The 144,179-nt window shown below is 35.5% G+C and overlaps 1 pseudogene; it reads left to right on the top strand.

Moving 5' to 3' along the window:
• The first annotated feature begins 35,215 nt into the window (after positions 1 to 35,215).
• On the top strand, positions 35,216 to 103,400 carry LOC111178991 (ATP-dependent RNA helicase DDX39A pseudogene; annotated as a pseudogene).
• The last annotated feature ends 40,779 nt before the right edge of the window (positions 103,401 to 144,179 follow it).

The following is a 144,179-nucleotide window of genomic DNA, read 5'->3' as shown; positions in this document are numbered from 1 at the left end:
AGAAAACACTTGGGCTCCCTCTTTGTCGTCCGGCTGGTGGCTCTGAGCATTGCCAATGGCCCCGACTCACTCTGACTTTGTGTCCTCATTTAGAGGCCTCGTCTTCTGCACATGGCTTCCTTCCTCATGGTCTGGAAACAACCTGGAGTTGTGTTCTGTTTGGCTGTTGTCTGGCCAGGGCCTTTTGAACAGTACTGTCCCAATGAAGTACTAGATATTATTTATGTAAGAATGAGTTTTTTTTTTTTTAACAATAATATCCTTTTAGAAATTTCTAACTACTTTGTAACTGCATGGCTTAACCTGGTGATAAAAGCAGTTATCAACAGTCTACCTTTTCCAAATCTTAAAAAAAAAACAAATAAAAAATTTAAAACTCTCCCTAACAACTTGCAATGAATTTGTGAGCACCAAATTTCAGGAGTTAAATATGTTTTCTGTTTAAAGTTATCTAGAGGGGTTTGGTTTTCTCTATTGAACTCCAAGGGAGACGACCTGAAACCAGGAAAGCACTTTTAAATTCAATTATTTTTTTCTTAAAAATTAAGGACTTTCTTCTTCTCCTTTCCACACTTGGTCTATTTAGTACCACTATCTGACCACTATCCATTAAAGTTTTGTTTCAAAACACTGTTAAAGTGGTTCTCTACGGAATGGACACTTTAAAAATTGTATATCTCTGCTCCTACACTCCTTAACTTAATGTGCTCACTTTATCTGGAACAACTGTTTTTCTCTAATAAACAAGTATATTTTGATCCTAAAGAGATGTTTCTCTGGCAAATGAAAGTTGTCATGGATTGACTAAAGGTAAATCAGAAATCCAGAGGGGCTCTTACTATAGATATTGCCCTCTGTGATAAGAAGGCTTTATTTTGTCAGTGAATCATAAACACAGTTTTCTCTGACATTTTATTTCCCAAAGTTTTAATAATATCCCAATCAGGAAATTTAAAAAATTAACATATTTATGTGTATACAAGCATTTCACTTTTGTTTGGTTGTGCCAGGTATAGGAAGGACAGAAGGAAGGAAGGAAGGAAGGAAGGAAGGGAAAAATATGGAGTAGAAATATAGAAAGAGTATTTGCAATTACAGAAGTAGAAATATTGCCCTTGGCATAAGAATAAAATAATAAGTATGAAGAGAATATATATAAATACATAACCCACCCTCAAGATGCATCTCTCCGTTCCTACTGGTATTCTTACCACCATGGTGTAGCCCTCTCCCAAATTACACCAGGATAGGTCCATGTGACCAGCAGACTAATAGAATTAGTAGGTCAATTTGAGGTCAGGTTATAAGGACTGTAGGTAATTCTCTTGTGGGCTCCTTGTTTGCTTGCGCTCTCATTCTCTTTCTTCCTTTCCTCACCCACTCTGGGGAGGCCAGCATCCCCGTCATGTGAGCAGCGCTATGGAGAGGCCCACACAGCAAGGAATCAAAGCCCCTTGCACTCAGCTTCTGAATGAGTGTGATGTAGATTGTCTGGAACCTTCATGAGACTGTGGCCACACAGACAAGTTGAGTGCAACTCATGAGAGACACTGAGTCGGAAGCACCCATTAAGGCATGTTGGGAGTCCTGACCTTCAGAGAGTGTGTGAAATAACACACATTTGTCGCTAAGTTTTCAGGTGTTTTGTTACACAACAGATATCTAATACAACATATAAATATGAAAATAGGTGTATGTTTATGTATATGCATGTGTGTATATATACAAATATATATATGCATATATATTTACCTTTAACTTTGATAAATGTTGCTGATTAAAGTTAAATACAACTATTTAAAATCAACATTGATTTCAGCTCAGCATTGCAACAGATGGCCAAATGCCTTAAAGTAACTTAAAATATAAATACCTACTGCCATCTATTGGAGATTTTAATAACTTCCATGCTTATTTAGTGATGTTTATTTTTTTTTAGGGTGAGCTGTGTTTGAAATATACACAAATATATTCAAGCTCTTGAATATCAGCAGTTTTATCCAGAAAAATATTTTATTATTCATATTATCTAGTTAGATAAAAGCTTATCTTAAGGAAAATATACATTCATTATAATGTCAAAACTTCTTAAAAAGTATCTTCACTATGCATATTTATATTTTAAGTTCAAAGTCTCCTTAGATAAAGTATTTAATTTGATTTTTATTTAATTTTATAACTCTTTTATAAATCATTAATAAAAACAAATTTATTTTCAACATAACTTTAGTGTAAAGTGCATTGCATTTTCCCCTAAATCTTATTGAAGTTTGATAAGCTGACAATGACTATGAGTAATGAAGAGATTGTTCATTAACTAAATTGCATTATTCTAAACAACTGTTAATTAACGGCTTTTTTTTCTATTGGGTAAATTAAAATATAATTTATGGCCTGTGGTATTTTTAAATTACTAATAAGAACCCTTAAACATGAAAATGTAGAGTTCACATTAACAACTGGAAAATTATTAGCTCTTTCACAAAACTTTCTGAAGATAAGGAATGGAGAAGCATCAGGACTCCCAGTACATTCCCTGCCTCAACTGTCTTAAGTAATAGAAAGCAATGGTCAATCTTCACTCAACATCTCATGCAGAACTCTTCTCTTTTAGAACAACTGCTCTGGTGACACCTAATATATGTTTAGATTTCATAGTATCAAATTACTCTCAGTTGCTGGGGTTTTTTCCCATACATTATCTTCTATATTTCTTTTACTCTGTACATTGCTTATCACATTTTGAGTAGTTGCTAAGTGTTTAATAATGATGATAATGAGTATCTCAGAAAGAGCAAAGCAAGATATAATTGTATAACAGCAAGATGATACATGGATAGATAGATAGATAGATAGATAGATATTCCACTTGCAAAGATTAGAATAAAGACTCTAAAATCTATACTAAGTCCAACTCAGGTAGCTCAAATTTATTCTTTTGTTAGGCTGGCTTCTCCTGCCTATAAATCTTTCTGTCCCAGTGGGCTAGTCATTATAGATAATTGGTTAGTGTGTTATTTTCATGCTGAGTGGAATAGCTATGTTACTAAAAGCATTTTTTATAGGCCATATATTGACACTTGGATAATTTAAGAAAAATATGAATCTCATAAAACACCTGGTATTCATTATCTATGTATATCATCCTGTTCAATATTTTGATGACTTACCCCCTTCTGTGTAGATGACAGAAAAAAATCTCTTTCATAAGAGAGAATTTATATCTGTATGAGCTGCACATACAGTGCAATGCAGCACATTTATTTTCCAACTGTTCCCTTTTAGTGCAGAAGATGAGGTAGAGCTACTGAAGTATGTAAGAAAGTGTTGATTGTGAAGAAATTTATGAGAATCCAATCGACATTATCTCATTTTTGACTTACTTTTTGCCAGCTAATGGGAATTGTGGCTGAATCTGTCAGAAAGAAATTAACAAAGACTAGAGGATAATTCATAATGTACAATTAATAAGCAATTTTCTTTGATGGCTCGTTTATAAATGTTGGCTACTATAGGAAATTATCCACAAAGGACAGTGCATTCTCCTGTTTATAATTAATTTTCACTTTGTTAACAAAGATTTTCTTGCAACTATACTGACCTTACAAACTTGTGTTTGAAAAACAGGAAGAAATATTTTAACAACGGTTTATTTTGCACTTCTCAGGTGCCAAATGGCACAAATATAGTCATTTTTGACATGATACTGGTTTTCTAAAATTTCTTATGTTAAAATGAAATGTGAAGGTAATTAACTATGATACATATTTTATTACAAATTATACAAAGGAATGCAAAATTTTATAAAGAGAAATCAATAGAAATTATGTCTATATATTGTATCAGTCATCATATTTAGTGACTCAAATTAGCCAACTACTTTGGTACCAGTAGTACATATTGGTAAATGTTTACATCTAGTCTTTTAGTTTATTCTAATTGTTAATTGTTACTGTGTACTGTCAACTAATGTGTATTTAGAATAAAAATAGTAGAAATTGATGTTGATTATGGAAACAACAGTTCTAATTTAATCTGTATTAATTACTAATAGGTCAGACTGTGCCAGAGACAAACGTCTACACAGTGAATGCCTTAGTAGATTGAACACAGCGACCAATAATTGCTTAATATATTTCTCCAGAAAATGGAAGCTGGTCTAAGCTTAGTCTATGGAAATAGACTAAACTACAAAGATGGAGTTAAGAGAATCTTTGGTAGCATGGAAGACTTCCTGTGATCAGAAAATGAGAGTAAAAGCAAAACAAAACTAAATGAGATGGAGGAAAAAAGAGGACAACTACAAAGTCATCACATTTAGAAAGTGGAAATGGAAGAGAGATGTTTCCAAAATATATTGATATATATCTCACTTTGTGAATCCTATGGGGTAAAAGAATTGTTAGGTGAGTGAAAGGACTAGAGAATGCCCGTGGAACCAGTTGATGGACTGAGTTCTTTGGAGGTGGACTGGTTTCTTGGCACTCACTTGTTCATTCAATTCTTCATTCATTCATTCAATGAGTATGAATTTAGCACTTTCCATATTCTAGACACAGTTCTAGGTACTGAGTATTCCACAATGAACAAAACAGGTATCTGCCCCCTCTTGAGTTTGAGTTTGGTCCGGTATTGCTATATGCTGGAAGAGTTTCACTTGTCAGGTGTGATTCATTGTTTACTTCACAAAGGTAATGAGGGAGAATTCCCCCCGTGGGAGTGGGCTTAGATGCAGTATCATTACAACAATCCACTCCTGACTGATACTTGAAGATTGGCCTCCAAACGCGGTTCATTAAATTAGTTACAATCTTCCTTTCCACTTTGAGATACCTGATAGCACAACACCTTAGAAGTCTGCTTGTCAATTTAGTTTGGGGACATCTTCTCGTATTATGTCGTCTTCAGGCAGAGTGCTCCCCAGATCAATAAGTCTGACATTTTCCCTTAATGAATGTCTCTGTGTTACTGTGGTTCATCCTCATTTTTCTCCTGGTAATGGCCTTGATCTCAGAACAGATGAACAATGATACCCAGTAGAGGATCAGAAGAATGGCGGTCTTCAATGATCTCATAAAGCTGCCGTGATAGTCCACGTTACATAGCAACCCCACCCTCAAAGTGGAAGAATCTTCACCTTGAGGAAATGGGGAGAGAGATCTAGTGTAAAATTTTGGAATTACCTGGGGGTATAGATTCCCCAGTTACAGGATCACTCTCCTATGTTTCTAATTCCCTTGACCTAATGACATGGTACATACTACTGCAAGTCTAAAGATATAATTTCCAGAATCATCTGGGTAAAATGACTCTTGCCTCTATTTCCTAGTCCTAAATTTAGTAATACTGATAATATTAGACTTGACTACAAAACAGTGATTGTTAAGAAATATACCCAACATTTTGCTTTCTGCCCACCTCCACCACAGCCATTTTGTGTTCTGGGAAATGGCTTACTGCAAAGAACCAACCGTCTTTCCCCATATGATATAGGTAAGACTCACTCTCCACTCTCTCTCAGGACTTTCATAAGACCAACTTTGATACCCTTGTTTGTCTATGATAAGTCCAAACACAGACCTTTTTCCCTTCTGCCTGAACTTGCTGTCAAGGTCAGACACAGATTGTCAAACTCCCTGTACTTTGATGAATGATTAACTGAGATTAGAACTTTTTCCCTTGAAACTAATTGGACACAGAGATGAACATTTCCTGTAAAGCTAACTGGCCAGGACTTCCTCTTTTTGAAAAGCAATTCCAACTCTAAACCACAACACCTGTAATGTCTCTACTCTCCCCATGAAGCCTAAGCTGAAGTCACCTGCTGAGACACCATGATCACAGATCTGGGGCACCCTCTCTTTGCAATAGCCTGAGTGAGATCAATGCCTTTACCTGTTTGATTTTTGTCTCTGACATGTATTTGGACCAAGCGCTATCAGCCTGTATAAGCTGTGGATGTTACTTAAGATAATTGTTAGTGCTAAATGTACTGTACGCCAATAATCTTATTTCTCTATGGACAACTCCAAGAATGATAAGGTATACCTGATCCAGTAAGGTGATCTCTAGCTTGCATCTAGGTAGTGCTGTATGCTTATGGCTAGACCTGAGGACTGCAGAAGGACAAATATACTTCCTTTATTTAAACATTATCACCCACAACTGTGTTCCTTTTAGAATATAGCTAATCTCCCTATTGGTTATCTTAATGGTGCTGATTTTCTTCTACAGCCCTCGTATAAACGTTTCTTTAAAAAAAAAAAAAACACTCTTGTTTATGCCTTAATTTCAGTTCAAATCACAGGTACCATTGATGTTTGTCAATGTAGTAGTTGAACCCCATCCTTGGGGAGTATTTAGTGGAAAAACTGACAATAGAGAACTGTCTCCTCATTTCTGCAAATTGCATGAGCAATTTGTTTATTTGGCCTTCAGCCACCTAAGGCTAAACGCAGAAATAATTCAAGTAACAGGGATAAAAAATTGTGTAATTTTTCCTAATAGCACTGAGGTTGTTGACCTGGAACCAGAATTTCTCTGCCTTCTGCTGTATTATCATCAAGGCAAGAAAAAGTAAGCAACACACTCTAACATAGTTACACTCAGTTGTCATCAAGTTTCCAGAAAGCACCCTCCTCCTCTGTGTTAATGTGTCCTAGGTTGTAAGAGACAATAGGAAAGATTTGAGGTGCTCCATTCCTACGAAGGACTAACAGTTCCTCATCCCACGTACTGCCTCCACAACTAAGTCTACATTATCATTAAGGGTCTGCTTCTTATAACCACAATTCCTAAAGAGGTGGCTTTGAAAGTGCAATGATAAAATATAAGTATATTCTATACAGGAATAGGGCCTGGCACATAGTACCTTCCCAACAAATGTTTAGTTCTATACATACTACTATACACACACACACACACACACACACACACACACACACACACGTCTCTCTGGTCCCTGACTTTACTTTTATTTATTTTTTTACCTTTTTTAAAAAAATTTTATCTTATTTAATTATTTTTGCCTGACTTTACTTTTAAAATCAAAATAATGTCTTTGCTGTCATTAGCTTTATTTTATCTATGCTTTTAAACATTCCATGTAGCATCTGTCTGTTTTCCTCCACTTTAACATTCTCAAAAAAGGTCATTTGATATTAATAAATTATATCATAGGGCAAAGGGAAAGACATTTACTTTGAGTTATTAGCTCATATTTATCCAAGTCACAGTCAGATGCAGTCCTTTCTACAAGTCATTGACATTTCTAGATAAATGAGATAACACATTTCCATGAATACAGGAAAAGTCAATTCACCAGAGGCTAGAGTGAGGGATTATGGGGAAATTCATTTCCCTTGCCTGTTGTCCTTCATTAACAAAAATGAGGAACTGAGATCATTACAGAGCTGGTTGAGAATTAAAAAGGAATATAACAGTTACCATTAAAGCAACTCTTGAGGAATAATAATAGGATAAATAATGTAATACTCTATAGGCCTATTTCTTCTAATTCCCATTAAAGCACAAATCTTAGCACTGAGAATTCTAGCAAGATATTTGGCAGGACAACTACTGATTGATATTCTAGTTAACATGTCTTTTGAATTCAGACATATTTGCCTTATATTTTAAAGAACATGCTGAGAAAACATGGTACTATATACACTGTTTCTCAGGGAGACACTCAAGAGAAAGGGCTTACCAGAACACTTTACAATACTACCAGTCAGTCTTATCTTATCTTGTAATGTCAACACATAGGGAGAAAGGACTCGTGAATAAAATATGCTTTGTTTCTTCAAACCACAAGAGAATAACCTGCCTTGTGTCACTTGGTTGAGACCTCCTCCAGTAAATTGCAAATCCCTCATTGTTTGTAATAATCTTCCTAAATCTACAAAATCCTAAATCTACAAAAAAGGATAAAAGAATTTTAAAATTCAGTATCGTTTTAAACCATAAAGCCTAGTGAATTCCTCCTAGTACCTCAGATCACAATAATAAGATTTGAGTGACAGGTTTTAGAAAACTCTATAAATTAAATTAATGGACATATTCTAGCATACTTTTAATTCATGATGATTAATGACAAGACTTTATAAGATTAGCATTAATCAGTAAATAATAGTCATATTCTGCACATCTTGTGTGTTTTCTGGCATTCATGTTTAAGTATGACATAACATGAGGTTTTGCTATTCAAATTCCCTAGCATTAATAAATGTATCTACAGATTTTGGAAATAAAGGTAATCCTTGCAAAAGAAACAAATAAGAAGCATCACATAACAGATTTAATTAGGTATTTTGGTAAGTTACTCTAAGAATGCCTGTAAATGTGTTATTGAGTAGTTTAACAAAGGCTTTAATTAGACCAGATGAAGAAAGTATAAAATATTAATTGAAGTCAGAATAGAGTTGTTTTGAATAAGATTTATTTAACGAAAAGATGTTGCAAAAAAGAGTATGCTGTCTTCATATAAAAAAAGAAGAACTTGTAAGTACATACACTTAAAATTTTTCCATCATGTCCAGGAAACAGAAAGGGAAATAGGTAGTTCAGGAACCAGTAGCTGAGTACTTGAAATGCCCTCAGAAGACTCTGAAAACCTGGGCAGAATTCATATCTCTTCAACTACCACTTCCGTTTTGCTGACTCCTGTCCTCTGAAGTCAACTTTTTACCCAAACTTGGAATTTCTAAATAATAGGATGATAGAATCCTATTACTTGGATTAGGACCAAATTAGGATGGTCTCTAATTTGATTTCTTCAAAGAACATTTGCTGAACATCTAACCTTCTCTACGTCAGACAGTGATAAAACAAAAATTAATCAGAATCAGAATTAATCTTTGTAATTTTAGGGTTTTTAAAAATTAAAATATATAGAATTAGAATTGGAGTATATATGTGTACAAGCATATATGCGCGCACACACGTGTGCTCTTCTTATATGCATGTGTGTATGGTGCGTGTGTGCGTATATATGTGTACAAGCATATATGCGCACACACAGTGTGCTCTTCTTATATGTGTGTGTGTGGATATGGCGTGTGTGCGCATATATGTGTGCAAGCATATATGCACGCACACACGTGTGCTCTTATATGTATGTGTATATGGCGCGTGTGTGCGTATATATGTGTACAAGCATATATGCGCACACACACATGTGCTCTTCTTATATGTGTGTGCGTATATGGCGTGTGCGTGCGTATATACGTGTACAAGCATATATGCGCACACACACGTGCGCTCTTCTTATATGTATGTGTGGATATGGCGCGTGTGTGCGTGTTAGTCTTAAGCAGCTGATGATGTAACAGGAGTTTCCCAAAGAAGAGTATTTGCCCAGAGGTTTTCTGCCTTCCACAGGGGCAGATTAACCAGCATGCTAACTTTTTTTTTTCTTAATTCTTTGAAAGTGTTTTGAAATTCCAACGATAGGAACACATAATGTAATTTAAAAAATCGGAGCTGAATTTTTGAATAACAGATGGAGATAATGAGAATAGAGAAGTTCCTCTCGGTATAAACATATCAAATATTGGTTGTTACATGATCCCTTAACCGTCAGGGTTTTATACACTGATTCCTGGGACAGAAAGTGTGTCTTCTCAGGCTGGCAGTGCACAAGCTAAGGAAGTGTCTACTCTCTTACTCATTAAATATGGAAAGTATCAGCAGTGCGGTTGAGCTCAATTAATCATTACAAAGACAAACATGATATAAATCATTTGAAGCAGCTGCTAAGGCAAACTTCAAAAGTATAATGCCAATTTAAAAGTGTTTTCCGGGTTCCCCTGGTGGCGCAGTGGTTGAGAGTCCGCCTGCCGATACAGGAGACAAGGGTTCGTGCCCCGGTCCGGGAAGATCCCACATGCCGCGGAGTGGCTGGGCCCGTGAGCCATGGCCGCTGAGCCTGCGCGTCCGGAGCCTGTGCTCCGCAACGGGAGAGGCCACAACAATGAGAGGCCCACGTCCCGCAAAAAAAAAAAAAAGAAAAAAAAAACTTCTTGGTTTTAGGGGATGATTACTCTAAGGTTGAAAATGAATCCCATAATAAGGTATGTTGCCACCCATTCTTCCATGGGAAAAATGATACTGTCAAATGTTGAGGAAACCGCTACCAAGAGAAGTATGCTGACCAGGCACATTCTCTCCATGAACAAGCTTCTGCATTTAGGTAGGAATTTTTGGAAGCATGGAGGTCAGAGATCGATGGTCTTTCAAAAGCTTAAGTAAGGTGACATTAGCTGTCAAAACACAGTTGCTCTGATAAAATTGTTGATTGGTTGGCACTTGGAGGCGTTATGGGAGTGAGACCATTTCTAATTATTCAACTGAAGTAAGAAGCTGTCACTGTTTGGTTTGCTTGTAAAAAAAACAACTGTCATTAACCAATTGATTGGATTAAAATCTAATTTGGGTGACTACTTGATAAATAGTTCTAGAATAATTAGACTTTTCTTTCGACTGTGGTAATATTTTATTCTCAGTTTTCACACATCCAAAGCTGCAGGGGAGACCGTCAAGGATTTTCCATGTCCTCACTACTATTGTTGAAATGAGGCTTCAACAATTGCCCATAAATATTTTTCAGTGTGAGCATCAATCAGCATGATGTCATTCCAGTTTTTTCTTTGAATCACTTTTTTAATTTAATTTTTATTTTATGTTAGGATATGGTTGGTTTGCAATGTTGCGTTAGTTTCAGGTGAACAGCAAAGTGATTCAGTTAGACGTATACATATATCCATTCTTTTTCAGATGCTTCTCCCACGTAGGTTACTTTTTGAATCACCTGTTAAGAAAATACTTATCCAGAAACATTTAAAATTCTGGACAACAAACTTCAAAGACCCCTAAGGCAAACAAGCAGAACTAGAATTATAAGAAATGAATAAAAAATTCTGGAACAATGACCCAAGACTTTCCTTGCTTGATAGAGAAAGCAAGACCCAAATACATCTTGTCTAACATAGCTGGGTTTTCATTTCTCTAAGCTTACATATAGATTATTTCACATTACTGGTCCACAGGAATTATTAGCAGTAGTACGGACTCTCCTTTGGACACAGAACAAAAATCCAAGACAAATCTATTGTTCACAACTACTTATATGAAAAATTTAAATGGTTTGTGCTGCCCTAGAACTTGGGCTGTGCTGTTTGCTATGTCAACCAAAGTGATGGACAAGTTCTAGATGACCACTTTGAATTCTTCAACCCTCATTAATGGAATTAATATCATTAGATGTTTGTTCCACTAATGGTTACTCGTATCTCTAGAGAGAGTGATATTCATTCAGATCCTTGTAATGAGACATCATTTTCTTAGGGTACTGGAAAGTCATTTACTTGAAATAGTCTACTTTCCAGGCCAAACAATCAGCCATGGTTCTGGGTTTGTTACTGAAAAGTCTATTTTCTGTATAGGAAAGAGAACACAGAAGGTGGAGAGGGGTTATGATCTTCTTTAGTGTAACTATAATTATTTTATTCCTGGGTGTTGGCATGACAATCATTATTGTACCTTTCTTCATTTATGTATCATCTACCAAAAATATTGTTATTGCTAATGTTAGTGTAACTTTCTGCCAATTTATACAAACCCGTATGGTTTTAAAAAAGCCTCCATTGCTAGGGGAATTTACCTACTATAACAGAAACAACATGAACAACTGTTAAAGGCACTAATTAATATTTGTTGTCAGATTCATTATTTAAAGTTGGTGGGTTTTACAGTATTGAATAAGATCTTGCAAACTCCATTCTCTAAAGGAAAAATGGGAGTTATAAGTCTGGATTCAATCAGGTTGTAGAACCACTCAGTAGTTTAAACAGGGAAAGTTTAAAGTAAATAATTAGTAATATGCAGAATAGGAGAGTAACTGTAAAGATAGATACTATAAAGTACCCTAGGGCTCAAGCAGAGTACTCAAGGAAGGGCAAATGTAGATGAGTAGATCTTCACCAGACTGGGGTTCAGACCTTGCCGAAGAAAGTGTAGTTGCAGTCCAGGAGATAGATGGCTGTTAAGCTTTCTAGGTTTCTGGGGCAGAGGTGATCCACAGTAACCATGCTGGAAGGAGCCAACGCTCTGGGGAGTAGATGAGCCAAGACTGGTCGGCAGGCACACAGAGTGTCACAGCACTACAGTAAGAAGCCTGGAGTGCAGGGTGTCTGTGTTGGAAGTGGTCGTTGTAATTGACAAGTAATTGTAACTAGCAGTGTAATTGGAAAGATGGTCGTTGCAGCTAGGCAGAGTTGTAATGTCACTGTCACCAAGCGCCAGAACACACACCACCACTGGATGTCCCACAGATGTTCTGTTGATGGACTGTGCAGCAGGACCAAGAAAAACCAAAACAGGAATTGAAACCAGAGACGCTTTCACCTGTAATGTCCCTTCAGCATCCTCTACTGGGCAAAGCATAGCATCAGGCTCACTGTGTGGAGGAAATGCCTAGTGTCAAGTCCATTTTCACAGAGCAGATAATGAAGGGAGAATTGGAGTTGAGAGAAAATCAACTGATAGCTAACAGAGAGGAACATATAAAATCTATTCATGTAAATTACAGTTAAGGACGTTTTAAGTTAATATAAAGAAAATTATTTTAGAAACTATCCTTATAATGGAATAGTTGCAATGATTAGTTGACAAATCGAAAAGGTTAAAGAATTTGCCATAAAAGAAAAAGAAACAAGTTACAAAAATTTAAAAATAGGAAACCAAATTATGCATGATTTTTATGGTTATAGAAATGGAAACTGCAGGCAAATTATTACAATTAAAGAGGGAGTACAGCAAGTTTCCTAAATTTAAGGTCAATATACAAAACTCTATTGACTTTCAAAATGCCAGCAAAAAGAGCACCTGGAATTTTTACAAAATAGAATTTTAAAAAGCAACCAAAAATGTTACATCTAAACATCTCTGTGACACAGCTGCAAAATATTTTATATAACAAAATCATACAATGTAAAGAATGTTATAAAAGAAATGTAATTAAATGGAAACATATCATAGTTATATACAAAGACTCAGTATCACTGAAATACCAATACTCTTTTCAAAATATTTCATAATTTAAATTCATTTTCAGTAAACATTACCAAGAGTTTTTCAGAGACCCAGGTTATAAAATATGTATGGAAAAAACTAATTGCTTAGAATAGCCAAGGGAATTATAAAGAAGAACAAGGTAGGAAATCGCTGAATCAAATATCAAAACATAAAAATTATAACTTAAACACTGTGGGGAATTCAATCAGAGTTATTTGTACAAGGATAAAAAAAAAATAGATCAGTGAAACACAGCAAATAGCCCAGATCATAACCCACACGCATATTTGCAACTTGGTATATGGCATGTGTAGCATTACTTGTCAATTGGAAAAGTGAATGTTATTTCTGCTTTAATGGATGATACATGTGGGACAAAAAAAGCTGAAATTGAATGATGAACATTGCTTTATTGTCTCCTACTGTGTTATGCTGCTAATGAAAAATCTGATACTTCTTCAATGAGGGTTGCATTCTTCTGTCAGTAAGATTTATTTTTACTTTCTTCCTTTATATGCTTTCTAAGGCTTATATTGGCGAAATGAAAATTCACAAGCTTATCTGTAGTTGTGATTATTATTCTAGTTTTTCACTAGTTGAGACTTTCATTGACAATTTGTATTTTCCTTGGCTCTGAGAATTTGACAGAATTGTAACTTTGATTATTTTTCCCACTCAATTTTCTCTGTTGCTCTTTTTAGGGACTTTTAGTAGAAAATCGTTAAACTTTCCTGATTAGTCTTCCAATTTTTGATACGTTCTCTTTATTGTTCTTCTTTTTATGTTTTGTAGACCCCCCTGTAATGTCATACACAACCTTTCCACTGAAGTTCTCATCATCTATGCTTTTTAAAATTGTCTCATTTTCTTCCTTGCTCTCTAGCTGCTGTATTCTTGATCATTTTGGGCTGAGTTATCATTCAAATCTTTCTGATTCAAATCTTTCTGATAAAAATTCCCCTTCTACTGTCTTTATTCATTAAGCAGATATTTATTTAGTGACCACAATTATCCAGACATTCTTCTAGGACCTCAGGATATGTTAATACAATTTGACATGGTCCCTCTCCTCATGAATGTTAATCTAAATTCCTGAATGATATTTGCTACTTCCAGTTTCAATTTCTCAACTTGTTCATCTTTGACCTCTTCTTCTATTCTGTTTGCTTTATTCAGTTTTCAACTTGTTACCAAACCAAACTTGAGTCCATTTGCCAGGTACACAGCAAAGCCAATCTACTGACACCAGCTTGTGGTCCAGGGAAGTACAGTGTTCATGGCAAGTCCAAGCAAGGAGAACAGGCAGCTCATGCTCAAGAGACCTGAACTCCCTGATGGTTTTCAGGGAAGGGATTTTAAAGACAGTGTGAGGGAGAGGGTCACAGGATGTGGATCAACTAGTGCTCAGTTCTCTGACTGGTTGATATTGAGGGTGATGTTTCAGGAATCTCAATCATCAACCTTCTGATTCCAACCAATCTGTGGTCTGCATGCTGGTGGGCAGCATGCAGTTAGTTTCTTCCACTTGGTGGGCATTGTGGTATCTACAAAACAACTTAAGGGTGTGGCTCAGGATATTATCTACAGCCCTTAAAGAGGGACTAAAAGTCCTTGACTTTGTTTTATGGCTCAACTATTATTATTTTGTCTTGCTTGACTGTTTTTGTTTCTGCATTTTTTCACTTCTCCGATTAAATTTGCTCTTTGGAACTTGGAGAAGCCCAAGAGGTTAAAGCTTTTCTACAAATAAGGTGTGGAGGACACAGGAGGGGTTTCTCTCCCTGGGAAGGTCCTGGAGGGTCCTGCTCAGTTTCAAACTAAATATTGGATTTTTGTCATATTTGAGATGAAATAAATTAATTACCTAATTTTCTAGGTGTTAAGTGGATCCATTCCCCATGTATGCCTCACTCCTAAGAGGTAATACACAATAAGTCTCCATGTATGTGAGCAGTGCACATCACCCGGTGGGCTTAAATTTAGGGTGTATAGACAGGAAACCAGAAGGTAGGCTATGTACAATCCATAATGTCAAGTATAGAGGCTTTATTCTGGGTCACCAAAACCTGAATTAAATCTATAATTTCCCTCCCAACAAGCAGCTCCATATTTTAGATAGGACATGCAGAAACAGTGCTTGATTATCTGCTGCGTGGCATTTTTAGAGTAGAGGAAGAGCAAGTAGCAGGCTAATTTTTCTATAAATGACTTCTTAACTAATCATCCTCTTTCTGCTGTACTATCCACTCCTATCTGTGCTCCAAGCCCTATGATTGGAGTGTCTCCTCAGTCCTCAAGGAAAGCTGCCCTCACAGCTCTGCTCGTCCAGCCTTCTTCCCAGTGAGAGGCCTACTGCACCCACAGCACTGTTTTTCTCTTCCCCTAAAATCCCAGTCATGTCTACTACCAAACTTCATTCATAATGCTCTTACATTGATGAGTACTTGTTCTTCTCACTACTAAAAGTTCATGACCTTGGCTATTTTTAATAGCAGTTTGATAAGATTTTGAAAGAGGAAAATGTATGCTTAATAGTTCATACTGAGCTATTTTAAATGTTCTCAATTTTTGTTATATACACTTGGCTTAATATCATGAATGGTCAGAGTAAAATATTTAAAACCAAATGTTTCTAAAATTAATTTGAACAATGTGACTAAAAAGGGGTTAATTTCCAAAATATACAAACAGCTCATATAAATCAATATCAAAAAAACAAACAACCTAATTTAAAAAAATTGGACAGAAGATCTAAAGAAACATATCTCCAAAGAAGACATACAAGATGGCCAACAGGCACATGAAAAGATGCTCAACCTTGCTAATTATTAGAGGAATGCTAATTAAAACCATAATGAGGTATAAACTCATAGCAGTCAGAATGACTAGCATCAAAAATCTACAAATAGACTACCTTTCTCATATGTGGTAACCACCAGTTTGTTCCTTGTATCAGTGAGTATGTTTTGTTTTATTTATTCATTTTTTTTGGTTTTTGGATTCTGCATGTAAGTGAAAATGTGCAGTATTTATCTTTCTCTGTCTGACTTATTTTACTAACAGTAATATCTTCAAAAATCATCCATGTTGTCCCAAATAGCAAGATAGCAAGATTTCCTTCTTTTTTATGACTGAGTAATATTCTAGGGTGTGTATGTGTGTGTGTGTGTGTGTGTGTGTGTGTGCATCTCTTCTTTTTTATCCATTCATATGTTGATGGGCACTTAGGTTGCTTTCATTTCTTGATTACTGAGAATAATACTGCTATGAATATTGAGGGGCATATATCTTTTCAAATTAGTGTTTTCCTTTTCTTCAGATAAATACCCAGGTGTGCAATTGAGGGATAGTATGGTAGTTCTATTTTTAATCATTTGATGAGACTCCATACTGATTTGCATAGAGGCTGAACCAATTTACATTCCCACAAACAGTGTAAAAGTGTTCCCTTTTCTCATGTATATCGTGTACAAATATGTTCTCCTATTTAGTAGGTTGCCTTTCCTTTTCTTTTTTTTTTTGATTGAGGTACAGTTTTACAACATAATGATTCACAATTTTTAAAGGTTATACTCCATTTACAGTTATTATAAAAGATTTGGCTATATTCCCTATGTTGTATAATGTATTCTTGTAGCTTATTTATTTTATAGATATTTTATTATTTTTCACTCAGTTGTAACTGGGATCATTTTCTTGATTTCTCTTTGTGATAGTTCATTTAGTAATGAAATGCAATAGATGTCTGTATATTAATTTTGTATCCTGAAACATTATTGAATTCATTTCTTTAGTTTTAATAATTTTTTGTGGCATCTTTAAAATTTTCTATATATAGTATTATGTTATCTGTAAATAGTGACAGTTTTACATCTTCCCTTCCAATTTGGATGCCTTTTATTTCTTTTTCCTGTCTGATTGCTGTGGCTAGAATTTCCAATATGATGTTATATAGACATGGGAAGAGTGGGTATCCTTATCTTCTTCCTGATCTTGGGGGGAAATCTGTCAGCTTTTCACTGCTAAGTACAATGTTAGCTGTGAATTTGTCATAAACGGTCTTTATTATGCTGAGGTGTGTTCCCTCCATAGTCACTTTGTTGAAAAATTTTATTATGAATATATGTTGAATTCTCTCAAATGTTTCTTCTGCATCTATTAAGATGATCATATGATTTTTATTCTTCATTTTGTTAATGTGGAGTATCCCACTGATTGATTTTCTGTTGTTGATCTTTGCATTCCTGGAATAAATTCTACTTTACTAGGGAATATAATCCATTTAATGCACTGTTGAATTCAGTTTGCTAATATTTTGTTGAGAATTTTTGCATTTATATTCAACAGGAATATTAATCAGTAATTTGCTTTTTTGTAGTATCTTTGGTTTCATTAAGTGTTTTTTTGTTTGTTTGTTTTTCCTGGGGTTTTATCTTGTTTTTTTGTTTGGAACACATTCCTTGTCTTCTCATTATGTTTGAATATTTCTGTTTGTCTCTATGAAATTAGGCAAAACAATTACCTATCCTGACCTTAAAGGTATAGCCTTGTGTAGGAACTGTCTGCCTGTGCCCAGTGGATTTGGTGGGAGAGTTGCATCTGAAGCAAGTGCAGGCTGGGGCCTTTTTTGGGGGGAAGTGCTGAAGGCCATTGCCTTAGCAGGGGTGGGGGTGGGGGTGAGAACTGGAGCCCAGCACAACCCCAAGCTTCTCCCACAGTGTGTGGGGACCACTACCTTGCCAGGGGTAGACTGGAGCCAGGAGTTGGCTAGAGAGGGAGCATGATTTTAGCTGCAGCTTCTCCCAGGGTGTGCTGGCAGCCACCACATTGCAGAGGGCAGGAGCCACAGCCTAGTACAACCTGGAGAGTGCACTGAGGTGTTCTTGGCAAGCTGGCGAGACCATCAGACCCTATTCAGTCTGCTGCTTTCACACTGGGGTTGGGAGTGAGCAAGTCTGCACATGCACCCTTTAAGAGAAGAGCCTTGATTTCCCACAGCCCTTCTGTAAGCTCCACTGGTTTGCAAACCAGGGAGTTCATCTTCCTGGTGCCAGACTCCAGGGCTGGATACCCAGTGTGGGGCTTGAATCTTCACTCCTTAGGGAGAATCTCTGAGCTTGTAATACACCTCCCCTCCTCTGAGTTGCCCCCCAGGGAATGGAGGCAGTGGGGGTTCTGACTAGATCACTTCTCTTTCCCTCCTACTAGTGTCAGTACATTTTTTTCTTTATATCCTTGGTTGTAGAAGAACCGTTCTGCTAGTCTTCAGGCCATTCCCAAAGAGAACTGGTGTATGTGTAGTTTTGGTGTGTTCCTGAAGGGAGAAGAGCTCAAGTTCTCCCACTTTCACCATCCTGATCCTGACTTGGCACAACAGATTTTTACATTGGGATCTGTGAACTGAAGTGCTGACCCTGAGGTTTGTGCTGTATGCAACTTTTCACAGTGAACAGACCATGGCAGCTAAAATTTGAACAGCATTATTGGGGAGCTGGTATTATTTCACTAAAACATGGTAACTAAAATCTGTGCATATCAGAATGGTGCAATATGACAACTGCTAGTATATTATAATTTTTAACCTTAAAGAATATTTCTAAAATTGCTTTTAAGTTAAAAATGGAGAAACATAGAGTAAAAAATGACTGGTACACAGAAAAAAGGGAATATTATATGTAATTACTTGTGGAGGAAACCCAACTTGTTTTTATGGTGTATACCTGAGTAAGACACTGTGTCTATGAAAGTTTTGTTTTGGAATGGTGTGACTTTTTTGCTGATGGAGAAAATATGACATAGATAGCTGAGTTTTCTTATGAAATACAGAGTAATGAGATAATTTTAAAATTCTGTATGCAGAATTGTCTTCATAATTGGCAAGATGCAGTACAAAATGAAGGTATGAGACCTTGTATTCAAAACTTATTAAGAATTTCAAGACAGAAACAGCATATGCTCCTTCTGAGCATATGACCTGTGACACTGTACAGAGGACATGCCCAGGAAGCCCACCTTGCATGCAACAATTTAAGCTGGCGTATTGTTAGGTAGTATGTTGGTATATTTTTAGCTAGCTGAGCAATTCATTTTAAACTGGTTGCCTTGGTATGATTATTTATACTACAACTTTTCACTCTCAAAATTTTCCTATATAGGCTCTGAATTCCATAGTCACTCTGGTTATAAGTAAATATGTTAAAGCTGACATACTCTTGACAAAATGAATAGTTTATAATTTTTGAATAATGGATACTGATAGTGATGGTTCATTGGTATTATGCTTTCTTATAAAGATTAATAAGACCTTTCTGGTCTCAATAAATCTGATATATAGGAAAGACAACTGGAAAGGAGGAAATGGGGTAAAGGAGAAAGGGGACATTTCTTGGGTTACAGCCAGAGCTCACTCTGGAGGATGGGAAAATGAGTGTCAATGATCCCATTGTAAAGAATATAATGCCCTCTTCAATTTCCAGCTCCCAATTTCTTTCTCATAAGCCAAGACAGATTAAAACTGTTGATAAATGATGAATAATAAATAAGTAGCTTTCTATCTATATCATATATCTATATAAGTATTATATATAGAGAGAGATAAAATATATTATGTATGTATATATGTAAATATAGATATATAAAAGACATATCTATACATTATATGTAATTTATATATAGATATAGATTTGGATAGGTTATATATTATATATCATATATCATATATTATATATAGATAGAGCTATGTTATTTGTGTATATGTGCATTATATATAATATGTGTTTACATATTTGTGTGCATGTGTATATTTTAGCACAATAAATTATCTGTCTCATTTTATTTGTTCTAAAAGTATTTCTTAGGATTGCGACATAATATTTAATTTTTAAAAAGTTCTGCTTTGCTAAATTCCCCTAGATTAACCTAAAAAAAAAAAATAGGAACATGAACCTGTTTCTATTATTTCTTTCTACAACCACACAGTGGCAGTAAAGGATAAGAGTAAATGCATAGAGCCACTGAAGTATATAAAGGAAAAATTGAAACCTCTAAGCACTATAAATAACGTTATATAACAACAACTTATATAACAAATATAAATAACAAGTTCACAATTAAGAGCAGTCTTATGGTATAAAAGTAATTTATATTATATGGTTTTACAAAATACTAACTATTGAAATTCAAAGTGTTTTTTTTTTGATGAAGCATAGTTGAGTCACAATATATATTAGTTGCAGGTATACAGCATAGAGATTCTGTTATTTTATTATTATTTTCTGATTGTATTCCATTATAGGTTATTATAAGTTATTGAATATAATTCCCTGTTCTATACTGTAAATCCTTGTATCTATTTTATGTATAGTAGTTTGCATCTGTTAATTCCATACTCCTAATTTGTCCCTCCTCTTCCCTTCTCTTTTGTAATCCTAAGTTTGTTTTCTATGCTTGTGAGTCTGTGTCTGTCTTGTATATACATTCATTTGCATTATTTTTTAGATTCCACGTATAAGAGATATCACAGAGTATTTGTCTTTGTCTGACTTCACTAATTTTTCTCTAGGTCCACCTGTGTTGCTGCAAAGGTCAACATTTCATTCATTTTAAATGGCTGAGTAATATTCCATTGCACACACATATATCACATCTTCTTTTTTTTTTTTTTGCGGTACGCGGGCCTCTCACTGTTGTGGCCTCTCCCATTGCGGAGCCTGTGCATGGCAGGCTCAGCAGCCATGGCTCACGGGCCTAGCCACTTTGCAGCATGTGGGATCTTCCTGGACTGGGGCACGAACCCGTGTCCCCTGCATCGGCGGGCGGACTCTCAACCACTGCGCCACCAGGGAAGCCCCCTATATCACATCTTCTTAAGCCAATCATCTGTTGATGGGCACGTGGGTTGCTTCCATGTCTTGGCTCTTGTAAAATTTCTTGGTATCTTTAATTCTAATGGGTCAATAGCATAGCTATTAGTGGTTTCCATGTTGGCCCTACAACTCACTTTATCCATACATTTGGACTTGTACTATAAAAGCGGTTCCCAGATTCTTAGCCATCCATTCCATCCATTATTTTCAACTCTTCTCTACATACAAATGTATTTTCCTCCACTTATTATTATTGTAGTCATGAACATAAAGACTCTCTCTATATATAGAGAGATCTCTATACATGTGTACATATATAATATATGTTATATATATTATATAAATTTCCTCATTTGTGATGCCTTTAAATATAACTTTTAAAATGCATTTTATTTCTTTCCATATGGTGTATTCTTTAGATGCCAAACTTCCACCCAGAATTCAGGAACTTCTGGCTCCTGCCAGATGTTGAAATTACAGCTGCCCTACCCTATAAAGTTGGTGATAGGGTAATAGCGCTGATGCCTGACCACTGAAAAATTCAAATCTTAAAATGTCCACCCTTCAACAATCACTATTCTACAAGGTTTGAGGGAATATCTCACTGTGGTTTTGACTTGCATCTCCCGGATGATTAGTGACATTGAGCATCTTTCCATAAGTCTATTGGCCATCTGTATGTCTTCCTTGGTAAAATGTCTATTCAATTCCTCTGCTACGTTTTTAAATTTTATTTTTTTAAACATCTTTATTGGAGTATAATTGCTTTACAATGGTGTGTTAGATTCTGCTGTATAATAAAGAGAATCAGCTATACATATACATATATCCCCATATATCCTCCCTTTTGCGTCTTCCTCCAACCCTCCCTATCCCACTCCTCTAGGTGGACACAAAGCACCGAACTGATCTCCCTGTGCTATGCGGCTGCCTCCCACTAGCTATCTATTTTACATTTGGTAGTGTATATATGTCCATGCTAATCAAACCCATATTTACATGTTCAGCTAATTTATGATAGAGGAGCCAAGAATTTACAGTGTGGAAAAGACAGTCTCATCAATGACTGGTGCTGGGGAAACTGAAAGGCTAAATGCAAAAGAGTGTAATGGACCACTTTCTTACACCGTATACAAAATAAACTCAAAGAGATTAAAGGCTTAAATATAAGACCTGAAACCATAAAATTCCTAGAAGAAAACATAGGCAGTACACTCTTTTATATTGATCTTACCTAATTTTTTTTTTTTTTGGATCTGTCTCCTCAAGCAAGAGAAACGAAAGCAAAAATAAACAAATGGAATCACATCAAACTAAAAAGCTTTTGAACAGTGAAGAAAACCATTGACAAAACAAAAAGACAAGCTACCAAATGGGAGAAAATATTTGCAAATCATATTACTGGTAAGGAGTTAATATCCAGAATATAAAAATAACTCACAAAACTCAATATCAAAAAAAATATTCTGATTTAAGATGGAAAGACAACACTCAGAATGGGAGAAAATATTTGCAAACGAAGCAACTGGATTAATCTCTAAAATATACAAGCATCTCATGCAGTTCAATATCCAGAAAACAAACAACCCAATCCAAATATAGGCAGAAGACCTAAACACATTTCTCCAAAGAACATATACAGACTGCCAACAAACACATGAAAGGATGCTCAACATCACTAATCATTAGAGAAATGCAAATCAAAACCACAATGAGGTATCACCTCACACTGGTCAGAATGGCCATCATCAAAAAATCTACAAACAATAAATGCTGGAGAGAGGATGTGGAGAAAAGGGAACTCCCTTGCACTGTTGGTGGGAATGTAAATTGATACAGCCACTATGGAGAACACTATGGAGGATCCTTGAAAAACTAAAAATAGAACTCCCATATGACCCAGCAATCCCACTACTGGGCATATACCCTGAGAAAACCATAATTCAAAAAGAGTCATGTACCACAATGTTCACTGCAGCACTATTTACAATAGACAGGACATGGAAGCAACCTAAGTGTCCATCGACAGATGAATGGATAAAGAAGATGTGGCACATATATACAGTGGAACATTACTCAGTCATAAAAAGAAAAGAAATTGACTTATTTGTAGTGAAATAAGTCAGAAAGAGAAGAACAAATACCGTATGCTAACACATATATATGGAATCTGAAAAAAAAAAGGTTCTGAAGAACCTAGGGGCAGGACAGGAATAAAGATTCAGATGTAGAGAATGGACTTGAGGACATGCGGAGGGGGAAGGGTAAGCTGGGACGAAGTGAGAGAGTGGCATGGACATATACGCACTACCAAATGTAAAACAGATAGCTAGTGGGAGGCAGCAGCATAGCACAGGGAGATCAGTTCGGTGCTTTGTGACCACCTAGAGGAGTGGGATAGGGAGGGTTGGAGGAAGACGCAAAAGGGAAGATATATGGGGATATATGTATATGTATAGCTGATTCACTTTATTATACAGCAGAATCTAACACACCATTGTAAAGCAATTATACTCCAATAAAGATGTTTAAAAAAATAAAATTTAAAAACGTAGCAGAGGGATTGAATAGACATTTTACCAAGGAAGACATACAGATGGCCAATAGACTTATGGAAAGATGCTCAATATCACTAATCATCCGGGAAATGCAAGTCAAAACCATAGAGAGATATTCCCTCAAACCTTGTAGAATAGTGATTGTCAAAAAGATAAGAAATAACGAGTATTGCCGAGGATGTGGGAAAAACAGAACACTTGTGCACTGTCAGTGTAAATGTAAATTTGTGCAGCCACTAAGGAAACCATATGAAGATTCCTCAGAAAATTAAAAATAAGGCGTGGGATGAATTGCGAGATTTGGATTGACATATATACACTAATATGTATAAAATAGATAACTATTAAGAACCTGCTCTATAGCACAGGGACCTCTACCTCACTTCACTGTACAGTAGAAACTAACACAACATTGTAAAACAACTCTAGCCCAATAAAAAAAATTAAAATAGAAATACCATACGATTCAGCAATTCCACTCTTGGATATTTATCTAAAGAACACAAAAACACTAATTTGAAAGGATTTATGCACCTCTATGTTCATTGCAGCATTATTTACAATAGCCAAGATATGAAAGCAACCTAAATGTCCATTGATAGAGGAATAGATAAAGAAAATAAAAAGATAATATGGAAATGTTAGAGGAAAAATAGAGGATAATAGTTAATTTATATGTAGGTATAAATGCAAACAGCCATGAAGTCCTAGTCAATAATTATAATTTTATTTTTCATAATCCGTTATATGCTCTCTTTTTCTTCAGTCTGATCTCCTGCTGGCTGTGGTTCTATAACTGGGGTGGGGGGACCTAAACTTTAAATCTTGAATGTATTAGTGACTTTGCCTACATATTATAACTTTCATTAAATTTACCACTAGCAATGGAAGTACTAGGAGGCAATCCAGATGATTCCCTGGACTTCAGACATATTTTATTCCATTTGTTTTATTACGTAATAGCAGTACTAATTTCTCCTGATAATCAAGACCGGTTATCTCAGCCAATACTGTAATCCCTTCTGAGCCTGTGGGCAGCAGTCTCTATGCCCATCTCGATGCCCACTTTGAGACACTGCTATTGTATTCTCTTGTATGTATGTTTTTCTTTGGACCCTAAACAAGCAATGTCCACAGTAGTAGGATTAATGAGCAATTACTTTGTAGGTGGATCATCAAGGGTAATAGTGAGAAAAGGCATTTCTAATCCTAATCCTTGATTTCCAGACCACTGAGGCTGGGCTATTAATGAATGTTACATGCCAACGGATGTACAACCTGGTCAGCTAGAACACTTTACTATGTTTGAAGCTGGGCACCGTGCAAAGAAATGAACAGTAATTTATCTCCCCTCCAGGTGTGTACACGATAAATGTTGATCACAATTTTCCAGACCCTGATGTAGGATAATCATAAACATGCATTGTCAGAAATTGTTTAATGATTACTGAAACATGTTTAACTCTATGTTATGATCCCAGACTGCTCTATATATCCTGAGAGAACCTGTCTTAGACGTCTGGAAAGGAAACATTTCTTCTCAGTGTGGGAAACTACCTAAAACTTAATTATTACTAATTCTACATACCCTTCAGAATAAAAACAATTATTAACTAATTCTGTAACGCATGCATTTAATTATTTAATTTTATTGCAATGCATGTATTCAATTTTTTTAAATGTTAAGGCACAATGAAATTGGAACTCCAGAAATGTTTAAGGTTCAATTTAAGACATATAAAGGTGAAAAAATAGAAGAGAAGAAGGGAAAAATAAGTAATATTTTACTATATTTCTAAACTGTACTTCAAAATCTATGGTAAATGTCTTCTATGAACTAGCACCCTATTGCTACATTGTGACCTATTTCAGCCTCAGAGATATTAAGTAATTAGGTGAGATCAACAGCATATAATTAGAAGTGACAGGGTAATCAAATTAACACTGGATTATTTTCTGTTTTCTGGATGATGGGAGGTTTTCCATGTATGTATGTTTTTCAATAGCAAAATATTAAAACTATTTTCAATGTGTCATGAAAAAAATTAAAAACATACTATATTTCACCAATTATGATGGAATCGTAGAGATGCAACTAGAATAAACTCAGTCTCATTCCGTAGCACTCAGTTGTACAGACTGCATCTCTGGGCATAGGATTAGCTGGGCCAGAGTCAGCTGAAATCTCCAGGGATTTTTCACTGGGTTAAGTGTTGCTCTCACAAAAGTGCCTTCACTAAATTGCCAAGACCACTTTCACTGCACTTACTTGTTCTTTACAACCTTCCTTTAGGTAGTGACCTAAATTTACCTGGTTGGGCTTTTGAAAACCATGTGATGTGCTTGCAAAATCAGCATAAACGTCTCTAAGATCTAGGGTTTTCAACAAGGTGTAGGAATATAAGATAAAGATGATGGTGATGATGATGACAACTCATGATCAAGTCACCACTTTCAGTTTAATGCAACACCCATCAAAGAAAAGTTAGTGCCTTACCCAAATTTATTAATTTACTCATTAAGTAAAAAAAAAAATACTTATTATGGGCCAATAACTGGGACAAATATTAAAATAAATTAACGGAACAAAATTATTTTACTTTTTTTTTTCCTACTTTGTGTTTCTCAGTGAATCTTTTAAAGGATACTGTCTATTTATGTTTTAACTCAGTCTTCATTTGTTTATGAAAAGTAATGCTTTAAGAGCCATTCTTGAAAGTTCTGGCAATAATCAAGTAGTTTAGTTCACAAAACTACTTGTGTGTTATGTAAAATACCATTAATTACTGAATCATATTTTATAAATAGCATATTATTTAATTACTTCCTAAAGAGATAAGAACTGCATTGCAGGTGATTAAACTATGCTTCTTTTTATTTGAGGGATGTATAAACACATTGCATGCAATAATATATACCCCATGTTGGAAAATTAATTTTTGTACAAAAACATAGGTACCAAAAAGATAAGAGATAAAGAAAATGATAGAAATAATGATATATGTTCATATGGACATGGTCCAGAAGAAACTGTTTTATACAACTTTTTTTTTTTTTTTTTTTTTTTTGCGGTACGCGGGCCTCTCACTGTCGTGGCCTCTCCCGTTGCGGAGCACAGGCTCCAGACGCGCAGGCTCAGCGGCCATGGCTCACGGGCCCAGCCGCTCCGTGACATGTGGGATCTTCCCGGACCGGGACACGAACCCGCGTCCCCTGCATCGGCAGGCGGACTCTCAACCACTGCGCCACCAGGGAAGCCCTATACAACTATTGAATAGATAAAAACAGGATTAGGATTAGAAATGCCTTTTCTCACTATTACCCTTGATGATCCACCTACAAACTATTGAATAGACTGTAATCCAAATACACATTGCCCAGTTATATAATTATTATAGCACAAGAATTATTTGCATATCAATTCTTGGGGAATTATAATATTTTCTCATAAGAACAATACCATAAATAATCATCAGTTTCACTGGATAGTCCGTGAAATCTTTTGAAGTATCAAGCTAACAAAGTAAAGTTTATACAGTACATTGCCAGGAGAACGGTTTGAAAAAATGCCATTGCTTACAGTACTGAAGTTTGATGAGCAGTGTTATAAACATTTCTAGGAGCATGAAATTAAATTTACATAGACACACTTAACCTCAGGGGTATGATTTAGAATCCGAACATAAGCTAAAGTCGTTGTTTCAGGAAGTAAGCAACATAATAGTCAAAAGTCTAAATGAGAATCTAGCAGATATCTCAGCACTTGGGCAGGGCTGGCTATGAATTAGCTAGGCTAGTTCATAATTAGCTAGTTCTGAGGTCTTAGCTACAAGGAAAAAAAAAAAAAAAAAAAACTCCAAATCTAACCCAAAAGGACAATGCCAAACCAGTAAGTGCCAACCAAAACACTGACTTGTAAGTTAAGATTCTTTCTAAGCTTAACACACCTCCTTAGGCTGATGTCCTCTGAATTAAAATTAAAATAGTGCATAAATCTAATACACCATCTTGGTCACATCCAGTTTTTGATGATTAAGAATAAAGCTGCTATAAATATCCATGTGCAGTTGGGAGTGGGTAAGTTTTCAAATTAGTTGGGAAAATACCTAGAAGCACATATGTTGGATCATAGGGTACAACTATCTTTAACATTATAAAAATTGCCAAATTGTTTTCTGCAGTGGCTGACTCTGCATTTCCACCAGCAAATTAATGAGTTTCTGTTATTTTGAGTTTTTACCAACATTGCAAACAGGCCAGTTTTATGATTTGGGTATTGTTAGTTTTGTATTTAGTCATTCCAATAGGTATGTAGTGCTATCTCATTACTGTTTTAATTTTCAACTCCCTGATAAACAATGTTGAGCATATTTATAAGTGCTTATTTGTCATCTGTATATATTCTTTGGTGAAGTCTATCAAGGCTTCTTGCGCATTTTTCTTTAAATTGCATTGTTTGTTTTCTTATTGTTAAGTTTTGAGCTCTTTATATATTTTGGAAGCAAGAGCTTTATCAGATATGTGTTTGGTAAATATGTTTTCCCAAACTGTGGTTTGTCTTCATTATCTTAATAGTTTATTTCACAGAGCAGGGTTTTTTTGTTGTTTTTTGGGTATTTTTTAGTAGTTCCAATTTATCAATTTTTTTCTTTAATGAATCTTGTTTTTGGTGTGGATCTAAAAAATCCATTGCCAAACCTAAGGTTATATAGATTTTCTTCTATTTTTTTTTTCTAGCAGTTTTATCATTTTGCATTTATATTTAATTTGATAATCCATTTTGAGTTAAATTTTGTGAAAGGTGTAAGATTTTTTTGTTTGTTTTGCATATGTGTCCGATTGCTCCAGAATTATTTGTTGAAAATTCCATTCTTCCTCCATTGATTTCTTTACTCCTTCATCAAAGATCATTTGACTATAAGACTGTGGGGGATTTTTTATGGCCTATCTATCTGTTCCATTGATCTGTCTGTTCTTTCACCAACACCACATTGTCTTGATTACTGTAGCTTTACAGTAAGTCTTGATATCAGGTATTATAAGTCCTCCAACTTTGTTCTTCACAATTGTGTTGTTTCTTCTAAGTCTTTTGTCTTTCCATGTAAACTTTAGAAACAGTTTGCCAGTATCTACAAAGTAGGTTCCTTGGATTTTGATTGGGATTGTGTTTAATTTAGAGATAAATTGGGACAAACTGACATCTTAATATTGAATCTTCCAATTTATGACCATGGAATATCACTCTTCTTTTTTAGATATTCTTTACTTATTTTATTACCTTTTTATTGTCTTCTACTTACATTTCCTATGTATTTTTTTAGATTTATGACTAAGTGTTTCATATTTTTGTGCTGTTATTAGTTGCATATATTGTAAGACTTCAAATTCCATTATTTATTACTAGTAAATAGGAAAGTAATTAACTTCTGCATATTAATCTTATATCTTGTAACTTTGACATACTCACTTATTAGTTCACAATATAGATGTTGAAGGTAGAGATTACATGATTTGCCACTGGGTTTGTTGTTATAAGAGAAAGAAGTGTCACAGCTTTTGATCTGGGTAAATGCACTCATAGAGAGCCAGAGGGGAGGCTTAGGGAGTTTGATTTGGGAAATTCAATATTGAATTACCCATCACTCATCAAGTGGAGATGCCAGGTAGCCAGCTGAATACACGAATCTGGAGTTCATGGAAGAAATCTGGCTTGGGAACACACATTTGGTATTAATGATCATGTGTATATCTTCTTAGACTATGGGATTGAATGAAAAAACTTAGGTAATAAATGTAGTTATAAAAAAGAATATGTTCATGGACTGAGGCCTGAAACATGTCAAAATTCAAAGGTCTGAAAGATGAGAAGAATTCAGCAGGGAGGTGAAAATGAGTTTCCAAATACGTAAAGGCAGAACCAAAAGAGAGTATGACCCTTAGAGATAAGTGAAGACATTATTTCAATAAAAAGGGTAACCAACTACATCTAGTGCAGCCGATAACTCATTCATACAGGCTCTGAGAAATGACCACTGAATTGGCAACATGGATGTCATCAGTTGTCCTAAGAGCTATTTCACTGGAGCAATAGGGAAATAAATTGCCTGTTTGAAGAGGCCCAAGAAAAAACAAAAATATACAAAATAAGTACAGTTTGCATTAACAACTCTTCAAGAAAGTTTTGCTATAAAGGGAAGTAGACAGGTGGGGTAGATTGATTATTTCTAAAGAAGGAAGATAATTTAGTTTGTATATGTTGATGGAAATCATCTAGTAATTCAATCATGCAAGAGAAAGAGGGGACATTTATAGAGGAACATCTTTGAAAATTAAGACATGGTTGGATCAAGTGCATGATTATAGGTGATTGGCAACAAGGGTAGCACCAACACAAATTCACATAACAGCAGTGAAGGCAGAGCAGACAGTTAGAGGGGCAGTGCAGTAAGCTGACGTTGGTTATGGTCTATGTGAATACATTAAACAAAGGATCTTGTACACATATTCGTAATGTCATTTCCCAAAGACACCTAAAAGGAAATCTAAATTATATTTTATGCTGACAATTGAATTATACAATAATACCTCTGCTTGCATGTGTGAGTTTAAAACCACAATGTGTTACTTAACACTTAGAAATAAGCCATCAATAAAGATATTCACTATTAATTAGGTCATAGTTCAATATGTAAGAAATCTATACAAGTTTATGAAAAAATTAGCTCTAAAGGAATATATACATATATATTTATATACACACATGCAGAGAAAAGAAACCGACCTTGGTTAGTAAAATTATGAAAAAATATCCGCCCTCACAATAGTCAAAGAAACGCAAGTAAAGAAAATGCAAAAAGTGAATCAACAAACAAAATTTAACTCACAATTTCAGGCATTATTAAGATGTGCATTCAAAAACCACTGGACTTTTTTAAGAATTTAATTTAGAAATAAATATGAAAAGTGTTACGTACAATTTTAATTAAAGTAATAGAATACAAACATAGCACAAGGCATTATGACAAGTTTGTTAACAGCTGAGGTGGAATCTCATCCGATTATAAACAAAGATTGTTTAAAGATGAGGGATGAGTGACTATTTTTGTTCCATTTTTTGAATTTTTCAGATTTTATAAAATTAGCATTTTTTAATGATCAGAAAGTAATTAATAAAAGATTCAAAATTTAGTCGTTACATTGATAATACAATATTATGAATTGCAATCTGAACCTCTAATGATAGGGGAATAGTGCCTTATGGTCTGAACAGTTCATGTTTGGTGATACGTCATAAGAATTATTTAAAAATAGGGAAAGAGTCAAAGTATAATTCTAGGAAGTAAAGAGATCGTCTCTGGTATATTACTATGCTCACATTCATGTCAGTTAGTACTGAAGAGAGAGAGACAGAGACAGAGAGAGCAGAAGAGTGTCTTAGTGAAGACAGGAGCCTTGTTTATCTGGTGTATTGTACAGGCTCAATGCCTGGGCCTAGGTTAGTGTCTGGCACAAAGTAGACACCAATATCTATTTGTGAAAAGAATGTATGCATGCAGAGATTAATATATTTAGACTCAAGGAAATATACTAAAATACTACACACATTAATGTTGACTTTGAGTAGTGGAATAATAGGTGGTAGATGAATTTTGGGAAAAATGTTTTACATTTTTATATATATTACCTAACATTTCTATAATAATTATGCAGTATATATTTCATTTCTTATCCTGATCTAAACTACCACAAAGAAAACATCAAATACATGTCAATGTGATTTTAGGCAGATAAAGAAAAGATAAATTGAAGATAACATTTTTATTCTCATCAAAAAATATTTTACTTTTTTGGAAATCATAGTGAAACAGCTGTTCTGATTAAAATTAAATAAAAAATATCCTTAGTTCAGTAGCAACTTCTTATACAATATCACTGTGAAAATCACTGCTGATGGTTAATTATTGTCAGAGTTGAAATTAGTATTCCAGCTACCGACTCTTTAAAGAGACCTTAGTGCCAGAGAAAAGAAGCAGCAGATGTTCAGATGGCTGCAATTTGGTCCTCAGCAAAGGTTATAATCAGGTTCATAATATAAGCCTCGATGAAGAAGCAGTGTCCTCTAGAAGAAAAGTACATTGGGAAAAAACTCATAAAAATGAGCTCAAAATTAGTCTTCATCACTTAGTAATTATGAGTTTGATTCACCCTTAACTGTTGTAAGCCCCAATTGCTTCAACTATATAATAGAGATCATAATAACTGGCTTACTTACTCATTTCAAGTATAGTTTAGAATATTTGCCAGATTTCGAAGAACTTCTCTTGTGTCTCTTTTTTTTTGTCTGGGAATCAGTCACTTACTTTCCCTCCCCCACCCATCAAATCACATACCATCAAAATCACTGCATTTCAATGAAAAAAATAAGATCAACTATGGTGAAACAAGTAGCCTGTATCACAGACATAACTATTAGAAAAATGTTTTGAGATGTGTGTTTATAGATTGCTTTACTTAAAATACAGTTTTTTAAAAGTATACTATAGCACCAAATAAAATATGGCCTTTTTCATATTTTTTACTTAATTTTACTTTAAAGCTGGTGTGGCTAAAAATAGTGTAAGATTATAGATCTTGACATTTCCACATGGCCAGAAAAAGAGCCTCCTGTAGGCTGTAGATTCTGCTGTTTCTGAGTCAACCACCCCTTCATCCAACAGTCTCTCTGGATATTAAGCAATGTGCCCACATTTCTTAAAGAAACTTCTAAAATAGTTTTACAGGCCTCTTCTCCCGTAAGTACTCCTTCCTGCTGATGCTCCATCACACCATCATCCCAGGAGCATCTGAATTTTCTTGAGACTATATGCATCCCTCTTCACTTCCCCTTCTCTTGGTCCTTTAGACCACTATCTTTGTAATCAGTAAACCCCTTATATCCTCAGCTTTTTCTACTTACCTTCCACCTCAGGTTCCCTAAGTGACGATGGTTTTGCTAGTTTTGAAGTGACAAGGGTTATACTTACATATTTTCTGATGTTCCTGGCAAGAGAGAGAATAAACAATCGAGAGGATAGCACACTGGTGCCCTCGGTGAGTGGTCTGGCTTCAGTTAGAGTGAGGAGGCGGAGAGAATCCAGCCCCTTGCACCATGTGACTTACAGCAAGGAGTCTACAACAGGAAGAGGGCCATCACCCTACCATGCTGTCATCCTGACCTTGAACTTCCAGGCACTAGGACTATGAGAAATACATTCATATTGTTTATAAGCCACCGGGTATGCGATGTTTTGTTATAGTAGTTGCCAAGAACTGAGACATGGGGTGAAATGGTCATTTTAGGGAATAGGAAAATGAATTTACAAGGAAAGTAAAGTAGATTAGTCTCTCTTTGTTGAACATCCACTTTTAATTTTTGCTCATAAGTTTCAAGTGAGTATAGTGAGTGTTGTGGTATGCTTCTGTCAGTGCTCAGCTGCTTTAACTGAATTATAATGCAGACAGTTGGGCTCGGCAAAGTTTAGTTTTGCCAGATGTGAGCGACAGAGGAAGAAGGGAACAAGGGAAGTAAGGATACTTGTGATGGAACTGTTATAGTGCTGGTCCACGGAATCTTGTTTGGCTGAAAGATATGAAGTCATATAGGAGATAAAAGATTACTAAAATAGTGAAAACATGGTATGTTCACTGAATTGGGTGTCTTAATGAGGTCAAAGACTTTTGGAGTGGGATCACAAGTGTAAGTAGAACAGCAAGTGACGGTGAATTGTGATAGTTGGGATCAAGGTATAAGGTCATGTCAGGGTCTAGGATACGAACATGTAAGTGCACAGCTGTAGCAGCTTCTCTGTTGTGGTAGTAGGGAATGGAGATGGCAGAGGGGCAGTGCTGGATCATCACAGCAATGATTTCAAGATAGGCCTTATAGCTGTTACTCCTTCCCTCTAAAATTAACTCTAATTGATCACTGCAAGGAGAATGAGGTGTTCAACAAACAAACCAGAGCATATGACCACACCCTCAGCTTACAACTAGTCCCTGTCTCTCCTTGTTCTCAGATAAAGAGCACAATTCTAAATATTTCTGTATTGACCACTCTTCACCTACCTTGCCAGCCTCATCTTCACCAAGTGCCCCTTCCTGGCTTTGCTCTGGACTCGAGCTGTGCTGTGCTCTTAGGATTCTCACTCTAAGAATCAGCTCCCTCGCTTCCTTGAGAGGTCAGCTCAGTTAGCCTTTCCTTGGAAAAACCTTCCCTGACCTTCTGAACTATCATAATACCACTCTCCCTGCCCCGAGAGTTCAGGAAAGCAAATTAAATAATGAACATCGTGTTCCACATTTCAAAAAACTTAAAATGTCACAATGTCCTATTTTAGTGAGGGTATGGGAAAATATGTGTGCTTACACATTGCTGATGAAAATATATATAAGCCCCAGTTCTGGTTTGACATACCATTAAGTGCAGAAAGCACATAAGATACAGGAGCACCATGAAGCAAATTCTGTAATAGTGTTAATATCAATACTAATGAAAGTGTAATTCTGGTATATGTTACTGGAAAACAAAAAGATAGACAGGTAGATAAAAACCACTGTTTCAATGGCGTGTTTTAGTGGTAGCATAATGCATACTCAGGAACTATGCACTTTAAGTATCATGCTATATTAAGGCAATTCACATCATCGTTAGACTGATTTAAAAATTCCCCAAAATGCTTAGAGTAAATATTTTTGTGGATGAGTTTTGGGTAGAGAAACTTCAGATTAGTTTCTGGAAAATGAATTATTTGCGTTGAGTAGAATTAGACCACAGACACTCACTAAAAGCCTAGACCTATTTTCTGGAAATTTCCGTCGACTGAAACTAATTCAGCCACTTACTCCAATGCTATGTTTAGTTGTTCTCTGTCACCATTCAGTTGTTTTCCTCTGGCATATCATGTGTGCTCACCCTCTCAGAGCTGGGCTGTTCCGGGAAATTGCCTGTCAGACTTCTGAACATCTACTGTTCTGGGGGCAATGTGGCTTTTTCCTGTATTAGTGAAGTCGGCAAAGAGATTTTTGCCTTAAAGAGAAAAAATATTTTAACTAAAATATCAAAGTGGTTTTTTTTTCTAGAATAAATAAGCATCATATTAAGGCTTGAAACATAGAAAATTAGAAAACTAGAATGAATACACATTTTGCATCTTAATATTCACCCAGAAAAATAATTGATAAAAGTATAATACTTTTTAAATGGGAAAAACACTAAAATCAGGAAAAACAAAAAACAAACAAAAAAATCAGACCTGACTTTTTTCATTCTAGTCTGGAACCTGAGAACAAGTTTTTTTTTGTTTTGTTTTGTTTTGTTTTCTAGGCTTGGGTGTGGAGACTAAAGAGGAAGAATCATAATGTATTACAGAAAAAGCTTGGGCTTTGTCTTTTATCACCTTGGGGTCAGATACCTATGAACTGTATGTTCCCAGGTAGATCACTACCTGCCTCTAATTCTTTGTTTCCCCTGCATGGAAAGTGGAGATAATGCAAACACTTGTTCTCTATGTTTGCGGGGTAAAATGGGTACAGTGTGTCGACGTATGTGGGAATTCTTTCCAGACTGCCATGTGAGTGAACGTCAGGTTATCATTGTTCTGCCAGTGGGTGAGGTCCTCCACGTCTCCAGAAAAACTGATGCCACAAAGATGTACGAACACTATTCTTGTGGAAGAGGAAATGGAGAGAACACGGCACGCTTCACCAGAGGACATCTCATCAGAATTGTCTGATAGCAATTCTGATTGTAAGGGACTATTTCTCCCAGGCGCTATGAATGAGGAAGAAGAAGCTTGCGCCCGAGTCCCCACCTCTGAGAACTACTCCATCTGGTTAGGCCAACACAGAAGAAGGGAGAGATTAAAAGTGTTTGCAAAAGAGAGGTCAGGCAAAATCTATAATATTGATCTCTTGTGGGAAGTATCATGTTTTTAATTTGCATAAAGTGCAATGTTTTCATTACAACTCCTCCATTTTAGAATATGGATAAATAAGTGGTAAACAAGTGTGAAAATTCAATGATTCCAGAGAAAGTATTCAAAATACACAAATGACGAGAATTTATCCTGGAGCCCATCCAAGCAGAATCTACCAGTCATCATCTTTATTTTTAGGTATTAGCCATAAAATAGCCATGGCTATTTGCTTTATGCAGTAAAGGAATCTTACAAGTATTATCTACCCTTGAGGTTGAAACTTAGCAAGACACTGATTAAAGGCTTAGGGATAATTCAAGGGACAACATTCTTTGGATTGGTTCGGAAGCATTTAAATTTAACGCTCTGGGATGCCTGTCATTATTTATTAGAGATAGAGAAACAGAAAATACTAAGTAGAACAAAAATAATGAAGGACAACAGAGAAGGGAAATAATGAGCACTGTATACCTGTCTGTAAGAAAAGGCCAAATTCAAATCATCCTCTCGATTTCCGTAGCACTCTTTTCCTATCCTGTTACTCATAGGGATAAAATGAATACTGAGTTCCATTACAAGTGGGTTATAAATGAGCTCAATATAGATGTGGTAAAATGCATATTAACCCCAAAGCATATAATTGCCTTCCATATCATGCAGTGATAATAGCAATAGGAAGGGAAATTTTCAAAAATTCTTTCATTTTATGCTAACGCAATGCAAGTAACTATGACAACATTTCCTGACAGTCTTAATTTAAATAGTACATTCTGAAAAAATTCCAAATTGACTCCATAAAGGAAATGGATTCGTCGATGTCTACATAAATCTAATTTAAAGAAATGCTTCATACGATAATGGAAAGGTTTTATCCAAATTATAATAAAATACATTTTAGTTTTGTGTTCAACCTTGGCAATGAGTTATTTACTTTCAAATGTATTTATTCATCATGATTCTTAGGTAGCAATCAAAGGACGTCTATCATTTTTCTACTCACTAGAACGTATGCAATGATGGTATGCCTCTAGGACATAAAATTTTAGTATATTAAAAATAAAAGCAGTGGGCTTCCCTGGTTGCACAGTGGTTGAGAGTCCGAGTGCTGATGCAGGGGACACGGGTTCGTGTCCTGGTCCGGGAAGATCCCACATGCCACGGAGCGGCTGGGCACATGAGCCATGGCCGCTGAGCCTGCGCGTCTGGAGCCTGTGCTCCGCAACGGGATAGGCCACAACAGTGAGAGGCCCGAGTACCGAAAAAAAAAAAAAAAAAAAAAGCAGTGACCAAATTCACAATAGTTTTGAAATGAGAATTCTAAGTAACTCAAATAGCCAGTTACTGCTGACACTGCAGTGTCCTAATTCCCTATGTCCACAAAGAAAGGCACTATGGAGCTATGCATTTACACAGAAGATATTTTCACAAATTCATATATATATATATATATATATAAAATTTTTTAGACACAAAAGTAAATATTTAGAATGAGAGAAAAAATCACAAGAAATTAAATATTTTAAAAAACTGATAAATACCATAAACATCACAAAATCTAGAAACATTACATAATAGTTTAATTATTTGCCTGACACACTTCACATTATATTTTTCCATTTCATTTTTGAGCTATGTAAGAATATGTTTATAAAATGTAATTTATAACATTTTCTATAGAGAGAATAGATAATTCAGTATTTCTTTTAGCATGATTGATCCACATTTCTTTTCTAAGCAACTTTTAAAATATAGAAGACTTTTAGATTTACAGAAGTTGTGAAGGTAGTAAAGAGTTCCTGTATACCCCTCACTCATTTTCTGCTATTGTGTATTTGTTACAACAAATGAATCAATTTTGAAACATCTTTTTAAAAATTTTTATTGGAGTATAGTTGATTTACAATGTTGTGTTAGTTTCATGTGTACGGCAAGGTGAATCAGTTATACATATACATGTATCCACTCTTTTAAAAATTCTTTATCTGTGTATATGTTATATATTTTGGCTCCAAATTCACACAGGTTCTCTCATCCTATTGGGCTGGACTCAGGCATAAGCTCATTTTGACTATTTCAAATAAAGAGATTATATTTGAGTCAGACACTTTTGGTCTCCTTTCTTGTTCTTCTTTGTCCTTACAAGCCAGAGGCAAATTATTAGGCTGAATCTCATCACAATAAAATAGGAAGAGCACAAATGAGAGATAACTTTCCTAAGCGCATTTAATTTTAATACTTTCTTTCAGAATTACAACGGCTACTGCTGACACCACCCTATCATCGATGAGTCTGTCTAGTATGTCTTTGTATAATATGTCAGCGTTCTGTTTTTTGGAAGAGAGAAGTGGCGAGCAACGTCCTTGAATTTCTCTTGACAGTTATAATATTTCACTAAAAATATGGATGACTGCACCTTGTGGACTAATATTTAAAATAATGTTTTATTTTAAATCCTTATGTATATTACAGCATCTTTAATCAGAGACTAGGTGTATAAAAAGAGTAAATATGAGAAATGTGACAACAGATCATTCCAAAGAATAGTATGAGTGTTAATCAAATGAAGGAATGAAAGGATAGATTATCTTCTGCTGGGTCCAGCTAAGTTCTTCAGACTCTCTCAGGCCTATACTAGGTGGCTAATCAAGAGGGAAGGAAAAAGAAATTCTGAAATGTCTACCTCCTTATTTCATACATATTGGCCCACGCTTCCTGATGGCAACTAAAGAAACTTAAACCCTGTCATCAGACGCAACTATTTTCAGAGCTTAGTAAAAATGGTCTTGAATGGAACAACTACTCTATTTGAGGAAAGTTGATTCATTTCATTTCATTCACTTCATTTCAATGGTGTTTACTTCACTTGCTTTAATCAATCCCACGATTTAGGGACAGTTATCAAAAACACTGTCATTTCTTTCAAGGTTTCACAAAACTTAAAAACAACACAAACTTTCATAGCAATACTGTATAAATAAAACATAAACATTTTTAAATATGTGTATTTCACATAAAGTAGCTTATGCTACTCTCATAGTACTATGTTCAAGGGCCCATTAGGCAATTACGTTATAAGCGTGTATCAATAGAATCATTTTTATTGTTTTCTATAGTATGTGACACATTTTTTTATATTACAGTGAGATCTAAATGTGTTATGATTCTTTAAAACTGTTTTTTACAATATTCCACATTTTCAAGGAAACTCTCAAGAGAGTTCATAGAACTCTGATTCTTTGTGGAAGTTGATTGGTGCTTTAGCACCAAAAGCAAGATCATTTATCATATTCCATAAAATGTGCTGCCTCCATCATGTATTTAATTTGGTTTAAAAAAAATCCAACTGATCCATGCTACATATTCCTTTGTGTTAAATATAAATTCTTAGAACCTAAGTGTTTTAGCGGTACATCTATTATCATATTCAAGTGCAAGAAGTCCTGCAATTTTCTGAGAATAGCACAACCAAAATTTGACACATTGTGCAAATCTGTACTAGAAGTATAATTACAAGTATTCTATTTTTGTCAGTGCTTTGACACTGCTGGTGGTTATCTTGCCATGTACTGCATACTTAATAAAAGTCTTTCTTGTTTTGGTTTTTGGGTTGGGCTATTGTAACTACAAAATTTAAATAAGAGCATTAATAACGTTTCCAGTTAGCTGTCCACGTTATTCTAAGAAATAGACCATTTGATGATGATGACCCAACTGCCACTCAGTTTGTCTAATATGACTTCAACTCAAGTGTATGCAATCTGGATGAGTAACACTTGCCCAATATTCAAACTGAACAGTAAGAGAAACTATTAGAAAAAAGGTTAAATTTCAGTTTAGGTGGTCAATTATGGCGCTGGTAAAATAATCACCACTCCATAGTTTTTCCAAACGGTTACCATCTGCTCTAAAATTAAGAGCCTCTGGTAAAATATAGAGACTAGCTAAGAAAGTATCTGTAATAGCTGAGCATAGAGTCCTTATTCTTAAGTAAGTGCCAAATGCCACAGAGCAGAGGCTCCATCATAGACTTATTTCAAAAGGACAGGGAGGCAAATTTCAAACCTCTCTTGACATTCATAATCCCTTGACTCGAACCTGTGTTTGACAGCCCCAAAGTACAAATCTGTCTGTGGGTTTATCTGATCTACCCAGAGTCATTTTTAAATACAACACGGGGGAAGTGGTTTTTGAGACTTTACAATCAATGGCCTCTGGATATCAACCAGGGCCTACCATAACCCAACCAATCCACATAGTGACTTTGAGAAAAATAGTAAAAGTGTCCCATAAAAGTAAGCCAGTGGGCCCAGAGCAGGGCTGGTAGGACCAAGACTGGATTTCAGGGGCCCTCACTTGGCCCCTTCTGGTCATTTTAGGCAATTTGGGGTTTTGTAGAGGCCAACACCCAGAATAAAACCCTCAGCTATTGGGAAAAACGGGGACTTTATTTCAGTTTTGTTGAGATACAATTGACATACAACACCATATAAATTTAAGGTGTACAACATAATGACTTATATAAATTGCAAAATGATCACCACAGTAAGTTTTGTTGGCATCCAACATCTCATATAGATTTAAAAAAAAGGAAAAATGTGTTCCTTTCCTTGTGGTGAGAGCTCTTAGGGTTTACTCTCTCAGCCACTTTCAGATGTGCCGTAGAGCGGTATTACCAGGGTCAGCATGGAATAGTTTACATTCCCAGTACATACTATCTTCCAACTGGAAGTTCGTACCTTTTCACAAAAGGGGGGCTTTTTAGTCTCCTTGAGAAGACCTTGAATAATACCATTAGTCTGTAGATATATGTATATAGATATACATATAAAGGTGTGGTCATGGACAATTCAAAGTAATCCCTGCATTTTATGCTTCTGTAAATGTAATAAAGCAATGGGCATAGACGCTTGCCCTAAAGGATAGGACAGGGTATACAGCTGGGTGGGGAAAAGGACGTAGCAGGTGAGGGTACACAGGATGGAAATGGGAATATTGAGGGCTATTGAGAAAAAACCCGGATAAGCTTCTGCATTTGCTCCCTTCAGGAAGGTGCTGAAATCTTATTGAGAGAAATTAGCAACAAATAAAACAAAACAAAAACAAAAATGAAATCAAAACTGGGATTTCTATGTGAAGCATAGCTGACAAAGTAAATGCAGAAGGAAGTTAGTTTCCATCATAGATCTCAACCAGGGACAACCTGGAGGGGAAAGGGCCACAGCGCCCCCTGTGGTGGACAGACCTGACAGCAGCCCCAGCATGCAGACCCTTTGGGAGGGCCTGGTCGCCACAGCACTGGGATTTGTAAGGAGAAGGGTACCATCACCCCCTTCACTTGAAGCCCAGAAGGCCATGTGGGGATGTAGGGGAAAATGGACCATACTCAAAGCTCCAGGTCTTTGAACTAAAAGCTTTGGTGCAAGTTGCATGGCTATAGCTCTTGGGCAAGAATAAAAATAAACTACTTTTTGCTCTTTACTACTTTTATAATCATTATAGGATTACATTATAATCCTACAATGTTGGGAAATGATAGTCTGAAAAATAACATTTACACTCTAGTTCCTGCTGGTATTTATTTGCTATACATGATACAGCTTTATGACAATTACTACAATCTAAAAGTCATAGATTACCTCTAACTGTCCGTGACCACACATTTATATGTATGTGTGTATATATATAAATACTATTCAGCTCTGCTAAGTTTGGGAGAGTGAAGTATACAACTATTAGAATTCATGGACCTTCTTTAAAAAGTGGCAGGTTTGAAATACATGAACATGCACATTTTTAGTAAAGTATATAAACTTTATCTCTCTTATTTTTATTCATAATTTCAAAGTTTTTGTACATCCTCAATGAGTTAATCATGTTTAAGGCTTTTAATTGCCAGAAGAATTTGTGTTATTTGCTATGTATCCTGCTGTAAATCCCTATTCCTAAGAACTAGTATGAATAGTAAGAGATAATGTTTGGGGCCTGCTTACTCCTTTTTCAGCACAAAAATTTTTTACCCAGGCACCAGTCCTACTCATAACTACAAATGACTTCTTTGAGATAGAACTGCTTCAAAAAATAGATAGTAATTTCCACTTTAATAGGCAAGGTAGAGATTGTAACCCTTACTCTCTAAATTGTCTTCTGGAAAGTCTTTCGATTATCTCAACTTTTTGAAGAATTTTAAACTGGAAAAAAATATTTTATTTCTTTCATTAAAGCTGAAATTCCAGTAGTTAGGTAGTTATGGTTCAGGTAAATGTGACATCTTCCAAGGTATTCACAAAATCACCTAGCTTCAGGCCTGTGACATGTGTACCTCTGTCGGCACATTGAGAGTCACTGGTGGAAGTTGAAAGGACTTTGTCTCCAGATACCTCTCTGGTACACCCAGCAGGATAGCTACCCATGTACACCAGAGGGCTGGAAAAGGACAGAAGCCAGAGGCATTGCCAAAAAAAAGACATCTTTTAGATTCTAAGAGCTCAGAATTCTTCTGTGTTCAGGTCTGTTTTAATTTGTTCAATCACTTTTATACTTGGTCTGTCCCATTATCCAAGTAATCTGAAATCTTGTTGGTTTTTTTTTGTTTGTTTGTTTGTTTTTGGCATTCTGTTCCAAAATGCCTGTACTGAAAGTCATAACTAAATCTCCTTCATCCCCCGGGGGAGGAGGAAGGAAGCTATCCATCAAGTATCAGGATCCATTGGCATCCCAAAAATGTACCTCCTTGGATGAGAATTCTGCAGCAAGTATGGACCCCTTGGTAAACCACAACGCCTCCAGAACTCCCTTCCTGAAAATGAGATTACTTGTCAGCAAAGTGTGAAATAAAATTCATATTTTATAGCAAGACAAAAAAAATTTAAACATAAAATTTTCTCTGCCCTGTGGCCTCCTCTCTCCCCTCACTATGCATTGTGTATCTGCATTATGCATTGACCAAACCTTCCCCATCGACAGAAATACCTGCTCAACCATAAAGAGCAAAATTCTAGCACCTACAAGACAGTTCTTTAAAGGTAACATTTCTTCTTAATAAGGGGTCACATGGCACTTAGATCTAGATTGTGTAAACTGTCAATGATAGTTCATTTAATGTACAGCCCTCTGTCTCAAAAAACGTATATAACTGTGCCTCGAATTCTAACCGGTAGAACAGTTCTCAGAGCTTTCTGAGATGCTGTTCCTGGGTCATAATCCTCAAATTTGGCTTGAATAAAATTTTCTATTTCTTTCTTAGATCAACTGATTAATTTTTCATCAACAAAAGGAAAACTCCTCTCAGGTTGTAGCATGCCTTCATGCCCGATATGATTGGAGGGTTGTTCCCTGTTTAGTTCTAACAGAAGCCTCTACTGATGTTTTGGTTAATTAGCCCAGGATACTGTGGCTACTTATGCAGCTGTGACTGAGATTCTGCGTTCAAGCTGGTCCCTTCCTGCTTCTACAAGTGATTCTAGATCAGACTGATGCAAGCTTGTGACAAGCATGGCTCTAGCTCTACTGCTGCTGCCAATCACTGACTTGGTTTTAAATACACTTTGTGTAAATATGTTTCAAATGTGGTCTCTGTCTGCCTTAATCTGTAAGATGACTATCTTCTGACTGATATCTGGCTTCTTTTTACTTTAATTCTAGCCTTATGATTTCTGCCCTTTGTACAGTCAAACTGTTGACTGATCTTGACTGGGATCCTGATAGAATGCTTTTATCTATATGACCTGTGCGAGTCTGTGTGTTTCCCAAACCCAAAAGCTTTTACTTCATTCACAAGTGAATTGTGACCCACATTCTAAGCCCCTCATGATCAGCTCTAGGATTATCTAGAACATTTCAGTTATTTCTATCACCTGCTCATCAACCACAATTATCTTATCCTAGGCCACTGGGCTTGAACTTCAAGCAAATGCTTGCCATTATCACAAATGTTTACTTTCTTGTAGTCTTCAGACTACCAGAACTGATAAGGTTTACATGATTACATTTATCTGAATTAAAATTCCTCTCTCCATGACCTCATAAATATTATTTTCCATGTTAGTCAAAAGACAAAAATGATCTTAATATTAATTATTTTAGTTTGTACCAATTATACATTTCTTAGCAGTGTTTTGTAATTGTTACACTCTCAAAATTGTTTATGCCATAAATTTATTATTAAAATTTCCACTAAAGGAAACAAAATGTTACATGTTTAAAATTTTGTCCATACTCCTTTTCTCCAACTGAAAAATATGTTTTATAACATGTATTTTTTAATATATATAAATTAAAATGATATATTATTTTTAAGAAATAAGGATATCAAATTACGATAGAGAAACTTATGTTTTGTTTAAGGAAACTACTTAATTTTCTGTTCTTCCCTTGGTCCTCTAAAATCCTCAAGCATGGTCCACTGCAGCTCTTGCTGTCTTAACCCAGAATTGTCCTCTCCAAATGTTTGCTGAGGTCACTTCTTAACATACTTTAGACCTCTACACAAACAGCACTTTTCAATGAGGTATTCCCCAACTATTACTATGAGTTTATTTTAAATTACAGCTTTATTTCTTAATTCTCCTCTTCCTTTTTTCCCCTGTTTTGTCATACCTGACAGCAATGTATGTTTTTTTTATTTATTAATCTGTCATTAAAAATGTAGCCCATTGAAATATATCCAGTAGGGTATAAAAATATAAATCCTTCTCCTTAAGAGCAGAATATTGCTGGAGATATTTACTTACCCCTCAACGAAACAGCCTGTGAAGAAATTATTTCCAACTACCCTTGTGGGTGGAGATGATCATGTGATCAAGTACTGACCAGTGGAATGTAAGGGGCAGATGGAAATCTCATTAAATCTCTTTAAAACAGGGTGGGATCAATTTTGCCCTTTATTTTCCACTTCATCTTGCCTAGAGTGAGTATTTAATGCTGGAAATGGAACAACTAACTTTTACCCATTAGGTGATAAGTATGAGGACAATGCAACATGCTAAGAATGGCTGGGCCTAAAGATTGGACCTAAATCACTGATGACACTGGCACTACACTTCCTTTATCCAGACTCCCTTGTTATGTGAGGATAAGTGTCCCTTGAGACAGCAGAGGCAAGAAGAAAAACACACCTGCAGCCTGTGGAATGAAAAACACATTCAGAGAAAGACAGACAAAATGAAAAGGCAGAAGACTATGTACCAGATGAAGGAACAAGATAAAATCTCAGAAAAACAACTAAATGAAGTGGAGATATGCACACGTCCAGAAAAAGAATTCAGAATAATGATAGTGAAGATGATCCAGGACCTCAGAAAAAGAATGGAGGCAAAGATCGAGAAGATGCAAGACATGTTTAACAAAGACCTAGAAGAATTAAAGAAAAAAAAAGCAGAGATGAACAATACAATAACTGAAATGAAAAATACACTAGAAGGAATCAATAGCAGAATAACTGAGGCAGAAGAACAGATAAGTGTCCTGGAAGACAGAATGGTGGAATTCACTGTCATGGAACAAAATAAAGAAAAAAGAATGAAAAAAAATGAAGACAGCCTATGAGACGTCTGGGACAACATTAAACGCACCAACATTCACACTATAAGTGTCCCAGAAGGAGAAGAGTGAGAGAAAGGACCCAAGAATATATTTGGAGAGATTATAGTCGAAAACTTCCCTAACATGGGAAAGGAAATAGCCACCCAAGTCCAGGAAGCACAGAGAGCCCCAGGCAGTATAAACCCAAGGAGAAACACACCAAGACATATAGTAATCAAATTGAAAAAAGTTAAATACAAAGAAAAATTACTGTACCCATAAAGGATATCATTCAGATTTGACAGAGAAATCAAAAGCTTTACATACTAGCAAAAGCAAGAGAATTCAGCACCACCAAACCAGCTTTAGAACAAATGCTAAAGGAACTTCTTTATACACTAAAAACAAGAGAAGGAAAAGACCTACAAAAACAAATCCAAAACAATTAAGAAAATGGTAATAGGAACATGCATATCAATAATTACGTTAAACGTGGATGGATTAAATGCTCCAACCAAAAGACACGGGTTCACTGAATGGATACAAAAACAAGACCCATATATATGCTGTCTACAAGAGACCCACTTTAGACCTAGGGACACATACAGATTGAAAGTGAGGGGATGGAAAAAGATATTCCATGCAAATGGAAATCAAAAGAAACCTGGAGTAGCGATATTCATATCATAAAAATGAATAGATTTAAAAATAAAGAATGTTACAAGAGACAAGGAAGGACACTACATAATGATCAAGGGATCAATCCAAGAAGAACATATAACAATTATAAATATATATGTACCCAACATAGGAGCACCTCAATACATAAGGCAAATGCTAACAGCTATAAAAGAGAAAACTGATGGCAACAAAATAATAGTGGGGGACTTTAACATCTCACTTACACCAATGGACAGATCATCCAGAAGGAAAATTAATAAGGAAACACAAGCTTTAAATGACACAATAGATGGGAAAGATTTCATTGATATTTATAGGATATTCCATCTGAAAAAAGCAGGTTACACTTTCTTCTCAAGTGCACACAGAACATTCTCCAGGATAGATCACATCTTGGGTCACAAACCAAGCCTTAGTAAATTTAAGAAAATTGAAGTCATATCAAACATCTTTTCCAAATACAACGCTAGGAGATTAGAAATAAATTACAGGGAAAAAATGTAAAAAACACAAACACATGGAGGCTAAACAGTACATTACTAAATAACCAAGAGATCACTGAAGAAATCAAGGAGCAAATCAAAAAGTACCTAGAGACAAATGACAATGGAAACACAAAAATCCAAAACCTATGGGATGCAGCAAAGGCAGTTCTAAGAGGGAATTTATAACAATACAATCCTACCTCAAGAAACAAGAAAAATCTCAAATAAAAAGTCTAAACTTGCACCTAAAGGACCTAGAGAAAGAAGAACAAACAAAACACAAAATTAGTAGAAGGAAAGAAATCATAAAGATAAGAGCAGAAATAATTGCAATAGAAACAAAGAAAACAATAACAAAGATCGATAAAACTAAAAGCTGGTTCTTAGAGAAGATAAACAAAATTGATAAACCTTTAGCCAGACTCATCAAGAAAAAGAGGGAGAGAACTCAAATCAATAAATTTAGAAATGAAAAAGGAGAAGTTACAATGGACCCCGCAGAAATACAAAGCATCATAAGAGACTACTACAAGCAACTCTGTGCCAATAAAATGGAAAATGTGGAAGAAATGGACAAATTCTTAGAAAGGTATAACCTTCCAAGACTGAACCAGGAAGAAATAGAAATATGAACAGATGAATCACAAGTAATGAAATTGAAACTGTGATTAAAATTCTTCCAACAAACAGAAGTCCAGGACCAGATGGCTTCACAGGTGAATTCTATCAAACATTTAAAGAAGAGCAAACACCTATCCTTCTCACACTCTTCCAAAATTTGCAGAGGAAATAACACTCCCAAACTCATTCTATGAAGCCACAATCACCCTGATACTACAACCAGACAAAGATACTGCAGAAAAAGAAAATTACAGACCAATATCACTGATGAATATAGATGCAAAAATCCTCAACAAAATATTAGCAAACAGAATCCAACAAGACATTAAAAGGATCATAGACCATAATCAAGTGGGATTTATCTCAGGGATGCAAGGATTCTTCAATATACACAAATGGATCAATGTGATAAACCATACTAACAAATTGAAGAATAAAATCCATATGATCATCTCAATAGATGCAGAAAAAGTTTTAACAAAATTCAACACCCATTTATGATAAAAACTCTCCAGAAGTGGGCATAGAGGGAACCTACCACAACATAATAAAGGCCATATATGACAAACCCACAGCAAACATCATTCTCAGTGGTGAAAAATTAAAAGCATTTGCTCTAAGATCAGGAACAAGACAAGGATGTCCACTCTCGCCACTGTTATTCAACATAGTTATGGAAGTCCTATCCATGGTAATCAGAGAAGAAAAAGAAATAAAAGAAGTCCAAATTGGAAAAGAAGAAGTAAAACAGTCACTGTTTACAGATGACATGATACTATACATAGATAATCCTAAAGACATCATCAGAAAACTACTAGAGCTAATCAATGAATCTGGTAAAGTTGCAGAATACAAAATTAATCCACAGAAATCTCTTTCATTCCTATACACTAAGAAAGAAATGTCATGAAAGAGAAATTAAGGAAACATTCCCATTCACCATTGCAACAAAAAGAATAAAATACCTAGGAATAAACCTACCTAAGGAGATAAAAGACCTGTGCTCAGAAAACTATAAGACACTGATGAAAGAAATCAAAGATGACACAAACAGATGGAGAGATATACCATGTTCTTGGATTGGAAGAATCAATATTGTGAAAATGACTATTCTACCCAAAGCAACCTACAGGTTCAATGCAATCCGTATCAAATTACCAATGGCATTTTTTACAGAACCAGAATAAAAAATCTTAAAATTTGTATGGAGACACAAAAGATCCTGAATAACCAAGACAATCATGAGGTGAGGGAAAAAAACAGAGCTGGAGGAATCAGGTTCCCTGACTTCAAACTATACTACAAAGTTACAGTAATCAAGATAGTATGGTACTGGCACAAAAACAGAAATATAGATCAATGGAACAGGATAGAAAGCCCAGAGGTAAACCCACACAACTATGATCAACTAATCTATGACAAAGGATGCAAGGATATACAATGGAGAAAAGACAGTCTCTTCAATAAGTGGTGCTGGGAAAACTGGACAGCTACATGTAAAAGAATGAAAGTAGAACACTCCCTAACACCATACACAAAAATAAACTCAAAATGGATTAAAGACCTAAATGTAAGATGTGACACTATAAAACTCTTAGAGGAAAACATAGGAAGAACACTCTTCGACATTAATCACAGCAAGATCTTTTTTGACCCACCTCCTAGAGTAATGGAAATAAAAACAAAAATAAACAAATGGGATCCAATGAAACAAAAGCTTTTGCACAGCAAAGGAAACTATTAATAAGACAAAAAGACAACTCTCAGAATGGGAGAAAATTTTTGCACACAAATTAACAGACAAAGGATTAATCTCCAAAATATATAAACAGCTCATGCAGCTCAATATTAAAAAATGAACAACCCAATCAAAAAATGGGCAGAAGACCTAAATAGACGTTTCTTCAAAGAAGACATACATATGGCCAAGAGGCACATGAAAAGCTGCTAAACATCACTAATTATTAGAGAAATGCGAATCAAAACTACAATGAGGTATCACCTCACAACAGTTAGAATGGGCATCATCAGAAAATCTACAAACAACAAATGCTGGAGATAGTGTGGAGAAAATGGAACACTCTTGCACTGTTGGTGGGAATGTAAATTGATACAGCCACTATGGAGAACAGTATGGAAATTCCTTAAAAAACTAAAAATAGAACTACCACATGACCCAGCAATCCCACTACTGGGCATATACGCAGAGAAAACCATAATTTTAAAAGACACATGCACCCCAATGTTCATTGAAGCATTATTTACAATAGCAGGTCACGGAAGCCACCTAAATGCCCATCGACAGATGAATGGATAAAGAAGATGTGGTATACATATACAATGGAATATTACTCAGCCATAAAAAGGAACAAACCTGGGTCATTTGTAGACAGGTGGATGGACCTAGAGACTGTCATACATAGTGAAGTAAGTCAGAAAGAGAAAAACAAATATCGTATATTTACACATATATGTGGAATCTAGAAAAATTGTACAGATGAACTGGTTTGCAAGGCAGAAATAGAGACACAGATGTAGAGAACAAACATATGGACACCAAGGGAGAAAGTGGGGGGCAGGGGTGGTGGTGGTGGGATGAATTTGGAGATTGGGATTGACATATATACACTAATATGTATAAAATAGGTAACTAAGAACCTGCTGTATTAAAAAAATTTTTTAAAAATGAGTCTCTCACCTGATTAAGTCACTGTTATTTGTGTTGTCTATTACAGGCAGTCAGACACACATCCTGACCAATGCAAACCTAAAAACTCCTCACAAAGTTATTCTTCCTGAATTCCAAATGATCTTCTGCCTGAGAGTTGCACTCTAGAATTATAATTTATACAAATTTACATATAAAATATATCTCACAATAGTATGAGTTTTATTTTATGATCAATTTTTTTAATGGATTGTGTTAAAGCTGCATAATTTGCTGAAAAGAGCAAAACCTGAAGATTAGGATTTTACCCAAGATTTGCTAGTGAGCAGTCTGGGACTGCAAGATCATTGTATAAAATCTCTAGGTCTCAGTTCCTCATCTGTCAAATTACGAGACTGAACACGAATCCCTCTGAAGACTCCTCTACTTCTAATACCACGTGTCTGTTTCTCGGCTGTTTGACACCTTGTGCTGTGGATGATTATTGTAAAGCTCTGCATTAAGAGAAATGCTGTAGTCAAATTAGCCTAGAGTAAATTAGCCCAACTTTAAATTAGATGATTATGGCTACCCTTCTCCCCCACAAAACACAATGTGAAGGCTGTATGTCAGATATCTGTTTTATTCACCAAGTTAGGGAGCTGTTGTAACACTTCCTAATGACACCTGCTGTCTTCTCTCAGTGATTTTCTAAACTACAGCTGGAGATTAGATTGTACTTGTTACATCTATTTCTAGTGCATGGTCAGATTGACCTGGTGCAACATCTTTGTTGGTGAGAGTGAAAAGTTAATGAGACAGTATTGGCAGATTGAAGAAGAACTGAGAAAATCTAACTGGAAGCATTTTATAAAGCAAATACTCTGAATCACTCTGGACTCTGCGTTTCCATATACCATTCTAGAACATTCATGCCATCCCTTATGAAGTGGCAGTTGCCCTGCTGGAAAATGAACTCCAAAGAGCAAGTATTTCTATCTCTTTTGCACACTGCTCCATCCCAAGGGCCTAGGACACTGTGTAGCATAGATTAGACATCTAATAAATAGTTTTTGAATTGAACTTAATAGAAATGGTTTAGTTCTTAGTATTGCCTCTTTGGAAGAAAATTGGCTGTATTTATGGCAGATAATTTCCAAAGTTAAAAAACAACAACCCATTTGTATTGCTAAGCAGAAAGTGTCTTCCCATGAAACATAAAATACATGTTTTGAGAATATATTACATATGTTTTTCTGATTTTTGTTCAAGTTATGGTGACTGGGAGTGAACTCAATGTCATAACAAATTTTAAAATGCATAACTATTAAATGCATAAATTGTACTCTCTTCATTTGCTAAGTATACACATACTAACATAAAGGATTTGGCTCAAATACATGGGCATGAATGGGAGAGTATGTGGAAGAGCTAGATCAGGTTTCCCAGTGTCTGTCAGAGCAAGGCTATCATTGCTATCAGGGTGCTGGTTGCTGATATCTAATCAGGAAGGCAGTAAACATAATGAGGGTATATTGCTGATAATGAGGGTATATTGCTGAGATGCGATACAGCTTAGCCACTTCCGTGAGCAAAAAGAGCATAGAAGTAAGACGCTCATTGGAAGGCTTTCTTTCAAGTTATGCTTTGATTACAATAAACATCATATCGTGAAATAACGCCGTCCTATATTGAAATTTAGTAAAATAAACATAAAAGGAAGCTACTATAGGCTGCATTTTCCCATTATTCCAGGGGGCATCAACTACTACTGAAGTATGGCTTGATATATTATTAATTCTAGAGGATCTAGACTTAAGTTGCTTTCTCTATAATGGAAGGAGATTAAATTTGCTGACCTTGTGTACTTAAAAATCTTTATCTGTAGGAATTCTAGCAGATGTTTCGTGATAAAATGCCCAAAACCTTATATTTTTAATCCCATGTTTGAAATTAAAAATAGTAACACACTCACAAGTGTATGATACTTATGACTTAATTTTTACACTTTAAATCTACTGATAAGAGGAAAGGATGGAAACACATCCTGTTTGAAGGGTTATTTGGGGGGTTTGGGGGGTGGAAAATTGAGACTGGGCAGCAAGAGAAATGTGGATTTCTAAAGTCTTTGGGGGAATTTCTGCCATATCAGTACTATCGCTTGTCTGAGGTGGATATGCCCCTACTTACTTTGGTCCCATCTATCCCTCTAACTTCCTCTCCCATCTTCTCTCCCTCCAGCCACCCTGGCTTTCCTGATGCTCTTGTACATCACACTTTCACTTTATGGTGTTTTCATCTTTGTTCTCTGGCGAGAATGGTATTCAGCCATTTATCCTCATAATTTACTCCCCCATGTAATCCTAGTCTATCCTTAAATATCACCATATTAGTAAAGGTTTCACCTACAACCATATGTCAAGTAGCATTGTCTCTCACTTTGGATCTCCTGGTTTGACTTTGCTATTCTTATCAATGCCATATATTATGTATTAACTTACTTCTGACTGATTTTGCCTCTAGAATATAAGCTGCATGAGGGTTACATTCGTTTTCTCCACTGCATATCCACAGCACCTAGAAGAATGCCTGGCTGGTTAGTGGCTGCTCCTGAAATGCCTCTTGGATAAATAAATGTGTTGCTTCAATGTCAGCCTACACAAAACATGCTGCATTTCTGAGATAAGCCAGCCACTTTTTCAGCCTTAATAGCCATGGTGTTAGCTGACTAAGATCTTTCCAAATAAATATTTCTGTTTAGATCGTTTTCTGCCAGTTCAGTGTCTCCTTCGATCACCTCTCTACTCAGTTTTGGAATTCAAGTCCAGTATAATGAAGAACTCAGGTTCAAAGTTTTGTCCTATAAGACGTGCTGGAGCTTACCTAAGTTAATAGAGGTTTTAGGCTGCCATAAAACGAGTATAATGCCTTTTTCTTCTTTTCTAAATTTATATCAACTGTATTTTCAAAACTATGTCTCACTGTCAGCTTCTGCTGGTAAACTCCCTCGTCTGCAGATCTTAACAACCTACTGCAGGCTTTCCACTCAAATGTTACATCTCCTGCTGTGTTTTCCAAGTATCAAACAGGACATTTCCCTGGAATGCTAGGTGTTTGGGGACAGGGATCAGGGAAGAAAATTTTATAGATCTGTGCTGAATTTTGACACTCTATTACCTTCTCTCTAGCCTTCCATACCAGCTTGTGTGAGAATTTTATTTTTGTTTTTCCTTTGATAGCTATGGTATCAGAAATAACAGCTGACATTGATCTTAAAGTGCTTTAGGGATCTGTGTATCAAAGGATGAAGAAAAGAAAATTTTGAATAATGCAAACATGAATGTTATTCCTGATTCCTCTACTTACTAGATGAGAGAATTTTAAGAAAACCACTTAGTGTACCTAAAATGGTTTTCTTCATCTGGTAAATTCTAGTCACACTATTTAATAGGAATTTTGCAATAATTATATGAAATGACATATGTAAAGTGCCTGGAACATAGTTGATACCCAGTGAGTGTTGCCTATTAATAGCATATTAACCTAACCAGTAAGGTTATTAAGTGTTGTGAAAATGAGGAGAAAAGAAGAGGAAACTCAAAAGCAAGAGTGATCGTAAACGAAAGAAGCAAAAAAGAAAAAAGTAGCAAAATAAAAGAAAAGGAGGAAGGCAAATTCACATACACAAATGAAAGCCATGAGCAGGAGAATGGGGTCAGGAAGCCACTGAATTATCTGTATGATAAAGTACATTAAAACCCTTACATTTTCCAACTCAAGAATTCAAGAATTCTATGTGATAGTAGTTGCCTTTTGAGGAGATTAGAGCGTATGGGGACACTGTTCTTAGCCACATAATTAAATTCACAAAGTCAGTTTTGGAAATCATTGAACACGTGATCATGAATCAAATGTTTTTATGGATTAGTATGAATTATGATGAATTATTTTTATAATTGTTATTATGAATCAATCTACACTTATTAGAGTAGAGATGGTATAAATAATCATTTTGTTGGGATAAATATTACTCCCTTGAAGTATCCGTAACATTTTCAAAGGAGGAAACTGTTATCCTCTAAAAGTCTTAGGAATTATGTAAACAGTTTACCTAAGCAAACTTTTAAAAAATATATTAACAAACACAATGCTTTTATAAAAGCAAACAACAACAAAACACACAATAGTGTATTAATTCGCTTGAACTTTGCATTAATCTTCTTGAAACTGTTCACTGACCCCTGGTTAATTTTCTTACTTCATTTATTTCTATTGCCCCTCATTACAAATTAAATTCTATTTACACTGAACTTCTTTCTGTTGCCCTAATGGACCATTCTCACTTTCATCAGTGTATGGGAATGTTCAGGAATCATGTCTTAAACACATTCTTCAGGACGCTTTCCTTGACCTCGGTAGCGTGGATTATTTGCCTTCCCTAACCACTCTCACAGAACCAACATTCAGGACTTCCTTAACCCAAAATTTAGGAAATTGTAATTGCTTATTTAGTACATACAGTCTTTTCATCCTCAAAGACAACAAATCCTAGAAGGCCAAGGACCAATTAGAACACCTGTATCTGGCTCAATAAATATTATATATATATATATATATATATATATATATATATATATATATAAACTTGGGTAGAAAAGGGAAATAGACAGATATGTTTATAGAATAACAAATTCTAATATATACACACATTTGTCTACAAATTTGGAAAAGTGTTTTTGGTAATGTGATAAAAAACATTTTGTCACTTCAGCTTGCCTTTTCATCAAGCTCGAGGAAGTTTTTCTTAGGAGGTCTGTGGGTAGAGCACACAACTGACATTTCTAGTACAGCTACATCATCATAAAAGCATAACCTTTCTTCTTTTCACAAGTACCCTTTGTGAGTTGATCGGGGAGGGCACAGTCCTTGCTTACATAACAACAGCGATGAAACTTGAAACCAGGATAAATACAAACTGAATACAGCAATAAAGTACAGAATTAATTCATAAGTTTTAAGGAAATGTAACACATGATAGGGTAGTACTCAGAGGGATATAACATTAAGTAACGTTATTTTGTCCAAAATATTTACTGAGAATATCTCTGTGCAAGGCCCTCTGCTAGAGTTGGGCAGACCAACTAAATCTTCAAATAGAACACAACTCCGTGTGCAGACACATGTGCACACACACATTTATGCTGCCACACAGGATGAAATATGTGTCTTTAGAAGCATGTAATTGTCCTTATGAGTGTAGAGAATGGGATGATTAATTCCTGCTGGAAAGATCAGAATAGATGCATCCTCATGAGATGTGTGGCTTTAGTGATGCTAGGGCAAGAAGTGAATAGTCTGTGAAAAGTGCAGCTAAAATAGAGATTGTGATAACGGGAAAACCGGGAAGGTTGAAGATATCAACATATTTGGGAAATCTGAAAGGTGTAGGGGTCATGCAGAAATATGAAAAATAAGCCATAAATACAAGTTTGATCTGATACAGGGACAGTTCTGAATAACAGGGTAAGGATTTTGGATGCAGTGCGACATTTTGAACAGAGAAGGGATGTGATAAGAGATTTTTTAATGAGAGTTTTTCTTTGGAGAAATTTTGTTTTTAAGGCAGAAAAAAGAATTAGAAACTAACAACAAGATATTTAAACAAGTGCTTCTGATAAATACCATGACCTGTAGAAATGGTGGAGAAAGGGTTAAAATCTCAAGTAGAACAATATCAGATACAAATACATCATTATATCAACCACATTAGAGATGGATCACGTACCATGTAAATGGAAAAATGGGGTTTATTCTAATCTTAGTCATCTCGCTCATCTGTAACTTTCCTCTCTGACTCCTACCAACCACTATCAATTTAGTTACTTGTTCAACTCCCATTTACATGTAAAGCAGTTACTGAATTGTTAACCCATACCACCATGAGAAACAAATTTTCCAATTTGAGGGCAGTGTTTATGTACAATTCCTTTAGGCTTTAGCCTGACAGGTTCCAGTCAAAACACCATTTTCCAAAGTTATGAGTACTTTTTAATGACTAATAAAGCTAGAATTAATATTTGTCTTCAGGTTTTGGTATAAACATAAGTTTTCAAAGAAAATGAGATATTTACAAAAATGGCAAATGCTTAACCAGGAGGGATGAGAGATCTAGGAACATGGTACTTTATTAGTTTGGATTAGATTTTGGTTGCAAGAGAGAAAAAACCTTAAATAGTTCTGTAAACCACACACAAATTGATTTTTCTCTCATGGCAAATTCTGGAGTTGGTAGTCCCAGGGCTGGTGTACTCTATGGAATCAGGCCTCTTTTTTCTTATTGATCAGACACTCAGGTCTCTTTTGTTAAGTGACCACAGATGCCCCCAAAGCTGCTTCAGTTCCAGACTTCACATGATCATTGTAGCTAGCAAGAAGAAGGAAAGAAAATACGAAGAATTTTCCTATTTAGGAAAATTCCCAGAATTTGCACATATCACTTTCATGGACATCTCAGGGGCCACAACCTAGTCACGTGGACACATCCAGCCCCAAAGTCACCTGGGAATATTATTTGTACTCTTGTCATCCATATGTCTGCTTAAAATTTGGCAAGTTTAACACTACTAAAGATGAAAGAATGATTTTTTTCTCTTTTTCTGGTAGCTACAACATAAACAGGATAGCTGAAGCTTGTATCAATAAATTTGTCCATAAAGGGAATTTAGGAAGAGAAGCTCCCACAATGGTTTCTATGAGACACAAGGATGGAACTATGAGGCACAAGGTGTCAGTCCATGATTGAGCACTTCCAGAGCACTTCTCAAGACAGAAATTACCTTCTGTCTCTTGTATGCTATTGTTATTTTACGTTTTCTGTCAAAGACAAACCTACTCCTAAGTAATAGAGAGAAAAGTCAGCTGTTTCTTTCACAATACCTTCATTCAAATTGCTACCACAATAGAGAGACTTGGGTTTTTGGGGGGGGGGGGTTTGCGGTACGCGGGCCTCTCATTGTTGTGGCCTCTCCCGTTGCGGCGGAGCACAGGCTCCGGACACGCAGGCTCAGCGGCCATGGCTCATGGGCCCAGCCCCTCCGCGGCATGTGGGATCTTCCCGGACCAGGGCACGAACCCGTGTCCCCTGCCTCGGCAGGCGGACTCTCAACCACTGCACCACCAGGGAAGCCCGAGAGTCTTGTTTTCAAAGCTTCCAAAAATAAAATTAGGACTAACTGGTGAATATACAAATAAACAGATATCATTTCATAGATTGCTTACTGGATTTCTACCATGTACCAGACACTGTGCTAGATAATCAGGGGTAGAGTTTGAGCTGATCTTAACATGGCTTTGCCTTCCTGAAATTTTCTGTGGACTTAAGGGTAAATATTTTAATAAGGCAATTTTACCCAAAAAAGTTTATGTATAATTTTGGGAAGTTATATGAAAGAAAGGGAGAGAAAGAACTTTCAGGCCAACTTGCCCATATGTGAAACCGGCTACTTTCATCACTATTTATTGTTGGTTTTTAGGCACAAACTGGATGACAGCTTAAGAATGTGGTAGAGAAAATTTGTGTGTGGAAAACAGACCTCCGGAAGTTGAAGGTCCCACACAAATCATGCATAGGTCCTATGATATGAAATCTAATAGAAATGATGCTATAAATCCTAAGGCTTTTTAAAGGTTATATTCTAAATGCTGTTTCAGATGATATATGTTGCATTAAATGTGTTTGTGTTCTGGTTGATGAATACCTTGATAGATTTCATGGTATTAAAAGGATCATATTTAATTCCAAATGCATCCTTCAGCCTCCTCAGGAGTTATGATGCCTTTCATCTTCCTCCCTGAGGTTTGACTCAGGGGTGGCATGCATTAACTGTTTGACGGTTATATGTTGCTGAGTAACTCATTTGGTCTCAAGCTGATCTTCAATTAAACCTCTAAGAAACCAGATAGTTCCAAAAAAGACATTAGTTCCTGATTCATAATGTAAATGATTTGGAGAATTTAAAGTAGAACAATTTGATAAGGTAATTGTCTTAGCAATCTTGTAAGATTTCTCATTCTATTGAAAATAGTACAGATCGTCACAAACAGCTAATTTTTAAAAAAGCATTCTGCTTCAATAGTAGAATGGAGATATATACTGATGAGTTCTTATTAATTCTGAAGTTAGTGTGTTTGCTCTCCTTAAGCAATCTAATTATTTCACATTGTAAAGCTATTTGAAATTTAGATTGGCAGTTAAAAGTAGCTTAAAATTAATCTCTAGTTTTATCTTCAGAAGCAACGTTTATCATTAAATGTCTTCCTGTAGCATTTCATCACTTTCTCCAAGTAGTATTTTTCTCTCTCTTTACTAACTACCAAATCAAAAAAAAGAAAAGAATGTGACAGTGAGATTAGTTGACTTATGAAAGAAGTTCTAATGCTTAAAAACAAATTAAGTGGAAAAATTATATTAAAAGCTTAAGAGCACCTGACAGTATACATATTTCTGAAAGCAAAACACAGTCCAAGTTAAAAATATCCCAAGTTTGAGGATTCAAGATGGCAGTGTAGTAAGATCCTAAACTTACCTCCTCCCATGGATGCAACAAATCTACAACGACATATGGAATAATTCCCTCAGAAAGGGACCTGAAAGCTGAATGAATAAAGCCTCCACAACAAAGGGGGAATAGTACAGCATTAATACTTGTAAGAGAGGCAGAGAGACAGCCTTGCCAAGGAAAAAGTCACACTCCGTTCAGTGATCCACAGTTGAGAAGGATAACAAAGATTTGGATCTTTTTCCTAAGGGACAAAGGATCTAGCCTCCACATGAAGCACCCCAACCCCTAGATCCTGAACAGCAGAGACAAGTCTCCAAAAACACCTGACTTGGGAAACCAACTGGGAATACATCTAGGAAAGCTATAGAACTGAATGGAATGAAAAACCTGCTCACAAAGGGCCTACATGCCAAGTTCTGACTCAAAACTAGCACAAAAACACCAAATTAAAAAATGCACATATATGGAATCTAAAAAAATGGTACTGATGAACCTAGTGGCAAGGCAGGAATAAAGACGCAGATGTAGAAAATGGACCTGAGGACACGGTGGGGAAGGGGAAGTTGGGAGTGAGAGAGTAGCACTGACATATATACACTACCAAATGTAAAATAGATAGCTAGTGGGAAGCAGCTGCATAGCACAGGGAGACCAGCTCGGTGCTTTGTGACCACCTAGAGGGGTGGGATAGGGAGGGTGGGAGGGAGACGCAAGAGGGAGAGGATATGGGGATATACATATACATAGAGTTGATTCAGTTTGTTATACAGCAGAAACTAGTACAATTTTATAATTGTAAAGCAATTATATTCCAATAAAGATATGAAAAAAATTAAAAATAAATTAAAAAATGAATGGACCATAGGTGAAGGGAACATAATTATTAGTCCTGAAGTATCTGCTGGAGAGGCAGGAGCCAGCTGGGACACTCCCTGGGGACAGAGACACTGGCAGGTGCCATTTTTGTTATCTCAGGCTACCTGCTAATTGTCACACTAGCAGCACCATTTAAATTCTCCCTTTAACCTGTTAGTGCCATTGGGTGCACCCCTGTGAGAGCTCCACCTACCCTGCAGCTCCCACCTACCTCACAGCCAGCAGAGGGAGAGCCATGCCCACCGGCACATGCAAAAGTTGTGGGTGGGCCTTGATGCTGGTCCAGGGCCAGCCCAAACCACCAGCATGCTTCAGTAGCAGCTGCAACCAATCACAGCAGGAGGGCACACAGAGCCCACCTATGGGACACTTGTTGAGTGCCTGGTTCTGGTGGTCAGGTGGGATTGAGACTCTGAACCTCACAGGATATCCCCTAAATAAGGCCACTCCCTCAAGACTGGATGATTTACCTAGTACATAAAAACAGACACAGAGAATTAGGCAAAATGAGGAGGCAGAGGAATATGTTCCAGTTGATATAATAAGATAAAACCTCAGAAAAAGAACTAAATGAAACAAAGATAAGAAATCTACCCAATAAAGAATTCAAAGTAATGGTCATAAAGATGCTCACCTTGGAGAAGAATGAATGAACACAGTGAGAATTTCAATAAAGAGATAGAAAATATAAGAAAGAACCAAACAGAAGTGATAACTCAACTGAAAAATACACTACAGGTGTTCAATATCAGACTGGATGAGTTAGAAAAACAAATCATGATCTGGAAGACAAAATAATGGAGCTCACCCAGACAGAGTGACAAAATGAAAAAATAATTTAAAAAATGAAAAGACAACTTAAGCGAACTTTGGGACATCAACCAGAATAACATCACATTGTAGGGGTCCCAAAGGAGAAGAGAGAAATAAAGGACCAGAAAAATTATTTGAAGAATTAGTGACTGAAAACTTCCCTAATCTGAGGAAGGAAATAGGAATCCCTCAGTCTAGGAAACCCAGAGAGTTCCAAGTTAGATGAAATCAAAGAGACACACTCCACACACATTATAATTAAAATGGTAATTAAGGATAAAGAGGGAATCATAAAAGCAGCAAGCAAAAAACAACTTGTGATGTACAAGGGAAACCCAATAATGCTTTCAGCAGATTTTTTAGCAGAAAAATTACAGGCCAGAAGGGAGTGACATAATTTATTCAAAGAGCTGAAAGAAAAAAAAAATTCAACAAAGAATTCTTTTATCAACAAAGCTTTCATTCAGAATTGAAGGAGCAGAAAAGAGGTTTCCAGATGAGCAAAACCTAAAGAAGTTCATAATCATTAAACCAACCCCACAAGATATGTTAAAGGGAGTTCTTTAAGCTGAATTAATTGTTAACAAAAAACCAAAAGTAAAAATCTCACTGGAAAAGGCAAATATATAATAAAGGTAGTGGATCAATCCCTTATAAAGTAAGTATGAAGATTATAAGAATAGAGTAAAATTAACTTAAATTACAATAATTAGTTAAAAAGCTGCATAAAATAAAAAGATGTAAAGTATATCATTGACAGCACAAAATATGGCGGGGGGGGTGAGTAAGAAGATAGCCTTGGAATGTGCTACCAACTTAAAACAGACTACTATTTACATAGAATATTATATGTGAACCTCACAGAAACCACAAGAAAACAACTTACAGTAAATGCACAAAAGAAAATGAGAAAGGAATCTAAACTTGACATTAAAGAAAACCACCAAAACACAAGGGGAGAAAGAGAATAAGAAAGGAACAGGGAGGAACTACAAAAACAGACAGAAAACAATTTAAAAGATGGCAATAGGTCCATACCTAGCAATAATTGCTATCAATATAAATGCACTAAATTTGCCAACCAAAAGACATAGAGTGGTTGAATGGATAAGCAGTTCCATCAATATATTCCCTACAAAAACTCACTTTGGAAGAAAGGACACACTCAAACTAAAAGTGAAGGAATAGAAAAAAATTTTCTAAGCCAATGGAAATTAAAAGAAAACTGGAGTAGTTATACTCATATCAGACAAACTAGACTTTAAAACAAAGACTATAATAAAAGAAAAAAAGGGTATTACAATATGATAAAGGGGTCAATCCAGCAAGAAGATATAACATTTATAAACATATATTCACCCAACAGAGGAATACCAAGATATATGAAGCAAATATTAATGGATTTAATGGGAGAAATTGAAAGAAATACAATAATAGTAAGGAGCATTAATACCACACTTAAACATCAATGGATGTATCATCCAGACAGATAATCAATGAGGAGTCATTGGGTTAAATAATATGTTAAATCACATTGCTTAATTTTATATGGAACATTTTATTCAAAAGCAGCAGAATACACATTCTTCTCAATGGCATATGGAAAATTCTGCAGGCAGATTACATGTTAGTTCATAAAAGAAATCGCAAAAAGTTCAAGAAATTGAAATCATATCAAGAATCTTCTCTAACCAAAATGGTGTGAAACTAGAAATTAATCAAAAGAAAAAAAATAAGAAAACACACAAACATGTGGAGAAGATGCTACTGAAAAACCAAAGAGGTCAACAAAGAAATCGAAGGAGAAATCAAAACATGCCTAGATATAAATGAAAACAGAAATACAACATATCAAATTCTATGTAATCCAGCAAATGCAGTTCTTAGAGGGAAGTTGTTAGCAATTCAGGCCTACCTCAAGAAAGAAACAAACAAACAAAATCCCAAATAACAATCTAATCTTATATCTAAAGGAGCTAGAAAAAGAACAAATGAAGCTAAGAACTGGTAGAAAATTAGTAGAATTAGTAAAGATCAGAGTGGAAATAAATATAGACAAAAAAATAGAAAAGTTTGATGGAACTAAGTGCTGGATCTTTGAAAAATTAAACAAAATCACAAGCCTTTAGCCAGGCTAACAAAGAAAAAAAGAGAGAGGATTCAAATAAATAAAATGAGAAATTAAAGAGGAGCAGTTACAACTGATACCACAGAAATGCAGAGGCTCATAAGAGACTACTAAAATAATTATACACCATAAAAATAGGACAACCGTGAAGAAATGGATAAATTCCTAGAAACATACAATCTTTCAAAACTGAATCATGAAGAAAAGGAAAATCTAAATAGACCACATACTAGTAAGGAGATTGAAACAGTAATCAAAAATTTCCCAACAAGAAAAAGTTCAGGACCAGAAGACTTCACTGGCAAATTCTATAAAACATTAAAAAAAGATTAAATATGTATTTTCTCAAACTCTAGCAAAAAATTGAAGAGGAGAAAAATCTTCCAAACACAATTTATGAAGCAAGCATTATCCTGATCTCAAAACCAGACAAGGATACCTCAAGAAAAGAAACCTGATGAACATTTGCAGAAATCCTCAACAAAATATTAGCAAACCAAATCCAACAATACATAAAGGAATCATACACTATTATAAAGTGGGATTTATTCCGGAGATACAAAGATGGTTCAACATCTGCAAATCAATCAGACTGAAACAACACATTAACAAAATGAAGGATAAATATCATATGATCATCTCAATAGATGTGGAAAAACCATTTGACAAGATCGAACATCCATTTATGATTAAAAAAAACTTCAAAAACCAGGTATCAAAAGAAAGTACTTCAATATAATAAAGCCTATATATGACAATGCCATAGCTACCATCATCCTTAAGAGTTAAAAGCTAAAACTTTTTCTCTAAGATCAGGAAGAAGACAAGGGTGCCCACTCTCACCACTTTCATTCCACATAATATTGGAAGTACTACCCATAGCAATTAGACAAGGAGATTAAAAAGCATCCAGATTGGAAAAGAAGAAGTAGAACTGTCACAATTAGCATACTATACAGCACTTTACATAGGAAACCCTAAATAGTCCATCAAAAAAATGTTAGAACTGATAAATAAATTCAGTGAAGTTGCAGCATACAAAATTAAATATACAGAAATGAAGTCAGTTGTGTTTCTATGTACTAAAAATAATCATAAAGAGAAGCTAAGAAAATAATCCATTTACAATTGTATCAAAAAGAGTAAAAATACCTAGGAATAAATGTAACCAAGGTAATGAAAGACCTGTATACTAAAAATTTTAAGACACTAATGAAAGAAATTGAAGAAGACACAAATTTTAAAATATTCTGTGTTCATGGACTGAAATAATTCATTATTGTTAAAATGTCCATACTACCCAAAGCAATCTACAGATTCAGTGCAGTCCCTATAAATATTTCAATGGCATTTTTCACAGAACTAGAACAAATAATTCAAAAATTTTTATGGAATCATGAAAGATCACAAATAGTCAAAACATTCTTGAGAAAGAAACAAAAATGGGGATATCAAGCTCCCTGATTTTCAACTATAGTACAAAGCTATAGTAATCACAAACTGGCACAAACACAGACACACAAATCAGTGGAACAAAATAGAGAGTTCAGAAATAAACCCACACTTATATGGTCAATTAATTTACGATAAATAAGCAAAGCTCAATGGAAAAATAAGAGTCTCTTCAGTAAATGGTGTTGGAAACACTGGACAGCCACATGCAAAATAATGAAAGTAGACAACTATCCTACACATACACCAAAATTAACTCAAAAAGAATTAAAGACTTGAAGGTAGGGACTTTCCTTGCAGTCCGATGGTTAAGACTCCACGTTTCTACTTCAGGGGACATGGGTTTGATCCCTGGTCAGGCAACTAAGGTCCCACATGCCATGTGGCACGTCCAAAACAATTTAAAAAAAAAAGATTTGAATGTAAGACTTGAAACCATAAAATTCCTAAAAGAAAACATAGGTGGCAATTTCATTGGCATCCATCTTAGCAATGCTTTTGTAGATCTGACTCCAAAGGTGACAGAAACAAAGCAATAACAAATGGGACTACATCAAAATAACAACCTTCTGCACAGTGAAGGAAACAATTTCAAAACAAAAGGTATTTTACAGGGCTTCCCTGGTGGTGCAGTGGTTGAGAGTCCGCCTGCTGATGCAGGGGACACGGGTTTGTGCCCCAGTCTGGGAGGATCCCATATGCCGCAGAGCGGCTGGGCCCGTGAGCCATGGCCGCTGAGCCTGCGCGTCCAGAGCCTGTGCTCCGCAACAGGAGAGGCCACAGCAGTGAGAGGCCCGCGTACTGCAAAAAAAAAAAAAAAAAAAAAAAAGGTATTTTACAGAATGGGCGGAGATATTTACAGATCATATATCCAATAAGGGGTTAATATCTAAAGTATATAAAGAACTCATATGACTCAACAACCAAGACAACCCACTTAAAAATGGGCAGATATCGTAAATAGTCATTTTTCCAAAAAAAGACATATGGATAGCCAACAGGCACATGAAAAGATGTTCAGCATCATTAATTATTAGGGAAATGCAAATCAAAAGCATGATGAAATATCACTTCATATGTGATAGAATAGCTATTATTAAAAAGACAATAAATAACAATTATTGGAGAGGATGTGGAGAAAAGGGTACCCTCATAAAGATGCCACTATAAACTGGTGCAGACACTATGGAAAACAGTATGGAGATTGCTCATAAAATTAAGAGTAGAACTATCATATGACCTAGTTATTCTATTTCTAGATATTTATCTGAAGAACATGAAAACATTAATTTGAAAGACATAGGCACCCCTATATTCATTGCAGCATTGTTTATAACTGCCAAGATAAGGAAGAAACCTACCTGTACATTGATAGATGAATGAATAAAGAAGATGAGGTATATATACAAAATGAAATAATACTCAGCCATAAAAAAGACTGAAATCCTTTCATTTGGGACATAGATGTATCTTGAAGGTATTATGCTATATGAAATAAGTCACATGGAAAAAGACAAATACTGTCCGATTTCACTCATATGTCAAATCTAAAAGAAAACAAAAAACTAAATAAAACAAAAACAAAGCATAGATACAGATATCAGATTAGTGTTTATCAGAGGAGGAGAGGGTTGGGGGGGCGAGAAAAATGGGTGAAGAGAGTCAACTGTATGACAATGGACGGTAACTAGACTTGTGGGGTGATCAGTTTATAATTATAAATAATTATAATTTTATAATTATAAATTATAATGTTGTACACCTGAAACATTAATAATAATAATAAAATAATATTTCCATAGAAATCATCAAGGTGTTGTTTTCAACTAAATCTCCTAAAATAGGAATGTGTGAGTGAACATCTCAGACGTGGCATTAATGGACAGAAACTAAAGATAAGGGTAACTCAGTGAAGCAGATAGGTGGCTAATCTCACACAGTGTTTTCCAAGGATCCCTAGCTATCCGGGATAGTAGTATATAATACACATAGCAACAAAAATACTTTGTGATCACAGCACTTTGGGAAGTGCTAGGTGACAGAGTATAAAATATTTTTGTAACATAAACCTTAGTGTTCTTTGGTTCTTAGTGTTCTTTGCAGAGTGATTCATGTGACAAATTTTGAATGAATCAACCAAAATGAAGCAAGTTTTACTTCATTCTATGAATTTGGGGCCTGAATTTATGGGTTTAAATTTCTTCAATGATGGAATTGCACACAATATTACACAAATAGGAAGTTATTGTGGAAAGAGCTGTGTAATAAACTAGACATGAGTTCAAATCTTTTACTGCCATTTACTAGTTACATGACCTTGAGCTGTTTAAACTATATGAATTTTAGTAATCTCATTGGTAAAAACATTTTTTTAAATCTACCTACATTTATCTAAAGAGTTATAAACATAAAAAATAAGGTAAGTAATAGCTATGATGAACTTTTTATCTATAATTTATCAACAAAAATTCTTAGTCACTGAATGCATTATGTAACTTAAAAAGATGTCATATCTGATTCTGATAAGCTTTCCAAGTGAATTAAAAAATTATAGAATTATAGAGTCCTGGGTTTACAACTCCATTCTAAATGAATCAAAAGTTATGAATTGCCTTTGTGTAAAATACAATTAGACCTATGTTGAATCAGTAAGTAACAAAAGAAAAACAATTATTTAGGCAAGTTTCTGAGTTAGAAAAAAAGGTTCAGATGGGGTGATCTTGGCACAGAATGATTCATATATGAAAGTATAAAGCACAAGATTTTAAAAATGATTTTCATGTTTAATTTAGAGAGAAAAAATGAGAGGTCACTGATCAATAAAGAGAAAATCTAAAGGGAAGAAGAGTAGCCATTTAGAGATATTGAGAAGAAAAAACATAATGGATTTGAGCCATTTGGGGAAAAAATGAACATAGCTTTTAAAAACCAAAAAGGACTCAGGAGATTGAGAGCTTCAAAGGGATTTTTCTGTGTGTGAAATGACTATAACTGCTCATTGAGACATTATTCCAGTAATGGGATCAACTGCAGATTCCCACAAACGGTTCTTGACAAGAATCACCTTTCTTAATACTATATTCATAGTTGCACTGAATTTTGAACTTTAAAAGTAGCATGGATACATCACTTAAGAGTTGCTTTAAGACATTTATTCAATTTACTACGGAACCGGTCCATAGAGAAGATTAATTTATAATGAATTTGAACTTTAACAAATAAAATACCTACCTCTGAAGGAAGATAATGATTATAAAGAAAAATTTCCCCTTTGCCAAATACCTACTGATTAATTCAAGATTTCAAGACACAGATCGAATGTACTTTCTCTGTAAAACTTTTTTTTTAATTTCCAGAATAGAAATATTTAATTTTCTCATGTTTTAACATAATTATTTTAACATCTTTATTGGAGTATAATTGCTTTAGAATGGTGTGTTACTTTCTGCTTTATAAAAAAGTGAATCAGCTATAAATATACATATATCCCCATATCTCCTCCCTCTGGCGTCTCCCTTCCATTCTCCCTATCCCACCCCTCTAGGTGGTCACAAAGCACTGAGCTGATCTCCCTGTGCTATGTGCTGCTTCCCACTAGCTACTTATTTTACATTTGGTAGTATATATAAGTCCATGCCACTCTCTCACTTCATCTCAGAATACACTTCCCCCAGCCCGTGTCCTCACATCCATTCTCTACGTCTGCTTCTTTATTCCTGTCCTGCACCTGGGTTCTTCATAACCATTTTTTTTTAGATTCCATATATATGTGTTAGCATATGGTATTTGTTTTTCTCGTTCTGACTTACTTCACTCTGTCTAACAGACTCAACCACCTCACTACAAATAACTCAATTTTGTTTCTTTTTTGGGCTGAGTAATATTCCATTGTACATATGTGTCACATCTTCTTTATCCTTTCATCTGTCAATGGACACTTAGGTTGCTTCTGTGTCCTGGCTATTTTAAATAGTGCTGCAATGACCAGTGTGGTACACGACACTTTTTGGTTTTATGGTTTTCTCTGGGTATATGCCCAGTAGTAGGATTGCTGAGTCCTATGGTAGTTTTATTTTTAGTTTTTTAAGGAACCTCCATACTGTTCTCCATAGTGGCTGTATCAATTTATATTCCCAACAACACTACAAGAGGGTTCCCTTTTCTCCACACCCTACCCATCATTTATTGTTTGTAGATTTTTTGATGATGGCCATTCTGACCAGTGTGAGGTGATACCTCATTGTGGTTTTGATTTGCATTTCTCTAATGATTAGTGATGTTGAGCATTCTTTCATGTGTTTGTTGGCAATCTGTATATCTTCTTTTGAGAAATGTCTATTTAGGTCTTCTGCCCATTTTTGGATTGGTTTGTTTGTTTTTTTGATATTGAGCTGCATGAGCTGCTTGTAAATTTTGGAGGTTAATCCTTTGTCAGTTGCTTCATTTGCAAATATTTTCTCCCATTCTGAGAGTTGTCGTTTTGTCTTGTTTATGGTTTCCTTTGCTGTGCAAAATCCTTTAAGTTTCATTAGGTGTTCTTTGTTTATTTTTTTTTTTTTCCATTTCTCTAGGAGGTGGGTCAAAAAGGATCTTGCTGTGATTTATGTCATAGAGTGTTCTACCTATGGTTTCCTCTAAGAGTTTGATAGTGTCTGGCCTTACGTTTAGGTCCTTAATCCACTTTTGGTTTATTTCTGTGTATCGTGTTAGGGAGTGTTCTAATTTCATTCTTTTACATGTAGCTGGCCAATTTTCCCAGCACCACTTATTGAAGAGGTTGTCTTTTCTCCACTGTATATTCCTGACTCCTTTATCAAAGATTAGGTGACCATATGTGCGTGGGTTTATCTCTGGGCTTTCTATCCTGTTCCATTGACCTATATTTCTGTTTTTGTGCCAGTACCATACTGTCTTGATTACTGTAGCTTTGTAGTATAGTCTGAAGTCAGGGAGCTGATTCCTCCAGCTCTGTTTTTCTTTCTCAAGATTGCTTTGGCTATTAGGGGTCTTTTGTGTTTCCATACATGTTGTGAATATTTTTGTTCTAGTTCTGTGAAAAATGCCAGTGGTATTTGATAGGGATTGCATTGAATCTGTAGATTGCTTTGGGTAGTAGATTCATTTTCACAATATTGATTCTCCCAATCCCAGAACATGGTATATCTCTCCATCAGTTTGCGCCATCTTTAATTTCTTTCATCAGTGTCTTATAGTTTTCTGCATACAGATCTTCTATCTCCCTAGGTAGGTTTATTCCTAGGTATTTTATTCTCTTTGTTGCAGTGGTAAACGGGAGTGTTTCCTTAATTTCTCTTTCAGATTTTTCATCATTAGTGTATAGGAATGTGAGAGATTTCTGTGCATTAATTTTGTACCCTGCTACTTTACCAAATTCATTTATTAGGTCTAGTAGTTTTCTGGTAGCCTTTTTAGGATTCTCTATGTACAGTATCATGTCATCTGCAAACAGTGACAGCTTTACTATGATTTTAGGCAGCCTCTCTGCTAATGGGTGGGGTTGTGTTCCTGTCTTGCTAGTTGTTTGGCATAGGGTGTCCAGCACTGTAACTTGCTTGTTGTTGAGTGGAGCTGGGTCTTAGCGTTGAGATGGAGATCTCTGGGAGAGCTTTCGCCGTTTGATATTACAAGGAGCTGGGAGGTCTCTGGTGGAGCAATGTCCTGCAATCTGATCTCCCACCTCAGAGGCACAGGCCTTACACCCAGCCAGAGCACCAAGAGCCTGTCATCCACACGGCTCAGAAGAAAAGGGAGAAAAAAAGAAAGAAAGAAAGAAAAGAAAAGAAAATTTTTTTAAAAATTATTAAAAATAAAAAAAATTAAAATATAATAATAAAAAAGAACAAATGAAAGAAGTGAGCAACCAAAGCAGAAAATAAATCCACCATTGATAACAAGCACTAAAAACTATAGAAATGAAAAGAGAGAGACAGAACCCTAGGACAAATGGTAAAAGCAAAGCTAAATAGACAAAATCACACAAAGTCCACCACCTCAATTATGGGATGATTCGTTGTCTATTCATGTATTCCAGAGTTGCTGGGTACATCAAGTTGATTGTGGAGATTTAATCCGCTGCTCCTGAGGCTTCTGGGAGAGATTTCCCTTTCTCTTCTTTGTTCGCACAGCTCCCGGGGCTCAGCTTTGGATTTGGCCCCGCCTCTGCGTGTAGGTCGCCTGGGGGCGTCTGTTCCCACTCAGACAGGACGGGGTTAAAGGAGCCGCTGATTAGAGGGCTCTGGCTCCCTCCGGCTGTGGGGAGAGCTGGATACGGAGCACCGTGCATTCTCCTGGGGAAGTTGTCCCTGGATCATGGGACCCTGGCAGTGGCAGGCTGCACAGGCTCCTGGAAGGGGAGATATGGATAGTGACCTGTGCTTGCACACAGGCTTTTTGGTGGTGGCGGCAGCAGCCTTAGCGTCTCATGCCCGTCTCTGGTGTCCACACTGATAGCCACGGCTCACGTCCATCTCTGGAGCTCATTTAGGCGGTGCTCTGAATCCCCTCTCCTTGCCCACCCTGAAACAATGGTCTCTTGCCTCTTAGACAGTTCCAGACTTTTCCCGCACTCCCTCCCGGCTAGCCGTGGCGCACTAGCCCCCTTCAGGCTGTGTTCACACTGCCAGCCCCAGTCCTCTCCCTGGGATCTGAATTCCGAAGCCCGAGCCTCAGCTCCCAGCCCCCAGCTGTCCCAGCGGGTGAGCAGACAAGCCTCTCGGGCTGGTGAGTGCTGGTCAGCACCGATCCTCTGTGTGGGGATCTCTCCACTTTGCCCTCCGCACCCCTGTGGCTGCTCTCTCCTCGGTGGCCCCGAAGCTCCCGCCCACCACCTGCAGTCTCCGCCTGAGAAGGGGCTTCTAGTGTGTGGAAACATTTCCTCCTTCACAGCTCCCTCCTAGAAGTGCAGGTCCCGTCCCTATTCTTTTGTCTCTGTTTTTCCTTTTTTCTTTTGGCCTACCCAGGTACGTGGGGAGTTTCTTGCCTTTTAGGAAGTCTGAGGTCTTCTGCCAGTGTTCAGTAGGTGTTCTGTAGGATTTGTTCCACATGTAGATGTATTTCTGATGTACTTGTGGGGAGGAAGGTGATCTCCATGTCTTACTCCTCTGCCATCTTTAAAGTCTCCCTTTATTTATTTTTTTATTTTTAATTTTTTGGTTCTGAAACTTGCCTTCTTTATTATTTATTTATTGACATATAGTTGATTTACAATGTAGTTAGTTTCACGTGTACAGCAGAGTAATTCAGTTACCTGTATATATACATATATATATGCATATATATATATACATATGTATTCTTTTTCAGATATGCTGTTACAGAATATTGAGTATAGTTCTATGTGCTATGCAGTAGGTCCTTGTTGATATTTTATGTACTGTAGTGTTTTATGTATATGTTAATCCCAAACTCCTAATTTAACCTTCCTCCACCTTTCCCCTTTGGAAACCATAAGTTTGTTTTCTATGTCCGTGCGTCTGTGTTTTGTATATAAGTTCATTTACATCTTTTTTTAAAGATTCCACATATAAGTGATATCATATGATATTTGTCTGACTTACTTCACTTAGTATGATAATCTAGGTCCATCCATGTTGCTGCAAATGGCATTATTTTATTGTTTTTATGGCTGAGCAATACTCCACTGTGTGTGTGTGTATATATATATAATTATTTTTAAAATTAATATTTAGGCATGCATAATATTTCAGACATTTTTGTCCATTTCTGTGATATTGATTTCAAAGAATGTTTACATTTTACCCTTTGTTCCTTGCCTTTGTGTATGTTGATTTTGTTAGAATATTCTTCCATGTAATTGAATAATAAGTATTTTATTTTAGTGATTTCTGTTAATTTAAAAAATTTGTATTAATATGAAATTCACATAACATAAAATGAACCATTTTTAGTGGACAATCCAGTGGCATTTAGTACATGAACATTGTCATGCAAACTCCAACTCTATCTAGTTTCAAAATATTTTTGTCATCCCAAAAGGAAATCTCTTACCTGTTAAGTTATTATTATCTATTCCCCCCTTCCCCCTGCCCCCGGTACCCTCTAAATTGCATTCCATCTATGTGGATTTACCTCTTCTGGATATTCCTTATTAAATAATTCATACATTATGTGACATTTTATATGTGGTTTCTTTCACTTAGCATAATGCTTTCCAGCTTCATCCATGTTGTAGTGTGTAACAGTTCTTCATTTCTTTCTATACCTGAATGATACCCCATTGTATGTAAATACCACAATTTGTAGTATGTTCACCTTGTGGCCATTGTAAATGATCCTGCAATGAACACACATGCACAGGTACTTGCTTGAGTACCTGTTTTCTATTCTTCTGAGTATACACCTAAGAGTGGGATTGCTCAGTCTTATGGTAATTCTGTGTTTAACTTTTTGAGGAGCCACAAAACTATTCTCCATAGTACCAAACCATCTTACATTCCCACCAGCTATGTATGAGGGTTCCAATTTCTCCACATCCTCACCAACACTTTTTAATTATTGTTATTACTATTATGACCGTCTTAGTGGTCCAACCCTCTTTCTCTCTCTCCTTTTCTCTCTCTCTCTCTCTCTCTCTCTCTTTCTCTCTCTCTTACTCTCCCTCAATAAATTGGTTCTCTTTCTTTAGGAAATCCTGACCAGTACACTTGTTAATTAGAGACTAATTAAATGATTTCTATACACTCAGTGTACAATGGGGGAGACAGAAACTGTATAATTCCTGTAGAAAATCCTGTTTCAAAAGAAGGAAAATAGGATGCACACAGAAGTCACTGGTCCATAGCAATTCTGAAATCCAGATGAGCATATAATACCACTCATTAATTAGCTTACAATTCTCCTGCCTGTGAATGATTCCCCACCATTCTTGGTTTTGGTGTTGCCATCTAACTTATTCCTTCTCTTCAAAAAAAGATGTAGCCTGTCTTTGCAGCTTAGTAAATTTCTCAGCATTCTTGCTACCTTGAGAAGTTCAAAGATTCAAATCTTTCTTTTCATATTGTACTCTGTCTTCTTTTCAGTTCTAACTGATGCAATTTCTTGAAAAAATTTTCAGGTTTCTTATGACACAATTTATAATTCACTCCATTAGACAAAAAAAAAATCCCACAAATTTGATCTAGAAAGTTATTTTATACCTTGATCTCCCTGTAAGTCTTTTATAAGACAATGCCCTTAAGATTCAAGAAAGCCCTGTTGTTTAGAAAGGATATGTAAGAAATGACATAATCATATTTAGAGAGCCTTCATTTTTTTGAATAGTTGCTGAGGCCTGTCTTTAGATTTTTCAGAAATCTTGACAAAGTGTTTTACTTTCAGGGTTCTGATTCTATTTACAGAACTGTTTGTTTGTTTGTTGCAGTATCCTGTATTTACCCACTGCCTTGAAGCCATTTCTTAATTTTAGAAATGTTTGCTATCTGGAGAGACTAGATCTAAAAAAAAATTGTTTTATTTTTAAACTGAGAAAACCTATGATTCTTTACACTATATTATTTTTACTTCAGCTCTTTTCTATTATCTCACATTTTACTATTGACAGCAAGGAGAAGCCAGGTCATATCTTCAACTCTCTTCCTGGAAGTATCCTTAGCTAGTTTATCAGTGCCTTAGATGTATTTTATCTTTCCATATTACTTCAGTCCACACTGTTCCCAGATTTCTTCTACTCTAATAAGAAAGCTATCCTGCTTCCTATGACACTTACCTATCTTTCATTAAGTCCTCATCAATAGGCTTTTGAGAGCATTTAGGCTTTTTCTAACAGTGTCTTCTTAGTCTTTCACTAACACTCTTCTCAAGACCCTTCCATCTTCCACCTGCAACCTGATTCCAAAACTACTGTCTCAGATTTAGATGCTGCTCTGGGACCAACATCAGTTTCAACATGAGTTGTAGCCAGGATGGTGGACTTTGGCAAATTTTGCTTTCCAACAAAAGACACAATTCCAACCTCGTATATTCTTTCAGAAACTTGCCCCTATCTCAGCAAGATATATTTTCTCTTCTCTTGAAACTGGGTAGATCTTTGTAACTGCCTTGATCAAATGGAATATAGCAGAAATAATATGCCATAATTTATAAGGCTACGTTAGAACAGGAAATACAATTTCTGCCAAGTTCTGTCCCTTGGGACACTTACCCTTGGAATCTATGTACCATATTGTAGGAAAGCTCTGACCCACTGAGAGGGCACAAACACTGTATTATAGGTAAAGGCCAAGCTAAGTGACCAGCTTATCAACAAACAGTAAGTATCGACCACCATAGTGTGGGTGAAATGCCTCAGATGAGTTCAGCCCCTATGTGTAGAGTCAGTTCAAGCCCTCAGCTGTTAGTTGAATCCCCAAACATCATTGAACAGAGACAAATGGACCTCCCTTTGTCCGTCTAAATTCTAATGCTCCATAGAACCTGTGAACATACAAAATGCTTGTTTTACAGCACTAAATTTGAGGGTAAATTTTTTACACAGCAATAAATAATCAGAACAGTAAGGATTATCAAGAGCAGATAAAAAATATGGAATTAATTGATAGAAATAATCCTGAGATTAAAAAAAATTTGTTCAACCACATAGTCAATTTTTAAAAGATGATTAATGCATTAATTGTTTTAAAATAATACAGTATAAAAAGATGAGTTTTTATGGACTCATAGTTATAAAAAGATGAAGTTAAATTTTGGTCTCCCATGAGACTAACATCCCTTGAGAACTGAGATCATTATTCAAATTTTTGCATAGGTTCTCAATGTTATTAATCAATAAAAGAACTAATTAATGATTGAAACAATAACTTACTGAATCATGTGACGACATTTCCTTTAAAGTGACTAGAATTAATATGGGACATCTAGATTCCTGATAGTCAGAAAGTGATTGTAGGGATTGCGAACTGCTCCTCTCCACACCTCTAAACACATATACACACACATAAGATCTTAAAGACATTAAACAAGCCACATGAGAGTAAAGATATTTCTGGTTCAAGTGGTTTTGTTTTGGTTTGTTTTGGTTTTATTCTTAATGGCAGGATGAGGATATAATAATATTGCAAATAATTCTTAAATTTTGTAATTATACATATTTTCATGATTGTTCAACTCTTAAAGCAAGAGTTCTAGTTCTCTACATATAGATTTCAAGCAAGGAGAGCAAAATATTTATGTATCAGCTTTTTGGCTGGTGAATATTAGTGTAGCAAAATCTGGCATTGTACCTGTTCCTCTGTAAACACACACTTTCAAATTATTCAAAATTTAAGCAATTTGACACTACCCATCTATAGGCCACCTGAAAATACTGTTTATTCCTAAATTGCTTGAAACAGTTAAGTCACTTGCTTAAACTAAAAACATTTTTGTGAATAAAGCTACTGGTGTTGCATCTGACATCTGGACCAATTATCAGCCCTAGTTAATTATGTCCCTTAATGTTCCATGCACTTATTTTCTATCCAGATCAGACCTTGTAATAAAAACCTCTTTAAATAGGATACAGCTTTTTTGGATAATGCAAAATCCTGATTGAATTGAAAAGAGAGATGTGATATCACAGAACCATTGTCTGTAAAAAGCAATTACATTTTTAAAGTTTTCATCTTCACTTGCCTAAGAAAAATGTAGGTATTCTATACATAGCCAGTAGGAGAGCAGTGAAAATCTCTAGTGAATGTATTAATGTCTGTGTCACATAAAAATTCCTACTTTAGGTTTCATTAAGTCCCATTTGTTTATTTTTGTTTTTATTTCCATTTCTCTAGGAGGTGGGTATAAAAGGATCTTGCTGTGATTTATGTCATAGAGTGTTCTGCCTATGTTTTCCTCTAAGAGTTTTAGAGTGTCTGGCCTTACGTTTAGGTCTTTAATCGATTTTGAGATTATTTTTGTCTATGGTGTTAGGGAATGTTCTAATTTCATTCTTTTACATGTAGCTATCCAGTTTACCCAGCACCATTTAGTGAGGAGGCTGTCTTTTCTCCACTGTATATTATTGCCTCCTTTATCAAAGATAAGGTGACCATAAGTGTGTGGGTTTTTCTCTGGGCTTTCTATCCTGTTCCATTGATCTATATTTCTGTTTTTGTGTCAGTACTATACTGTCTTGATTACTATAGCTTTGCCATATAGTCTTAAGTCCAGCAGCCTAATTCCTCCAGCTCCATTTTTCTTTCTCAAGATTGCTTTGGCTATTAGGGGTCTTTTGTGATTCTATACAAATTGTGAAATGTTTTATTCTAATTCTGTGAAAAATGCCATTGGTAGTTTGATAGGGTTTGCATTGAATCTGTAGATTGCTTTGGGTAGTAGAGTCATTTTCACAATGTTGATTCTTCCAATCCAAAAACATGGTATATCTCTCCATCTGTTCATATCATCTTTAATTTCTTTCATCAGTGTCTTATAGTTTTCTGCATACAGGTCTTTTGTCTCCTTAGGTAGGTTTACTCCTAGGTATTTTATTCTTTTCGTTGCAATGGTAAATGGGAGTGTTTCCTTAATTTCTCTTTCCGATTTTTCATCATTAGTGTATAGGAATGCAAGAGATTTCTGTGCATTAATTTTGTATCCTGCAACTTTACCAAATTCTTTGATTAGCTCTAGCAGTTTTTGGTAGCATCTTTAGGATTCTCTATGAATAGTATCATGTCATCTGCAAACAGTGACAGCTTTACTTCTTCTTTTCCAATTTGGATTCCTTTCATTTCTTTTTCTTCTCTGATTGCTATGGCTAAAACTTCCAAAACTATGTTGAATAACAGTGGTGAGAGTGGACAACTTTGTCTTGTTCCTGATCCTAGAGGAAATGCTTTCAGTTTTTCACCATTGAGAACAATGTTGGTTGTGGGTTTGTCATATATGGCCTTTATTATGTTGAGGTAATTTCCCTCTATGGCTACTTTCTGTACGGTTTTTATCATAAATGGGTGTTGGAAAAACATAAAGAAGACGAAAAGTCTCCCTCAGAATGGGAGAAAATATTTGCAAATGAAGCAAGTGACAAAGGATTAATCTCCAAAATTTACAAGCAGCCCATGCAGCTCAATATCAGTAAAACAAAAAACACAATCTAAAAATGGGTGGAAAATGTAAATACACATTTCTCCAAAGAAGACATATAGATGGCCAACAAACACATGAAAGGATGCTCAACATCACTAATCATTAGAGAAATGCAAGTGAAAACCACAATGAGGTATCACCTCACACTGGTCAGAATGGCCATCATCAAAAAATCTACAAACAATAAATGCTGGAGAGGGTGTGGAGATAAGGGAACCCTCTTGCACTGTTGGTGGGAATGTAAATTGATACAGCCACTATGGAGAACACTATGGAGGATCCTTGAAAAACTAAAAATAGAACTACCATATGACCCAGCAATCCCACTGCTGGGCATATACCCTGAGTAAACCATAATTCAAAAAGATAAATGTACCACAATTTACATTGCTACACTAGTTACAATAGCTAGGTCATGGAAGCAACCTAAATGCCCATTGACAGATGAATGGATAAAGAAGATGTGACACATATATACAATGTAATATTACTCAGCATAAAAAGGAACAAAACTGAGTTTTTGTAGTGAGGTGGATGGACATAGAGTCTGTCATACAGAGTGAAGTAAGTCAGAAAGAAAAAAACAAATACCATATGCTAATGTGTATATATGGAATCTAGAAAAATGGTACTGATGAACTTAGTGGCAGGGCATGAATAAAGATGCAGACAGAGAATGGATTTGAAGACACAGGGAGGAAGGTGAGGCTTGGAGAAACTGACAGAGTGACATTGACATATATACGCTACCAAATGTAAAACAGATAGCTAGTGGGAAGCAGCACAGGGAGATCAGCTCATTACTTTGTGACCACCTAAAGGAGTGGAATAAGGAGGGTGGTGGGAGATGGAAGAGGGAGGGGAGATGGAGATATATGTATACGTACAGTAGATTCACTTTGTTATACAGCAGAAACTAACACAACATTGTAAAGCAATTATACTCCAAATAAAGATGTAAAAAAATTAAATAAATAAATAAAGCATACCCAAAGGAGAATGGCCAAGGAAGAATAAACTTGGAAGGAAGCCCCTCTCCAAGGCCGTATTTTAGCCTTTATTGGAGAACAGATTGTCTCCCACTGGATAGTAGAGATATTTGGGTTGCCCAAGTCAGAGATGGTCCACAGTCACCTGGTGGCAACAAATAACTCTCCAGGGAGCAGAAGAACCTAGATCGACTTATGGGCACACAAGGGGTCGGCGCCTCTGTGGGCATGAAGTCTGGAGTGTGTGGCAGCATGTGCATCAGTAGGGCCTCAGGAAGGAAATCACTGTGTCAAAACCAGGGCTACAGAGTCCTTGATGGATAGCGTGCTCTGGAATGCAGCTGAGGTAGGGCTCCACCACGTGTTTCTTCATCCTCATACCACTAACCAGTCACTAAACAGGATCAAGGAACTGTATCCTTGAATAGAAATCCTTCCCTCCCATGTGTCTCTCCTGTGACCTCCACTAACAAAGCTTGACATCCTGCTGATTGTAAATGAGAAATGCCTAAGAGTCCATTTCAGAGCAGGTGTCGAAGGGTGAAACTGGAGCAGAGAGGTCATAAATTGATAATGGGCATGATATGACAGGAAGTAAGCCATGACTGAAGACATAATTTGAGTGTTTTCAACTACTTGGTTTTTTATTAGGTGTAGTGGTTGAAGGTAACCTCTGTGAAAAATGTGTAGTTAAGAAAAACATGCTGACTACTAGGAGACATCAATATTTAAGAGATGGGGAAATGGAAAAGAGTGTTTAAGGGAACTAAGAAACATGGGCTTCCCTGGTGGCGCAGTGGTTGAGAGTCCGCCTGCCAATGCAGGGGACATGGGTTCATGCCCCGGTCCGGGAAGATCCCACATGCATCAGAGCGGCTGGGCCCGTGAGCCATGGCCGCTGAGCCTGCGCGTCTGGAGCCTGTGCTCCGCAATGGGAGAGGCCACAACGGTGAGAGGCCCACATACCGCAAAAAAAGAGAGAGAAACAAAGGGTCACAGAAAAGTAAAAGAAAAAACAAACCCAAAATCCAGAGGGCACAATGCCCCAGTAATAATTTTCCTGAATTTGTTCCTGCCTCCAACCCATGCAAAACATCTGCTCCATATGACAGCTGTGCTGGGCTTCTCTCAGCTTCAGATAGGCACTGGTTCTCTGGCTTTGATAGATTCATTTCTGTTTTTAATTCCAGGATCTTTTTCTTCCTCGCATCACACTGCAGTCCATACTCTTTTCCTTTGGTTGTTTACAAACTTGTGCTCATTTTTCTCATTTTAGCTGGACTGTCCTAAGATTTAGGAAAACTTCCCGCAATCCCTCCCTGACCCTGGCTGGGTTAGTTACTCCTGAAATGTGCTTCCAGGTAGGAAGAAAACCAAACAATCATATACAAAAGAGAGTAATGAGTTCATGACACAGAAATACATGTTGAATTAAGTAGTAAGTAAATGAAGTGCAGCAGAGAAAGTGAAAACACTTTGGAAAATTAAGGCAGTGGAAATTAAGATGTGCATCAATAGTATTTCATTGGCTTTAGATATTAGTGGAAAATTAACAATTTTTGATGTCTTATCTACTTCTTTACTTCATTTGTTGGAAAGTCCTTAAAAGTGTTGTCTATAACAAGTATGTAGGCTGAATAATGCCCATTCCCCCAAATACCCAAGTCCTAATCCTTGGAACATGTGCATGTGTCTCCTTATATGGCAGCAGAGACTTTGCAGATGTGATTGAATTAAGGATCTTGAGATGCAGAGGTTATACTGGATTACTGGATGGGTCCCATGTATTCACAAGAGTCCTCCTTCATAAGAGGGAGGCAGTAGAGTTAGAATCAGATAGAAGGAAATGTGAAAGAGAAAGGGAGAAAGGGAAAGGGAGAGGGAAAAGGAGAAAAGGAGAGAAAGAGAGAGATGCAGCCTGCTGGCTTTGAAGAGGGAGGAAGGGACCAAGGAATCCAGGAAGCTTATAGAATGTAGAAAAGTCAAAGAAACAAATTCTTCTCTAGAGGTTCCAGAAGGAACACAGCCCTGCTGGACCTTTTTAGAAACTCTGATCTCCAAAATTGTACGAGAAACTATAGTGTCGTTTTAAGACACTAAATGTGTGATAGTTTGTTACACCAGCAATAGGAAACTAATACACCAACTTCTTTAACTCTCTATTTCCAGCATTCTCTTAAATCTGTTATGCCCAGGCTTTTGCCCCTGTTACTCCACCCTAAATACTTTTCTCAAAGTCACCACTGACTTCTGTTTTATTAAAAATAATAATCAGCTCACAGTCTTTATCCTTTATCAGAATTAACCTATCAGTATCAGAAAACATGTTTAGCCACTATTGCTGTTAATGGAGAAACAACTGCTTCCTTTAGAATGAAGAACAAGACCAGTATTCTTTAATGAATATTTTACAGAAATTTCTAGTTAGCAGGAAAAAAATTAAACAATAACAATGAATAAACTACTGAATGAAGGACACAAACTTCTGCCTACACAGAATTCTCACAATAATCTACAGCCAAAGTATTATGGATACATTTCTGGATGTAATTCTACTATATAAAAGAAAGTTTCACTTGTATATGTAAGAAATAATCTGTTAAAAAAGTAATTAAAAACAGAATTTATAATATAGTAAGAGTACCTAGGAATAAACCAAAATACTACAAAACTATTATTTTACAAAAAGTAAAAGTATTTCTTGCAGAACATTAAATAAGATTCAAATAAAAATAAAAGTATTGAATAGAAAGACTTGATACCATACCAACAGGGAAAACAAGTAGGGCAGAAATGCCATGCCAGGTTACAAGACTTAGTAGAAATGTTAGTATATTGGTACAGGAATAGGCAAACGTAGTGTGACCAGATGGAAAACTGATAAATATCCAATCATATTTATTGAAAACTTAATATTTCAGAGAGGCCATTGCAGACCAGTAGGAAAAAGTGGGTATTCAAAATTGGAACTGGAAACAAAAAAATGAACAAGTTTATATATATACATATGTATGTATTTGTGTGTACAAACACACATATATATAACATGTATATATAAACACAAACACACATATATATATAATATTTAAGGAATGCAACTGAGGTAACAAAATACAGGAGCATGAGTAAAAACAAGGGAGGAAATGAGGTAAATTGGCTTGAGGAAGACCCTACTACTGGCTTCCAAAACGTATCAGTGACCTGTTGTCTTAAGTTGGGTTGGGTGGTGAGTAAGAATTTGTTTGAATGATTCACATATAGATATATATGAAGCTGTGTTATATGGATTTTATATATAAAATGGCTTCCATTATAATAAATACATTAAAAGGTAATAAAATTTAAGAGATACAATTGAATAAGAAGTAAGGGATTTTACATGGTAAATTCAGAGATGAATATAGTAGCCATGACGAATTTAATAAAAGGGTGTTTAAAAACACAGAATAAAATAAGTAAATTCAAGTTCTTTAAAGATACAGTGAGCATTGATATACAAGCTATAACTTCCAGTTTCTAGAATGGCAAATATTTTCAACTGTCTTCTTCATTGTGAAATCCTAACACTTAGAACAATGCCTAGCATATATTAGGTGTATGACTGATATTTGTGGGATGAATATTTTTTAACCATTTTTTATTGAAGTATAGTTAATTTACAATGTTGTGTTAGTTTCAGGTGTACAGCAAAGTGATTCAGTTATATATACATTTTTTCAGATTACTTTCCATTATAGGTTATTGCAAGGTATTGAATATAGTTCCCTGTGCTCTACAGTAGGTTCTTGTTGTTTATTTTATATATAGTAGTGTGAGTATGTTAATCTCATACTTGTAATTTATCTCTCTCCCCTCCACCACTATCCCCTTTGGTAACCGTGTGTTTGTTTTCTATGTGTCTATTTCTGTTTTGTAAATAAGTTCATTTGTACCATTTATTTTAGATTCCACATGTAAGTGATATCATATATTTGTCTTTCTCTGACTTATTTCACTTAGGGTGATAATCTCTAGGTCCATCCATGTTGCTGCAAATGGCAATATTTTATTCTTTTTTATGGCTGAGTAACATTTCTTTGTGTATAGATCGATAGATAGATACATACATACATACTTAGGTGGCTTCCGTATCTTGGCTATTGTAACTAGTGCTGCTATGAACATTGGGGTGTATGTATCTTTTCAAATTAGAGTTTTCTCCAGATATGTGCCCAGGAGTGGGGTTGCAGGATCATATGGTAGCTCTGTTTTTAGTTTTGTAAGGAAACTCCATACTGTTCTTCATAGTGGTTCCACCAATTCACATTCCCAACAGTGTAGGAGGATTCCTTTTTCTCCACACCCTCTCCAGCATTTATTATTTGTAAACTTTTTAATGATGGCCATTCTGACTGGTGTTATGTGATACCTCATTGCAGTTTTGATTTCTGTTTCTCTAATAATTAGCAATATTGAGCATGTTTTTATATGCCTGTTGTCCATCTGTTTGTATTCTTTGAAGAAAAGTCTATTTAGGTCTTCTGCCCACTTTTTGATTATGCTGTTTGCTCTTCTGATATTAAGCTGTATGAGCTGTTTGAATATTTTGGAAATCAATCCCTTGTCAGTTGCATCATTTGCAAATATTTTCTCCCAGTCTGTAGATCGCCTTTTCATTTTGTTTATGGTTTCCATTGCTGTGCAAAAGCTTTTAAGTTTAATTAGGTTCCATTTGTTTATTTTTGTTTTTATTTTTATTACTCTAAGAGATTAATCCAAAAAAATGTTGCTGCTATTTATGTCAAAGAGTATTCTGCCTAGGTATTCCTCTAGGAGTTTTAGAGTATCCAGTCTTACGTTTACATATTTTATCCATTTTGTGTTCATTTTTGTGTATGGTGTTAGAGAATGTTCTAATTTCATTCTTTTACATGTAGCTCTCCAGTTTTCCCAGAACCACCTACTGAAGAGACTGTCTTTCTCCATTGTATAGTCTTGCCTCCTTTGTCATAGATTAATTGACCATAAGTTCATGGGTTTACCTCTGGGCTCTCTACCCTGTTCCATTCATCTATGTGTCTGTTTTTGTACCATTACCATACTGTTTTGATTACCATAGCTTTGTAGTATAGTCTGAAGGCAGGGAGCCTGATTTCTTCAGCTTTGTTCTTCTTTCTCAAGATTGTTTTGGCTAATTGGGGTCTTTTTTGTTTCCATACATATCTAGAAGATTTTTGTTCTAATTCTGTGAAAAATGCCATAGGTAATTTGATATGGATTGCATTGAATCTGTAGATAGTTGTGGGTATTACGGTCATTTTAACAATATTAATTCTTCCAACCAAGAACACAGTATATCTTTCCATCTGTTTGTGTTGTCTTCAATTTCTTTCATCAGCATTTTATAGTTTTCAGAGTAGAGGTCTTTTGTCTCCTTAGGTATGTTTATTCCTATGAATTTTATTATTTTTGATGCAATGGTAAATGGGATTGTTTCCTTAATTTTTCTTTCTGATATTTCATTGTTAGTGTATAGAAATGAAACAGATTTCTGTGTATTAATTTTGTATCCAGCAACTTTACAGAATTCATTGATGATCTCTAGCAGTTTCCTGGTAGCATCTGTAGGATTTTCTATGTATAGCATCCTGTCATCTGCAAACAGTGACAATTTTACTTCTTTTGTTCCTGGAATGAATATGTTGAACGAATTAATGAAGCAAAAAAAACAAAAAACAAAAAACCGCTGAACAAAAGAACATGATTTTGGAGGGGTTGTCATAGTGATTTTGGAGGGGACTGCAGTTGACAGCTATTTATGTTATTATAGACTTTTTATCCTTTTTTCTGTTTGGTGTGTGTGTGTGTACACATACGTGTATGTGCGTGTATACGTGTATACATTTTTCTTCCTATTTGAATCTGTTAATACTTTTAATTTGTTGCCGCCTTTTTGTTCTGAACAGATAGACAAGATGTTGGAGAATGGTACAGAGAAGAAAGATACAGAAGGCTAAATGCTTTGTTCAGAATTTTTTCTAGATTTAAGGGAGACAAGTAAAAACAATCTTAAGGGTTCTTCTAGATTATCCAATTTGTTTCAATCTAAATATGAATAATGCAGATAATGACACACATAGCCTACTTCCAACCTGATTAGCTGTTTACTCATTACATTTATAGTAACAAATGTCTAGTTCTATTAGTAATTAAGACATTATTTTGTATCAGTCATATAGTTATCTAAGAAAGCCAAAGACAAGTGGGAAATTTCTTTAATCAGGTGAAATCATCCTGTTTTCAAGTACTAAAACATCCTAAAATTACAGCTTTTTACTTTTATTTCCAGAATAAAGAACCTTAATACCTGAAATTATGTTAATTCCAAATTCTCATTTTTGTTTATTTGTTTCCAGAAGACAAAAGTCCATTCTTAGAGAAGACAATGAATGATAATTTATCAGGAAAAACAATTACACGTAAAAGGAAAAGCAAAGAAACATTTTAGAAAACAATGATACTCTGAAATGAAAAATCAAAATAGATGGATATTTTTAAAAGCTATGCCATAGTATTGAAAGCCATCTGACAATTAATATAATTATTTATGTATAAACTTTTTCATAAATTAATCGGTTTCTTCTTTTCATAGGAGGACATGTTCAACTACTGAATCTCCTTATATTCTATATGTTCTACATTTGGTAACACTCAAAAGAGACACAAGAAATAGATCTTTCTTTGGTCCAAATAAAAAGAATCTAGATAATTAAGGAACTGTTTCCTACATAATTTGAAAACTGTGTTTCGGCACCTTTCAATAAACTGTCAGGCAAAATATTATACCATTACTGAAATATTGAGAAAAACTTACCTGAGCCACCTAAGCATATTTTTCCAGAATGTTAGAAGTGGATAGATTTATCATTGAAGAACTTGCACATTTAAAAAAATTTCAGTGGTTACATTCTGCCATGTTCATTGTGTTAGAAAAATGCAAATTTAAAATATTAAATCATTCATGTAGGTATGTGTATCAGTCAGGGTACATATGTATATGTATATATATGTTACATTTGTATATATATTATCTCCTCTTATTGTTGCAAACTGAAATCAAAGAGGAATTATGAATTCGAATTTTTTTTCTAGATAAGTAGAACATAGGACAATTTAATGGTCTGAAAAGGACAAGAAGATTAAAGGTCTTAGGTAAACAAAGTTCAGAGAAGTAGAGAATAAATACAAATTTTGTCTATCAGTAGCTCCAGAAAAGGAAACACAGAACAGAGGTGACAAAATAATAAAAGAATTAACAAGGGGAAACTTTCCCCATGGTAAGGAAATATAAATCTATGAATAGCCAAATTATGTATAAAATGTAGTAGTTATTTCCCAGACATTCCAAAAAACAAAAACAAAACCAGGGACTTCACTCGTGGTCCAGTGGTTAAGAGTCTGCACTTCCACTGCTAGGGGTGTGGGTTTGATCCCTGTTCAAGGATCTAAGATCCACACGGCCAAACAAAACAAAACAAAACCAAAAAAAACACTTTAAAGTTAAGAATGGAAGTATTTGGACTAAGCCTGTGAAGATATTATTCATTAAAAAAAAACCAGTTCAAAGTTTTTATTGTAGAACACCATTAAGACTTTTGATGGATCTTCACTATTATCAGGAAGGAGGTAAAGAGAAGAATAAACTAGAAAATAAAGTTTTTTAAACTTCCAAGTGTACTCTAATACTATTTCTTAAGTTATCTTTCATTTTGTTATTATGCACCTATATATCCATTTATTCAACAAATAAATGAAGTGGCTTCTAGAAAAATATAACATAAAATAAAAATAATAACTATTTGAAAATAAGGAAAGAACAGATGAAGTCAGTAGGAATGTTATCTTTTAACAGTGAAACCTGTACTTGCATGTTTTGTTGATAAATATGGGCAGAAAATTCCTAAGTTTTCAAGGCAAAGTAAACATACAAATAGAATCACAAAATTCTAGGATAGAAGCTGTACAGTGACAAAAACTTGAACAGATTGCATGAAATTAAAAAGTGTTCAAAGATAAAAACCTTAAAAAAATGTCATTTTTCCCCTGCAAACAAGAGGCAAAAATATATCCTTAGGTCATTTACTTTCACTGTAGTCTATAAATTTCACTTTAAAAATTGATCTCATGGCAGTAACAAGAGGCAATAAAAATATATTTCTATTAGTGGATGAAAACAAGAGAAGCACACCAAAGGAAAAATGCTCATGTAGGCTGTTTGTACATGGGACCCACTGTCTTGAGTCACATGAGAAGTTTTGCACTTCATAAGTAGAAACATATATTAAGACATGTTTTTAAATAAAATATTTACCTCATTTGATCCCTAAAATTGTACACTATTATAGCAAACACTATGATTGCACATATATATTTCATAAATACGTGCTATACTTATCAATGTCTTCATAAAAGCCAGCATCTTCCTTTAGGCAATTAACAATCTTACTGTATAGAATTAAAGATAGTCAAGGAACCTTATAAAGATGAGAAAATCAGTCCTGAAGTGGATAATTTGTCCTAAGTAATACATGTAGTACCTGCCAGACAGTGGACTTGAATTTTAATTCAGAATCTTTAATTCAGTGCTATGTAAATTATACCAAAGACAATGGCAAGATGATAATGAATATTTTTAATACAAACTAAGGTTATTTTACTGTTTATGTGACCACGAAATAAACATTTTTGTGTGTTTGTATAATGACCTTTTCCCATATAAAAAGGAAAAGGGCATTTTCCTTTTTCTGTATAGTTTCAGGTTAAAGGTTTGTCATGAACTTGATGAGCAACCTTGGGCAAATTACTTAACCTCTCTGTGCTTCAGTTTCCACATCTATAAAATGGAAACAATAAGAATAACTCCTTCACAGTATTGGTACCAAGATCAAATGAATTAATATTTGTATAGGATATAGTAAGCTCTACATAGATGTTAAACACAAATATATAAAAAGATGCCAACCTGCCAATCTTTATATTATACACTTTTCTATTTATACAGCCCTTCATTTGATGTTTCTGTTATCTTATTAATGGATTAGCAAAAATTTTTAGAAGCTGGAATTTTGAAAAACTAGTATTTATTTTTCTGGAAACAGAGACATTTGACTTACACCAACTTTTTTTTTTTTATTGGGATAAACATTTTTTTTTCAGATCTTTATTGGAGTATAAATGCTTTACAATGTGATGTTAGTTTCTGCTGTATAACAAAGTGAATCAGCTATATTATACAGACATCCCCATATCCCTTCCCTCTTGAGCCTACTTCTCACCCTTCCTATCCCATCCCTCTAGGTCATCACAAAGCACCGAGCTGATTTCCCTGTGCTATGCAGCTGCTTCCTACTAGCTATCTATTTTACATTTGGTAGTGTATATATGTCAATATTACTCTCTCACTTCATCCCAGCTTCCCTTTCCTCCCATGCCCTCAAGTGCATTCTCTATGTCTGCATCTTTATTCCTGCCCTGCCACTAGGTTCTTCAGTACTGCTTTTGTAATTCCATATATATACATTAGCATATGTTATTTGTTTTTCTTTCTGACTTACTTCACTCTGTATGACAGATTCTAGGTCCATCCACCTCACTAAAAATAACTCAATTTCATTACTTTTAATGGATGACTAATATTCCATTGTATATATGTGCCACATCTTCTTTATCCATTCATCTCTAAATGGAAATTTAGGTTGCTTCCATGTACTGGCTATTGTAAATAGTGCTGCAATGAACATTGTGGTACATGTATATTTTTGAATTGTGGTTTTCTCAGGGTATATGTCCAGTAGTGGGATTTCTGGGTCATATGGTAGTTCTATTTGTAGTTTTTTAAGGGACCTCTATACTCTTCTTAATAGTAGCTGTATCAAATTACATTCCCACCAACAGTGTCAGAGGGTTCCCTTTTCTCCACACCCTCTCCAGCATTTGTTGTTTGTAGATTTTTGATGATGGCCATTCTGACTGGTGTGAGGTGATACCTCATTGTGGTTTTGATTTGCAACAAATTAAAGAACAAAAACCATATGATCATCCCAATAGATGCAGAAAAACTTTTGACAAAATGCAACACCCATTTTTGATAAAAACTCTCAGAAAGTGGGCATAGAGGGAACTTACCTCAACATAATAAAAGTCATATATGACAAACCCACAGCAAACATCATTCTCAATGGTGAAAAACTGAAAGCATTTCCTCTAAGATCAGGAACAAGACAAGGATGTCAACTCCCACTACTATTATTCAATGTAGTATTGGAAGTCCTAGACACAGCAATCAGAGAAGAAAAAGAAATAAAAGGAATACAAATTGAAAAAGAAGTAAAACTGTCACTGACTGCAGAAGACATGATACTATACATAGAAAATCCTAAAGATGCCACCAGAAAACTGCTAGAACTAATCAATGAATTTGGTAAGTTTGAAGGATATAATATAATGCACAGAAATCTCTTGCATTACTATACACTAACAATGAAAGATCAGAAAGAGAAATTAAGGAAACAAACCCATTTACCATAGCAACAAAAAAATAAAATACCTAGGAATAAACCTACCTAAGGAGGCAAAAGACATGTACTAAGAAAACTATAAAACACTGATGAAAGAAATCAAAGATGACATAAACAGATGGAGAGATATACTATGATCCTAGATTGGAAGAATCAATATTGTGAAAATGAGTATACTACCCAAAGCAATCTACAGGTTCAATGCAATCCCTATCAAACTACCAATGGCATTTTTCACATAGCTAGAACAAGAAATTTTACAATTTGTATGGAAACACAAAAGACCCCAAATAGCCAAAGCAAACTTGAGAAAGAAAAATGGAGCTGGAGGAATCAGGCTCCCTGACTTCAGACTATACTACAAAACTACAGTAATCAAAACAGTATGGTACTGGCACAAAAACAGAACTATAGATCAATGGAACAGGATAGAAAGCCAGAGATAAACTCAAGTACATGTGGTCACCTTATCTTTTACAAAGGTGGCAAGAATATACAATGGGAGAAAAGACAGCCTCTTCAATAAGTGGTTCTGGGAAAAATGGACAGCTACATGTAAAAGGATGATATTAGAACACACCCTAACACCATACACAAAAAATAAACTCAGAATGGATTAATGATCTAAATGTAAGGCCAGACACTGTAAAACTCTTAGAGGAAAACATAGGCAGAACACTCTATGACATATTTCACAGAAAGATCCTTTTTAACCCACCTCCTAGAGAAGTGGAAGTAAAAGCAAAATTAGACAAATGGGACCTAATGAAACTTAAAAACTTTTGCACAGCAAAGGAAACCATAAACCAGATGAAAAGACAGCCTTCAGAATGGGAGAAAATATTTGCAAACAAAGCAACTGACAAAGGATTAATCTCCAACTTCTGAAATAACTGTGATAGATAGATAGATAGATAGATAGAAAGATAGATAGATAGATGATAGATAGATGATAGATAGGTAGATAGATAGGTAGTTTTCATCAAGCAAAATTTATTTGTGGTATCCTTTCAAAAACATCATTATGATTATAAAAGAATATTGTTTCACCTAATGCAAAGCCATTTCTAAATAATTTCCTGCTCAATAAAGATGTTTTTCTTACAAAATTTAATGCATGTCATTTTGGCCAAAGCAACAGTGGAAGCTGATTACATGTCAGCTACATTAGACAGTGTGTCCTGCTTTATAATTGCTACGCTGGCCTGAAAATCCTGGAGTTAGATTACATGACAGCTGTTTCCCTGTTTGTCCATAAAATTGAGATGTTTGTTTCATAAAGCAATCCCTGTGACCAGAGATTGTTTTTAATATGCAACTAATACCTTTATTGAAATAAGGGAAAATACAAAATGGTTAACTCTCATTGTTCTTGTCCCATCATTTTTATACCTTTGTTTGGTAATAACTCTGTGTGTATAGCTTGCATATGTGCTTGTGTTTGTAGAAACATTCTTATATAATACATATAAATTTGTGAATAAAGGTATACATATATTTCTGTTATGACAATAAAAAGATAGAAAGAGGCCATAGGGAAAAATGATAGAATAGGGAATATAATCCACTATATATATCCATTATATGGACACTTTATTTGCCTTCTATAACATTCAGAAAGTATATTTCTCTACAATGCAAAATTGTAACATATACATTTTAAATCAATTATACCATTAATCTAGACGTTTAATTTTCAGTCTGTAGAAGAAATTCAATAAAATATTTTAAAAGAAGTATTTGGCAGCATTTTTCCACGTGCTGAAGTCCTGTCTCTCTCTTTCCGTCCCTACCCTAACTTTTTATATTATCATGCATCATATTGTGTTATTTTAAAATTTTTTTATAATGCAGACTTTTTTATATTTGTCAGCTGATGAAGTATTTGTTTCTTTTACTAAATGAAGTGTTTCAAGGATAAGATCATCTCTTTCTCCATCTTTGCATTTCCAGCACCTGAAAGTTGTATATACTTGTCTTAAATCAAGAAACAGTCCTGGTTGATGATGCCCTCATGCATATAGATGGTATTTAATTGGATAAGATCATCAAGACATGAAAAGATTAATTGGTGAGATTAATTGGAAGCAGCAAAGAAAACTGAACGAAATCTTCCAGCACATTCATAAAGATAACATCCAAAAGTGCATGTTGGATCGAAAGAAGAGTTTTGTATTGCTTACGTTTTTCATGTGAGAGAAAAAGAAGAGAGATCAGAACTGAGTTTTTCCTTAGTATGTGTCTCAGCATATAAGCAACTCACATATAACAAAGAAATCCTGGGAAACTGCTTGCATGGTTTATCACTGAATGCTCATGCCAAAAAAGTAGAACCTTTTGTTTTGATCAGTGATTATTTTGAGATCAGTGGGATAGACAGGAAAAGAAATGTTGAGATCAATATTGATGTATGGCCTATGATGTATGCAACAGGATGGCATTTTGACAACACGTGCATGCCAATGTCTGCCTGTCTTACCAGAAACATCTTGTAATCATACATTTCCTGATCTTGTTTTTGTACTGGAGAAAAAAATGGCAAAATACAAAAGTTATCACATCGCTCCCACTTGTTACATGTAGAAATCTTTGTACGGTCTACAAAAATACTTCTCAATCGTTTTCATCATTTTTACTTTAACATTTAAACACACACCAATGAATCCACCATAGTTTTACATAATTTTCATTGCATGAATTATAAACCCATCTTTTACTTTCTCCTAAAGAATGTGTATAGAATGCAAGTGCTTGAAAGTGACATAATTGTTAGTATGACCTTAAGTTTACTTCACATAATAAAAATAATAAACGAAATTGTATATCATAGTGACATAAACTGCAAGTTAGGAGACTGCAAACTGTAGCCACCATGCTAGAGCCAGTTCAATAAATATATTCTGAGAATTTTATAGCAAAATGCAACAGACCCAGAATTTTAAGTGTAAAGAGAGTTCGACAACACATTTTTGTCTATTAAAAATGTTATAAACCTCAGATGATATACAATGACTTTTCAAACTAAAATGTTTTTTTATACTCTATTGATATTTTTTGTACAACAACTTTTAACAGACATCAAATAATCCCACAATGCTCAGTGAATATCAAAGAGAAGAGGACCAAAGATGAAAAAATTAGAACATAACAGATGAAATAGATTGTAGCTGTTCACTGCTAAATACCTTTAGACAAATTATTGAATTGTAAAATTACAAACAACACTGGTGATTATTTGTGCTGACAGAAAATCCATCCTGAAAAACAAAAGCAACAAGAATATGTTTTTCAAATCCTAAAGGCCATCTCAGAAAATTGTTCTGTTTTGTTAATTCCTTGAGGAAGGAAAAATAATTCTTAAATATTTGAGAATAAATTGTGGAAGACTAAATATGGAGACACTGAGAAATAAGATAGTTGTATAAGTACATAATACAGTTTTTACCATCACCACTCACAAATGATAATACAGATTAAAATCATGTCACACACAGCACTGAACCAAACTACTTTGCATGATAGGCTAAGTTTCTTACGAGTGGTCTGCTGTATAATTAATAGCTACTTTGGATGAGTCAGTCCTTATCAATACCACCAAGTTAAAAACAAAAAATAGCTGCAAAATCCAAAACAGAAATAGATTTTTTATTAATTGTAGCATTTAGAAGCAGTTTAATATTTATTTTGTTTTTTCTCCTCTATCATAACAATTTACTTGATATAAAAATCATAAGACCCTTATAAGCTAAATTTAGGCTCCTCAAACCTGTACAAAATTTAATTTGATATCAATCTAAGGATCTGAGGAATGAGCAAATAACCATATCACAGCTGAATTTTTTTAAACATCTTTATTGGAGTATAATTGCTTTACAATGTTGTGTTAGTTTCTGCTGTATAACAAAGTGAATCAGCTATATGTATACATATATCCCATATACCCTCCCTCTTGCATCTCCCTCCCACCCACCCTATTCCACCCCTCTAGGTGGTCACAGAGCACCGAGCTGATCTCCCTGTGCTATGTGGCTGCTTCCCACTAGCTATCTATTTTACATTTGGTAGTGTATATATGTACATGACACTCTCTCACTTTGTCTCAGCTTACCCTTCCCCCTCCCTGTGTCCTCAAGTCTATTCTCTACGTCTGTGTCTTTACTCCTGTCCTGCCCCTAGGTTCTTCAGAAACTTTTTTTTGTTTTTTAGATTCCATGTATATGTGTTAGCATATGGTATTTTTTTTCTCTTTCTGACTTACTTCTCTCTGCATGACAGACTCTATGTCCATCCAACTCACTATAAATAACTCAATTTCATTTCTTTTGATGGCTGAGTAGTATTCCATCGTATATATGTGCCACGTCTTCTTTATACATTCATCTGTTGATGGACACTTACGTTGCTTCCATGTCCTGGCTACTGTAAATAGTGCTGCAATGAGCATTGTGGTACATGACTCTTTTTGAATTATGGTTTTCTCAGGTATATGCCCAGTAGTGGGATTGCTAAGTCATATGGTAGTTCTACTTTTAGTTTTTTAAGGAACCTCCATACTGTTCTCCATAGTGACTGTATCAATTTACATTCCCACCAACAGTGCAAAAGGATACCCTTTTCTCCACACCCTCTCCAGCATTTATTGTTTGTAGATTTTTTGATACTGGCCATTCTGACTGGTGTGAGGTGATACCTCATTGTAGTTTTCATTTGCATTTCTCTAATGATTAGTGATGTTGAGCATTCTTTCATGTGTTTGTTGGCAATCTGTATAACTTCTTAGAAGAAATGTTGATTTAGTTCTTCTGCCCATTTTTGGATTGGGTTGTTTGTTTTTTTGATATTGAGCTGCATGAGCTGCTTGTATATTTTGGAGTTTAATCCTTTGTCAGTTGTTTCATCTGCAAATATTTTCTGCTATCCTGAGGGGTGTCTTTTTGTCTTGTTTACGGCTTCCTTTGCTGTGCAAAAGCTTTTAAGTTTCATTAGGTCTCATTTGTTTATTTTTGTTTTTGTTTCCATTTCTCTAGGAGATGGGTCAAAAAAGATCTTGCTGTGTTTTATGTCATAGAGTGTTCTGCCTGCCTATGTTTTCCTCTAAGAGGTTTATAGTGTCTGGCCTTACATTTAGGTCTTTAATCCTTTTTGAGTTTATTTTTGTGTATGGTGTTAGGAAGTGTCCTCATTTCATTCTTTTACATGTAGCTGTCCAGTTTTCCCAGCACAACTTATTGAAGAGGCTGTCTTTTCTCCATTGTATATTCTTGCTTCCTTTATAAAGATAAGGTGACCATATGTGCATGGGTATATCTCTGGGCTTTCTATCCTGTTCCATTGATCTATATTTCTGTTTTTGTGCCAATATCTTACTGTTTTGATTACTGTAGCTTTGTAATATAGTCTCAAACTAAAATGTTTTGATTGACTTTTGCAGTTATGTATCAAATTACAAATGTGCTCAAATCACAGAAAATGACATTGGAGAACCTCTATGTAAATAACTCAAAGACTAGCTTCCAGTACTTTCTCTTGTTTGAAAGATTATTGTCCTGACATATTGTAATCCACAAATATTCTAAAAAGATATTCATAAATTTTGAGAATTTAAATCAAATACTAACAAGAAATTTACTGCTTTTTGTCTACAAGCTAAATCATTTATGACAAGAACTGATAAAAATATGAAACCAAAGCAACTAAATATTAAATTATATTAATTTACTCATAGTAATTTAGATATAATGGAAATATAAATGTCACTCATTTTTAAGGAAAATTACTGAGATTAAAAATTTTTTAAAGAATAAATTTAATTTTTCCATATATTTCCTCTGCAATAGAATATAAAGATTGATATAAAAATTCTGAAAATTTGACATAGATAAAAAGCAGAGGAAGCCTTCTTAAGGTGGTGCACCCCCAACCATTTCCACTATCTTTATCCCAAGCATACTGGGTGTGAAAAAAGAAAACTAAAAATGTATTTGTCTGAGAACAAACAAACAAATAAACAAACAAAAATACAGTTGACCACCCCATGAGGCTATAGGTAATATATATATATAGGAAATAGAAATCTCTGTACATGGTGTTAGGGTTCTTCAGAGAACCAGAAAAAATAGGAGATATTTATATATGAAAGAGAGCGAGAGAGAGAATTGAAGGAATTGGCTCATGCAGTTATGGAGGCTGGTGGGTCTGAGATCTTTGGGGCAGGCTGAAGCCTAAAGACCCAGGGAAGAGCTGATGCAGCAGTTTGAGTCTGAAGTCTGTCTGGACAAAGAATTCCTTCTTCCTTGGGGACCTTAGTCTTTACTAAGGCCATCAGTTCATTGAATGTGGCTCACCCAGGTTATGGTGATAATCTGCTTTACTCAAAGTCTATGGATTTAAATGTTAATCACATCTACAAACTACTTTCACAGCTATATTTAGACTGTTGTTTACCAAATAACTGGGTACAATAGCCTAGCCACGTTGATGTATAAAATTAACCATTACACATGGAAAGGTAATGAGTGAAGCAGGTAACATTTAGAGGCTAGGATTTGAGTTAAACCTTTGCAACAAAATCTGCAATATTGCTCATATCTCTATAGATGGGTAATCACAAATATAAAAATAATAATTCTGGTCTGAGAAACCTAGAAAAACAGATGAAGGTGAAAACAAAACTGTAGTATTGAGAAGTGTAATCGAGAAGGTGAAAAAATACACATTCAAGGTGAGTCTACAAAGTACAATCCAAAATACGTGATGAAATTTAACAGTAAGAGCGCAAACAGAAAAAAAATTGAGATAAATCTGTTTAGAATTCTAATAAATTAGACAACCTTAAAAGAGCTATCCAACAAGTATATATTTATCCTCAAGGAGATAAAGAATACAATTAACTGAAAAATACAAGTAATTATGAAAAAAATCCATCCTACTTCAATTGTCATAAGCAAGAAGCAATGAAGAGGGACAAAGTAAAAATCTAGAAATACAGCTATCATAACCAAGCTATCTCTTCTTGGTAAAAGAAGAGCCAGATAGATCAATGAAACAGAATAAGGAGTCCAGACATAAACTCACACAAATATAGCCAACTGATCTCTAACAAAGAAGCAAAAGCAATATGACAAATTTTGCTAGATAACTGGATATCTGCATGAAAATAAATAAGAAAAGAATCTAGACAGAACTTAAACCCTTCAAGAAGATTAACTCAAAATGGATTGTAGGCCTAAATGTAAAATGCAAAACTGTGAAACTCTTAAAAGATACTATAGGAGAAAATATAGATAACTTTGGACTTGCAATGACTTTTTAGTTACAATACCAAAAGTATAATCCGTGAGGAATTGATTAGGTGGACTTCATTATAATTTAAAACTTCTGTTCTGCAAAAACACAGTCAAGAGAATGGAAAAATAAACCACAGACTAGAAGAAAATATTTGCAAACCACAGTCGACAAAGAACACATCCAAAATATTCAAAGAACACTTAACACTCAACAGTAAGAAAACATGAAAATTAATTAAAAATGGGGCAAATATCTTAACAGACACCTCACCAAAGAAGATATACTGGTGGCAAATAAACATATGAAAATAGGCACCAAATTATATGTCATTAGGGAATTTGAAGTTCAAACAATGATGAAATATCACTACATGCTTATTAAAATGATCAAAATTCCAAACACTGACAATACCAAATGCTGGCGAGGATGTGGACCAGCAGGAGCTCTCATTCACTGCTGGTGGGGATGCAAAATGGTGCAGCCACTTTGGTAGACAGTTTGGCTGTTTCTTACAAAACTAAACATTCTCTTACCATACAATCCAGCAATCATGCTTCTTGGGTTGAAAACTTATATTCACACAAAAATCCACACACAGATGTTTATAGCAGCTTTATTCGTAATTTCCAAAACCTGGAAGCAAACAAAGATATCTTTCCAAAGGTGAATGCATAAATAAATTTCAGTGCATCCAGAAATGGAATATTATTCAGTCAGTACTGAAAAAATGGGCTATCAAGCCGTGAAAAGACATGGAAGAATCATGAATGTATATTGCTAAGTGAAAGTAACCAATCTGAAAAGAGTGCATACTTTATGTTTCCAGCTATATGATATCCTGGAAAAGGCAAAACTATGGAGATAATCAAAACAGCAGTGATCACTAGGCATTAGTGGGGAGGGATGAATAGGTGAGGCACAGAGGATTTTTAGGGCAGTTAAACTACTTTGTATGATACTATAATGGTGGATAAATGTCACTTATACATTTGTCCAAACCCATAGAATGTGCAATGCCAAAAGTTAACTCTAATGTAAACTATGGACCCTAGATGATAATGATATATTAATGTAAGTTCATGGATTATAACAAATGTACCACTTCGGGGAAGGAGTTATAACTTCCTCTCAATTTGCTTTGACCTAAATCTCCTCTAAAAATAAAGTCCATCTGAAAAATCCTGGAAATAAAAAGAAGCCATTGAAATAAATATGTCACACTACGGAATAAATTTTAAATCAATGAATATAAAATTGATGAATTGGAAGACATTAATGAGAAGTCACACAAAACACATATATATATACAAAACATGTATATACACACACACACATATATAACTGTTGAAGAAATTATCTGATTATGTATAAAAGGTTTGAAGATGATAGTTAGAACTGTAAGTATTGCCTAGCAGCTCTATCCCTGCTCTTGGGAAAGTTATTTACCATCTCTGGATTTTGTTTTCCTTAGCTGCAAAATGTGTGTGATTTAATATTTTTAAGACTATAAACACGGTTGATGTAAGCTGTCACAAGGTAGATACTTAGTATTTTTTTTTCATTTTTCCAGCATGAGTAAATTTAAATTTCTATGAAAAGCTGAGAAAATGTAGGTACTATGCAAAAGTAAGTTATTAACTAACACATTTTAGACTTTTACCTTTTCATTCCTACTGCTATTACTCTTGTTTAGACACCATTCTTTTCTGCCTGGACTATTATAATAGACTTCAAATTCTAATGTTCACAGTGGCCTTCCAATATCATGTTTCTCCCATCTGTAATTAAACTCCCAAAGACTGCTATTAAGGAATGTTATCTTGAAACATAACTCCAAATAACATACTTCTCAGTGACTCTTCTGGGCTTGCAGGATGTCACAATCTTTTGTCTGTATTCAAGGTCTTCATATCCTGACCACAACTAATTTTTCCATCTTCATTATGAAAATACCAACTGAAAAGGCTCTCACTGGAAGTCAAAACAATCCATTAGTGGTAGCAATAAAAAAGAAAGTTGATGAAATCTTGGGTGGGGAGGGACAGGGAACATACACTGAGAAAAGCTCTTTGCTTTCTCTCAATTAATGGAAGCTAATTCAATGAAACCAGGAGCAAACTAGATTGATCATGCATCTATTGCTGGGCAAGGCTTGGGTTGCCCACAGTTTAATTTCTCAGCAATTTCCTGAGAAGTTTTACATAAAGGTCTGTTGTTGAAATGAAGAAAGATGCTGGGAATGGGCTTTCTGATCCTGCTCTGTTGTCAGGTTGGTTTCACCACCCAGGGGCCCAACGTGCCTCTTCCCATTGCTGGGTTTCAATGTGCTTTTCGTTCTCTTGGCTGCTTGAGCAAACAGCCATCACTGTTTCCATTGTGAGCTCTTCTCTGTCTGGATCCAAGCCCAAGTTCAGAGAACATGTGCTTGCGACCAACATTTAGCAGCCTGGGTCCCCACTTGGAGTGACTCTCTACCTTTGCCTTTTTCCCATCAAGACAGTTCCTGGATCTGGAGACTGAAGAGCAGGACTGAACACACTTAGCTCTAAAAGCTGGTTCCTCATCCTGCTGGCTCACTGGGATGAGGGACAAAGAATTCACAAAATTCACACCAAAACCACACCAAAATCCAGAGCAGTCTCTTCATTGGAGACAATCTTTCCCTTAGCCTGATATTTTCTAGTAAAAATATTTAGTTAGGGTAAATTCTTGACCTATGTCTTTATTCCATGTTAACTTCTTAAAGGAAAGAGTGAGGGGTGGGATAGGGAGGGTGGGAGGGAGACGCAAGAGGGAGGAGATATGGGGATATATGTATATGTATAGCTGATTCATTTTGTTGTACAGCAGAAACTAACACACCATTGTAAAGCAATTATACTCCAATAAAGATGTTAAAAAAATAAAAAAAAAAAAAAAAAAAGGAAAGAGTGAATTTTGTGGTTGGTAAATGGGGTAGGAAGGATTCTAAGACGGACCCAAAGATTCCCATTCCCTAGTGTTAATACTCTCTATAATCTCCCATTTTTGTAGGAAGAACCTATAGATATGGTGGAATGCACTCTCATGATGATGTTGCATTCAATGGCAAAGGTGAAGGCATTTTGCAGATATAAGTAAAACCTTTCATCAGTTTGACATTGAATTAGGTAGGCCTGACCTTACCAGGTGAACCCTTAGAAGACTGTTTAGGCTCTTGTTGAGATCAGCGAGATGATCTATCTGGTCTTGAATAAGCAAGCTCCCATGTGTTCAACAGCAGCAAGAAAATGAGCTCTGTCCACAGTCACATGAACTGGGGAGAGGACCCTGAGCCTCAGCGCAGGCCAACATGACACTGTGAGGTGTGGCTCCTTGCACCCAGGACCCACAAGAGACATGCCTGGACTTCTGACCTACTTGTGAGGTAATACATGAGTGCTGGTCTAAGCTGATAAGTCTGTGGCGATGTTTATGCAGTGATAAGAAGTCAATATAGTAAGTTTGGAATAAGTTAGTGATAAAATATTGTAATATTTTATTATCTGGGAGCTGCCTGACCACAAGCTGCATGGGATGATCCTTTTATGGAAATCCTGTAATTTTTCCAGTTGTGGCCCTAACTAGGTTGGTTAATAAACCCAAATCGGGGATAAGTAGTAGCAAGTTCTCTTCACACATATAAAATCATGCTCTTCACTCAACTTTATTAATAATAAAGGTAAAATTTGGGTGTTAATCAATCTAAATCCTGATTCTTTCTCCCATTTGGTTCTGAATTAGTTTGGGGAAAAGAAATACACTTTCTTTGTTAGATGTTTACAAACCCTGAAATCTATAATATTTTCACTTGTCATACAATAATAATGCATTACCAACATTGCACATCATTACTGCTAACCAAGACAATTGAAAGAGAAATGCAGCAACCAGAAAAATAAAGTGCATCATGGGGAAAATGGCATTTCTCTAAAAAATCTAAAGCAATTTCAATGCTATCATCTAAACAACCACCCCTGAGCTTCATTATTTTCTTCCTGATGTGAAATGGGTTGAAAATATAACTTTTCTTTTATAAATACACAATTACAAAGACAGTCACAGTAGAAGAAAATCTTTATGAACACCGTGTCCTTGAATGATGTCAGAGTTGTTGTTTGAAATGAATTTGCATAACTGCCAGCCTTGAGTTTCCTAGACGTCTTTGGCAGAAATAGTGTCCCAATTGTTTTCTCCAGAACCAAGATGACAACGTTCTTAAATAAAATTGTCATTAAATTTCCTTTTGAATTCTGACTGCATGACTGAATAAATATTATCTGCTGAGACTGGCTGTGAAGATAAGTATTTCATGACAGTTAATATATTTCATATGCAAATGTTTTGGCCTCTCTCTATATTGGAAGCATGGAAAAAAAACACTTGCTATCTATTTAATTTAGAATGTAATATCAAATCAGATGCATAGGTTCCTGAAATCAAATAGCTATTTTATTGTATCATTTTTATTAAAATGACACATTTTGTACTGAGGACAATTCAGTGATAATATGCTGATTTCCATATGTATGAAGTACTACCAGAAAGAAATACATCTTCTTATATATAAATTATTCAAGTAAAATGTGAAGTTTTTACAATATGTATATATGAACTTTTTACATAAATATGTATATATATATATATATAAGTTTCCAAATTTTCATCTGAATTTCTCCTCACAATTATCATATATTTTGCCATAAATATCCTTGGATTCCTTGTACCATTAAAAAAATATATATTGCTTCTTCTATTCATAAAACATCTCTGTTTAGATTATTTTGAATTGACCCTCACCTGATTTACTGTGTATATAATTTGCTTAATATCATAATTTATTCCTCAATTTAAAAAAATAAATATCACTTTTTAAAGATTCATAGGACCTATTTTTCCACAGACTAGAAATTTTAGGTCTAATAACCAATTTAAGTTGAAAGTATGCTGGATGAGAAATACATTCGTATTTGTAATTTAGAAATATGTGAATTATTTCTCATTCCCTGAAAGCTGTTCCATATTTACTAATTCAAAAATACCATACATTCATGTTTTCTTAATATCAATTGCCCTCTTTCCTAGACAGAGAGGCACTGGGTTTTGATGTTATTTGTACAAGTAATGAATAGTCTTTGTAAAAATTCCCACTCTCCTTTAAATGTGTAATTTTGTTATTATCCCATTTTATGGTCAGCCTACTTTGAGTCTTCCCCAAATTCCCCTTTTGTGTGCATTGCTAGTCCCCTTCCTAATTAGTGCTGTGATTGTTGCTTTCTTAAAAGTGCACCAATATATCTTCTCTTGTAAAATACAATTGCTTTTTATATTTCTGGAACTAAAAACAGATGATTCTAAAAACACAGCAACACAGAAAAAAATATTTGAATTCTTATAAACACTAAATCTCTGAAAGAAAGGATAAGTAGGAAAACAAAAGGCCAAGGATCCAGAGGTGGGGAAAGACGCAGAATTAAGAGATAGAAAGTGGAAGGAAGTGGTGAAAAAATCAGGTGTTTGATGCAAGAGGACAGAATGATAACCTTGTGTCCTGTGATAGAAGATAAAGGTGAAAAAGGACCATAAATCTTCGTGAATGTTGAGAAGTATGAAAAAGAAGACATGAAAGTGACAGTGAACAAAATGACCCCATTGTATTTGGAAAGAAAAAAGCATTTTCTGCAAAATTGTAGACAAGAAAGTTAAATCACATGGAGACTGAACAAATATTTAATCTATTATCTCAAATTTGGTCTCAATTATGTTTATTCCTATGGAAAATAAACTGTTTTAATACTTATTTTTCTGTTCCGTAAAAAAACAAAAGGATAAGTTTTGTGATTTTCTAATAAATTACATACTTATTTCTATATCACTCTATTATCAGATAGTCACAATAAATATTAAATGGAAAGTTGAGAAATTAGAAGGAGAAATTTGGGGACTATAGTTTTAAGTTATATAAAACAGTCTCGCACTTTACCCCAGTGTAGATCCCTCCATCAGTCAGGGTTCCCCAGAGAAACAGAACTAATAATTATACAACGTGTGTGTGTGCTGTTGGGGAGGAATAAATTTCCTCCACCCTTCTGGGCTCTTCTGGCTGCTCTAAGAATTAGATTAACATGAGGCAGATTAACAGAAAATCGAACAATGGAGAGACCCAGGAAAACTAACTCACCACGATGGTTGAAATTCTCACTTTAAACACCGTCTTCAGCGGCTACTTCCCACTAGCTCTATTTTACGTTTTGTAGTGTATATATGTCCATGCCACTCTCTCACTTTGTCACAGCTTACCCTTCCCCGTCCCCATATCCTCAAGTCCATGCTCTAGTAGGTGTGTGTCTTTATTCCCGTCTTACCCCTAGGTTCTTCATGACCTTTTTTTTTTTTTTCCTTAGATTCCATATATATGTGTTAGCATATGGTATTTGTTTCTCTCTTTCTGATTTACTTCACTCTGTATGACAGACTCTAGGTCCATCTACCTCACTACAAATAACTCAATTTCATTTCTTTTTATGGCTGACAGATCAGCTAGGTGGTTTGTGACCACCTAGAGGGGTGGTATAGGGAGGGTGGGAGGGAGGGAGACACAAGAGGGAAGAGATATGGGAACATATGTATATGTATAACTGATTCACTTTGTTATGAAGCAGAAACTGACACCACTGTAAAGCAATTATACTCCAATAAAGATGTTAAAAAAAACAAACAAACAAAAAAAACACCCTTCAGCTAAAGACAAAAGCTTCTGTTGCGGGGTGTGGTCAGGACTTCCGAGGGTAGGAAGGCAATTCTTGGAAGATAGAGAAGCAAATGTCTGGTAAACAACTGTTTGCTGGGCCACATGGAGACAATGGGACACAGAGTGGACTTTGATCTCTAGGCCCTGTTCCCCCACCACTCCTAGCCCACGTTTTGCAGACATCTCCAGTGACGGTTTTATTCCAGGAACAGTACCATAAATCTAAAGGCAGGCAGTTAAGGGGGAGATAACAAGAAAGACCTCCGGAGTCGTGTTTTTTTTTTTTTAAATAACCAGCCTAGATTAATCCTCTTGTCAAAGAGACACAATTAGGGGTGGAAAATTGTGCTGCCCTGAAGTCCCACATTTGAAACGTCTCCAAGTCTCAGAGTCCAGAAGCTGAGTCGGTAGATTGTTCCGTCCCACTGAGCCAGTCTCTTAGTCCTGACCGTAGTTGTTCCTGCCCGTCTGCAGGAAGTTCAGGCAAGACCCCATGGAGGTGTTTGTGGACTACGAAACCAAGCTCACACTGCTTGGGCTGCAGCAGTACTACGTCAGACTTCCTGCAGAAGAACTGCAAGCTCTTTGATCTCGTGGACGTGCTGGAGTTTAACCAGGTGGTGATATTTGTGAAGTCGGTGGAATGCTGCATGGCCTTAGCCCGGCTCCTCTTGGAGCAGAACTTCCCAGCCATTGCCATCCACAGGGGCATGGCCCAGGAGGAGCAACTGTCATGTTATCAAACAGTTCAAGGACTTCCAGTGGTGGATCCTGGTGGCCACCAATCTGTTTGGCTGAGGAACGGACATTGAGCGTGTCAACACTGTCTTCAATTATGACATTCCCGAGGACTCGGACACCTACCTCCGCCACGTAGCCCGTGCGGGTTGCTTTGGAACCAAAGACCTGGCCATTACTTTCGTGTCTGATGAGAATGATGCCAACATCCTCAGTGATGTCCAGGACAGGTTTGAAATGAATGTGGCAGAGCTTCCAGAAGAAATAAACATCTCCACATACATTGAGCAGAGCCGGTAACCACGTGCCCTGATGTCCCGGAGCCACCCTGCTTCCCATGTGTTGCTTCAAGTCCTCTTCCTAGGTGACAGTGGGTCTTTCTTTTTACTGTTTAAAAGCTGTAGATTTGTGTAAGAATAAATTTTTATTATGGAAAAATTCAGTTCAGAAGGTGGTGATGGAGATATGCTCTCACAGTAAGGCCTGTGTGGTGCTAGAAACCAGGTATTTATTATTATTATTAATAGACCTTTATTGGAATATAATTGCTTCACAATACGGTGTTAGTTTCTGTTGTACAACAAAGCGAATCAGCCATATGCATACACGCGTCCCCATATCCCCTCCCTCTTGAGCCTCCCTCCCACCCTCCCTATCCCACCCCACTAGCTCATCGCAAAGCACCGAGCAGATCTCCCTGTGCTATATTGCTGCTTCCCACCAGCCAACTATTTTACATTTGGTAGTGTATATATGTCAATGCCACTCTCACTTGGCCCCAGCTTCACCCCCCCACCCCATGACATCAAGTCCATTCTCTATGTCTACCTCTTTATTCCTGCCCTGTAACTAGGTTCATCAGTACCTTTTTTACTTTTTAGGTTCCATATATATGCCTTAGCTTACGGTATTTGTTTTTCTCTTTCTGACTTACTTCACTCTGTATGACAGACTCTAGGTCCATCCACCTCACTACAAATAACTCAATTTTGTTTCTTCTTATGGCTGAGTGATATTCCAGTGTATATATGTGTCACATCTTCTTTATCCGTTCATCTGTTGATAATAAGAGGCATCTCTATGGAGACTAAAGAAAAACAAAGGTTAATGATTGGAGCAATGTATAAACCAATGTCTAAGCCCAGGAGGCAGCCAGATGAGAAGATTTCTAGATGTCAGGACTAAGGCGTCTTCAGATCAAGTGAGGGCAGACAGCGACAATCTGACAGATTTTCCTGGTTTGTAGTTGAATGTCTCTGATGATGTCATCAGGTGTTCAGGTAAACTACTGAGTGACCCACACAGCAACAGGCATGAAGATTGTATCTAGACATGAGCTATTGTGATGATCTCTCTTAAATTTGTATCAAGTTGTTCAGCTTCAGTTTGCTGGGCTCCAGGAAGAGCACGACTTTAGCTCTCTGTGACTCCAAATAACAAGTAAAAGAAAAATTGGAAATGTTAGTTTGGAGAGCTGTAGCCAAATTCTGAGGAAACTAGGAGAATTTGTGATCCAATCCAGTAATCAGGTGGAAAAACAAAACCTCTAAGATGATTAAGGAACTAGAATCTAATATCCACTATTGAAACGTAATATTTTTTCTAAATTTACCCTCATTTTTTTAAAATCAATGGTAGCCAAATTAAGCTAATTTGTTTTCAGAAAATGTCTAGTTTCAATAAACTTGGCCTGATTACTTGCATAGTCCAGAAAGAATAGCAATTGACCATAAAGGCTCCTTTAAATTTGCTTTATTGGAACTTTTCATAAGGAATCTCTAGGTTGAAATTTTAAATACCTCTCAAGGCCAGGAGGCCAAGAAGCCAAGGGTTTGCCATCAGACTTGCCTGTAATACCTATAGATTTGGGTGAATTTCTCTCTTCTTCAGGTCCCAAAAATATCCTGAGGTTCCTGCACCTGCCAGAAAGTGATCTTCCTTACTCACCTAATATGGGTGCTGGGAATCAGGTAGGCAAAGTACCTGCCTGTTTTCCAAAAGGCTTTATGGCTACATAGAGTCAAACTAAGTTCCTTAAAGCTGTCTGGTTATATCCGATTCTGTTCACATTCTCAAATATGACATTATAGCCAAAACCTTGGTAATATAATGTTTCAAAATGTGTCCTGTCACAATGGGAGCAGATTTTTAGTGAACTTATGTAACTAACAATATTGTCAGGAACATAAGACTATTCACTAAGAGCTTTCAAATTCTGGAGGGATCAAGTAGGGAGAATGTTTCAATTCTGCTTACCAAGATATACTTTATGAAATTGTGGTGGATCACAATTATCTTGTTTTCCTTATAACTGGAAAACAAAGATTAAAAAGCTAGTAAAATGTCAGGAAAATTTATAACAATTATAATCATATTCATTGGGTCATTCAGTGCCATGTAATTAATTCTTGTTGAACTTGATTTTTTTTCTTAGCAGTTTCATGAAGTTATCAGGTTTTCCATTAGAATTCTCTAATTTTTTACCGAGTTCAGTGTTATGATCTGAAAGTTATCAGAAACCTATAATTGTCAAAAAGACCTTGCTACGAATTTTCTTGACGATAAAGAATTTTTGCAAAAGCATCAAAGTAAAATGATAACTGTCTACAAATTTCAAAAGACATAATGGCATACAGATCTGAGTACAATACAATTAATTTTAAAAATTGTCATTTCTGTGACATATAACATTTTAAGATAACTAGAATTAAGACTGTTAACATTTTACCAAGACATATCAGATTTTAGGAATGTCATATAAATTTTAGAACACATATTAATAATATTCATGCACACAAAACAACCTACAAATGTCTAATATTGTTTATGTGACAATGCTTCCCATGTAATTTAATATGCTAAATAAGACTTATTAGTTTAGTATAACTCTTTGAGGTTGTCGACAAAAAATTAATCGATTGATCTAAGAAAGAAATGGAAAATTTTATTCAAGCCAATTGAGGGTTATAACCCAAGGATAGCATCTCAGAAAGCTCCAAGAACTGTTCTGCCCATTAAGTCAAGGCACAGTTATATAACAATTTTGACACAGAGGGCTATACATTAAATGACATATCGTTGACTGTTTATGTATTCCAGATCTAAGTGTCATCATGGCCCCTTACAAGATCAAGAAAAAATGTTATTTTTTAAGAAGTTGTCTTGTTGATGCTAGGAGAATGTTGTTCTTTATGACTGAGCGTGTACTTCTGCTGATGGGAGGTTTGGTCAATGCATAATGCAGATGTACAAAGCACAGTAGAGGGAAGAGAGGAGACCAAAGGGCAGAGAAATATTTTTTTATGTTTAAATTATTTTTCTTGCCATAAAATCTGAATTTTATTTCACACTTGTCATCCCTACCTCGAAATCATCACACAAGTCACAAGCTAGCATCTGACTTTAGCTGCTCCTCTACTGTATACATCATCAACAGTCCTGACTATAGCTCCAGAACAAAAGAACTCCCAGGAAAATAAGATACAGCTTTTGTATGCCACAGCTGGAAGAGAAAGAGAAGGTAGATCAGATGAGGCAGAAGTAACATGTGTGCTAAACGATCATTTAAAATAAGCCTATTCATTATTCACAAAGAGGTAAGGGAAGATTGGAGCAGTAAAAATGCACATGAAGTCATAAAAGCCAAACAGAAACTACTATTAATAAAAAGCAATAATTAAGATAAAGAACTCAACAGATGGGCTGAGTTCTAGAATGAAAACCAGAGAAGGATGGATTACTGACCTGCAAGATTAGGCAAAATAAATTTCTCAGAAGCTGATAGGAAGAGAAGAAGAAATTTTAAAAGTAAAAGAGAGATGGAAGTTGGAAGTATAATTGCCAGTACGTATACCATAGATTTTAAAGAAATATAGAGTAACCCAAGTGTCCATTGACAGATGAATGGATAAAGAAGATGTGGTACATATACACAATTAAATATTACTCAGCCATACAAAAATAATGAAGTAGTACCATTTGCAGCAACATGGATGGACCTAGAGATTATCATACTAAGTGAAGTAAGTCAAACAGAGAAAGACAAATATAATATGATATTGCTTATATGTGGAACCTAAAAAAAAGATAAATGAACTTATTTATACAACATAAATAGACTCACAGACATAGAAAACAAACTTACGGTTACCAAAGGGGATAGCAGGGGTGGGAGGAGAAATAAATTAAGAGTTTGAGATTAACATATACAGACTACGATACATAAAATAGTCCAACAGCAAGGACCTACTGTATAGCACAGGAAAGTATATTCAAAACATTGTAATTAACTATAATGGAAAAAAAACTGAATATATATATATATATATATAACTGAATCACTTTGCTGTGCACCTGAAACTAACACATTGTAAATCAACTATATTTCAATAAAAAATTAAGAAAACAAGAAACAAAGAGTGATAAGGTATTTCTTTATTAATATGTATGCTATCTTGGTTGGATTTAGGTATAAATGTTATAATGTCTACATAAAAAGAATTCAAAAGCTTTTGTACATGTTCTGTGCTTTGGTACAATTTAAACAGCATTAGCCTTATATGTTTCTTAAACTTTATATGAAATTTTCTCTGAAAAACCATGTGGACCGAATGTTTTAGTAGAAGCAGAGATAGCTCATTAATTTTTTCTCTTATTTCTTAGTGATAACTGGTAGTCTTAGATTTATCTCCCCTCTGCCCTCAACTCTGAAAATTTATGTATTTTGAAAATTGCCTAGTTTTGTCAAAACCTACAACCATAATTTTTTTCCACTGTAAATTGTATGCAACACTTTTGCATTTATAGAGGATTTTGAAGCACCTCCCCCTTCTTAGTAATCTGAGGTTAGAGATTTCTCCAATTTTCTTTCAAGTTAAAATTATGTTCCTGTGCTTTTTCCCTTGATACTTTATAATGACATCTGTGAGGAAAGGGAGGTAGATAATTCTCCATCATATTAAATCAGAAATAAAAACTGGAAAACTAGTTTTCATTTTAATAGACTATCTTGCAGGTTTGTATACTCTACAAAGTCAAGCTGTATTTTTCTTTACACTATAGAGTTACTTACTGAATAGAAACAACAGTTATCCATTTTGGTAAGATACCATTTTTAGAGAGCAAAAAACAACTAGAAAGATCATCAGAAACTTAAAATGTCATGAATTTAATTTTAACATTAGTAATATTTCTAAGGCACTTAAATTTGATCTCAATATGACATGTCATTATTTTTAACAATAGAATTTGGCAAGAAAATTAAAACTTGACAAGGCTTGAATAATTTACAATTAATAAAAGTCTACGCTTTGAGAATGACCTGCCTTACCCATAGAACTCTTTGCTCAGCACTTTTTAGAATGTTGCCACGAAAAAATAAATGGCAAGAAACTTGAACTAATGAGTATTTTATACCAAAGTTTGGTGTCTAAAACCAACACAGAGCTTTTCCTCTATTGTCTTCCCTTAAAAAAATCCATCCTCCCGCCTCTAGAAGAAAGGGGAAGTAGGAGCAAGAGAAGGAGAAGAAGGAAAAAGAAAAGAGAAGAAAACATTTTTGGTTAAAAATTGTTTACAAAATAAACTGAAAGGAATGATACAAATGTCTTCTACAAATGGAGATTATAATTCTTGGACAAATTATTAATTCCTTAGCATCAAAGACTATGCATGACATCCATTATCGAGTCAAAAACCCTAGTATAATAAAAATAATGAGATAATAATATCATCACATTTTTGAGGAATTCCTATCTAATAGAAATTAATACAAATCGTCCCCATAAAGCATATATTAGAATTTTACCTGACCACAAACAGAACACAATAAATTACTGTTGTGTTTATGCTATTTATTATCTAATCCTCATAATGTCTTATAAGGTGTTCCCTTTCAAAAGAAGAAAACTGGAAGCTCCTAGAAGTTGATTAATTTGATCAACATATCATTGATAGTAACTTGAAAAGGCAGATACTAACTTGGCCTCCAGATAATCTTCTTATGACATTGCCAAATATCCTGCATGTGACTGACCATGTATATGTCAGCATAGCTTCTTACCCAAGTATACTTGGAGTTCTTCTGAATCCAGAAGGATTTCCATCCATAATGACAAAATACCTATTTTCTCTTCTCAGGACTGGAAGCCCTTCCACCACACAGCATGCATGTGAACAGGCACAACTTTCTACAGGAAAAGGTGGCAATTCATCTACAGGGTAACCCTAACCCATCCCACCCCCAAATCCACATCTACGTGACAAGAATGCACTGCCACCTACCGAATTGAACTTGATGATGGTATCTCTTATCTAACGTGAGCTAAAGTCTCGAATATTTACAGTTTGGTATCCATTTGTTGGGCTCAGAAGCAGTCTACCCCAAGATATGCCACAAAGGCATATTGATGATTTTGTACTAAAGTTACTTGAGAAACAGCTGGTGAAATAAATTGATATTAAAAAAAATGGTTTGACTCTCCTCTTTCCCCCTGAAAATAGAAAATAAATCTTTCATGTGAAGGTATACTCCCTTATAACAGGAGGTTAGAAAGCATCCTTATCATCAGAGTTAGGAACCTCAAGCCTAAGAAAACTGTATAAACAAACACATCCTTTTTTCATTAGTCTGATACCCCAAGCACAAGCTGTTTTGTTTCATTAAATCTTCATAAATAATTGTTTTGTTAATCTAAACCTGGTGTAAAACAACCTGCTTAGGTTACTTCAGGTATCTCACTTTTATGAGGCCTTCATGCATATGAATTAAATTGTTGTTTTTGTCTCCTGTTAATCTGTCCTGTTTCAATTTAATTATTAGACCATTCAAAAGAATTTCAGTGGGGAAGGGGGAAATGTCCTCTCCCCCAACACATTCTATGACTAACTAAACTACCTGACCTGCATAGCTATGAACTGTACATTCCCCATACCTCTGGGTCTAAATTGAAACCTGATTGTCTCATGAGGACATTACTTTTCCTGAATCTTTTTTATGCTTTTATCTTGTGCTTTCAACTATTCTTGCTCACAAGTTTGTTTGTTTTTTTGTTTGATTTTTTAATAACTGAAACCTCTCGCCCATTCACCACTCTAGACTGTTCATGCGCAAAAGTCTATTCCTGCTTCATTTCCTGTCATCCTTACTATCACTGCCATATCACTTCAAATAATCTCAACTATATTCCAAACTCTTTTGTCCAATTATCCTTCCACTACTCCCACCTGGAACTCTGTAACTAAGTATGAAGTGCCAATATCCTATTCTCTCTTACCTCCAGAGAGGCTGTGGTTTGATCCTGAAAAATATTAAAAAAAGAATAAGTATTGTTTCTTCCAAAATTTTGATTATTCTTGCTATCTATCTATGTTTTTCTAGTCAACTGCTCATTCTCCACAGTAAGTCTTTCAAAACTTCAAACCCTCACCTCTCTCCTTGTCATTCAGGGAAAGGAATTTCTAATACTTTCACAATGGAATAAGACCAAAAGCTTCACATTCAGTATGAAATATATCACAACACACTTCCTTAGGGAAAGTTCGTCAGCCTGAAGGGATGCAGAAAAAACCCTCCTGTCCAAGAACTCCCATTGATACAAGACAAAGTTTGACTGCCATGTGGAAGAGAGGTGACACAAAGCTAGCTTTCACTCTGGTCTCTGCCCTGAGTATGAAGAAGTGTGAAGAAGTGTTGTCTATCACTCGGGAAGTGCAGAAATGCTGAGAAAGATATACCCTTGAGGCTCAGATGCACAGGGCCTGCCCAAGCCTTTGACTAAACAGAAGAAGGAAGAAATGCCCCCTTATGTACAGCACAGGGAATATAGGCATTATTTTATAACTTTATACGGACTATAATCTGTAAAAATATCAAATCTCTATGTTGTACACCTGAAACCAATAAACTATTGTAAACCAACTATACTTCAATTAAAAAAAAAAAAAAGAAAGAAACACCTCCTGCCCTGCTTCTGAGCCATTTACTGAGTAACCAACAAGAGCAGTCTACCACTGGAGAAGGATAAAAGAGAAGAGACCACCTCCTCTTTATGTTACAAGTGTGCAAAGCCTGCCAAAAGATGAGAGTGAAAGAACACTGAAAAATCCCCATAATAGACTTCAAACTAACCACAGGGTAAGGGCAGCCCGGGAATGTGAAGCCTGTTGTACACTGAAAGTAACTGTACTAAAAGCAAAACCCTAAACCGTTCAGCCGCTGACTAGATTGACTTATTCCCTACACTAACAGTCTGATAGAAGATACGGTATGACCATTTCCAAGCAGAAATATAATATACATAAGTCTTTAGTCTTTTTTTTTGTACACCATGTTCAAAATTCAATTAAAAAGTACAGGATTTGTAAAAAAAAATCAAGATAACAAAATTAGATTCATGATTAAAAGTTAAAATAGTCTCAGACCCAGAGACGTACAAAATGCTGAAACTATAAGAATGATGGCTTTAAAATAACTACATTTAATATGTTAAATGTTTTAGTGAAAAAGGTAAACAGCGAGCATGAGCAACTGGTGAATTTTAGCATATAGATAGAATCCATAAAAAGAATCCAAATAAAAACACAGTATCAGAAATGAAAAATCCCTTAATGAGTTACTCAACAAGATGAACACAGCAGAGGAAATAATCACTGAACTTGAAGATGTAAATATGCATAGTACCCAAAATGAAACAAAACGCATAATGCAAACAAATAGAACAGAGCATTCAAGGGTTGTAGGAATATATCAGTCTAACATATGTTTCATTGGAGTTTAGGAAGGGCAAAAGGAAGGGATCAAAAGAATTTCAGTAGAAAGTAGCCAAGAATTTCCAAAATAAATGAAAATCCACAAATCTATTTAAACCTAGAGAACCACAAATAAATATTCACCTAAGTAGGCACATGATTATCAAGCTGCTGGAAAACAAAATTTAAGAGAAAATCTTGAAGACAGCAGAGAATAAAGAAACTTACCTACAGAGGAGCAAAGAGAGGACCACAGCAAATTTCTTGTCAGAAACTCTGTAAGCAGAAGAGAATATCAATGTCAAGGGAGAAAAAGTCATCTTGGAATTCTGAACACAGAAAAATTGTCTTTCAAAAACTTCAGGCAAAATACTTTTTCAGAAAAAAAGCTGAGAGAGTCCATTACCAATACACTTGCACTACAAGAAATGTTGAAGAGGTTATTCTGGCAGAAGAAATATGATACCAGATGAAAATGTGCTTCTACAGAAAAGAATGAAGTGCACCAGAAATCATAAAAATTGGAGTATGTATTTAAAATCTCATTTAAAATGTTTAATTGATAATAACTTGACTAAACAAAAGAGTAAAAACATATTATGAGGTTTATGACATATATAGAAATAAAATGTATAAGGATAACAGTATGAAGAACTTGAAGGAGAAAATGAAAGTCTAATGTAAGTTTTCTTTAACTACGTGAGAGATGGTATAACATTCTCTGAAAGTAGACTGTAATAAGTTAAGCTTGCAATATTTAAATCTCAGAGCAATTTCTAAAAATAAAATAATTAGCTAAAGCCAATAATGGAGAAAAGATATATAATCATAAGAAACACCCAATCTGAAGGAAGGCAGGAAAAATACAATATAATGCTGATTGACGTTATTTCTCTCCAAATTTATATATAATGGACTGTATATGAAAGAGAAAATAGATTAATGTTTGCCTTAGCATTTTTATCAGCAGCAATTCTAACCTTATAGTGTCAGGAAAACTTGGGGTTAAGTCCAAGTTCTGCCTCTTCTGAGCTGTGTAATAATTTGTCAGATTCTTAGCTTCTCTTACTTACTCTTGTTCTTATATGAGAGGGCTTTTAATCTCCATCTTGAAATTGTGTAATTTTTTTAAAAGCAATTTAGCTCCTACTGCATGTAAGTTTTACAAATTCTATGTATCAATATTATTATTATACTATAGATATTGTATCAGAAGCTGAAAATCCTCATCATTTTTTTTCTGTATTTACACACTAACCTGCCTTCAACATGCCGCCTTTACCGCACTCCAAATCAGTACATTTAAGTAACAGCATTTTGAAATAAATTTGGTTAACGTAGCCATATTATAGTGTGTTTTATCTAAAGTCTTGCTATTGCCTAGCCAATATCAGTGTACATATGTAGTGGGAAATTATTTGTAACTGGGCAAATATCATGTTGCCTCATTATTTAACCATTACAGACGTCAAAGGAAATATTTGTTGGAGCTCAGACAGGACCTTCAGCAACAAAAAAACTTGATGTGGCAAAAAAAAAGAGTCAGGGTTTTGATCTCAGAAAGCAAATGTAGATCATTTTTTTTCTTTTTTAATTTTCCCCAAAGACTGAATTAAAACTATTAGTATGTTATACAGATTGTAATAAACTAGCTGCTTATTTATTGCTTTGTAATGGAGAGGAAAGCTGTAACTTCCAAGTGACTGGAGGGCAACATTTTTTTTTTCAGACAGCACTTTCTCCATTCTCCAAATTTTCAACAGAATATGATAACAGAAGCAAAGAACTGGCTTTGATTTTTACACGTGCCCATTATTAGAGCAAATATATTTAATATATCATGACTAATGCTTAATTTGACTATTGCAAAAAGTAATAATAATAATAAAGAAAAAAGTAAAAGAAACATCCCTGCCCTCTGTGAGAGGCCCCCAAAGATATCTAAGTCCTAAACCCTGGAATCTGTGAATGTTATAAAACTATAACAACATGGCCAAAGGACTTTGCAGATGTGATAAAATTAAGATCTTGAAATGGGTAAATTATCCCCTGTTACATGAGTAGGCCCCGGATGTAATCAGAAGTACCTTTAAAAGAGAAAGTCTTCGGGGAACTTGACACAGCAGAAGACAATGCAACAACCACAGCAGACAGAGATTTGGAGAGTCTACACTGCTGGCTTGAAGATGAAGGGAAAGACAAGAGGTAAGGAAGACAGCTCTATAAACTGGAAAAGACAAGGAAACCAATTCTCTCCTTAGACATTTCAGAGACAGCATGGCCCAGCTGACACCCTGATTTCAGCCCAGTGAAACTGATTTCAGAATAGTGACCTCCAGAATTGTGAGATGGTAAGTATGTGTTTAAGATAATAAGTATGTATATAAGATAATAAATGAGTGATAACACAAAGCTTGTGGTAATTTGTTATAGCAGCCATAGGAAAATAATGTACTCCCTGCCCCCCCAAAATAAATTACAAGTAGAATTCTCATGCCTGTAAGAGTGAGTGTGCCTCCCCTTGATAGGCTAGAAATATAGTCATACAAATTTTAATTGGGGATTTTCTCTTCTAAAGTTCATGTTTGTTGTACCTATTGTTAACCAGATTTGCCTTAAATTTTTTCAATAAAATAATTGTTTATGAAGAATGCATTCTCCATATACTTGGAAATTTATAACTCTAATTTAAGAGAAATCTCTTAAAGATATTAGTTTGTCAGATGACTGAGTCTATACAATTTGTGTAGTAACTTGCTAATCTTATTTTCAGGAAATCACTTCTTTTCAATGTGGTCCAAAATTAGAGACAGCTGACAATTTTATTGTACTCCCCAAGCAGTAAAATTGTTGCATTCGTATTTTTACATTTTCCAAGTATTTCATAGTAATAAACTCAACTGATATTTTTGTCAACGTAAGATATGCATAACAACCAATATTATTATAACTAAAAAGACAACTCAGTACAGAGGAAGACTTAGCCATTTAGTCACTTGGCTCGCTAGTGTGTTATATCTGTGTCAAGACCTTGAATCTCTGTCTCTAGTAAGTAGTACTAGTTACTAGTTACTTTCCTATGCACCACCTAATGCATCAAAACCTGAATTTCATGCCTAAGCATGACATAAAGATTCAGAGTGGCATGATCAGTTTATACTACTAACTAGATATGATGCCACATATAGGTACTAGTACATGACTCAGGAACTAAAGGATCAATTTATTTTATGTTAACAGGAGTTACTGTTTTTAATGCCAGATACAAAGCATGTATGACATAAACAGTGTTCCAACAAAAATATATTTCCTATTTTAAAAAATTATAAAAGTGAAACACTAAAAGGGATTAATAAATTGTTTTCAGAAATTTGAAATTAGGCATATCTCATTCAAAATAATATGCTATTCTTATTATATTATAGCAAGAAAACATACCCAATAGTATTAATCAAATCAAAATGTTTCATATTTTCAAAACATCTCCACTTAGGTGTAAAAAGAGCATTAAAAATGTGAATTGAAGCTAAGTATGCAATAAAATTAAAAATAAGTTTTGAGGGCTTCCCTGGTGGTGCAGTGGTTGAGAGTCTGCCTGCCGATGCAGGGGACACGGGTTCGTGCCCCGGTCCGGGAGGATCCCACATGCTGCGGAGCGGCTGAGCCCGTGAGCATGGCTGCTGAGCCTGTGCGTCCAGAGCCTGTGCTCCGCAATGGGAGAGGCCACAACAGTGAGAGGCCCGCATAACGCAAAAAAATAAATAAAAATAAGTTTTGAGATTAACTTTCAAGAAATAATAGTCAATAAAGTGATTGCGTTATCTTATATGAAACTGTGGTTTGGCATTTCAAATAACTTTTATGATGATATCATTAACTTAAATGTAACTTTAAAGAGTGAGTCAGAAGTAATGAGAAAAAGCACTTAGTTATGAATATTAACTAACCATCTGGATGTTATGTTTGAAAATAGACCTTTTATTTACTAACAACAACAGCATAATGATCACAAAATCTGGCTTGGCCTAATTACTTATGATGCTGATAAAACTGCAATGATGTTCATATTACAATCATAAAATTACAGTGAATTAGAAATGAGAAATTATGGATGAAACAGTATTAAACATTTGGTGATGATAAAAAATTATGAAAACAGTTGTCAATGCATATTCATGCCAAGCCTGAATTGAAGATTTTAATAATAACAATACAAATAACAAGAACTCATTTTATGAGTCAGACTAAAATTAGTGCCAGTTCACCTGCATTATTATACTTAATCTTTACTATCCTCACATTGTAAACAAACTCTTTAATACATTTTCCCAAATATTTGACAGAGTTGTGATTCAATTTGAATATCTGACTCAAAATCCCATTTCTTTGCCTTATAACAAATGTCTCTATGTTAATCTCTAACTTTATTTTTACTCTTTATTCTGTTGTGTGTTTATATAATGATGAATTTATGTGTTCATCAAAATTATATATATCACTCTCTTTACCTCTAAAATGGAAAATATGGAATAATTTTAATATTTAATTTAAATGAACTAATGTTTATCAAGTTTACCAAACAAACAAAAACCAAGCCATTTTTCCTTCTCAGGATTCTTAATCTACCTTGCAAAAGTACGTAAATAATCAACTATACTTTAATTAAAAAATAAATAATTTAAAAAACCAAAAAGAATGAAACCTGCCTGCACCTTGCATTCAGACTTCTGGTCTCCAGACCTGTGAGAGCACACATGCTTGTTGTTTTAAGTTACCAAGTTTGGGTAATTTGTTATGGCTGCCCTATGAAACCAATACACACCTGGTCAAAGAAAACTGGGGAGAGGCATGGGAGAAGACCAGAGTTTACCCCAGACAAAGATTTCAGCAGCAACATATTCAGCGAGCAGAATATTCAGACGAGACAAGTTTTGTACCAGAGTCAGCAATTCAGGGAGCTGCCCTGTCCAGTCCTCGTTCGTAAATAACTCTCCATCTGGATGTGAGAAGGGGGAAGTGACAGAGGTCTGAAAGACCAACTGAGGAATATTAAGCATTAAAACGACAGCACCAAAAACCCCAAACTACTGAACCCATCTAAGATTACGGATTTTCTGAAATTATTATGGTCAAAATAATAACCTGTTTCTGTAACTTCCTCCTCTGCCCCTTTCCCCGGACGGGGACCATCCAGATGTTGACCCTCTGAGGTTGAGAAAGAATTTGATTCTCTGCGAATCATCTCAACCGTTTGGCAGTGCTGTTCTGGGAAAGAAGAAAAGAGTAGGATCAGGTTATAGCCGGGGTCAAAAAGCCCATTAGTAAAATGCCAAGAAAAGGGTCCTGCTGACTAGTTCTTTTATTGGGGCTTCATGTTCATAATTCTCCCTATTTATCCATTCGTTATTTTTCTTTCTAATATTTGATTGGACACTCCCGAATACCAGACATTGTGTTCAGTGCTGTAATATAGTAAAAAGAAACAAACAAAACATAAGTGTTCCAGAATTTAATTGTGAAAATTTGCAAATTGGAAAACTTAAAAGACTTTTTCAGTGACCATCGACATACCCACCACGGCCTAGTGTCTATACTTAAACCTCATACTGTGCTTACTTTATAGCATATTGATCCATCTCTCTAATCCTCATTTGTCAATCTTATTTTTGATATGTTTCAAAGTAAATTTCAGGCAGAAGTAGACTTTCCCTAAATACGTCATCTTGCATATAATTTACTATGATTTGACATTTGTTTGCTGCTTTATTTTCTTTAGGGTTTAAGCTTACATACAGTGAAACTTAGAAATTTTAGGTGAACATTCACTGAGTTTTGGCAAGTGGGTAGATACATGTAACCCCCAACGTCTTGAGATATAAACATTACCCTAGACCCCAAATCCCTTCACTTTTCCATCCATTCCGTGTCCACAGACTCCAGAGACAACCATTGTTTTTCTCTCACCACAGAAAAGTTTTGCCAGTTCTACAAGTTCATATGTACAGAATAATGTACTATTTTGTGTAAGGTTCTTTCACTCTTTTTGTGCTGAGTTATATTGTTTTTATCTAAATGAGTTCCTTTTTATTGCTGGGTAGAATTAAGTTGTATAATTTTATCCCAATTTGTCTGTTTATTCTCCTATCTATGGGCACCTGGACTGTTTCCAGTTTGAGGTTATTATAAGGAAAGCTGCTATAAACATTCTGTAAAAGCCTTCTGGGGTTTTGTGTGTGTGTGTGTGTGTGTGTGTGTGTGTGTGTGTGCATGCTCGCACACACACGCACTAATCTGGGCTGACATGACATTTGGCCTTTTTTTAATGTGTGCATTTTTATTTTTCAAAAGACAAGACAAAGAATTAAAAAAGAGATAGACAGAGCATCGTGTCGGCTGTTAGTGTCACAGAGATAAGGATGTGCTCATTAAAAAAAAAAAAGTGGCTTTTACTTTTGTGACCTTTCTGGAAATCTCTGGAAATTTTCCTGTGTAGTCACAATTAATAATCTTAGAGAATTCTGTTCCTTACAGATGAAAAGTACTTTAAAAGACTTTGATATGCCTAGATTTTCAAGATAGATAGGAATGAATACTCCAGCATCTGTCATCGGAAGCACACTCATATCCAATTAAATTAAAAAGAGAAAACGAAATATAGAACATTGTGTATAAATTGGGTTATCATGTAAGAATGTAAAAGAACTAAATGACCAGAAAGAGGAGAAAGTGTAACATCCTATCTGTTTTGGAAGTTAGGGAACCATTTTGCCATTCCTGGTGCTAAGGAACATCCAGTTATTTTAAAGTATTTTGCACAATGTGTCTGAATAAATAATATTTTATTTTACCTTGTGGTCCTGTGCTCCTGCCATGGCTTTTCTTTCTAAAGACCAGTATGTTAAATATAAATTATGAAACTTGGAGTATACGGACTTGTACCATATGGACTTAATTGCTTTTGAAGCTTTATAGCTGTCTTCATACCTTAGATGAATGTTTTGTTCCGGAAAACATTTTATTGCTTCTCTTTCCTAAAAACCCTTGTACTTCTCTACCCTTCCTCATTGCACCCTCAGTTCCCAAACAATAATGCTGCAAGCCCCAAATCAAATAAAGCAGTCTTTCCTGCCAACATTCCAAATGTGATTCCTCTTTCTTCTGAATTCTTACATCTTTATATTATGTGTTTTTATCACCAGAATATGAGAGCTTGTATAATAGTGATAGATTTCACATATGTTTCTTTACCACAAACTATCTAGACAGGAACATGGTTTACACATCTTTGTACCCCTTCCTCTTCTCCTCCTAATGCCAAAGCAATGCATTTACTTGTGTGAATAAACACCTGGTTGTTCAAAACTGCCAGAACCTACTTAGGAGGATCAATAACTACCCCACGGAGGCCCTTCACTAACCCTTCAGAAACCTGTGAGAGAGGTCTCAGAATTTTCTTTTTCATCCTCACTCCTGAGTAAGGCTATGTCAGGATAGCCTTTTGCAAATATAAGCAAGAATTTTTCATAATACTTTTAAAAAAATCTGTGGATACTACTTGTACCACTCTGCCCTGATAGAGGTTAATTTACTAAAAATAGTGTGTTTGTGTGAATGGGAAATTGATGTATGTATGTTTATATTTATCATAAACATCACACAGGGCTAGCTGTATCAAAGCTTGAGTTGCATTTTCCCAAGATTACTTAGGCTTTGTGTGGTTCACTGTAGTTCAGTTTTATGACCTCAATGTAAGACATAATGAAAAAAATTTAGATTCAAAGACCACCTTATTTTTATCAGTTTTGATCACATCTTGTAATATTTCATTTTACGGGCCTAAAAAGTTCTGGAAGAAGCTTACTGTGCTTCCTAAAGAAAAAAAGTATATTTCTGTCTAAACAATCCCTTGTATGAAAAGAGCCAGAAAGATGTATCTTAAATACAGAAAAAGAAAACTATTTTTAATCTAGAGTGCAATATCAATCTGAAAGTTTTGCCCCGGTTCCACAGCTGTTAAACTACTAAGAATTCTGTTCATACACACAAACAAATAAATCTGTCCAGACTAATTCCAAGGAACAGATATTTGGCATATAGGATAGTTCCCTGAAAAGAAACTGTGATAAACATGGCTTTCAGGAAATTGCAAAGCCCTCTACTTTTCCTCTTCCCATTATATCCAAAACAGATATTTACCACATCTGCATCAAAAGATATAAGAAAATACTGTTATATATAAACATTATATGTATTTCTCTTTTTTTTTTAGTAAATTTATTTATTTTTTAATTTAATTTTGGCTGTGTTGGGTCTGTTGCTGCACATGGGCTTTCTCTAGTTGTGGCGAGCGGGGGCTACTCTTCGTTGCGGTGCGCGGGCTTCTCATTGCGGGGGCTTCTCTTGTTGCGGAGCATGGTCTCTAGGCGCGCAGGCTCAGTAGTTGTGGCTCGCGGGCTCTAGAGTGCAAGCTCGGTAGTTATGGTGCACGGGGCTTAGTTGCTCCGCGGCATGTGGGATCTTCCCGGACCAGGGCTCGAACCCGTGTCCCTTGCATTGGCAGGCGGATGCTTAACCACTGCGCCACCAAGGAAGTCCCAGCGTTATTTATATTTCTAAAGTATGCTCTGTATGCTGTGTGAGGTAATGATAAGGAACAACATTAGCTAAAATATTATGTATAACATAAAAGCCAAGACAGTGGCCGGAGAATGCTTCATCCATCTAAGCAGGGCCCAGAGAACATAGAAGATAATTGAGAACACCCAAAACTCACTGGTGAGTGAGACTCCTCCCTTGGGGGGACCCAACAGCTGGAATTAATGATTAGGTGTCTGTTTTTCAGATCATACATCAGACTTATTCCAGTTTGAGAAAAATACCTCTAGCAAACCAAAACAAAGAGAATAACTTCACATCCAGCTTCTACCTAGAATCCTTCCGGGGGGCCCACTCTCTGACCATTTCTCCAGAGAAGTTAATTCTCAGACTCCCCCCCACCCCCGCATCAAGAGCAAAGTGCTGTTGCCCTCGGGGCCCAGCACCTGGTAAGAGAGCATTTCCCTCCCTTCTCCCAATATGCATTTTATTTCCAACTGTAACGACATAGAGGTATGTAGGGGAGGGACAGAGATAGTTGAAACATTCCTTTAAGAACACTGCCTCTTTCTTTTGTCTTAGTATCTATATAGAGTAGTCTTTGAAATAGTGCCATTTGTCACATAATTAGGGTTGTTGAAATCAAAGCAAAACACAGAAATAACAAATAAAATGGACATTACTGTTTTCAGACTCCTAGAGAACATATATTACATTATAGAGCACACTTATTCAGTCATTTCCTTAAGGAGCACTACCAAATCTTTGCATATTGAAAACCCCACTTCATGACCTATTTCCTTTCACAGCACACAAATTAACTGTTGAATTAATCACCACAGATGTTTTGGAAAAAATATCACTGCAGACAACAGCTAGCTTTTTCAAAAGCCCTATCCTCTGCTCCAAATTAAACATGAAAGTGATACGTGTTCACAATAAAAGTTTACCCCAGCCTACTTCAAAGGACAAGCAAAGCAAGATTAAAAAAGGAAAACATTTTACTCCCTTTTGTTTGCAGATCTAGGTGAAAGTTCTCCAAACAGCTTGGGACTTAATGATGACAGAGACCAACAGAGAAGATCCATCATCTCTTTCTTCTGATTATGAACAGTACAACAAGCCTTAAGTGGACTGATGCTGTACTAAGGAAAAACCATCCTAGCCACCCTCCTTTGCTGGCTGGTGTCTTTGAAAGTGGCATGACATTTCACCAGAATATGTTTTACTCAGTCGTATTTCTAAATAAAAGAAATTAGATGCATGCTGTCATTTTAACATATTAGGAAGTATTAAATTAATTAAATGAGGAGGCCACTAGGTTGAGGTGGGTACCAAAGTGAAAAAAAACACCTCAAGGTTAGGAAATTGAAACCTAAGGACAACCAATCACAGCCAACTAGACTATAATTTGTCGCCAATCAGTAATTTCCTTACTTTTCTTCAGCCTTTTCCCTATAGAAGTTTCTCCCACCAGACCCTGTCAGTGGAATGCTCCTAACCACTTCCCATTGACGCTACCTGATTGTAATGAATTTTTGCTCAAATAAACTCAAAAATTTTAATATGCTTCAGTTTATCTTTTACAGAAGAAAGAGTTTTAAAGAAAAAACACTTATTTCTGTTTTCAGTAAATAAAGCTCACTAAAAAAGTATATTTTTGTGTGTGTTAAGAATTGCACCAAGATAATCTGTTATTTTACAATATTGGAATACACCTATGCTTCCATGGGTCTTTGATGTCAGCAAAGCTTACCTGCCTTTGGCATTCTCGTAATTTATACAGTTTACCCTAATGATCCAGTGGGGCTTTTGCTGTCTCCAGATGCAATGGTCTCTCCAGAGTACCTCTTACAATGTTTTAGTTAATGCTTCTGCTTTTCCTTCCCTTGCAGCTGGGTTCTTGACAATCAAATACCTTGGATACAGGTGGGTTTATTTCTGTTGCTTTCCAAACTCCCATTCTAATTTAGATCTTCAGTTCGTAAAATCACTGCCCCAATATATACATATATTTTTTGGCTGTACCTTGCCACATGTGGGATCTTAGTTCCCCGACCAGAGATTGAACCCGTGCCCCCTGCACTGAGAGTGCAATCTTAACCACTGGACCACCAGAGAAGTCCCCACTGCCCCAATTTCTGATTGTAATCTAAGGAAGCAGGTAAAAATAAAGAAAACAGAAGATGTTGCATAATTGTTATTATGGTAAAATGAATTCATCACTGTCTATGATATATTCAGTAATAAAGAATTTCTTCCGCTTCTAAATTCTTCTTGCAATTGTTTAGTAATTTTCCATTTCTATCTTGTAGTATACATATTTTTATGCATGTCTTAGCTTCTGTACTAAAATTTAGTCTTTTTAAGGACAAAAGCAAATATGCAATGATTTCCATCTTGCCTTATCACTTCAAATGTAGTACCTTAAAATGATTGTTTGAGAAGTGTAAAGTACATGTTCTTTGAGACAAGATTTCACAGATTTAGAAAACGAATTTTAACAAAGTACCAGAACATGGAAAAACAAAACAAAAATGCCAACAAACAAAAATAGTGCACTGTAAACACCAAACATGGCACCTATAAAATAGGGTTTATAAAGAAAAGCAATAGTCCTCTGCTGCATGTTTCCCCAAATGTAGCCTTCCTTGGTGGACTCAGTTATGGTTCCCTCACTTAACTGTATATGCTTTTAATTCTTTGGGTTTTTATCATACTATAAAAAAACATGCTTATGCTGCTGTGTCTTGACTTTACAGTTTTAAACATTTAAAATTGACGTTGCGGGGAGGGGATCAAGACGGTGAGTAGGAAAACCTCAGCCCGCTCTCCTGTCAGGCACACCAAAATTACAACAACTTACAGAACAGCTACCCGTGACAGTGACAAGAAGATTAACAGCAAAGCCTTTACACAACTAAAGATATAAAGAAGGAGTGCCAATGACAGGCTAGAGGGGCAAAGACGCAGTCTAGTAAGGACCCTCAGACTGGAGGAATACCATAGCTGCAGAGATCCTCCCCAGGAGCAAGGAGTCCAAGCCCCACACAGGGACGCCCAGCTCAGAGGTCCTGCACCAGGAAGATAAACCCCCAGAATGTTGGGCTTTGAAAATGAGTGGGCCTTATGTTCAGGAGAGCCAGAGAGCTGTAAGAAACAGAGACTCTGCTCCTAAAGGGTGCTTGCAAAATCTCACCCTCTCAAAGTCCCAGCCCGGAGGCACTAGTTTGAAAGGCTCCTGGGACATACCTACTTGGGAATGTGGGGAGCCTCCCGAGGGTCAGGAGACAGCTGGGACTCCCCCTGGGCACTGAAACACTGGTGGCAGCCATTTGGGGGCTTGTCCTTCTGTGATAACACCAGCGCTGTCAAGTGCCAATTGGAAATCCTTTCTCTAGCCTGTTAGCACTGCAGGCCAGCCCCAATCACCACCAAGCCCACAGCAGCCACGCACCACGGGGCCACACATCTGGCCACTCAGGAAGCCAGCCTCACCCACCAGTGGCTGGAGCAGCCACAAGGCAAGGCCTTGCAACCAGCCTAGTGGGGGTCCAGCCTCACTGCACCCACAGTAGTCAGCTCTGCCACAACTGAAGGGAGCACACAGCCCACATAAGGGACACCCCTGAAGCATTTAGCTCTGATGGCCAGAGAGGAATATGTTGCTGGGCCCCATAAGATGTCCTGTTCATAAGGCCACTTCTCCAAGATCAGGAAATATACCAGACCTACCTGATACATAGAAATGGACACAGAGAATTAGGCAAAATGAGGAGACAGAGGAATATGTTCCAAATGAATAAACAAGACAAAACCTCAGAAAAAGATCTAAACAATGATAAGCAACCTACCTGTTAAAGGGTTCAAGGTAATGATTATCAAGATGTTTAACGAACTTGGAAGAAGAATGGATGAACACAGTGACAATTTTAACAAAAAATTAGATAATATAAAGAACTAAACAGAGCTGAAGAACACAATACCTGAAATCCACTACAAAAAAAAAAACTGAAAAAAAATAAAAAAGTGGAGGCTAAACAATATGTTCCTAAACAAATAATGGATCATTGAAGAACTCAAAGAAGAAATCAAAAAATACCTGGAGACACATGAAAATGAAAATACAATGATCCAACTCTATGGGGTGCAGCAAAAACAGTTGTAAGTGGGTATTTATAGAGATACAATATTACTTCAGGAAACAAGAAAACTTTCCAATAAACAATCTAACCTTACACTTAAAAGAACTAGAAAATAAAGTGACTAGAAGAAAAGAAATAATAAATACCAGAGCAGAAGTAAATAATATAAAGGCTAAGAAACAATAGAAAAGATTACTGAAACTAAAAGCTGGTTCTTCAAAAAGTTAAACAAAATTGATAAACCTTTAGCCAGACTCATCAAGAAGAAAAGAGAGAGGGCCCAAATAAATACAATCAGAAATGGAAGAGCAGTTACAACTGACACCACAGAAATTCTAATGATCATAAGAGATTACTATGAACAATTATACTCCAATAAAATGAACAACCTAGAAGAAATGGATAAATTCCTAGAAAATGACATGATTCCCAAGATCAATGGAACAGAATAGAGAGCCCAGAAATGAACCCACACACTTATGGTCAATTAAGCTACAGCAAAGGAGGCAAGAATATATGATAGGGAAAAGACAGCCTCTTCCATAAGTGATATTAGGAAAACTGGACAGCCACATGCAAAGAATCAAACTGGACTATTTTCTCACATTAAATGTGAAAATAAACTCAAAATGGATTGAAGACTAAATGTAAGACCCGAAACCATAAAACTCCTAGAAGAAATCAAACGCAATAGGCTCTTTGACATCAGTCTTAGCAATATTTTTTTGGATCTGCCTCCTCAGACGAAGGAAACAAAAGCAAAAATAAACAAATGGGACCACATCAAACTAAAAAGCTTTTGTAGAGCAAAGGAAACTACAACAAAATCAAAAGGCAGCCTACTGAATGGGAGAAGATATTTGCAAATGATATATCTGATAAGAAGTTAATATCCTAAGTATACAATTCAACATCAAAACAAACAGAAAAATGACCCAATTAAAAAATGGGCAGAGGGGCTTCCCTGGTGGCGCAGTGGTTGAGAGTCCACCTGCCAATGCAGGGGACACGGATTCGTGCCCTGGTTCGGGAGGAACCCACATGCCGCGGAGCAGCTGGGCCCGTGAGCCATGGCCGCTGAGCCTGCGCGTCCGGAGCCTGTGCTCCGCAACGGGAGAGGCAACAGCAGTGAGAGGCCCGTGTACCATAAAAAAAAAAAAAAATGGGCAGAGGGCCCGAATAGATTTTTTTTTCCCAAAGGAGACAAAAGATGGCCGACAAGCACGTGAAAAAATGCTCAGCAGCGCTAATCATCAGAGAAATGCAAATCAAAACCACAATGAAATATCACCTCACACCTGTCAGATGGCCATCATCAAAAAGACCATAAAAAGGAAATGTTGGAGAGGATGTGGAAGAAAGGGAACTCTCATACACTGTTCGTGGGGATGTAAATTGATGCAGCCACTGTGGAAAACATACTATTCCTCAAAAATTTAAAAATAAAACTACCATATGATCCAGCAATTTCACTTATGAGTATCTTTCCAAAGAACAAAAACACTAGTTCAAAAATATATATGTACCCGATGTTCATTGCAGCATTGTTTACAATAGCCAAGATATGGAAACAACTTTAGGGTCCATAGATAGATGAATGGAAAAGGAAGTGGTAAGTATACAGAATGAAATATTACTCAGCCATGAAAGAAGAATGAAATTTTGTCTTTTGCAACAACATGGCTGGACCTAGAGAATATTAAGCTAGGTTGAAATAAGTCCTACAGAGTAAGACAAATAACATATGATTTACTCATATGTGGAATCTAAAAAGTAAATGAATGAACAAATATAACTAAATGAACAAATATAACTAAACAGAAACAAACTCATAGATACAGGGAACAAACGAGTCACTGCCAGAGGGAAGAAGAGTGAGGAGATGAATGACAAAATTAAGAGGTAGAAACTTCCAGTTACTAAAAAAAATTGTCACGGGGATGTAATGTATAGCATAGGAAATACAGTCAATAATATTATAATAATTATGTATGGTGACAGATGATAACTAGACTCATTGTGGTGATCATTTTGAAATGTATAGAACATTGCACCTGTCAGAACGGTTATCCTCAAAAAGACTAGAGATAACAAGTGCTCGAGAGGGCGTGGAGAAAAGGGAACACTTGTGCACTGTGGTGGGAATGTCAATTGGTGCAGCCATGACGGAGAACAGTATGGAGGTTCCTCAAAAATGTAAAAATAGAACTAACATATGACTCAGCACTTCCGCTTCTGAGCATTTGACAGAAGAAAACAAAGAACACTAATTACAAAAGGTATACGCATCTCTATGTTCATTGCAGCTCTATTTACAACAGGCAACATGTGGAAGCAACTTAAGTGCCCATCGAGAGATGAATGGATAAAGGAGATGTGGTGTTCATGTATTTATTTGTTATATATATATATTCATATCCACATAATATATATGAATATCACTCAGAATTTTTTAAATGATATTTAAATAAATAAAACGTTGAATCACTATGTTGTACACCTAAGAGTAACATAATATTGTGATTCAATTTTTCTTCAAAAAAAAAGAAAAAATAATATTTAAGAAAAGGTAGAAGCCAAGACAGACCTCTTAATCTTTGTAAGATTTATGTCAATAAGATTATTATGACCTTCCATTTCAAACTCCAAGGAAGGTACAACTAGTTCTCAGATAGTTCTGGCAGCCCTCGATGATGACATAGTGTGTGTGATGGAGAGTGCTTCTATTTTATGAGTAATAAATTGATTATTTTTTAACATCTTTATTGGAGTATAATTGCTTTACAATGGTGTGTTAGTTTCTGCTTTATAACAAAGTGAATCAGCTATACATATACACATATACACATATCCCCTCCCTCTTGCATCTCCCTCCCACCCTCCCTATCCCATCCCTCTAGGTGGTCACAAAGCACTGAGCTGATCTCCCTGTGCTATGCAGCTGCTTCCCACTAAGTATCTATTTTACATTTGCTAGTGTATACATGAACATGCCACTCTCTCACTTCGTCCCAGCTTACCCTTCCCCCTCCCTGTGTTCTCAAGTCCATTCTCTACATCTGTGTCTTTACTCCTATCCTGCCCCTAGGTTCTTCAGAAACTTTTATTTATTTTTTTTTAGATTCCATATATATGTGTTAGCATATAGTATTTGTTTTTCTCTTTCTGACTTACTTCACTCTGTATGACAGACTCTAGGTCCATCCAAATCACTACAAATAACTCAATTTCATTTCTTTTTATGGCTGAGTAATATTCCATTGTATATATGTGCCACATCTTCTTTATCCATTCATCTGTCGATGGACACTTAGGTTGCTTCCATGTCCTGGCTATTGTAAATAGAGCTTCAATGAGCATTGTGGTACATGACTCTTTTTGAATTATGGTTTTCTCAGGGTATGTGCCCAGGAGTGGGATTGCTAGATCGTATGGTAGTTCTATGTTTAGTTTTTCAAGGAACCTCCATACTGTTCTCCATAGTGGCTGTATCAATTTACATTCCCACCAACAGTGCAAGATGGTTCCCTTTTCTTCACACTATTTCCAGCATTTAATAAATCAGTTATAATCCAAATTCTATATAGCATGTGGTCTACTTTATGGCTACTTTAGATTTAGAAAATCTATTCTTCAAATCAACTCTCCAGTGCTGGCAGTACTATTTTCCTGTTTGAGGAAACTGAGGTACAGAGGCTGTCATTTTTCCAAAGTCAGGGGACTAATAAATGGTATTGCCTGGATTCAAACACAAACTATTTGTCCTCAGAGTAAGTACATTTAACCACCAGTATTCTCACATCATACTTGCTTTAGCAACTAATAAATAATTTTCAGGACAATTTCTGTAACAACCTCCTGCCAACCTATTCACCACACCTTCACCAGCTACACTCCTGCCCTGTGTTTCTTGTGTTTTCTACAATTGGTTCATTTATCACACTATATGAAACTGTTCATAAATTGTCTCCCAAAGGAAACATTAATTCCTTGAGGATTCAGTATTAGGCAACTATTCAAAAACAAATAAATAAAGCTGTTGTACAGAAGATCATACATGAATGTCTAATTAAATAAATACATGGTTGTATACTTTTATGCTAATGTTCCTTCCAGCTCTACAATCGCATGTTGGTGAAACATTGAAATCACCACAGTAATGTTTTCACCAATTCATCACAGTCCTATCTTTAAAATCAGCTTTTTTTCCCTGTTAATAAGAAAAAATTATTTTTATTGAATTATAATTGATTTTAAATGTTTCAAGTGTACAGCAAAATGATTCAGATAAATGGAAATATGTATATATGTATGCATATATATTCTTTTTCAGATTCTTTTCCATTACGGGTTATTAAAAGATATCAAATATGGTTCTCTGTGCTATACAGTAGGTTCTTGTTGTTTAAGTATTTTATTTTATTTATTTATTTATTTTTTAACATCTTTATTGGAATATAATTGCTTTACAATGATGTGTTAGTTTCTGCTTTATAACAAATTGAATCAGTTATACATATACATATGTCCCCATATCTCCTCCCTCTTGGGTCTCCCTCCCTCCCATCCTCCCTATCCCACCCCTCTAGGTGGTCACAAAGCACCGAGCAGATCTCCCTGTGCTATGCGGCTGCTTCCCACTAACTATTTTACGTTTGGTAGTGTATATATGTCCATGCATTCTCTCACTTTGTCTCTTCCCTGTATCCTAAAGTCCATTCTCCCTGTATCCTAAAGTCCATTCTCTAGTAGGTCTGCATCTTTATTCCCATCTTGCCCCTAGGTTCTTCATGACCTTTTTTTTTTTTTTTTTTAGATTCCAAATATATATGTTAGCATACGGTATTTGTTTTTCTCTTTCTGACATACTTCACTCTGTAGACAGTCTCTAGGTCCATCCACCTCACTACAAATAACCCAGTTCCGTTCCTTTTTATGGTTGAGTAATATTCCATTGTATATATGTGCCACATCTTCTTTATCCATTCATCCGATGATGGACACTTAGGTTGCTTCCATGTCCTGGCTATTGTAAATAGAGCTGCACTGAACATTTTGGTACATGACTTTTTGAATTATGGCTTTCTCAGGGTACATGCCCAGTAGTGGGATTGCTGGGTTTTATGGTAGTTCTATTTTTAGTTTTTCCAAGAACCTCCATACTGTTCTCCATAGTGGCTGTATCAATTTACATTCCCACCAACAGTGCAAGAGGGTTCCCTTTTCTCCACACCCTCTCCATCATTTCAGTTGTGGGGAGTATGTTGCCTTTTGGGAGGTCTGAAGTCTTCTGCCACATTCAGTAGGCATTCTGTAGGAGTTGTTTCACGTGTAGGTGTATTTCTGATGTATTTGTGGGGAGGAAGGTGATCTCCGCATCTTACTCTTCTGCCATTTTGAAGCTCCTCCGTTTACCTATTTTATATATAGTAGTATGTATATGTTAATCCAAAACTCCCAATTTATCCCTTCCCATCCCGTTTCCCCTTTGGTAACCACAAGTGTTTTTGTATGTCTATGGGTCTATTTCTGTTTTGTAAATAAGTTCATTTGTATCACTTTTTTAGATTCCACATATAAGCGATATCATATATTTGTCTTTCTCTGTCTGAATTACTTTACTTAGTATAATCTCTAGGTGCATCCATGTTGCTGCAAATGGCATTATTTCATTCTTTTTATGGCTGAGTTAATATTCCACTGTATATATGCACCACATTTCTTTATCCATTCATCTGTCAATGGACATTTATGTTGCTTCCTGTCTTGGCTATTGTAACTAATACTGCTATGAATATTAGGGTACACCTATCTTTTTGAATTAGAGTTTTCCTCTTTTCTGGATATATGCTCAGGAGTGGGATTGCAGGATTTTATGGTAGCTCTATTTTTAGTTTTTTAAGGAACATCCATACTGTCCTCCATAGTGGCTGCACCAGTTTACATTCCCACCAAGAGTGTAGGAGAGTCCCTTTTCTCCACACTCTCTCCAGCATTTATTATTTGTAAGCTTTTTGATGATGGCCATTCTGACTGGTGTGACGTGGTATCTCACTGTTGTTTTAATTTCCATTTCTCTAGTAATTAGCTATACTGAGCATCTTTTCACATGCCTTTTGGCCTTCTGTATGTCTTCTTTGGAGAAATGTCTATTTAGGTCTTCTGCCCATTTTTTAATTGGGTTGTTTGTTTTATTTTTTTAATATTAAACCCTATGAGCTGTTTGTGTATTTTGGAAATTAATCCCTTGTCAGTTGCATCATTTACAAATATTTTCTCCCATTTCACAGGTTGTCTTTACAGTTTGTTTATGGTTTCCTTTGCTATGCAAAAACTTTTAAGTTTAATTAAGTCCCATTTATTTATTTTTGTTTTTATTTCCATTAGTCTAGGAGATGGACCCAAAAAAATATTGCTGTGAATTATGTCAAAGTGTTCTGCCTAGGTTTTCTTCTAGCAGTTTTATAGTATCTATTCTTACATTTAGATCTCTAATCTATTTAAGTTTATTTTTGTGTATGCTGTTAGAGAATGTGCTAATTTCATTTTTTTACATTCTTTTCATTCTGTTCAGTTTTCCCAGCACCGCTTATTGTAGAGGCTGTCTTATCTCCAGTCCATATTCTTGCCTCTTTCTCGTAGATTAATTGACCATAAGCACCTGGGTTTATTTCTTGGCTTTCTATCCTGTTGCATTGATCTATGTGTCTGTTTTTGTGACAGTACCATATTATTTTGATGACTATAGCTTTGTAGTATAGTCTGAGGGCCAGGGAGCCTGATTCGCCCATCTGTTCTTCTTTCTCAAGAGTGTTTTGACTGTTTGAGTTCTTTTGTGTTTCCATGTGAATTTTAAAACGTTATTGGTAATTTGATAGGGATTTCATTGAATTTGTAGATCACCTTGGGTAGTATAGCCATTTTAACAATACTGATTCTTCCAATCTAAGAACATGGTATATCTTTCCATCTGTTTGTGTCATCTTCAATTTCTTTCATCAGTGTTTTATAGTTTTTGGAGTACAGGTCTTTTGTCTCCTTCGCTTTATTTCTAGGTATTTTATTCTTTTTGATACAAAGGTAAATGTAATCATTTTCTTAATTTCTCTTTCTAATATTTTTGTAGTTAGTAAAATCAGTTTTTAAAAATATTTTTATATCTGCTTCTGTACACTCTTGCACTGAAGTTAGCAGCTTCCATAGGTTTACTGCCACCCCTCACTCAAGCCTCACAAACCTTTCTTGTACACTAAATTACTTATATGAAGCTAGGTTAAATTTCATCATTTGTTGATCACTTTTTTCTGTTCCCTCCATAAGCACTATCACTTTATAAGAGCAAACATATGTCCTCTCACGTGTGTCTCATTTTGTCCCCATTGATCTCTTTTATTCCAACCATGAACCTGTTTTGTTCCAATTTAATATTTCCTGTCTCATCCCACTACTCACTCCCTCATCTTTTTTCCTTAATCCTGTCTCCATTGCTCATAAAAGTCTCTTAAAACCATTCCAAAAGACAGAAAGGAATGGTCTGGGACTCGAGAGTTTGTCTAGTTATAAAGTTAAGTGACTAAAAAACTTTTAAATTTAAGATGCTATTTCATATTAATTTAGGAAGAAAGAATAGAAAAATAGGTGGCTCAATTGCTAATGATTGAATATAATTTTGAGCAATAATGATTATTTTAAATCTTTTTTCTTCTTTAATTAAAATAAGGTGATATAAGCCCTTGCTTCTGGTATTCTGATAAATACTGCTATCACAAATACTACTACTATTACAACCCTTTTTAGGAAGACATAAAAGCTAGTGATACTTCTTTGCCAGAAATTTGAAATAAAAATTTTAGAAATAAAGAAGGCTAAGTAATTCTACCAAATGAGGTTACAGTATATATCACTAAATATTTACTAAAGTTTTAAGAGTATGTATCAAAAAAAGAATTCATTCATATTTGAGTACTTTAGAAGAAACAGAAGAATCTTCAGCTTGAGGAGAAAGGGATGGCATGGATGGAAAAGGAGGAGAGAGGAAAGGAAGGGAAGGGAAGGAAGGGGAGGGGAGGGGAGGGAATGATGGACAGAGAAGTTTTGAGAGTAGAAACCTATCAAAGGAACCAAATTCTTCCCTGTGATTTGATTATTCATTTTTCATAGCAAAAGTTGTAATTCTATTCTATTGTTTTTTATAGAATTCCTGCAGCATTAACACTAACTGGGAAAAATTCAGAGAAAAAAGCAATGGGCTTCACAGAGCATTCTACAGCAGTGCACAGGGATATGGGCAACAGGGCTGGATATCAGACTCTAGGCATAAAACCCTTGGCTATTGGGCTTTTAAGGTGCACATAAGGAAACACTAGCTTTTTCCCTGGTGAAATTGAGTACAGAGCACAAGCAATATGATATGGGGGGGAAAAAACTGTGCTTTAGCCAATCATCCCATCTCAGGCTTTACATTTGTTGGGAAAACAGTCTCTCCCTTAGGCTTATCACAAGCCAGTGTCTGGGGCTCACAGCTGTAGCTCAGTGGCCTGGTAAAACATGTCTGTGTTCACAGTGGAAGAATCATTGGGCTCCATCCAGGTGGGTTGGGGCTTGGATCCAAACACTGCTGTTGACTTGGACTGACTTTTTGAGGCACAGGGCTCTGGCTAGTTTCTCTGGAGGTTTTCAGAAAGTCAGGTCTCTTATGGGAGGCCAGCCAGAAGGGAATCGATCTTACATAACTTTCTCTCTCACTACTTTGTTAGTGTTAGAGGAAGCAGCTGCTATCTCATGTTTCTCATTCTGCTTCATTCTACCATTCACACTATTCTTTCAAAGGTAACAGTAAGACACCTCCAGATTGACAAACACATGGTCATCTTTAACTCATTAATAACTTTAATGTTCTGATGTTTATGAAATAGTTCCCCCCTGTGCCTTTTTAAAATAAATGTAAACTTTAAAAAAACGCTGACTAAGAATGTATGCCTCTGGTATTCTGTTTCTTCCCTCAAATAGGGACACTGAGGTTTACATTATAAATATTCTTCAAATAATCAGATCTTAAATTTAAAAGAATCAAATTATCTGCTATCTGTTTCAGAAATCATTTTATAATTATTGATTTCTTTTCCTTAATTACATGATTTTTTTCCCAAATTTTTAATTTGTACATTGATTTTTTATTCTGACAAATTTTATTTTTTATCTTTAAAAAAATTTATGGTATAAGTTACAAGTGTAAAATTCAGTGATTCACAATTTTTAAAGGTTATAGTCCATTTATAGTTTTTATACAATATTGGCTATATTCTGTGCATTGTACAATATATCCTTGTAGCTTTTTTTCCCTTGTAGCTTATTTTATACCTAATAGTAATCCCCACCCCTATATTTAAATGAAAAAATTATTTTTATAGACAATAGTTAAACATCAATGTATTTTATGATTTAGCTGATTCTGTTAAAGATTGTACATCATACTTCTTTTAGTCTACACCCTGACTCTCAAACAGTTAGTATGAGTGGCGTATGCTGTGAGTCCTTAATGTCTGAAGTGACCCACTTGTATCATCAGTTTTGATAAGTGTTTTTATCCTGAGAATACAGGACTAGATTGACAGTAATGGAAGCTTAGAAGGTTGAAAATAGTATTCCACAGTCTTCTGGCATTTATTGTTAATGATGAACATTTTGCTGTCAAGCTTTCTGCTTTTCCTTTACAGAAAATCCTGTCTCTCTCCCTGTCTCTCTGAAAACTTAAAAATTTTCACTTTCTCATTGATGCTAAAATTTTACCATAACCTATTTTTAAAATGTTTTTATTGGAGTACAGTTGATTTATAATGTCATGTTAGTGTCAGGTGTATAGCAAAGTGAATCAGTTATACATATACATATATCCACTCCTTATTTAGATTCTTTTCCCATATAGGTCATTACAGAGTATTGAGCAGAGTTCCCTGTGCTATACAGTACGTTCTTATTAGGTATCTATTTTATATATAGTAGTGTGTATATGTCAATCCCAAGCATATATTTATTTTATTTATCCTTCTCTGCATGTAATCTAACAATTTTATTTTATTCAAGTCTGGAAGAGGCTTAGCCATTTGTTTTTTAAAATATTTTTATGTCAATTCTTCTGAATTTTATATAGCTCAGTCAATAGATAGACATTCATATATATTTTATATTTGTGTATGTATACCTTATAGAGATCTATCTATCTATCTACCTATTGTCGATCATCTTTCTGTTTATCTATTTAATTATCATCTATTTGTCTACCTAATAATCAATTTGTTTAGCTTTCTTTTTCTAGGAAAACTGTTCATTAAATCTGCGATCTGTGCTTCATAGCTCTCAATGCCCCCCCCACAATTTCTTCCTTGTCTCTTCTTTCCTCTTCTCTGAAATTAAACTATATTTTGAACTTTGACTATGCAGTGCTGATTTTGTTTTCCATAGTAATGATACTGCTTTTACTGCAATATCTACAGTTGGATATTCTGGGGCTTTTTTCTTAGTTCTTTCTGTGACATTTTCAGAGGGTTTCTGTTTTTGTTGCTATTGTTTATAAATATTTATATCTTGTTTAGAAGTATTTTATTAAAGGTGAAAAGTAGTTGATTAACATTTTTGCTTATTACTTTGGGAAATGACTTCTTAAAATCTGCTCATTTTAAATTATTTTTGCATGCTATATTTACATGCTTTTGTTATTGCAAAATGTTTCATAAGTAGCTTTCATTTTTTATTCTGTTAGGTAATTAGAAATCAAGATAACTCTAAACTGGTCTTTGATTTTCACCAAAATAATGTGAGTGAAGTTTACTTGGTTTTTCTCCATGTTTATTTGGGCAACATTAGGCCCCTGTAATATAATCTTGATGGTCAGAAAATAAAATTTATATTCATCTCAGTAACTGATGGAAATAAGAAGCTAGTATTCCTGTTGTAGGTCCTAGCCTGTGCGCAATATTTGTGTTTGGGCACCACAGTGCAGCCATGTACCGTGTACAGCTGCAGCAAGATTTGAAAGCAGGCTTTCTATCCATGCCAGGGCTCCATTTTGATTTCGAATGCCTCCCCTGATTGGGAAATAACTGGCCACAGTAGTGCAAAGGTTTATAATATTGAGCTGCATGTTTGGTTTTGTTTTCGGTTTAGTGAGACTGCATGTACCTTCTTTTGTAAAATCAGTGCGGAAGTGTCTTCAGGAGTATCCACCATTTCTATGGCCGAATCTTTCGACTGACTACTGCAGTTCTACCCATGTCTGATGTTGCTAATACTTTTCCTACAACCTTGTAAGTTAGGCTGCAGATTACTATCAATTGTGTATAAAGGGAGCTTCCAACGCATTGGACCCAATATCATTTAGATTTTACCCACAATTCCAGACACATTCCTTACAATTGGGTGAGGTACAGATGATTTGCCAGAATTCCTTCATCTTAAATATCAAAATACTCTACCCTTCTCTCTGGGAGGCAGTTGTATCTTGAATTATGATGTTCTATTTCATTTTGCTCTGAGTTTTACATACATGGCACAAATTGCCTGCAATTTCTACCAAATGATTGGCATTACACCCTAATTTTAATACTGAGTTTTTCCTCAAGGTAAGTGTAAGTAGCACTTCAAGACTTCCCCATTCTCTGACGGTGAGTGAGATTGACGTTGTGTTAATATCCAGAACTATCTCCATCCTTTTACTAAAGTAAATGACTTTCTGTGCCCAAAATTTCCTCTCTCCACATTCTTTTGCGGTTACTTAAGGAGACGCACAATTGTTTGTTTATCCCGCTTTGCCCTTACTCAATACCTACAGACTACTAGCGGGGTAGAACTAATTTTCTGTTCTATTGTCTGTATAATATTCACCTTAAATTGTTTAATATTTTCATTTTTACTCAGGACTCTATTTAAGCAATAAGTTATTTGGCAACAAGTTAGTTACTATTCCAAACGTGCATTGCTCATCGATGCTGTATATTCACTTACCCTTTCTCAAATATAAATAAAACATTTGTATTTTAAAACTGTACAAACTGTATTTATTGCTTTTATTTAATATTTAGAAAGTGCAATTTCTACTCTCTTATTTTTATATATTCTGAGTTCTTTAAGTCAAGTTTCACAATTAAGGAATTGGTCCCTGATAATATCTTTCTGTCTGTCTGTCTCTGTCTCTCTGTCTGTCTCTGTCTCTGTCTGTCTCTCTCTGTCACACACACACCCACTCATGAAGTATGTTGTTAACCTTAGTTGCCTCAATCACTAAAATTCCCAGAGCTATGCTACCACCATAACTTTTACTGTTGCTGCCCCCAGCATTCCAGATCTGGAAACCCATCTTGTAGTGGGGTTTTTGCTAGGTATAAGTGTCCTCAATTTAACCTCACAGTAAAGATCTGCTGATCCCAAAGGCACAGGTGTTTCCACCAAGTGAGTTCCCTTCTTCTGTGTGATGTATGACCATGTGAGCCTCACTATGGGGAAGACTGCCTGGGCCCAAGTGTTACAGCTTTCTGGTGGTGGTATGTTTTCAACCCACACACAGTCTGTCATTTTCTTCAAACCCTTCCATAGCCCTGAGTTTCTGGGTTGGGTTGGATTCTGAGGTCCCAGTAGTTTTGGTGAGATAAAAATATGCTGGATCAGATTCATTTCATCTTAATGATAATTTCCTTCTCCAAACATCTTTATCAATTCCCATAAAAATGCTTAGTAAAGACTGTCTTGTGAAGGTAAGGACTATATGGATTTTGTTATCTCAAGAAATTAACATAGTTTGAGGAGTATTATATATCTGGTTATGCATTTGCTCTCTCAAGCTTATTCCCCAAAACCTTAGCAGCAAGGATCACGTCTTTTATATTAAGCACTGCATTACCTGTTCTCAGTGCAGTGCCTGGGAAGTGGGAGGTATTCAGTAATGCTGGCTGAATAAATATTTGTCTGATTAGTGGATGCATAGTCAGGCTTCAGGTTGCCAGCCCTCCTACCCTCCACTTCCTTATTAATTCAGATAGATATATGGGAAATAGAGCAATGGGTGAGGAGACAAAAGTATGCCTTTAAAGAATCTTGAAGCTAGACCTCAGGTTCAGGAAAATACTGTAAAATGTGTCCCTTTTGGTCATTTCAGCCAGTTCAAGAAAAGCATCAAGGGAGAAATCTGGGGAAGATTTTAAGCCTGTTATATTACTGCCTTCTCAGGGAACTCTCATTTTCTATCCTTGAATCTAGCTTTATATACTTTGGTTTCTATGATATATATATATATATATATATATATATATATATATATATATATATTTTTTAGGTTTTCTTCTTATAATTTCAGACTTTTTTCTTCTCAAAATTGTGTGATAGTTTTTTTCCATGGCACCATTCTCAGACTTCCTTACTTCTTCTTGTACATAATCTCTCAATAACCACCTGCTGAGCACATCACTGGATATCCCTCAAGTACCTAAACATATCTCAAACCAAATGCATTGCATTTTTCCCAAATATTTTTCCTGGTTTCTATTTCAGTAAATAACACTTCGAACTTTTCCCTAACCAAGGAACCTTTCTATTTACCAATAATTCAACCTATTTTTTAGACATAGGGATAAAAGACCCATTTATTTAATATCTACTATATTCCAGGGACTGTGATAGACTCTAAAATACAGAATCAAATAAAACATAGTTCCTGAACTTATTTAGAGAGAAAAGTAAGTAAACAACTAAGATACAATTGACGAATGCTATGATACATCTATGCATACAGAAATATAGGGCCATATATGTGCCATCTAAATCTGATTAGACATTCAAAAAAGACTTTAAAAAATTTTAATATTTTATTGTAGTATAATTACTTTACAATGTTGTGTTACTTTCTGCTTTATAACAAAGTGAGTCAGCTATACATATACATATACATATATCCCCATATCCCCTCCCTCTTGCGTCTCCCTCCCACCCTCCTTATCCCACCTCTCTAGGTCATCACAAAGCACCGAGCTGATCTCCCTGTGCTATGCGGCTGCTTCCCACTTGCCATCCATTTTACATTTGGTAGTGTATATGCGTCAATGCTACTCTCTCACATCGTCCCCGCTTCTCCTTCCCCCTCTGGGTCCTCAAGTCTTTTCTCTATGTCTTCATCTTTATTCCTGCCACTAGCAATAGGTTCATCAGTACTGTTTTTTTAGATTCCATATATGTGCGTACTGTATTTGTTATTCTCTTTCTGACTTACTTCACTCTGTATGACAGACTCTAGGTCCATCCACCTCATTACAAATAACTCAGTTTCGTTTCTTTCTATGGCTGAGTAATATTTCATTGTATATATGTACCACATCTTCTTTATCCATTCATCTGTCGGATGGATATTTAGGTTGCTTCCATGTCCTGGCTATTGTAAATAGTGCTGCAATGAACATTGTGGTACATGTATCCAAAAAAGGCTTTTAAATGAGAAGAGTTTTTGAAGGAAATGTAGAAGTTTTCTGCATGAGAAAATGTAAGTGCTCTATCTAGTCAAAGAGAAAGTAATGTGTTAAGACATATAAATATGAGCCATAAGAAGTGGAGAGGAGTAAACAATGGAAGGTCTATGGGTGAAAGGATGATGGGCACAAGGAGAATAAGGCTAGAAAGATAGATGGAACTGGTCAACAAAGGCTTTATAGACATACTGCTGGAAAAGCATGTGTGTGTGAGTGTGTGTGTGCATACGTGTGTGTATTTCAGAATTAGCAGATTATTGGTGAAAAGGAGAGTTTTCTGAAATAACAGCAGTAAAAATAAGAGTTCAGTGGTTTCAAGAATGAATTGAAGGTAAGAATGTGGAGGAATTGAAATTGAACCTACACTGATTTTTCTGGAAGCTTGATTTTCAATCAAGAACGTATAGAACAGAATGTAGAGGACATTTATAGTGAGTGAAGACTATACTGTGGAGTAAAGACTAGAAGGCTTTGAAGGCTTTATACGCTGAAGGGAGAGATGGTAGTGATGAAGGAGAGGCAGAAGGCCCACGACAGGACAGCTGACTTATAAGCCAGGCACCTTGTGGAGGCGGGAGGGGCTGGGCTCTCGAACAATACAGAACCAGCCAGACAGGAGGGGGCGGGAGCCGCCATGCATTTTCCTTAACCGCTGGCCTCAGAAATACCAAGCAGGTTATTCTCAGACTTCTTTAGTTAGCAATGTATACCCTCCTTCACCGAACAGTTTAAAGATACCAACTCCACTCTCTAGGTTGTATTATGAATTATCAAGGACATCACTTGCTCAAAACTTTCCATTGTGCCCCACACTCACCACCAACTTTGTAAAAGGATACATAAGGATTTTTTTCTTTTTTTATTATTTTTTTTATTAACGTAGAGTTGCTTTACAATGTTGTGTTAGTTTCTGCTGTACAGCAAAGTGAATCAGCCATACGTATACATATATCCCCTCTCTTTTAGACTTAGTTCCCATTTAGGTCAACACAGAGCATCGAGTAGAGTTCCCTGTGCTATACAGTAGGTTCACATTAGTTATCTGTTTTATACATAGTCGTGTATATATGCCAATCCCCATCTCCCAATTCATCCCAACCTTCCCTTCCTCCCTTGGTGTCCATACATTTGTTCTCTACATCTGTGTCTCTATTTCTGCTTTGCAAATAAGTTCATCTGTGCCATTTTTCCAGATTCCACATATATGCAATAATATATGATATTTGTTTTTCTCCTTTTGACTTACTTCACTCTGTATGACAGTCTCTAGGTCCACCCACATCTCTATAAATGGCACAATTTTGTTCCTTTTTATGGCTGAGCAATATTCCATTGTATATATGTACCACATCTTCTTTATCCATTCATCTCTCAGTGGACATTTAGGTTGCTTCCATGTCCTGGCTATTGTAAATAGTGCTGCAATGAACATTGTGGTACATGTATCTTTTTGAATTATGGTTTTCTCCTGGTATATGCCCAGTAGTGGGATTGCTGGGTCATATGGTAGTTCTATTTTTACATTTTTAAGGAACCTCCATACTGTTCTTCATACTGGCTGTACCAATTTACATTCCCACCAACAGTGTAGGAGTTTCCTTCTCTCAACACTCTCTCCAGCATTTATTGTTTGTAGATTTTTTGGTTATGGCCATTCTGACAGGTGTGAGGCAATACCATTTTTTCTTATTTATAAACATTAAGGACAGTAAGAGATTCAATTTTCAAAGCAGTTACCTAAAAAGAATTAGGATTCTCTTTCTACACCAGATGGCTAACTGCCTTTGGACTATCTAAAGCCTTGTGCTTTCACTGGAGTGTTAAAAACACTCTGAACTGTAAAATATATTTTTCTGAAAACTATAAACTCTTCAGGAGTCAAAAGAGGACAATAAATGTCTTACAAAAGATAAAAAATCCTTTACAAAAATGATCAGGGAATTCGAAATAAGTTGTAAAACTACTAAAATTCAAATTGAGTTTCACATTTCACTTTTGTCTGAACATTTTATCTGAGATGATTTATAATAGTAGCTGACAAGACAATTAAATAGATATCAGGTACACTAAATGTGTTATGAAGACTGATGTCTTACAGTGACTAACAATGACTTTTATTATTCAATATTATTCATCTCGAATAACTTATAAATTCTAGTCAATCCTGTCAAATTCATCTCTGTTCTATTGGAAAGCAAGCTCATCATTGATCTCTCCTTTGAAGGCTTAGACAATTTATATGGCAAATTTAGTGTAATTAAACCAGTTAAAAATTGTTTAGCATGCATTTAAAAAAATATTATTCAAATGAACAGTGCTTAATTGGAGAAACACAGCAAAAGAGACGTTTTATAATCTATCTTTCTAAATAATATATATTTTGTCAATTGCCATTTATAAATACAATGATTTGGATGAGTTTAAAGAAAGATACCAAACATATTTTCATGTGCCTGTTGGTCATTTGTATGTCTTCTTTGGGAAAATGTCTATTTAGCTCCTCTGCCCATTTTTTAATCAGGTTTTTTTTGTTGTTTTTAAGTTGTATGTGTTCTTTATATTTTTTTGGATACTAACCCCTATCAGATATATTGTTTATAAATATCCTCTCTCATTGAGTAGGCTGCCTTTTCATCTTGTTGATAATTTCTTTCACTTTGTGGAAGCTTTTTAGTTTGATGTAGTCTTATTTGTTTATTTTTGCTTTTGTTTCCCTTGTCTGAAGAAATATATCCAGAAAGATATCACAAAGACTGATGTCAAATAGTTTCATATAGTATAATGCCTATGTTTTTCTTCTGGGAGTTTTACAGTTTGGGGACTTACATTCAAGTCTTTAATCCATTTTGAGTTGGTTTTTTATGTATGGTGTGAGATAGCTCTTTTTGTTTTTTTAACATGTAGCTGTCTAGTTTTCCCAACACCACTTATTGAAGAGATTATTCTTTCTCCATTGTATCTTTTGCTCCTTTATCATAAATTAATTTTCCATTTATGTGTGGGTTTATTTCTGAGCTCTCAATTCTGTTCCATTGATATGTGTGTCTGTTTTTCCTCTAATACCATGCTGTTTTGATTACTATAGCTCTGTACTATAGTTTGAAATCAGGGAGTGTGATACTTCCAGCTTTGTTCTTTTTTCTCAGGATTGTTTTGGCTATTTGGGGTAAAATTTTAGAATTTTATGTTCTATTTCTATGAAAAATGTCCTTGGGATTTTCATAGGGCTTGTATTGAATCTGTGGATTGCTTTAGCTAACATTTACATTTTATCAATGTTAAGTTTTTTGAATATGTGAGCATGGAATATCTTTCCATTATTTTTGTCTTCTTCAGTTTCTTTCAACAATGTCTTACAGTCTTCAGCATATAGGTCTTTCACCTTCTTGGTTAAATTTATTCCCAGATATTTTATTATTTCTGTTGTGATTGTAAATAGGATTCTTTTCTTAATTTCTCTTCTTGCTAGCTCATTGTTAGTGATTAGAAATTCAACAGATTTTTATATGTTGATATTATACCCATCAATTTTACTGAATTCATTTATTATTTTGAATAGATTTTTGGTGGAATCTTTAGGGATTTCTGTATATAAAATCATGTCATCTGAAAATAGTGATAGTTTTACTTCTTCCTTTCAAATTTGGATGCCTTTATTTCTTTTTCTTGCCTAATTGCTCTGGCTAGGACTTCCAATACTGTGTTGAATAAAAGTGGTGAGAGTTAGAATCCTTGTCTTGTTCCTGATTCTAGAGGGACAGCTTTCAGTTTTTCACCATTAAATATGATGTTAGCTGTGATTTGTCTTATGTGGTCTTTGTTACATTGAGGTATGTTTCTTCTATACCCATTTTATTGAGAATTTTTATTATAAATAAGTGTGGAATCTTGTGAAATGCTTTTTCGGCATCTCTTGAGATGATCATGTGGCTTTTATCCTTCATTTTGTTAATGTGGTGTATCACCTTGATTGATTTGTGGATGTTGAACCACTCTTGCCTCCCTGGGATAAATCCCACTTGATCCTGGTGTATGATCCTTTTAACGTACTGTTTTATTTGGTTTGCTAATATTTTGTTGAGGATTTTCACATCTACATGCATCAGAGATATTAGCCTGTGATTTATATTTCTGTGTTGTCCTTGTCTCATTTTATATCAGGGTAATGTTGGCCTTGTAAAATGACTTAGGGAGTATTCCTTCCTCTTCAAATTTTTGAAACAGTTTGAGAAGGATAGGTATTAAATCTTACAATGTAGAATTCACTGGTGAAGCTATCTGCTCCTGGACTTTTATTTTGGGGAGGTTTTTGATTATTGTTTCAATCTTTTACTAGTGTTTGGTCTATTTCAGATTTTCTATTTCTTCATGATTCAGTCTTGGAAGGTTGTATGATTCTAAGAATTTGTCTGTTTTTTCTAGGTTGTCCAATTTGTTGGTGTATAGCTGTTCATAACATTCTCTTATAATCCTTTGAATTTCCATGGTACCTGTTGTTACCTCTCCTTTTTTTCTGATTTAATTTATTAGAATCCTCCCTCTCTTTTTAATGAGTCTAGCTAAAAGTTTGTTAATTATGTTTATCTTTTCAAAGAACCAGCTCTTAGTTTTATTGATCTTTTCTATTGTCCTTTTCATCTCTATTTTATTTACCTCTGCTGTGATATTTATTTTTTCCTTTCATCTAATAACTTTGGGTTTTACATGTTCTTCTTTTTCTAGTCCTTTTAGGTGTGAGGTTAGTTTGAGATTCTTAATTTTTCTTGAGGTAGACCTGTACTGCTATAAATCTCCCACTTAGTACCACTTTTGCTGCATTCCACAGACTTTGCATGTTGTATTTTCATTTGCATTTGTCTTCAGGTAATTTGTGATTTCCCCTTGGACTTCTTTGTTGACCTAATAGTTATTCAGTAGATGTTGCTCAGTGTCCTCATATCTGTGATTTCTTTCAACCTTCTTTTTGTAGCTGGTTTCTAGGCTTATACTATTGTGATTGGAAAAGATGCTTATATGATGTCAATCTTCTTAAATTTATTGAGACTTGTTTTTTGTAATTTATTAAGGAAATGAAAATCAAAACCACAATGATATCACCTCAAACCTGTGAGATTGGTTCTTACCAAGAAGGCAAGAAATAACAAGAGTTGGTGAGGATGTGGAGAAAAAGAAACCCTCATCGACTTAGCTTTTCCACTTCTGGGTATTTATCCAAAGATTATGAAAAAAATTTGTTTTGAAAAAATATGTGCACCCCTATGTTCACCATGGCATTATTTAAGATAGTCAAGATATGGAAACAACTTAAGTGCTCATCAGTGGATGAATGGAAAAAAGATGTGGTATAGCTATACAATAGAGTACTACTTCACCATAGAGAAAAGATGAAATCCTGCCATTTGTGACAACATGCATGGACATAGAGGGGCTTATGCTAAATGAAATAAATCAGACAAAGACAAATACAGCATGATTTCACTCATTTGTGGAATATAAAAAACAAACAAACA

The sequence above is a fragment of the Delphinapterus leucas genome, chromosome 5 (assembly GCF_059928025.1).
Source record: "Delphinapterus leucas isolate spDelLeu-1000000601 "Yukka" chromosome 5, BTC_Dleu_Yukka2, whole genome shotgun sequence".
In the NCBI taxonomy this organism is placed as follows: Eukaryota; Metazoa; Chordata; class Mammalia; order Artiodactyla; family Monodontidae; genus Delphinapterus; species Delphinapterus leucas.
The sequence above is the reverse complement of the archived record's forward strand: the minus strand, read 5'-3'. Positions and strand labels throughout refer to the sequence as shown.